Raw genomic sequence first — 124537 nt, forward strand, 5'->3', positions numbered from 1 at the left:
CAACAATCAACAAACATCATCAACAATGATTAACATAGCATTTATCAGGTTTTCTTTTGTTTGATCGAAACCCATTAGGAAATCCTGGGAAAACCCACAAAATACCCCATTTTGGGGATTGGAGGTGAGGGTCAAAAATGGTCATTTATACATAACAAACTCTGTAGTTGGTCACATAAACATCTCCAAAGTAAACCACTCAATTTCTACTCCTATGCATTTATAAGAAAGTTAATGGGGCGGGGGAGGGGGGGATAGTTTTAAGACACCCGTTATGTTAAAGAGTATTCCTTAGACCTAAAAATTGAAATGTACAATGTGATTGAATGCTAGAGTTTTAAGTAAAATCATATCATCAAAGAATTTTATTATTTTTTTTCTCAGATAGTTCTTGGAAGTGGGAGGGATTGAAAAACTACCCTTGTGGTGGACTTAACGTCATCAGTAAGTCCACAAATGCTCAATAAAAATGCAAAAGGCAGGTTTTGAAAATAATTTTGTGATCTAAATTCAAGAAAAGTGAAAATCTGGATTGTAGTTAATTTTGAGCAAATGTACGATCAAATGTTATTTGTGCGATATAATAAAATTGAACTGTATTGTAGATGTGGCCTGAAAACACGGATCCCTACAAGTTTGTGTATGAAGATATTGGTATCGCTACATACCTCTTGCTTTTGTGGAAGGACAGACCAAAACAAAGGTATGCTAACTTTATACTGCTTATTAGATTAGTTGTTTGTATTAAATCCTGATCCTGATTAGTTTAACTGAAGGACACTTTGTCTTGCTTTGGTAAAGTAAGTCAAATTAAACCAAGAGAATCAAATTCTCTTAAAATTCTATTGAACTGTGACAGCCAGACCCTAAATGTGCCAAAATCACCATATTTTTCACCTTTCTTACATAGAATAGTTAAGTTTAGACAACATGCCATTAAAAAATTCAGGAACATTTTCATAATTCAGTGGTATAACAGGTTGGTGAGTAAAAATTCTTCGTTGACAATAAAGTTTCAAAAGTTAAAAAAATTGATTGGAATGGTTTACCAAAATAAATCATTACTTATTTTCTTCAAATAAGTGTTTTAAGGGTTTAAACATTTTATACTATCCAGTACAAAACGTTAAATTTTGGAATTAGAATAGTCAGGTAAAATTAAGGCAACTTGTTATTATTGTTCATAAAACACCATTTAAATATGAATAAATAAAATATATTAATTCCAATGAAAAATAAATACCATACAGAGTTTTTGAAAAAGATATACACAGCAGCCATTTTTTCCCCTTGGAAAAATTTCTAGTATATTAAAAAAAAAGCCGGCAGTAAAAAGGTTAAATGCTAGAAATTGTATATTAAAGTTCTCCTAGTAATAATGTCTGCTTATCCAGGACATATCACACCTACCTAAGATAGGAGATAGTCATACATGCCTTGGAAACGTATCTGTAGAAGTAGTATTGATACTGCTTTAATTACAAAAATATTTTTCATCTATGAATGACTTCAATTGAAAAACCAGATCCAATGTATATTGTATACCCATTATTAGTTGTTGCTGTTCAGGTTCATCGACTTGGGCTGTGGTAATGGGTTGCTGGTACACATACTGACACTCTGAAGGCCACCAGGGCATCGGGTACGATCTGAGAGCTCGCAAGATCTGGGTCCTTGTATCCTCCCACAACACGACTTGAGGTAAAGATACACACATCTGTTGTAGAAGTGACTTGCTGGTACACACACTGAACTGTGAAGGCTACCAAGGGATCGGGTACAATCTTAGAGCTCACAAGATTTGGTCCTTGTATCTCCCCACAACACGACTTTAATGTGTGCATTGCCATAGATTTACTGTGGAAATGGTTTGCTGGTACACATTACTGAACTGTGAAGGCTACCAAGGGATCGTTGTAACAATCTTTGAGTTCACAAGATTTGGTCCTTGTATTTTTTCTCAACACGACTTGAGGTGTGGATGCATAGATTTACTGTGGAAGTGACTTGCTGGTACACATACTGAACTGTGAAGACCACGAGGGATCAGGTACGATCTGAGAGCTCGCAAGATTTGGTCCATTGTATTTTTTCTCAACACAGCATGAGGTGTGCATGCATAGATTCACTGTGGAAGTGACTTGCTAGTACACATACTAAACTGTGAAGGCTACCAAGGGATCGTGTACAATCTTTGAGTTCACAAGATTTGGTCCTTGTATTTTTTCTCAACACGACTTGAGGTGTGGATGCATAAAATTTACAGTGGAAGTGACTTGCTGATACACATACTAAACTGTGAAGACCACGAGGGATCAGGTACGATCTGAGAGTGTCACATGATTTGGTCCTTGTATTTTTTCTCAACACGACTTGAGGTGTGCATGCATAAATTTACAGTGGAAGTGACTTGCTGGTACACATACTAAAACTGTGAAGACCACGGAGGGATCAGGCACGATTAGAGCTCGCAAGATCTGGTCCTTGTATCCCCCCAAAACACGAATTGAGGTACGGATGAACACATCTGCTGTGGAAGTGACTTGCTGGTTACACATACCGAACTGTGAAGGCTACCAGGTTATTGGATATGATCTGAGAGCTCGCAAGATCTGTTTATTGTATTCCCTCTCAACACAACTTGAGGTAGGTGTGCATTCTACTATTGGAATACCTTGACCTATATTATTCATCTTTACTCATCCTTACAACATGTTGCATTCAATGGAATGTAGTAAAATTATATTTAATTAAAATATTAGTTATTTTTAAACTAAATAATTCTACTCATGCCCTGGTATATAAGTAAAATTATAACAATATGTATAACATTTTAATGTTGATTTCAGAATTCTATTAGTGATTAGTGTAAGTCAACTCATTTTAACAAACAAATAAGGTAGTGATAGTAAAAGTTTTATGAGTAACAATGAATAAAGTGTAATAAATAATTGTAAATTAACTAGGACATAAAAAAAAACACATTTATATACAAGCAGAACATAAAATAAACCATTCAAGACTGAGGTGAACAGATGTATGATACATATATGTTAAAATATACATTGATATTATAAAAAGGACTCGCCTTCGGCTCGCTGGGGGCTACGCCCCCAGGCCCCCAAAGTAAACGCTTGCAAATTCGGGGATAAGCGGAATTCGGTGAACTGGTTAAGTCCCGGACATTAAGTAAATGACAAGGGATTTAAAAATTGACCTTTTTCATAGATTTTTTTCCGGATTCGTAAAAAACTTTTGACTTTGAGGGCATTTTGCGGTTAAAACGTTAGAGATACGGACAAAAGTGGACTGGACCTTTCTTGTCGGAAATTTAATTTTGTCTTTCGATTGTGCCCTCAGATCTGATCTACGACCTATGGTTTAGCCAGAAATGAGCTCGGGAGAAAAGTCTGCACGGGTCAGCTATCTTGAATTGTTTAGTATAAACATAATAAAAAACCGACCTCAAGGCAGTATTTTAAGTCGAAACAGGGGGTTTAATATCACCAGGAGACTATCTAGTCAAGGCGAGAAATTCCCTGGGTGGGTGATTAATGTTAAGGAGGTTAAGACAAGAGGGGGTTTAATTTCGTCAGGATATTGTCTGGTCATATGAACAAATTCCCAGGGGGGTTAACGTTTACCGGGGGATACGTCTCCAGGGGGTTATCTGGTCATACCAGGATCTTCCCAGGGGGGGGGGGGGTTAAGAGATTTGGTGACTGGTAAAATTCGGACATGAGGTCATGGCAGGAAAATTCCCTGGGGGGGTTTAATGTTACCAGGGGGGTTAACACATCAGGGGGTTGAATGTACAGGAGGTTATCAGGTCATACCAGGAAATCCCCGGGGGGGGGGTTAATATTACCGGGGTTAATGACACACTTGGGCCTTTTTTAGAGGGTATTGTGTCTGTGAACATAATAAATATTCCTCTGTCCCTATCTACTATTGACGCTTAGCTAACGCTCAGCCAACTCCCGAAGTCACTGAAACCTTTTCTGTAGATCACGTGATTTCCTAAATCCGTTAAAATTTGTTTTGAGTTACGACCAACCGTTTAGCGCTATCAAGCCCGGAATGTAAATTTTTAGGCGAAAATGTCAATATTTTCACTTAATCGCGTTTTGCGGTCAAACTAAGGGAAATATAGTAAAAAGTCACTGGACCTTTTTTGTAGGTCATCTTATTTCCTAAATAAAACGTTAGTCTTATTTTGACCTCCGACCAATGGTTTCGCGCTATCGACCCCAAAATCAAAAGTTTCGCCGTAAAAGTTACAACAAAATTGTACATAATCACGTTTTTCGGCCAAACCATCGAGATAGGGCAAAAGATTACTGGACCTTTTCTGTAGAGTCGCGCAATTTGCTAATTTGATGGGTCAATCAGATTTGAGCTACGACCAACGGTTCGGCCGCTATCGGGCTTGAAACATTATTTTTATCGAAAAAATCTCTGGAATTTCAAATGTTCGAGCTTTTGTCGCTTAACCATGGAAGATAGAGCAAAAAGTATTAGACCTTTTTTGTAGTTCACTTCATTCCTGACTAACGATTTTCTCTCAGATCCGAGTAGCTTCAACGGTTCGCCCGCTATCGGGCTTACAAAAAATGCCTGCAGGGGTGAAGAATGCGCGATTTTTTGGGAATTTTTTTGAGGGGTTGAAAATGAAAAATTCTCACTTTTCGGGATTTTCCTGGTGGTTACACGTGGAAAGCTATCTGTGTACCAAATTTCAAGTCTCTAACTCATCTGGAAGTAGATTTGATACAAACTAACTGCAAATTTTATTTTGATAGATTTTTAACTTTTAACACCTGTATTGCGACACAAGTCATGTACCGAATTTAGGACAGCTAGGATAATAATACAGTGCTTCCACTGCAGACAATGTGTTAATAAATAAAGGAAGTTCTTATATTGTACAGACTTGAGCCCATGATGACATGACTCACTTTTCCATTCTGGTGAGAGGGATATTTAATAAATTATGATTTCATGTATTGAATGGTGAATTTTAGGTCATAAATACTCTGGGTTTACTATAAATAAATAACAATGAATTAAATGTATATAAATTAATAATACTTAAAATCGTAGACTTTACAAACAAAATTAATATATAATTTAATTTTGTTGAACTTCCCCAAAAAAATATTGCATAGCTCAAAATAGTCAGGAAAAGAGCAAAATATGTAGTTCTCACATAATGCAATGGAACATAATAAACCTGTCTTTGTAAATAAAAATACAATTTTATACAATTATTTTTTATAGTTGACTAATGTGGCCACAGTTGCTGATCCAGAATGACTACTAAACAGGCTAAGGAGAAATAATTTCATCTGGTGACTGACTTTAAGGCCCAAAGACTAATAATTGTTTCAGTTTGGTTCATTATTTAAAAGAAAGTTATTTCAAATATTTCAGCTTGGTTTTGCACTAATAACATCATACACACTAGTTTTTAACAGATTTATGCCATGTTCAATTGACAAGATAGAGATGTCATCTCTATGTACATTATATAGGTTTTTTGGACATTGCTGGGTAAGCCATTAATAGCAACTAAGAATAAGAAAAGGCCTAAGACTGAGCTCTGGGGAACCCCACACTTACTCTGAACAATAGGCTACCACTCGCTATGGACATCATACCACCTGTTTTCAATTTGAAAGGTAAGATTTGAATAATTTCAAAGCGACACCTTGAATTCCATAATAGTCCAAGGAATAAGACACCATCTACACAGTCAAAAGCTCGGCTTAGGTAGTTTTCTCTCAAAAGATATATATATTATATATAAAGGTTATTTAAATGGATTATATTTTGTTTGTATGTTTATAACAGTAAAGTAATGAAACATCTATTTGGTGGTTCTTGATCCTTAAGACACCAGTCCCTAATAATTACATGAACTAATACAAATATTGGCTGTTACATAATGTATATCTCACCCGTAGACTGACAGTCAATACATTGGCAAACTTCATTTGATTGTTTAGTCTTCCACAATCAGAGGTCTATTGTGTTTTATAATCTTAACACTATCTTTTTGAAAACCGTTATATTGAGCTGATGTTTTCAGAATGGTTATGAAGCACAGGATTTTAATTTAATAGCATGAGTGTTATCTAATTGCTACTGTACTAAATTGTGAATGTGGAAACTAAACAAAAAATTCCCCCACTGTAAACTCTTAGTTGTGGTAGGTTTTAGCATTTCTAACTGTAGATCATTTTCCAGGTTCCGTACCAGTAATTCCTCATCAGACACAGTATTCTCCCGACATTGCGGACCTGGCTGGTGAGGGAACACACTTCGGGATGAGTTTTGGGACAGTGTGGATTACCATGTTTTTATGGCAAGCTGCAGTTAGTCTACCTACACGTGTGGTTTTCTTCCTGCTGCCTTAGTTGTCCTTTTCGAGTTTTGACGGCAAGAAGTTACTGGTCAGGTACCAACCACCTCTGTGAAGTCAAATACCATGATTTCCTGGGTTATGTGAGAACTTGGGTGAAGCAATGAGTGCGGTTTCCTTCACTGAACCAGTGATAAACTTCTGCGATACCTTCGACCAAACGGGTTTGTTTTCGTGGGAGAAAAACGGACTTATACTGTAAATTGAATATAAAGACAATCTACGCACAAGCTTCAAACAGTACATAGAGAGCAGAGTGTCTTTTGTGCCGTTGCGAAGGTAAAGGTGGACGGAAAAGAACGGGTGGTGGGTGTCCCCAATTTTCAAACCTAGGGGCAGAAGAAAAGAGTGAGGGAATTGTCACACTAGATCAGTTGTCTCGATGTTGCGGGAGAAAATTGTTTAACCTAGTCGCTGTGAACAAACTGTTGGCCATAAAGAAGGATGTTGAACAGAAAGTCAGGGATTTTGGTGGTGTTTCTTGAAATAAGGTGAACTTGCCAAGAATTATCTCCATCAGACTTACTTATGAAAACAGTTATGAAGAAAGAAATGTGGAGGACTGACAAAACACTTTTGAAAAATCACCATTAATATATTTAGAGTATTTCATTGTGGGATAATGTTGAGTTTCGGAATACCCAGTGAAAAAGTAAATAAGTTGATATCCAGTGTTTGGAAAACAAAACACTCTGTTGGATTCTTAAAACCGACACACCACCCCTAAAGTGATCATGCCCACATTTCAGATTGAAAAATGTTCATTTATACATGACTCATTAGTATTTTGATTATTGTGCATAAAGATTGTGTTTTTATTTTTATTTTAATATGTTTACATGTTTGTTTGTAATCAACTGCTTTAGTTTATTTTATTTCCAATAGCCGAGAGACACAATTTATCACTATATATGGCACACAACCGGATTATTTCTTTTGATAGAGAAATTTCCCCTTATTTTTTTAAAAGCATTTCTGTCATTTTCATTTTAATATATTTAAGTTACACGCTTTAAAAGGTTTTGTTTAGATCTGAGCTTACCCTTCAATTTAGCTCATGCTTTACTGCAAAATTGTACAGCATTGAAATCAATCAGTGATATTAATAATAAAATAAGGCAGGTTTTATTTTTAGAAGGAAAATAAATCAAATCATTAGGTTATTTATGGTTTTTATAGAATTCGTTGTAGTTTTTTTTTACATTTGTTGAACTGTTTTGTATTTATTGAATTTGTGCGAGAGACTGACTGACCCAAGGTAGATCTCACATTAACATCACAAAAATTATAAGAGAGACTTATGTATTATGACAATTCACACCAACACGATTTTAATTAACAGATATAAAGAAAAAAGAACTTTTGTCATCTAAAATCAGTTTTACAACCAAATGTTATCAGCTTATACATTACGATTGAAGAATTTGCCCTTTATGTAATTTAATTGAACTGTATTGGATAAAATTTAAAGAAACTATGTAACAACTTTTGATATAACACAGGACAACATCGCTGATGAAATTTACAAGGAAATGTGGGACTTTCTTATTGATAAAATTGGTTTAAGTGAAACACTTGATAATCCAAGAATTTACTTACATGTTTAATGCTCAGAATGGCTTAATCGCAATGATACTATGTTGACATAATTAAGTTCTTTTTTTTGGCTTTGAGAATCCATTTGATTTGAAGAACAATATAGAGTGACATTAAATCATCCAGTGAATTCTTTAATTTATATTTTCTTTTTTGGAAAATAATTTCGAACAAACTACCTCTTTAAAAATGCCGACTAGTAATTCACTAGTAAACAAACTACAAAATAAAAAGTATAAGAACAACTTGCACATTTAGTTTTTTTAAGCACAGGTAGAAAAAAAAATGAGGACTGTTTTTTACCTGCTGAAAAACCTCTTAAACATGTGGTAAGAGTACAAACAGTTACTTCAACAGATGAGTTTTAAGATAGATAAATAAAGAGATATGTGAGAAATAATTTTAAATAAGTGTAATGTTTCTTAGTTTTATTATTAATAGTTATTGTATAGAAATACATTAAAAAATAACACCAATCAACAGAATGTTACCGTAGTTTGCAGTAAAATGCTGACCTAACCTTGTGTACGCAATGTCAGCACTTTGGAGTTTACCCTCCAGTTCTCCTCATTGAATGAGTTGTAACAATCCAATACCCTTAGAAAAAGATGTTAACAGTTTTATTCTGCTAAAACTTCTGCTAAAAAGCAAACTGCTCAAGATTTGTTATCTACAATATTCAACAATAGATTTATTTAATCAATATATATATATATATTTAAATATATATATATTAATATATACATTACATTAATATTTGTTATAAATGCGCAATAGCCCGAATTTAATTTATTTCAATAAACATTGAATCTCAAAAAGTGTACTTGGCTTCCGCCGGGGACATCGACCCGGATCTCTCACTTGCCCGGGTGAATATGGCTACCATTACGACCACAGAGCCCTCATCTTTCTACACGATTCAATTATTTTGTATTTGGTCGTTTCCCTTTCAGACCTATTGTGTTTTAAATAACACAAACTAACATATGTTCGGGAAGACCTAATATCCTGTCAAATGACTTCTATTTTACATTCATTAAATTTTGTATATAAATGGCTAATAGCCTGAATGTTAATTTATTTCAATAAACATTGCATCGCAAAAAAGTTACTTGCTTCCGCCCGGGACTCGAAACCCGGATTCTCTTCACTTGCCGTGGTATGAAATATGCTACCATTACACCACAATAGCCCTCACTTTCTAGCGATTCAAATATTTTGTATTTTGGTCGTTTCGTTCGACATATGTGTTTAAATAACCAAACTAACATCATGATCGGAAGACCAAATACCTGTCGCAAATGACTTCTATTTACATTCATCTAAATTTTGTATAAATGGTGCAATAGCCGAATATTTAATTTATTTCAATAAACATTGAATCGCAAAAAGTACTTAGCCTCCGCCGGGTCACTCGAACACCGGATCTCTCACTTGCTTGGGTGAATGTGCTAACCATTACACCACAGATGCGCTCACTATTTTCCGATTCAATTATTTTGTATTTGGCCCCGTATCTGTCCACATTGTGCGTTTAAAAATAAGCAAAACTAACTTATGATCGGAAGACCAAAATACCTGTCAAACGACTTTTAATTTACATTAAATTGTATAAATGCCGAATAGCCTTATTTAATTTCAATAAACATTGAATCGCAGGGAAAGTAACTTGCTACAGCCAGGAGTCGAACCGGGATCGACTCTTCACTTGACCTGGGGTGAATGTTGCTACCAAATTACACCACAGATGCGCCTCAACTTTTTCCAATTCAATCTATTTTTGATATTTGGCCGTATTTGTTCACATATGCGTTAAATAAGCAAACTAACTTATATATGATCGGAAGACGCAGAGAATACCTGTCAAAACGTACTTTTATTTTACATTAAATGGTGATAAATGGCAATAGCCTATATTTAATTTCATTTAAACATTGAATCGCGAGAAAGTACTATGTCTCCGCCAGGAGTCGAATCGGGATCTCTCACTCCTTTAGCCTGGTGTGAATGTGCTACCATTACGACCACAGAGCGCTCGAACCCTCACTTTTTTCCAATTCAAATTATTTTGTATGTTTGGCCGTATTTGTTTTCCAATATGCGTTTAAATAAATAAGTCAAAACTAAACTATATATATTATATCAAATCATATATTACTTCTTTCCAACTTTGTTTACATAGTTTCAACACTATCCTTATCATTCACAATTTTATAAATGTATTAATAGCTAAAACTAAATTAAATTTTAGTTTTCTGTTCTTAAAAAACATTCTGGAAAGGGTTGTTTTTTTAATGATTTTGTATATTCCCATGTTAGATATAATATTATCAGTCTTTATTACAACCAGATTTAATTCCTGGCTTTTGCTAAAGCAAAGGCAAATTCAGCATGTTGTAGCTGGTGTCCATGACTGCACAATAGAACCCGCCCAAAAATTATACTTGGCACTAATAGAAAATTTGCATATTTTGTCTCTCTTTTCAGCAGTTAAACCTGAATAGTAGCTTTGATACAAAAATAACAATCGGATGGAGCGACTAGTAGCTCGATATGTAAACAAATATGTGCTGCCAAATAGTGTCAATGAGACTCGAGTCCTTTTGATTATTTCATAGAGTGAACTAGCTACTTACACACAACTTGTTTTCATATGAATCATTTGTCCGCGTATGAGGACTTCTTGTTTAAGTGAATTATATTTCCAACGAACTGATCGGTAGGGGGAGTTTGCCTTGTGTGCCACGCTCAAGAAAATCTGTCACAAAAGTGTTATGTTTATAGCCTATATAGCTATAGGTGCTGATTTCACTCTTACTAACCAATAGGTTTTTTCACTGTATTAGTTATAATTTAATAAAAAATAACAAAAAAAGTTTTAAATTAACAAAAATTAAGTGGGTAAGTTTTAATTATAAAAATTAAACGCGCCGCCTATCCGCATCAGAATACGACGATCCAGTCAGAAAATGGCAGCGCATATATGAACTTCACAATGTTTACCTAAAACAACCCGCCATTTCTGATTGGATAAACCTTTTAGAGATGCGGTTTGCTGGTGTTTCCAAACCTCTACTAAGTGAGCTCTTTCAAATGAGGTAGCAACTCGACCCATGCTTTAATTTAAGATTTCCATGTTTTCCTCTGTGTGTGGCCGTCCCCCCATGGTTGGCATGTCATGGTAATACCAAGGAAAAATAGTTTGACACTGGTGCAAAGTTTATAGATGTTATCTGCTATTGTTTAGTAAAATATTAAGCCGTAACCCAGACTTATAAAAACACCTTGTATATATATATATATTATATATATAAATTCTATAATTATATAGAATTTGTGAGCTGACGTGACCCAAGTAGATCACCCATTAAAACCAAAAATATAAGAGATTGTGTATAAGACAATTCCACAACCACAATTTTTAACAGATATAAACAAAACAACACTTCGTATTAAAATCAGTTTTACAATAAATGTTATCAGCTTATACATTACGAGTCAAGAATTTGCCCCTTCTTTAATCTATTCGATCTGTATTGGATAAATTTAAAGAAACTACCCCCCCCCCACCCCCCCCCCCCCCCACCCCCCCCCCCCCCCACCCCCCCCCCCCCCCACCCCCCCCCCCCCCCACCCCCCCCCCCCCCCACCCCCCCCCAGTTACTTTTGCCTTTACGACTCGTGTGTTGAATTATGATATTTGAAAGTTGTATCAAAGTTGTAATTTGGAACCTTACATTAAAATTGTTCAATTAAATCTCTCTTGTGTGTTATAAACATGTTTTGAAAATGTCATATAACTCTGTAGAAATAAAAATTACACGTCACTCTAAATCTGCATAATTTGTTTGATACAACTTGTATGCAAATATTATACAATAATTTTATATGATTTTATTCCTGGGCACGCAAAGAGAGAAAAATTCTAGAAGCCAATATTTGCATAACTGTAAGACCTCTCGCCTGCAACACCTCTCATTCTCGTACACAATGTTAATCCTATTAACGCTATAACATAATATTAATTTCAAGCAATGTTTTAGTAGAAATTTAATTGTAACTTTATGGATTTTCAACACAAATTATGAACCGTCTGAATTAATTTAAAATAATTATTAATCTCTTAGTTCCAGGTTGTGTAATGTGGCTCAGACAATGTTAAAATGCACGTAACAATGAAACTGACAAAGTTAGATGTTTTTATATCCACAACTAAAGTCACTTTATAAAAAAAGCTTTTACTAACACTGTTATACATACTCTTATGGTTTTGGATTGAGTGATGTAACAGTAAAACCTTTATACTGGAACTGACAAAATTAGAGACAAGGATTAAGAACTAAACATCAACATCTTATTTGGTTTTATAAGAACTCAAAAATCCAAAAAATATTATTAACTGAAAGGTTTTTTAGATATATTTATTAATGTAAATAATGCTACATGTAATCCAAATCAAATCAAAACCATCCTTATAGTTTTATTATAGTTTACATTTCATTTTATTCATTACGTTAGGGGCTTATGGGGGTTAGGGGCTTGTTGCTGGGGGCCTGTGGGGGTGCCGGGTGGTTGCTGCTTGTTGCGGTCATGTGGTCAATCAGTGTGTTAGAGTGATTGAATGTTTCTTTGCTTTTTTGCTCTTCATTTTTGAATTAGCTTGTATTTCTCATAATATGTATAAAGTTTTCTTTTGTATTTTAAGTATTCATTTAAGATCATTTTTACTTTATGATAATTTAATTTTGTATATAAGTTAAGCATTTTTGTTTTTTTTTTTATTTAAGGAATAACTTGATAATTTTACCAAATTGTATTAAACTATTATAAATTTACAGTATACAATATGACATTGAGTGGTAGAGAGAGAGCTTAATAGTCCTAACTCCGCCTCTTTAATAAAGGCATTTTTCATTTTATTACGTGAAGCCATTGTGTTTATGTGTTTTATTGCAAGTATATGCAATAATAAGTAGCCTATGAGGGAGAATAGTGAAGTGTGCACTGGGCTGAGAGAACAGTGAAGTAAAATATATTATTTCTTAACTTCTGTACAGTTTTTTTCACAAAGATCACAGAAAAAGATCTGATGAAAGTATAGTGTTGTAAAGAGAGAGAAGTTTTAAAAAAGTGCATCCGAATTAATGTATAATAAGACATCACTTGAAGTAAGAATGACAAGGCTTTGTTTGCTGTGTCATATTATACATACAGAACAGTTGTGCACTACTGTTACAACATTTGGACTCCGATGTGCTGATAGTGTACCTAGCAGAAGTTCTTTGGCATGCTGAGTTTAAATAAAGTGTTAGTGTGCAGTATCGCTTTGAGAAACTTATACATGATAAAATCCACCTGCAAATTAATCTTTCAACCACTTTCAGACACACAAGTGTGTTGAAGTAAATTTACCTGAGCGGCCATAAACAGATGGACGAAAAATAAATCCTGTTTCAGAATCTCAAAAAAAATTAAATAACTAAACAACGTTTTACAATGTTATGTATATGAGGTTATGACTACAAGCATGAAAAATTTAGATTAAACGAAAAATATAAAGAAGATTGTATGATCAGAGTAAAGTGTACACGATTCAGCCACGATTAAATCTTAATTGAAATTTATTACAATCTTTTTTTTAAAGAATTGCTGTTCTCAGGCCTTCTACTGCACTATTAACATTGTACTTGCATGGCAGAATGTCAGTGTATGAGGTATAGCTATTAAATAACAGGACTGACGCTACAGTGGAACGAGTGCGCATGTGCCAACCAACAATGACCAACAGCTGTGTAGTTTGAGACTTCCTCTTCAGAATGCAGTTAGTCTCGTTTCTGTAAACAACATCGTTGTGACCTTCATTTATGTAAGTGTTGTTATTTTTTTTTGCCGGAAAAATGGTTAGTGTAATAATAGAGCAACGAATTGTTATTAAATTTCACGTTAAACTTGGAAAAAAAAACCGCTACCAAAACCTATAATTTACTAAAAGAAATTTATGTCAGTGAATGTTTATCGCGGACTCATGTTTTTGAATGGTTTAAGCGTGTTCAAGATGGTCGACAAGACGTGGAAGATGATTCGCGGCCAGGTCGTCCTTCAACATCAAACGGAAGACAATGTCGAAAAAGTTGCTAATTTGATTCGGTCTGACCGACGATTAAGCATTCGTGCAGTTGCTGAATCTGTAGGCATTGATAAAGAATGTGTACAGCAAATTTTACATGACAATTTGAACATGCGAAAAATGTGCGCAAAAATGGTACCAAAAATTCTTACGATTGATCAACAAGCAGCTTGTAAAAATGTTTGTACTGACACTTTGAATGCCATTGAAAATGACCCAAATTTATTGGAAAGAATAATAACACGTGATGAAACGTGGTTTTTTTTACTTATGATCCGGAAACGAAGCGCCAATCCATGCATTGGAAGACCTCAACTTCACCGAGAGCCAAAAAAGCAAGAATGAGCAAGTCAAAATTTAAAGCAATGATGATTGTTTTTTTCGACATTCGTGGGATTGTGTACCTTCACTGGGTTCCTGAAGGTCAAACAATTAATCAACATTACTATCTTGAGGTACTTAATAAACTACGTGAAAGAGTAAGAAAAAACGACCCGAAATGTGGAAGGACAAATCATGGATTATGCACCAAGACAATGAGCCAGCTCATTCCGCGTTATCTGTCATGATGCGGTATTCTTGACCAAGTACAGCATCCCAGTGTTAGAACATCCACCTTACTCGCCAGACAACCTAGCACCATGCGACTTTTATCTTTTCCCTAAGGTGAGATCTGCATCGAAAGGTACGAGATTTGAATCCGTAGAAGGTGTTCAAGAAAAAAGCGGCAAGACTTCTTAAAGAGTTGACAGAAGATGACTTTCAGCATTGTTTCCAACAATGGAAAATTCGCATGGAGCGTTGCAGGGATAGAGAAGGGGTGTATATTGTAGGTGATAATAAGTAATTATGTTTAAAATGAAAATACATTTTTTTACAATATCAGTCGGCCCGTTATTTAATAGCCATACCTCGTATAACTGTAGCTACTGAGTATTTCAAGGTCAACGTTTAGTTCCATGCAACCGGCACTTTTATTGTAGTATTAGCATTTTATTGTACTATTAACATCTTACTTGCATGTGAGTAGAATAGCAGCATGTCAGTGCACAACTGTAGCTACTGAGTATTTCAAGGTCAACGTTTGGTTCCATACAACCGGTACGTTTATTGTAGTATTAGCATTTTATTGTACTATTAACATCGTACTTGCATGTGAGTAGAATAGCAGCATGTCAGTGTACAACTGTAGCTACTGAGTATTTCAAGGTCAACGTTTGGTTCCATACAACCGGTACGTTTATTGTAGTATTAGCATTTTATTGTACTATTAACATCGTACTTGCATGTGAGTAGAATAGCAGCATGTCAGTGTACAACTGTAGCTACTGAGTATTTCAAGGTCAACGTTTGGTTCCATACAACCGGTACGTTTATTGTAGTATTAGCATTTTATTGTACTATTAACATCTTACTTGCATGTGAGTAGAATAGCAGCATGTCAGTGTACAACTGTAGCTACTGAGTATTTCAAGGTCAACGTTTGGTTCCATACAACCGGTACGTTTATTGTAATATTAGCATTTTATTGTACTATTAACATCTTACTTGCATGTGAGTAGAATAGCAGCATGTCAGTGTACAACTGTAGCTACTGAGTATTTCAAGGTCAACGTTTGGTTCCATGCAACCGGCACTTTTATTGTAGTATTAGCATCGTACTTGCATGTAAGTAGAATAGCAGCATGTCAGTCTACAACTGTAACTACTGAGTATTTCAATGTCAATGTTTAGTTCCATGCAACCGATACTTTTTATTATATGAGGGCTGTTTTTTTTTTCAACTTCCGATCAGGCCGCTAGATGGCTGGGCGAGCGGTATCGGCCAGCAATAAGAATAAGAATAAGAATATGTTTTATTGTCGTTCAGGCTTACAAAAGCATTGACAAAGTTATTTATATTGAGCAGTATTGCCACGTCACTAACCTACTTAAATAAATAATATAAGGATATTTAAAGTTATAACAAATAAGTCAATAAATAAAAAACAGTTAAAAATGTATTACTTAATAAAATCTCAACAACTTAATCTCTATGAAAACTAGAGATCAAAATAACAATAGAAACAATATAAGTTATACATACATAAACAAAACATAAATTTATTTATTAATAAAATTAGACAGACACTTATTATAAAACGTTAATAAATAATTAAGTACAGTTGCACAGTATAAAAATAAATTCTTAGTTTAAAAATTGATCACAGACAGTAAAAAAAATTCATTTAAAGAATAAAAGGGATTGTTGAGTAACCACTTATAAAATTTGTGTTTAAATATCTTCACTGAATTTTCATTTATAAGGTGAATAACCTTATTGTACACTTTAATAGACAATACAATATGACTAGATAATGATTTGCTTAGTCTGTGATACTCAATTACTGCCTTATTCTTGTTACGAGTATTGTGGTCATGAATTTCATTTGTAAATTTTAACAAGTCATGATTCTTCAAAATGAAAGTAATCAAATCAAATATATATAAGTTTATGATTGTTTGCACTTCTAATTTAATGAACAAAGGTCTACAGTGAGCTTTTGTTTCTGATTTTGTTATTACTCTAATTGCTTTTTTTTGAAGAATTAAAATTTCATTGATCCTAGAAACAGTTGCCAAATAAAATTAAACCATATCGAAAAACTGATTGAAAATAAGCATAATAAGCTGTTTTCAGATAGTGACTTGGTACACAACTTGTTAATTGTTTTAAAAGATATATAACTCTTGATAATTTTGAGGATATATAATCTATATGAGCCTGCCAACTTAACTTATTATCAATGTAGATTCCTAAAAATTTAGTCCTGGAAACCCAATCCTTGTCAATATTATTGCTGTCCATAGTTCTTAACGTAAATAACATCTTTTGAGTTTTATTTTCATTGAGCAAAAATCCATTTGTTCTGAACCAAGAAGCAGCATCTGTTATAGTGGCTTGAGATAGTAAATTAAGTTTCATTCACATTATTGGCAGTATATTTAGGAATGTGTAGTATCATCAGCGTATAAAAAATGATTTTGTGTTTAATGAGTTTGGCAAATCATTAATGCTAATTAAAAATAAGAGTGGTCCCAACACAGATCCTTGAGGTACTCCCCATTCAACAAAAACATCTTTGGATGTTTCACCATTAACTGAAACTGACTGCAAACGGTTCTTAAGATAAGATTCAAAAAATTTTAGAGGTGTACCAGAAATACCATAATATTTCAACTTCAATAAAAGGTCATCATGATTTTACACAATCAAAAGCCTTACTCAAGTCACAAAAAGTAACCTGAGCAAAGGCTTTATTTTCAAATGTCAAAAGAATTTCTCTTACCAGCCTGTCCACAGCATCAATTGTCGATCTTCCCTTTCTAAATCCAAACTGAGAAAATTGTAGGTAGTTATTATTTTCAAAGAAGAAGCTAACCTGATCATATACTATCAGTTCAAACAGCTTGGCTAATATAGGGATTAATGATACTGGACGATAACTCTCGGGTTCATCCCGCTCCCCTTTTTTAAAAATCGGACATATTTTTGATTTTTTTAATTTGTTTGGAAAGACACCTTCCATTAAACACTGGTTGTAACTAAACGACAGAGGTTCAGCAATAGTGTGTATTATATTTTTTAATAAATTATTAGAGATGTTGTATATATCTTTACTATCTGTATTGTTAAGCCTTTTTGTTGCATGTATAACATCATCCGCTGAAATTAATTTCCATTCAAAATGTCTATGATCAATATTAACCTTATTTACTAATTCATTAACACTTATGCTTGGTTTACTTATGCTTTGTTTAACTTCCTTAACACAATTGATAAAAATAATCATTAAAAGTATCTGGTGGTAATTTAATTTTATGATGTCTGGAGCTATTACAATTATTATTTATTATTTTCCATGCGGCCTTGCATTTATTATTACTTTTTTTTCAATTGTATTTGCATTGTACTTAAGCTTGGCTTCACTAATTGCATATTTATATTGCTTTTTTCAACACTGTCAACTGTGCTACAGAGTTATGTGTTCTCAGTTTACCTAAAAACAATAACTTTTCCTTCATTTTTGCAAGGTCAGTGGTATACCACTTGTTATTTCCTTGTCTGGAAGAACTGGTTCCAGCTCGTTTTAGGACTATAAAAAATTGTAAGAACCTCAAAATTACTTCTAATATCATTTCAAAAAATCTGGTTTGCATCTTTATATGTAAACTTGAGATAAAGACTATGCCAGTCAAATGAGACAAGGCTGTCTATTAAATCTAACACAGCACAGTTAGGTAATACAAACTTAAGATAATCTGTTTGCATACAAGTTAAATTATTAAAACTTAAATCTATACAATTAATACAAAGTAACAAACCAACATGATCCGAGTATGGAAAATCAAAAAAGTTACAAAACTCTAACTGATGTCTAGCACAGTTAATAAAAATATTATCCAGGCAATTCTTACCCCGTGTTGCAGCTGAATTTAGGCAATAAAAATTGTTTTGTCTCAGTACATTAAGAAATTGTTTCACTGTTTTTGTACAGTTATTTATATTAAATTTATTGTTTACGTCTCCACCGGCTACCACTGTATAATTGGGATATTGAGTTAAAAGTGACAGCATTTTATCCAGGTTATCAGGAAAAATATCTGCATCTCCTGATGGGGAATGGTATAAACAAACCACTATCAATTTTAAATTGTCAATAATTACTGCAGAAGCTTCAAAATGTACCTCCACACCAATGTTTCCCAGATCAAGGGACCTTGCCTGAACATAATCTTTCACAAAAATTACTGTCCCTCCTCTTAATTTCTCTTTCCTGCAGAAGGCACTAACACAGCGATAACCTACTGGAAATGTTAAAACTAATTTCTAATTGTTTTAGCCAATGCTCCGATATACAAATAAAATCTAATTTTTTAAAGTTAACCAGGAAACTTTCTAATAGTGTTATCTTACCATCCAGACCCTGAATATTTAAAAATAAAAAACCTGTTTGTGCAAACTGTACTTTTTTATGTTCAGTTACTAAACTATTTAGCCTACTGTTTTCTCACTTGTCTAAAAAAACCATTATGTCCAGAACTCAGTGTCCGTGCTGGTATTGAAGAATGTTCTAAATTATGCTCTTCCTCTTCTTCAGGTGGCTTTGTATGTTTCTTCAGATTCCCCTCCATGCAAAGATACGCTCGTCTCTTCAAATACTGACTGCTCTCCGTCCATTCTTGCTACAGCCTCACAGATCTTCTGCACAAGCCATTGTTTTCCTTTGTTGTTAAAGTGCATCCCGGTGTCTTGTATGAAGTTGTCTATCCGCCTTGCTAGCCTCCACCAAAGTTACATTTTCGAGTCCATCACACAATATTTTTAACTCAATATTGACTCTTCGTGTTTCAGCATTAACACAGGACCAGCTGGCCAAATCATATCTGTTAGGTAGGTCTATGAGAACAACCTTTGACTTTTTTATAATTCTTCAACCTGTTACTTACAATGTCAATCATTGTGTTACCTTCATTGCGTGCTACATCGTTTGTGCCACAGGAGATCACTAAAATATCATCAGAGTTTAACTTTTCCCCTTCAATGTTATGTTGATTCAAGACTTGGGCAGCACGACCACCTGGCTTGATAAAACCATAGGCTTCATATTTCTTTACATGTTTGTTTAAGTTCCATGCTAAATCTCTTCCGTGACTGTCAGCTAATAACAACATTCTTTTATGTTCCATTGGTTCTACTTTATCAGATCCTTCCTTATCATGACAAATACTTTCTTGCTCATCTGTAGAGCTGAGTATGTCAAATGGATTACATGTCTCTAATGTATCCTGTGAGCAGGTTACATTCTGCAACCTTCTTGCATTCCTTACGCACTCAGAAACTTTACTATTCCTGCGTTTATAAACCACAGTTGTGAAATCACTGTTGTTAGTTAAGTCACAATCTGATGGTGGAGGGAAACAGTTAAGACACACTGAACCATGTTTATCAGTATATGATACTTTGCTCTGTAATTCCTCATTATCCTTCTGCAATATCTCAATTGTGGCCTCGAGAGATTTAATAGATGATAAGATATTTTGTAGTTCATCTTTGTAGATCGTACATTTTGTACAAAAATTATTCTTTTCATACAGTTTTAGTTTTAATTCCTCTCTCTCATCTTCAGCTTGATAAATAATTGCTTCTTTTTGTTCCTCTAATATTTTTAATTTATTTTCAAAAGAATTTATTATTTTGATTTTTTCATCTTCGTCATTTTTTTAATTGTCTTTTTAACTCTTTGATAAGCTCGTCTTTTTTAATTATTTCTTCTTCAAGTTCAGATTCAAGAGTTAATTTCCTGTTTTTTATGTCATGCAATTCCTGTTTCAGACCTTCATTTTCATTGAGTAGAGCTGTCCCTATTTCGGCCGCAAGTGTTAGGGAATGTTCCAGTTCAGGATTATTAACTTCTATCACATCATTGTGAAATTCTCCTTTTGTCAATTGCTGCACACAAGAGGGACATTTCCACTCTTCTAATTCCCCTTTGCTTAAACTTTTAACAGCTGAATAGGGCAAATTTATACACCTAAAATGTAGCCATTTGTTACAATAACCTGTACAAAATACTCCTCCATGCTTTACGATCCGTCCACATTTCCCACAACTTTCCTTGTTAAGATCAGCTTGATCCATTGCAGTATAAATACTGATTACTCTTTCCCTTCACAATATTAAAATTTCACTTAGAACTTCAATTTATATGCCCTAATATATTAATTTTATAACTTTATTAAAAAAACAATTAATCAAATGTATTTAAAAGGGATCCACACTCAGTTCAGTTCCGTCTATGTATATATATACAGAGTATATTTTTCCTTTTTTACTATAGTATTTTATCCAGCCAGTTAAGTTTAAACAAATAATAAATTTATTAGCTGTTAGTTTAAAGTCTGAAAATAAACATATAGATGTAAAAATTGATCAAATAAAAATAATTTTTGTGAATACAGACAGTTGAAGGAAAAAACAAATAATCTTTATGAAGCAAAAAGTTTAACTAATGTCTTGTGGAATTGAACCTGGTATCTTCAGTGTACTAGTCCTGAACCTTACCACTCAGCTATCATGTCTGAATAACCCAAGTCTGTTACAGGTGCATATTAAAAAGATCACTGTATTGATAATCTTACGAGATAAGTTCAGGCTCATAAACAAAGGCAAAGGTCAGTTCAGATCACTTCACTTATCAGTCCTTATCTCAAGACCCTTCTTATCTTCTGTAGGAAATAGATATAAATGTAAAAATAATTATGGAAAAACCTAATTTTGCACCTTCCTGTTAAATTTTGCATAAATAAACAATGTAATAATGATGTGTGTTACTTACTGTTCACTTTCATATACAATATATATAAAACTTTTTAGTAAAAACCAACTATATTAACTAGAAAAAGAAAGAGCAGATCCTGCACACAACCTGCACAAAACACTGCACTGCAGACACTGCGTGGCAGTCGACTGCGCACACCTCTCATTACAACCTCACTCATTTTCGGACGGCCGACGCCATTTCCAATTTATCTAGCGACACATAAACATGGCTACCTCCCGCCAAGTGTGAGTTGAGAAGTGTCATTCGTTTCTTGCAAGCTGATGGGTTATCTGCAGCAGAAATTCACCGTACAATGGAACGAGTATACGGTGAAAGCTTTATGAGTGACAGTGCAGTGCGTGATTGGTGTAGGAGATTTAAAGATGGACGAGTTGACATTCATGATGAAGAGGGCCAAGGACGAAAGTCGGTTGCAAATGAAGACCTCGTTGATCGAGTTGACCAAAGTGTAAGAAGCAATCGAAGGTTTACGATTAGGGAGCTATCCAATCAGTTTCCTGAGATTTCAAGGTCAGCCCTATACTCTATCGTAACTGACAAGTTAGGCTACGAAAAACTTTGTGTGCGATGGGTGCCGAAGATGTTGTCTGAGGACCACAAAGCTCGGCGAATGGCGTCAGCAACGTCTTTTCTGAACCGTTATGAAGCTGATGGCGAAGATTTTTTGATCAAAATCGTGACAGGAGATGAGACATGGGTTCTGTACGACACCCCAGAAACGAAACAGCAGTCCCAACAATGGATGCATTCAAACTCTCCAAACAAACCCAAAAAATTCAAAAAAACTTTCAACAACAAAAAGATTATGGCCACAGTGTTTTGGGATCAAAAAGGTGTATTGCTTGTTGAGTTTTTAGAGCCAGGTACCACAATCAATGCGGAAGGATACTGCGGTACGTTACAACGTTTGCGGAGAGCTATCCAGAACAAAAGGAGAGGAATGCTCACATCGGGAGTAGTGCTCATTCATGACAACGCCCGTCCTCACAGTGCTGCTTTGACAAAGTGTCTTCTTGACGGTTTTAAATGGGATGTTTTTGACCATCCGGCGTATAGTCCTGACTTAGCGCCGAGTGACTATCACCTTTTCCCGGAACTGAAAAAGATGCTAGGAGGGCAGAGCTTCCGAATAGACGACGCGCTGCGAGACGCCGTGAAAACCCATCTCAAATCACTGGCGGCAAACTTCTATGAAGAAGGTATTAAGAAGCTTGTACCCAGGTATGAAAAATTCCTCAATTTAAATGGCGATTATGTTGAAAAGTAACTAATAATGTACCTAACTTTTGATAATAAATTTATTTAATTACTCTCCCTAGTTTTTATTTTTATACCACATCGGAAGTTGAAAAAAAACAGCCCTTGTAATTATTAGTGTTTTATAGTACTATTAACATTGTACTTGCATGCGAGTAGAATGGTAGTATGCCAGTGTTGTCAGCGTTTGGTCTCATACAACCGGTACTTATGTTTTAGTAACAGCCTTCTATTGACTTAAACAGTCTGAGCTTAAATTGCCTATTTATCTAGTCCACTAATTCAATTAATAGTGTCCTTTCAAAATCATAGCATTTTTTAGCTGTTTGAGATGTGCGTTACACCAGACAGTCTTAGTGCGGATGAAAGTGTTTTTGTTCTTTTTATTCTGTCATTTGCATTGTTAAGTTTATTTCTTTATTTTTCATTAAGAATTATATTATTATTTTCACCAATTAACATTATATAAATGAAGTAATTTTGCTTACATTTTATTATAAGTATGATTTGTTAAAATCCCATTTAGTCGGTATTCAATTAGTGATAAGTTTCTCTATACGATATGAATTTGAGTAGTAGAATGAGCTTGACAGCTCTAACTCTGCCTCTTTAATAAAGGCATTTTTCATTTTATTTTACTATAGATTATACAACTTGTCAGTGACAATACAACTTTATTTACCTCAACAAGCTGTTTACCATAAGTTGCCTTCAGCTTATTGTAAAGAACACCGTAGTCGGAAACAGAAACCAAGCGAAGAGATGTAGTGACCTGGTTATCTGATCGGTTCGCTTCATCCTCCATCCACTTTATCAATTTGGGCACGAGCTTGGTCAAGATCCACTGGTAGCTAGGATCTGAATCCTGGAAACCTCTTCCTACCCACAGGCAGAGCCTGCCCTCCCCATAGGAAAAGGCATACGGAAAATGTGGGACAACACCAGTGTCTGCCTGCTTGTTGAAGAAACTCACAAAGTTCCTGGTATAATCTGAAAAACACGTTTAAAAATATCTACATTTATTCTCTGAATTTCCCTTCATTCTACAAAAAGCTTTTGAAGTTATTTAAAAGTTTCAGTGGAATCAATTCAACTCAAATCCTACAGAGCTTTTTCTCTGCAAGACATCCTTAATAGATATGCATACACCCTATTCACTCCGATTTAACCTAAATTACCGTCTTGGAAACCACAATTGTTTCTCAATTTAGCTACATTTTGGAGTAAGGAAAATATATGAAGTACATTTTCATTATGCACATTATTAAATATACTAGTACATATATGTGATCTGTAGTAGAACAGTTCTATATTGCAAATTTATACTGATTTATAATCCTATTTCAAAAAAAGTGTTACAATTGTTTTTCAAATAACACACCTATTCAGTCTACTATTACTCTGAATTATAAATGTGCATTGAAAATATTCACTAAAGGTAACAAAATTATAAATCATCATTTATACAATATATCACCAATCATATTAGCCATTATTATCAAGTAGGGACAAATGGCTCCACTTATTGAAATACTTTAATTAGTGTTTTTTTATACCCTATGGTAAAAGACGTTTTAAAATGGATATCATAGTCTTAACTAGTTAAAGCGTTTGTTCCATTTGACTTACAAATACAAATAAATTATACACCAACTAAAAGAACAGATCAAACTACTGATTTGACTTCAACCAGCAAGCCCACAAACAAGGAGTGAAAAAGAGGTGACATAGAGCTATGTTTTGTTGTAAAGATATATATATGTATATATAATCACAAAAAGTACTTGCTCCACCAGGACTCGAACCCGGATTCTCACTTTGCCGGGTGAATGTGCTACCATTACACCACAGAGCCCTTACTTGTTACGATTCAATTATTTTGTATTTGGCCGTATGTGTCACATATGTGTTTAAATAACCAAACTAACATATAATCGGGAGGCCAAATACCTGTCAAATGACTTTTATTTACATTAATTAAATTGTTATATTAAAAAAATTATAAAATGTTATATTTCTTACTAACCACGGGATTGATGACCATTAACCCTTTGCGGTCGGGTCGGTCGTCGACTATAGGTCGACCGCGGCAGTTTCGCTGAACGCTCGCATGTCGACAATAGGTCGACCGGATAATGTCACTGCTTGTTTGTCCATTTCTAACCTATTGCTGTTCGGTATTTGAGTTATTCGGTACTTTGGACTTCTATTTTGGTTACGTGAATGCTACGTCGATCTTTATTCACGATATAGGAGGCATTGGAAGTGAAAATAGAAGACCAATACAACTGACGTCTGCACTTGCGCCGTGTTTACAAATATGGCTGGTCCAAGTACAAGTTTTACTGACGATGACGAAATATTAGATGAATTAGATGATTGTGATAGTATTTTCAGTGAAATTAGTATCCAAAATGAAAAACAGATTATTAAAGAAGACCGTGATAGTGATTGTTAGTTGAATCATAGTGAAAATTCTTCTGAAAACATTATGGTAAATGACGGTAACCTAGTCGCCGGTAACCTAGACGACGAAAGTGATGTGTTTAGATTGGAAACTTTAGGTAATGATGGGGAAGAATTTGATCAATTCGTGGATAATGTGATAGAAGTAGGACAAGGAGATGCAAATAATAGAGTTAGGCCTAGGCTACAAACTAGTAGACTAAGAGGAAGAGCTAGACATGTTACCCAAAGTAGGCCTAGGGCTGGACTAAGGCAAAATTATAATATATATATAATGTATTATATATAATATTATATAATGAATAACATGAATCTGATGAGATCCTAGTGCCTTTTCACCTGTATTCATGTAATTTTGGTTTATTACATATGTATAAAAAAATAAAAATTATGTTTTTATATTTTTATACTTCTTTTTTATATTTTTTAAATGTTACTTAAAGTTATAAAAAAATACTATAAAAATAATGTAAACATTCTTTTTAGGTTATTTACATTGATATATAAAGAGAAAAACATAAAAAAGTTGCAGAAAAAGGGATTTAAAACTTGCATTTGTGTATTGTCAAAGAACTGTAAACTAACAGAAATTAAATACGACCTGAGGACAGTCGAAGCAATTTTTATTGAGACCTCAAAGGGTTAATAGACACAAATGATCATCAATCCCGACATTGATTGATTGATGATCATGATTGACTATGATTATGCAGACCATCATAAATGTAGAATTCCATAAAACGATGACAAACAGAAAAATGGTTCTTTTATAGTACTAAATATTGTGTTTTAAAATAATAATAATCTAACTTACCACTGAAAGGAAAACCTGTTTTTCAATACACTATGTTCATTATTTTCATAATCTATATATCTATATATATAAAAATGAATGTTTGTATGTTTGTCCTTTATGGAATCGTGAACTATTGGACCGATCATGATGAAAATTTGTACGTATATGTATTTTTCCACGGAGAAGGTTTATATGCTCTGCCCATTGATGTAATTCGCCACCAGATGGCACTACAAAAGATAAAAGTTTCCAAAGCGCCTACACACTATAAAATCCAATCATGAAATAGTTACATATATTAAATAGCCAAACACTATTTGAAAGCGCTAAGTTTTGATATATATTTGTCTTTAAGATTAATTTCTGGTTGAACTTAAATCTTGATTATTGGACCACTTTATAATAAAGTACATGTATACAATGGCTACGTATCACTTGGAACCAGAAGTGCACATACACGGACAAAGCTTACGAAAAGCGTGCGAAGCCACAGGAAACAGCTAGTCCCTTATAAAAATTGTTTACATAAATTCAATAGCATTTTTTACTGAAGTTTTCATCAGCTGATTCTGATTCAAATATCATTAGAAAGTTATCACAAACCATAAAGTTGATAATTATCACTGATTTTGATTTATCATACCAAATTAGGTGTTAAAAACTATAAAAATTTGGAATAATAAAATATAATACCAGTAGATTCTATTCTCAGTTTTTAGACTGAGTAGTTCTGTTCAGCCTGTAATGCTGATACCACCCTTTTCGTAAATACGAGTAACAAGACCATCAACAGACTATTTAAGACCCACAACAGCTTAAACAAAGCTAGACTAGTTATTGACGCAGACCTCAAAGACACCCCACAATGACCAATTATGCAACAGGATTTCAACTGGATATTTTGCCTTGAAAAGAGTACAAAACCATTGTTGAGAACAACAGCTGGACAGCACACTTCAGATACTGTGAGGACCATATCAGGCATGGTCTGATTGCATTGAAAGTCACATCTATGACAAATATGGAGAGTTTTGATTGTACGAAAACAGGCAATAAGGACGGACCCTTGCTAACATAAAGCAAATGAAAACATGCCAAAATGCCTTGAAGGAAATAATGATCATGACAGCTATTAAGTTGTATATTATAAGATATGTAATTTCATATGCTGACAACAAAAATCCACAATGAAATATCAACATCCATGGATTTCAAACAAGACATACATCTCACTTTGTGACTCCAAGACACAGAATGAGACTTTTAGAGAAGAAACCTGACTAAACTGATAGCAGGCTGAATAACTATCTCCCGGACATCTACAGATACTGCTCTGAAGAACAACAAAAAACTGGCAAGTGGTCCGACCAGTTTACACTTTGATGACTGGCAAGACTCTGAAGAACAACAAACTGGCTAATGGTCTGACCAGTTTTACACTTTGATAACTGGCAAGACTCTGAAGAACAACAAACTGGCTAATGGTCTGACCAGTTTACACTTTGATGACTGGCAAGACTCTGAAGAACAACAAACTGGCTCATGGTCCGACCAGTCTATACTTTGATGACTGGCAAGACTCTGAAGAACAACAAACTGGCTCATGGTCCGACCAGTCTACACTTTGATGACTGGCAAGACTCTGAAGAACAAAAAACTGGCTAATGGTCTGACCAGTTTTACACTTTGATGACTGGCAAGACTCTGAAGAACAACAAACTGGCTAATGGTCTGACCAGTTTACACTTTGATGACTGGCAAGACTCTAAAGAACAACAAACTGGCTAATGGTCGGACCAGTTTTACACTTTGATGACTGGCAAGACTCTGAAGAACAACAAACTGGCTAATGGTCCGACCAGTCTACACTTTGATGACTGGCAAGACTCTGAAGAACAACAAACTGGCTAATGGTCTGACCAGTTTACACTTTGATGACTGGCAAGACTCTGAAGAACAACAAACTGGCTAATGGTCTGACCAGTTTACACTTTGATGACTGGCAAGACTCTGAAGAACAACAAACTGGCTCATGGTCCGACCAGTCTATACTTTGATGACTGGCTAGACTCTGAAGAACAACAAACTGGCTCATGGTCCGACCAGTCCTACACTTTGATGACTGGCAAGACTCTGAAGAACAACAAACTGGCTAATGGTCTGACCAGTTTACACTTTGATGACTGGCAAGACTCTGAAGAACAACAAACTGGCTAATGGTCTGACCAGTTTACACTTTGATGACTGGCAAGACTCTGAAGAACAACAAACTGGCTAATGGTCTGACCAGTTTACACCTTGATGACTGGCAAGACTCTGAAGAACAACAAACTGGCTAATGGTCTGACCAGTTTACACTTTGATGACTGGCAAGACTCTGAAGAACAACAAACTGGCTAATGGTCTGACCAGTTTACACTTTGATGACTGGCAAGACTCTGAAGAACAACAAACTGGCTAATGGTCGGACCAGTTTACACTTTGATGACTGGCAAGACTCTGAAGAACAACAAACTGGCTCATGGTCGGACCAGTTTACACTTTGATGACTGGCAAGACTCTGAAGAACAACAAACTGGCTCATGGTCCGACCAGTCTACACTTTGATGACTGGCAAGACTCTGAAGAACAAAAAACTGGCTAATGGTCTGACCAGTTTACACTTTGATGACTGGCAAGACTCTGAAGAACAACAAACTGGCTAATGGTCTGACCAGTTTTACACTTTGATGACTGGCAAGACTCTAAAGAACAACAAACTGGCTAATGGTCGGACCAGTTTACACTTTGATGACTGGCAAGACTCTGAAGAACAACAAACTGGCTAATGGTCCGACCAGTCTACACTTTGATGACTGGCAAGACTCTGAAGAACAACAAACTGGCTAATGGTCTGACCAGTTTACACTTTGATGACTGGCAAGACTCTGAAGAACAACAAACTGGCTAATGGTCTGACCAGTTTACACTTTGATGACTGGCAAGACTCTGAAGAACAACAAACTGGCTAATGGTCTGACCAGTTTACACTTTGATGACTGGCAAGACTCTGAAGAACAACAAACTGGCTAATGGTCTGACCAGTTTACATTTTGATGACTGGCAAGACTCTGAAGAACAACAAACTGGCTAATGGTCGGACCAGTTTACATTTTGATGACTGGCAAGACTCTGAAGAACAACAAACTGGCTAATGGTCCGACCAGTCTACACTTTGATGACTGGCAAGAATCTGAAGAACAAAAAACTGGCTAATGGTCTGACCAGTTTACACTTTGATGACTGGCAAGACTCTGAAGAACAACAAACTGGCTAATGGTCTGACCAGTTTACACTTTGATGACTGGCAAGACTCTGAAGAACAACAAACTGGCTAATGGTCTGACCAGTTTACACTTTGATGACTGGCAAGACTCTGAAGAACAACAACAAACTGGCTCATGGTCCTACCAGTCTACACTTTGGATGAGCCCTACCATTTATGAGATTAACATTTTTGTAAACTGTATGAACAAACAACATAAAAAGAAATACAAATAAAGAGATTACTCTATACTCTATACACATTTTAAATTGCACATCTAATCTACACATTTTTTATGTACTGTCAATTGTAAATAGTAAAAATACTTTTAAGGTTCCAAGGTTCAACTCATGTGTCAATAAAGTAACTATTATTACTCTGTTTTGATTTTCCATTGTCTTTTGGGATAACTAAATAGTCAGTGATACATAGTGATAACAAAAAATCTGTGAATCATCATTATCATACATATTCTTGCTGCTATAAGATTTTTAACTGCTAGTTCTAGGTTAAAACTAGTTTTGCTACATAAGTTGGATAGATTTGTTTTTATTTGAACTGCCACTAATCATAATTACCTTTCAAGACAATTTCTATACTGTGATGAGAACTGTTTAGTTTTGACAGTACTTTTTTAACAATAGCAATTCCAAATGTATGTGAATTTCCTTTGAAAGCACTTTCCTCCCTTTCTATAAGCTCTTTAAAATCTTTATTTTTATGGTTTAAAAGCAAATTTTTAACGGTCTCCGACTGCTGCTCATTTGCTATAGGGAATTTTCCAAGTATCTGACATCCAATAAGCCTTCTGTTGACAATATGAGATCGTTCAACATAAATATCTATGGCAGCCCAAAACTGTTTTGGAGAAGTATTGACATCATATGATCTCTTCAATGTCCACTCTTCCCCTGGACTTCCTTCCATCTTCTGTTTTCTCCTTTGTACATCTGAAACAAACAGAAACAACAATTATATAAACCAGAATAACTTCAGGTACATTTTATAGGAATCAGTCTATTGCAATCACTATTGTGACTAAATGTTTGTTTTCACTGATCATGACCCCAGGCCCAAACAAACCAGAGATTTCTTTGTTATTCCTTATGTATCACCACCAGGTGCATTCTTAGGCTCTGAATAAATAAAAAAAATAGCATTGTATGAAGGTCAATCAAACCTCTGCACAAATACTTAAACCATGTGAATTGCTCTGTACATTTACATAACAATCTCTAAATGAATAACAGTGCTGGTTGGAATTTGTATAACTATTTTGTGAAATTCGACAAACAATAACAAAATTGTGTGATTAACACCAGTACATTAAAATTGTAACTGGAACAGCTAGGCCTAACTTGAGAGCCATAGACTTTTTTAAATAACCAGGGAATATGTTATAACTTGCTGGTTTACTTACAACTGGATATAAAAGTTTTTAGTTGTTCTAAACTCTTTGGTTATTTGCTACAGTACAACAGATGTGTGTTGAAAACAAATAATCACTTTTGTCCTTCTTATTATCTAATGGAACTGGAGAAAAATCATTAATGTGACCAAATGATTATTTAATTTGTATAAGTTCTAGAAGTAACTGAGTACTCATTAACCGTTGTCGCATAACTTTTCTTAGTTTTAAAGCGGTCTTCTTAGCCCTAATTTCACCTGATAAAATAAGACATTAATTTACTTGTTTTTTTACTTAACTGCTTTGGAATTTATCATTGCTGCCTCAAACAATTCATGAAACTTCCGCAGTTTCTTTTAAATTATTTCATTTTTTAATTTAACTTGTAACCAAATAAAATAATTTATTGAACAATTTCTAAAGGTCAATTTAATATTTAATCAAACCAACCAGGCCAGATAAAAAACCATATCCAGGAACCCTGATCATACCTTCTGCCATAACACTATTAATGGGATGCAACTTGAATAAAGTTATTAAATCAATTGATAAAAAATACTCAAAAGGATGGGAAGAAATCCCAATACCTGTCATAAAATCTACCAGACATTTTCTATCGCCATCATTAATTACTTCATGTAATTAATTCATCCGTAGTAACTCATATATTTCAGGATAAATTAAAAATGTCTAAGACATAATTAAAAGAAAAAAAGAAACCCCACAATAAACTTGGAAAACTATAGACTTATTTCATTGTTATATTCATTCTCAAAAATCTATGAACTAAAATTAACAAAGGCTCTAATATAGACCTATGTGGGACCCCATTGAATGAAAAACAATCTAGACTATGTGTACTTATAAAATATAATAAAACAGTACTACATCTACTCGCTACCATTACAGATGGGCAGTATTAGTGTAACACGTAACTCAGTGGTAACCTATTACTAGGATACAGTTATTTCAGTAACATCTGGGCTGAATGATTTGGTGTTCTCATAACAATTCTCTGGTTTTAGGTTACTCGGTAAACAGTAACAACCATGGCCATTTTGTGCAAGCAATGAGGCTAGGAATGAAAATATTACACTATGGAATGTTATTATGTGATATAAGTAGGTTTAGATTAGGTTATTGTAAATATGTTGCTAGTAGTACCAAAGTTATTGTAAATATGTTGCTAGTAGTACCAAAGTCATTGTAAATATGTTGCTAGTAGTAAAGTTAAACATACAAGTCTAAAACGTAATTCAGTTTGACATTATTGTTCAAAATTAATTAAAATCCAAATTAATTTGTATTTGAGTAATAATGGCCACCAAAGAAGGGAAATAGGCCTTTTGTTCTTTGTTAAGGGGGGAGTTCACGCCAAAAATGGCCAAAATATGAATTTTTACAATTTTTTATTTATTTTTTTTTTTTAATTATATATTAAATTCTGAACATAAAACAGTTAAAACCAACCTTATACGATTTTTTTTTTCTCATAAAAAAAATACTTTGAAGTTGCACTTTATTTTAGTGATTTTTGCAGCATTACACAATCTTGACATAGTTTGCTTTTGTAGATTGATTACTTATTCTAAACTAAATCTAGCCACTAATTATAGTACTGGCATATAGTATTATGGATTTACTTCCAAAGCTAGAACCCATAGTACTGGCATATAGTATTATGGATTTACTTCCAAAGCTAGAACCCATCAGCTGACTGAGAAACCAGTTCCAGGGAAGGGGGGGAGGGTATTATTCTATAGCAGAAATGTTTTCTGAACAGCTGACTCACTGTTTTGTTTACTTTGGTACAGTACAATAACTAGCTCCAGTCTTTGTTGTTGTTACCATGGAATTCAAAGTTTTCTTCATTATGTGTACATTTGTAGTTATTACTGAGTGAATTAGCCGGTTTAGTGAAGCTGTACGACTTACAATTTGATCTGTTGAATTTCACCAACGAATTTGTTTTGTTCCTGTAGTGTATAATGTAGTACATTTGATAAAGTGCTTTAGAGGTTAGATTTTTTTAGTTTATACTAGTTTTTGCAATAACTGTTGACTATGCCTCCTGTGAAGCAAGCTGTGATAAAAGAACTTAGCACAAAGACCCGATCTAAAAAATCTTAATGTAAGTAGGTCTTTGTCAATCACTAAAAGCACCATGTTTTGGTTTTCGGTCGTTTTTCAAAAGTTTACTTTTTTCGCATGGGAACATAAATATCTGAAGTTCTATACTAGATAGAAGGATGAAATGTTTTTTATTTTGTTCAGTTTGACAAGATCTACAATCTCTAGCATGGATTTGTGAAAATAATGTCATTAAAATATTTAAAAAAATAGTTTTTACCAGTTAGTTTGGGGAAAAAAATATTTCAAAATTTAAAAATTTACTGTAATTTTATTTTATATAATTTCCTTAAACCCATGCTAGAGATTGTAGGTATTACTCTCAGGAACAGATTAAAAAAAAAACAACCCTCTATCACTTTAAAAACCTGAGAAATTTATGTTCTCGCAAACCCTTGCAATACACAAAAAATCCCCCCCCACCCTTGGGTAGCGGAAAAAAAAATTGTTTCCAGTTTTTATCTGTATGTTTTATATAACTTCACCTTAAGGTGTAGTATGAGTAAAATTGGTTTGTAAATAAAGATTTTCACTTTTTATTTGAACTCCCCCTTAATAATCAATTACAAAATTTTGTGTAATAACGAAGTATTACATTCCAGTAACCTGTTATCATGCTAACATGTTAGTGTACAAAAGTTTAAATACCCAACTACTATATAACAGACACTGATAAACTAATAAAATTATAAAGGATTAATTCAAATTTTCACTAAACATAATTATTGGGTAGTATGAAATCCTTATCTAATGCTATACATAAAAATGTATTTGTCTGGTATATATTCATAAGTATTATAAATTTCACGTAACCTTTACTCAAATACAAATTAATTTGGATTTTAATTAATTTTGAACAATAATGTCAAACTGAATTACGTTTTAGACTTGTACAAGATTGTATTATAGTGAAGCTATATTTTTATATGTCAACGAAGTATACGCATTAAAGATTATAGAACTTAATACAACTTTGTACTAAAGTTTGAGCAGCGTAGTACTAACAATTACTTAACAGGATAACATGTCTGACAGCATTTAAATTGTTCTTATCGTGATTCAATATTATAGATCATTCGAGTTTTAAGATCCTTATCATACTGCAGCCAGGAGGATCACCGAAACCCTCTGAAAAAGAGCCAACAATTGGACGTAGTCATCATAGATTTTATTAGTAGTAAATACAGCACTAATTGTAACTTTATTATGTACATGTTTCCAAAATAATACATATTAATTTGTTAAAAGATAAAAACACAAGAGCATGCATGGAAAGTCTTATCATTTTTAAGTTTACTTTAGCCACTTAACAATATCTGGTTTTTTCAAAATGTATATGATTAATAAGTAGTCTGTATTAAAAAAAAAACTAATTAAATTTCAGAGAAAGGACAAAATAATAAAACTGTAAAAAGGAACTAGTAATTGAACGGGCTTCGGGCCATCAGTACAGGCTAGTCATGTGTAAAACAATTCATAAAATGTTTTGGGTAGACTGTAATAAGCGGCTTACACCTGTTATTCAGTTGTTTTTATCTAATGGTTCGACGATTACATCAGAAGGAATAATTCAGTATTACAATTATTTAAAACAACGAAACCAACAATAGCCTAGACTTAGATATCAAAGAAACCTTACAATATTTATAACTTGCCCACCAGCTTGATATCAATAAGTAACCGCTTTTGTGAAATGGAGGAAAGAATTCTTCTCATGTGTTACCAGTAACCAAACCCACATGTTGAAGCCACTTAAACAAATCTCGTCACTCGTGAGAAATATCTGACACATTTTCCCCATATTCATCACCATTTTAAAAGTCTCAAAATAATAGTTACTTCTTGTTTATTGTTTTCATTGAAGTTACTATAACTAACAAGTTGGAATCACATGCTATTTATAAAATAATAAATGTAATATTGATTTATCCTTCCGATAAAAACAATAGCAATTGAATAACGAAAGAGTGTATCGCTTATTAACCCTCTGAGTGGTGAAAGACGCTGCAGCGTCTATTAAATCTCGTTCGCGAGTGGCAGAGACGCTCTAGCGTCTATTAACGCAAGCCTCTTTTGTTCCGGTATTTCCGATGTTATGCCGCTACTTAAACGCTATATATTAGGTATGGTTAGAAAGACCAGATTCCAAACTTTAATTTGATATAGTATTTAAATATGCTGGCACTAATGGAACCCTTACAAACGGTTCATCCACCTACTTTACTACCTCCTGGACCAAGTGAAGATCTTCCTCACAATTTTAAACACATAATTACATGCCGGAAAGCAAAGTAAAACCAACCAAAAACCAACAACTAACCTTAATAGTCGTCAACGTCGGAGTTGGAGTCTGGCTCAATGGGTTGTTGTTCACAGCGGTCACCGTACGCTGTGACACCGTTGTAGACATGTGAAATTGCCCGAAAGATGTTGTGTACTCTAGTTTTATAATCTGAATATTTTCTTTTAAACATAAACTCAGCTAAATGTCCAACAAGATGATGTTTCCTGTTGCCGTACCTTGGGATATTGCCTCTAACTTCCCGCCACAAACGTTCTATGGTTTGGGTGTGTGCGCCGGTATCGGGATCAATGAAATTGTAACTGTGGTTAACAGTAAGATGTTGGTAATTGATATATTGTGACAGATAACGCCGCGCGGACTGAAATTAATTCAGTATATACCCAGATCACGCACGATGCCTGACCGCTGCGCAGCGCTTCGCGCTGCTTGCTCTTTTATAAAAAAAATTAACTCGAGTAGTTCCAAATTTGAAGCCCAGATCACGTCAGTGCCCCTGATCACTAATAGGTAGTTCTAAGCAATATATGACCGTCTGGCGGTTGCCTGCTCCCTATAACTGCTTTCCGGCAAACATGACCGTCTGGCGGTTGCTTGCTCCCTACAACTGCTTTCCGGCAAGAAATTCTAGTCATTTCCTTTTCTAATTGACTACTGGAACATTATATTGTAATATAAGAAAAATCGAGGTTGACCCATATATTGCTTAGAATTACCTGTTTCCCTTACTTACAACATTACTGGAGGCCTCTCAAACCAGGAAGAATGAGGAGGAATGAGGTTGGCTCTGATACTGACTAAAATGCAGTAAAAAACATGTACATAAAAGTTTCGATCAGCAACTAGTGTGTTGTTTTTAGGAATAGGCTAATATATATAAACAATACATATTTTTGTTCAGAATTAAATTTTAAACAAAATGGCTATTTTGGATTTGTGTTAAAAAATTAAATTTAGGAACATTTACTCAGCCTAACATAAAACAAAAAATTTGAATTTTTATTTTTGGAATTCAACCCATTGGTTTTTTTACACCAATCCAAGGTAAGTGTTTCATATTATTACCATTCTATTCTGTGTGTTATGTAGTTTAAATTGATGTATAATATGTCATACTTATATAATTTACAGTATTTTATATAAATATTCTTTTGTGAACATACAAAATCAGTAAAAATGTTCTGCCACTCGGAGGGTTAAAGTCAACCCGATACTAAAATTACGATTACAATCACCCAACTCATCATAAGCTAATGTATCTAAACATTCTGATTGAGTAGGCCTATAATGAATATTGGTATAAAAAACCCCAAACCTAGTTTCATAATAGCTTTATAGAATATTGAACAAGAATATAACATAATAAAAGAAAATATTTCATATAGGTCTACACCTAAAATATATGATTTAGAAGGTCCTATATAATTAATGGTAAGAAATTAATCATTTAAATCTGAATTAGAAACATTAATTAGATCTTAAAAAGAAAAAATAACAACACTACATACTTAACACAATATTTTTATTATTAATGAACAAATGAACTTAACCTATAAAAACCATACAGTTATTTACACAGGTGGTTCTTTTTTTCTTTTTGCCTGTTGGCTGGCCATTATAAACTTATAACGCAGCCACGTTGTACACTTATTATAACTTCATTCTATATAATTTAATGTTATTTGCCGTATTTACTTTTTAAACATGAACCTTGTGGTTGCCTGTACAAAAAATAAAGTTGTTAAGTTAAGATCTCCTACATTTTTATACCAACAAAGTTACAAAGTGAATCAAAACTACACATATTACCGGTTAAACTAAGAACATTTAGTTAATCTTTGCATTTTCCAAGCAGTGTTCAGATGTTTATTTTGTTTTGTTTGTTTTTAATGATATTTTTGTAGAGTAAAAACATACCCTAGAACCATGATTTCTAACCTGTTTAGTGTAATTTTATGGTTAGTTAAGAGAAGGAAAATCTAAGAATTTCTTTTTAATTGGATTTTAGGATAGGGGTTTTGATGTTCTTCTCTGCCATGTGTCCGTTAGGCATAACCTAATCCGAAAGGAAGGACAACGGAACAAGAATCTAGGCCATTTAGGAAACAAACATGCATTCTAAGTGTTCCATACCCTAATCAAATTTACATAGTTCTATTTACTATTTTTTTTTAATTCATTCATCTATATATATAAAAAATGAATGTTTGTATGTTTGTCCTTTATGGAATCGTGAACTATTGGACCGATCATGATGAAAATTTGTACGTATATGTATTTTTCCACGGAGAAGGTTTATAAGCTATGCCCATCCCTTTCCCGATTCAGGATTCCGCCCCACTGGTTACAGAAATACCCATAAGAAATGCATTGCAGCAAACGTATGTTAACGTCTTTTCAAATTTTTAATCAGCTGTTCTTTGTAAACATATATTACACTTATAGTTTTAAAGCATAGAGTAAGCTTAAGAGAAACGACAAATTTTGTTTAAACTGTTTCTGCAATCACTGTTAAACATAGACTTTACTATCCAGATAATACAATTCAAATTTGACGTAAAAATTCACCTTTAACTGCAATATTTATTTAATATAAACCATGCTCATGCTTGATCAGAAGAGCAATGCAGATATCATAATTACTATCTTACGTTGGCTACAAATATAAAGAATGTTATAAAAATCAACCTTAGTTGTTTTTTTTGACAGAAGTATGGTTCTCAAAACTCCGTGTGTACATATTCTCTCGATCGAGACAACAAAGCAAGCTCAATCGTGGCATCGGAGATATAACTAATTTAATCTAAAATTTATTATAGTAAAAAAAAAATTTACTAAGTAATATAAGGACTTCGGTTCTTAAGATTTGCGTGCGAAGCCGTGGGTAACAGCTAGATAGAGGCAGGAATATGGTACATACCTTCATAATACGCCCAAGAGGCTCACGATGGAACGACTATCAATTATCTCAGCAATGTTTAGAATGTGATAGAAAAAGAATAAGTGAATATAGTGTACTGTTTTCAACGGGAAATTGCGTGCGAAGCCGCGGGCAACTTTTTGCAAAAAATTATTGAAATGCGCAGCAAAGCGCGCCGGGCCCGCTAGTTTCTTTATAAATTTGAGTGTCTGCTTTTCGCAGCAAATCGATAAGTATAATTTTCGAATTCTGTAGATTGGCTTTGTATCTTGATTGATTTACTTTTTTGTAGCTAAGTTGTCTGGCATAAGAGTACTTGGGACATTCCAGCAAAACATGTTCCATCGTCTCTATCTTAGCCATTGTGCTCTTTAGGCATAGTGGAGTGAAATATCTATTTATTCTGTATAGACATGCATTTACATTGCCATGACCCAGCCTCAATCTACTGATATTAATGATTTCCCATCTGCTAAAATTACATGATTTAAACCATGGATATTTTGTTACCGGTAAGTGGCTCTGTATCTATTTAAACCACCCAGCTTTTGAGGATTGTTGTAAGAAGTTTGTAAATTGTACACCATAAAAGTTTTTCTGGAAAGCTTTAAAATCATCAATAGGTACTGGCAGGTATTGTGATTCCACTCCATTATTAGCTGCTTCCTTTGCTAATTTGTCCACTCTCTCGTTATACTGGATTCCTATATGTCCAGGTATCCACTGAATATATATTATTTTCTGTGTTTCCACCAACCAGGGGCGGCCCGTGATATACGCGAACTACGCGGCCGCGGGTGGCGCCGCGAGGAGAGGGGCGCTGTGGGGGCGCTGTGCACGTGCGCCCTGCACTGACTAATGCACCGCTACCCGATACACAAGCCCCACCCCTTACGCGAGTGACATGGAACCGTCCGCATGACTCATATGTCTATTTCTGTTCGCAGTCTGAGTCTTGCAGTTACGTTACGGTCACTGTTAGCGCCGCTTCGCAAGCACCCTCGCCGTGACAGCTGTCTGTCTTACTATTTTATATAATTACATTGATGTGCGTTGTACTGTAGTAAGTTGTAAAATTAATGCCGTTTTTAATTAACACGAAATGTCGAGCAAGAAAAAAACATCTGGAGCATTCAACCGCAAAAGAAAGTTGCAGCAATCTAAAGAAGATGAAAAGCAGTGTAAAGCACTGCAAAGGTTTTTAACAAATCCACCATTATGTGCGAGTGCATCAATAAGCGTAGAGACAACCGAATTAGATCATGATGTTGACAATAATTTACCAATAACTGAATCTGAGGTTCTGCCTGGACCGTCAACCAGTCAATTCCATAGTTATCTAGCTACAGAAACACCATTTCCACCATCAAATATTGATTGTGACGATTCTGTACCCGCCACCAAAGTTGTGGATGATGATTTATTAGTTGATACAGTGATGTCATCGTCATCTTCATCTACGTCTGTTGTTACGCATAGTCAACAAGTCATTGAAATTGTAAGTTGACTTATTTAACTTACTTAGCATTTTTAGGATAAATAGGTCCAGCAATAACCTCGGCCAACTTAGTTGGATTATTAATCATGAATATGATATGATTAGGCCTACCGTTTCAATATGGTGGCCGCAAACAAAAAGCACAAAAATGTTTAAGCCCTTATTTGACTTTTATTTAAACCAATTTTTATTTTATACCACCATAACATAGATAGGTGTAAAAGATGTTTTAAAAATGTTTACTATATTTTAGTTAAACCTAAATAGGAAGGCCTATTTATTATAGACTATAATAAAATATAGATATAAATATTGCATTAAATATTTGAAATCCTGAAAAGGGTAATTTAACAGAGTTATCACACATCATACATCTCTTGCGATTACACCACGATGCCAACTATAATGTTTTGTTTTGTCTTCCAGGAACCGAACAAGGACACAAAACACATTACCTGTGATTTCAAATGATTGTGGGAAGTGGCCACCCAAAATAAATGACGAGGTACGGAAAGTGCTTGTTGAACGAGGGCCTCAGCAAGTCACTGACAAAGAGTTTCCTGCGGACAGTAAAGGTAGGAGATTTTCTTCAAATCATTACACAAGGAAGCTGTGCAACGGAGAACAAGTTCACAGAAATTGGGTACTATACTCAATATCGAAAAATGCAGCATTTTGTTTTCCTTGCAAACTGTTTGGAAACACGAATTCTCTTCTTGCTAGTGACCAAGGGTATTCTGACTGGCAAAACCTACACAAGACTTTGACCAGTCACGAGAAATCCTCTGCTCATGTTAAAAACTGTACGTTTTGGCGTGAGCTCTCTGTACGTTTACGATTAAACAAAACTATTGATGAAGAACATGAAAGACTTATCCATGCTGAAACTGAACATTGGCACCAAGTCCTGAAACGATTACTGTGTATAGTACAGTTTTTGGGGACACAGGGGTTGGCCTTTCGAGGGAAAAAGGATGTTCTTTTTGAACGTAACAATGGAAACTTTTTAAAATTGGTAGAACACATAGCAAAGTTTGATGTTTTTATGGCTGAACATGTGAGAAGGATCAAATCAAAAGAAACACACGTTCATTATTTGAGCAAAAATATCCAGAGCGAGTTCATTCTGTTCTTGTCAGCCAAGATCCAAGATAAAATCTTGCAAGACCTACAGCAAGCCACATATTATTCGATAATATTAGACTGCACTCCTGACGTTAGCCATACTGAGCAAATGACGTTTGTGATAAGATTTGTGAAGATTACTGAAAATGAAGATGTGGTAATTAAAGAAAATTTTTTAGGTTTCATTCCTATTAAAGATTCATCAGGTGAAGGTCTCACAGAAGCATTATTGAAAGAACTAAAGGAACGAGGAATTCCTTTAAAAAACATGAGGGGCCAGGGCTATGATAATGGTTCGGCAATGAAGGGAAAGCATGTTGGAGTTCAGAAGAGGATCCTTGATCTAAATCCTAGAGCATTTTATGTTCCATGTGGAAACCACTCCCTGAACTTGGTAATTAACGATGCAGCTCTGTCTTGCAATAGTGCAGTAGACTGTTTCAGCACCATACAAGAAATATATAATTTTTTTTTCTAGTTCTACTCAAAGATGGAGTATTTTGCTGAAAAACGTTTCGAGTCTAACAGTCAAACCACTCTGCAACACTAGGTGGGAAAGTAGAATTGAGGCATTATTACCCTTGAGGTACCATATTGAAGAAGTATATGATGCATTATATGAAGCTTCTCAAGACAAGAACCTTGATGCATTTGGTAGACATACTGCCGTAGGACTAGTAAAAAAACTGCAAAGCTTCAAGTTTCTGTGTTGTATTGTAACTTGGCATGAGATCCTGTATAAAACAAACATGGTTAGTAAACTGTTGGAAAAGGTCACAAATGATCTTCAAAGTTCAATAGATCTTCTTAAGAGTGTAAAATCATTTTTGGAAACTATGAGATCTGAAGAAGGACTAAACAGCGTCATTACTGATGCAAAGGAACTTGCAGAAAAAATTGATGTTGCAGGTGACTTTGAACAAGAAAAAACAGTTAGACCAAGAAGAGTTAAAAAACAATTTTCTTACGAGAGTGAAGATGAAGCTGCAAGTTCTGGTAAAGATTTGTTTAAAGTAAATTTCTTCTTTGTTGTGCTTGATAGAGCAATATCCTCGTTAAAGGAGAGATTTGAACTGATGGAAAACCATAGTGAAGGTTTTAAATTTCTCTATGATATTGCTAGCTTAGGAAAAGCATGGAGTGAATCAGAGTTAAAGAAAGCCTGCAAACACCTTGAAACAGTTTTGAGCGGTGGTGATGGAGATGACAAACCAAAAGAATATGACATTAACGGAGATGAGCGTTGTCTTTTATAACCAAACGTGGTTATGTGGATACTTTTCCAAATATTTTTGTAGCATTGAGAATCTTGTTAACGCTGCCAGTATCCGTGGCCAGTGGCGAAAGAAGTTTTTCCAAATTAAAACTGATAAAAACTTACCTACGATCAAATTTGAGCCAAGAACACTTAAGTGGTCTAGCAACCTTGGCGATTGAAAATGATGCCCTAAATGAAATGGAAACGGACATTCTACTGCAAGAGTTTTCAAAATTAAAAGCCAGACGAATTCCTTTTTAATTGCAACATTGAGTATCTTAATTGTAATTATTAGGCTATTATTTTTTAATTTGAATTGTCTGTAATACAACCTGACGTTTAACAATGACTTGTACACACAATATTGATTGTAGACGATTTTGTGTTTTCCATCATACATCACATAACTTAAACTTAATAATGTAATGTATCGTAATTGTAGTCTACAATGTGTCACTGTATTTGTAAATGAACACTGGTAAATAAACATAAACTCTGGTTTGTCAGCTATTTTTTTCTCCTAATTTGTTCCCCTTTGTTTACTATTTAGGTACAAGGTATGTGACATTTACCGTTCTACGGTGTAGTGTATGACGGTTTATCGGGGGGGGCGCCACAACTACTGTTTGCTTACCCTATAAAATTAGCTAGGGCCGGCCCTGCCACCAACAGATTAAAAATCATCATAATAATACCACTTTCTTTATGTCATTTACCGCAGTTTTCTAATGCCATGATAGCTGATAGAGTCAGTGCATATAACTATGTTGATTTCATTCAAAGGCAGAACAAACTCGACTTGCTAAATATAGTGCATATATTTCTGCAGAGTAACTCGACATATGCTGGCTTAGCTTAAATTTGTGTTCTGTTTGGAGTGATGGAGTATATACGGCAGGTCCAATCTTTTCATTGCATTTTGAACCATCTGTGAAAACTGCCAAACAATCTTTATATTTTGTTACAAACATACTATTTATGCCCTGATGAAGCCGTATTACAGGTCTTTTTACTGCAACTTTTATTATCTATTAACCCTCCAGTAGGCGCGTGGCCCTCTGTAACACAAATAGGCGCATGGGCTACATCTGTAGCCCATTGCTATTTTATTTTTTATGAAAGTACCTTTACATATTTTTGTATTTTTTTTTTTTTTCTTTACCCATGCAATTGATCTCACACTATTTTCGTATGATTTCATATCATTTTTGGTCGAATAAATTTTTTAAATCGTTTGCAAAAAAAATGTATCAGAAAAACCTTACTATAGCTAAATATTTCATAATAAATATTTAAAAACTTCATTGATTGAAAACTTGAAATTTTTCAGGACAACAAAATAACTTTGACACATTAATTTGATAGATAGTTTTATTATAAACACACAAACATAAATAATATACAGTAATTGTTCAGTTTATGATAGTAAACAATGCTTAAACCAAAAACCTTACGATAATTGAGCTAGGCAATGCCTGTAAACAAAATGTCATAACTTTGTGAAAATAATTTTTATAATTCCAAGTGTATTGAAATTTACAATAATAAAACCACCTTTAATATAAACAAACACACCTTAGTAATTTTTATTTTACCCAGCCCCTTCTTTTTATAAAATACTACATCATTATATGTGATAGGTTAACACTAATGCAGTAGCCAAACCTTGATGATCAGGCTAAAATATTTGTATGAGTATCATTTAGAAATATTGTATATCCATGTAACTATAACATGTAACACACCCAAAATTTATATGAGTACCTTAATTATACAAATAACATGGAAACAAAAATCTTAAAAACATGTTGCACAAACAACTGAAGAGTGCTCACCACACACCTTTGTGGCCACATTTTTCACAGTTTTTCTTGTTGACTTGTCTCTTGCCCTTGGACAGATGTAGCAGCGGCCAACTTTGTTTGTCCTGGACATGTTGAGGTTGTACCTGTGCGTTGTCTTCAAGTCCTAGGAGCGCCAGTCCTCTCTTCTTCATTTGCACAGGAATTGTCGCACTCTGCATTCTGTTGGCGATTTGCGGTTTGATCAGTTCCCAGGCAACATGTTGAATGAAGACTCTTCTCGGCATATACTTTTTCTTCAGGATTGTTGAACTTATAAATGCAAAGGGCGTTTATTTCCTGAGATGTTTATCAAGTCAAAAAACACCACCATTGGCCACCGTCGAGTGTTACGAGCAACATCGTACTTGGAACACATTTGATCTACAACATCAACACCTATTTTTTGTCTTGTTGTAGAAACTTACAATTTCAGGTTTTTGCTTCGGTCCAGGTTTCTTCATCGATTGCATCGTCGTTATGCATTGTTGAGAGCAACACAACTGCCTTGTTTCTTCTTGGACAATAAGAGACGAGGGTCTTTTTTTTGTAAAAGGCAAACAGAGACGATGTAGGCTGTCTCTGTTTGTTAGGTCTTAGTTCATGTGGAACTCCAATACGTGTGGACCCTTATTGTTCCAACCATAGTCAGTTTTTTTTTCTTTTAGAAGTGTCTCAGCCAATGTACAGACGTAAACCAATTATCAGTTGTCACGTTACGGTTTTGTGTTGGAAATCGGCTCTACCATTCTGAGTGTCACTTGATCTGAAGAAATGGATAAGTTATAAGGCCCATCTGCTTGCTTTGCAGGATAAATTTTCTAAGTTTCAATGTATACATTGATCTTGCACAAACTAGGGAATAAATTTTTATTCCATACCTTGCAGGTTTCTTGGGCCATGTACACTTTGAATTTACAATTTCCACGGAATGCAACTAACTGCTCATCAATAGTGCAGTACTCACTTGGTATGAAATTGTTTTGAAAGTTTTGTACAACAAGCTCAAAGACTTCTCTGATAGGGGCAAGGTTGTCAAACTTCTGAACGCTGCGTTCGGTCTCTCATGTCGTCAAATCTCAAGCAACGCATCAGGAAGTGAAACCTTTTTTCACTCATAGCTAGATAGCAAGCTTCCACACCAGAGCCTGTGGAATATCCCAAATTTGTGAAGTCTTTTTTTCTGCTGCTGCCTAATGTCCCTGAAAGTAGTAGAATGCCAATAAAGGCACGAATCTCAACCTCACTTGTGTTTCTGGCATCTCTATCACGATCAAATTTGACCCTCACAAGATCAATGTAAGTGTTAGTAGAAGTAACTATTGTACTAATTACGGTCTTATCCATAAACAAATTGAAGCAGTCTAATTCGGAAGTTTTACCTCTAGCTTCTCCCTTTGGTCCAGGTAGGCGAATCACCAGATTGTCAGATCTTGTACGCACATTCCTGGGTTGTTGAGGAGTTTTCTTCCACTTCATAACATTTTTATGTTTGTCCCGCACCATGTACAGATTAGCCAATGGAACAGTATCATCAAGTTCAGAATCATCACTTGGGTACCAAACTCATGTTATCCTCGGTTTGGTTTATCTGTACGTCCTCAGTGTCAGAAAAGTGTTCCTCCACTTCAACATTATCTTCTTCGCCGTCATCACTGTCGTTTTCCACATAATCATCTTCATCAGAACTATCAGCAGTCAACAAATCATGAATCAAAGCGTTGTCACACAAACGTTGACGTTTCGCCATTACGTAACGGGAATAGGCGCGCGGTATACAACTGTAGCCCACTACACTTTGTTTTCGACTCAGCACACGAACCAGGCCACGCACCCGCTGACTAGAGCACTGACTGGGTGGCTGGGGAACCAGTTTGAAAGGTACCTAACCCCCCACCACCCCCACCCCACGGGACAAAGAGCTACAGTGAAAACAATAGCCGTGGTCTACCCTGGTAGCCCGCGCGCCTACTGGAGGGTCTATTAATGTATTAAATATTACCTTTGGATTTGTTAATAAAATTGGACGGTCCAAATCCCAGTGGTTTAGTATTTTAAGTTTATGGTCAAAGTAATTATGATCCACTTCACCAATCTTATGTATGGCTTTTATATACAGGGGGATTTTCTTATTCTTCCAATAACGTGAAATGCTGATTAAGATGACAGATTGAGATAATTAATTTTATAGTGTGCTGGATGTTCTTGATCATATACTATTTTGTAGATAACTCTTTCTGCAATGGTAGAACGCCTCATACTACTTAATAGTAATGTTGAGGTTTCGGTTTGTAAAGCTATAATAGGTGTAGATTTAAATGCATTCATAGTTATCCTCAAGGCTTGATTTTGTATAGCTTCAAGTTTATTTAGTAACTTCGCAGATACATGACCAAACAAAAAACTACAATAATCCAGTTTAGCAAGTATGAGACCTCTGTACACTTTAATAATGAGGTCCGGATGAGATCCCTGTCTTCCACATGCTAACAGTTTAGGGATATTTATGTCTTTTTGACATTGGTTGCATAGGTTATTTATATGATTTGAAAATGACAGTTTATTATCTATTGTCACACCTAACAGTTTGATAGTATTTTTAGGTGTTACTTTGTGACCATTAACATAAAAATAACCATACTGTTCATTATTATTATTATTTATTTTCCTTGAAAATACTGTAATGTTACTTTTGGTGGCATTAAGCTCAAGATATAGTTTATCAAAACTTTTAACAATGTTGTAGTGCAATTTGCATATTTTTGGATGCTGTGTCATAGTTCTTATATGACAAGTGTAAAGAGAGATATCATCGGCAAACTGTACTATCTGTATTTCTTCAGGTAGGCTGTTCTTTAAATCAGAGACGTACATTGAAAAAAGAAGAGGACTTATTACACTTCCTTGAGGCAAACCTTTGTAGGCATGTCTGGTAATTGTTTAATTTGGAAGTATCAGATTTAGACTTCTTCCTATGAGCCATTTACTAACATGATGTATAAACTCTGTTGGTATACCGTGCATGTATAATTTTCTCAGTAGGAGTGGGATAGCTTCATTATCATAAGCACTTAAAATGTCAAGTACTGCAACAATGACATTTTCTCTTTGAGTTAGCGCAACCTGTATATTTGTGGCTAAGGTAAGTAAATAATCTGTGCAGCCACGCTTCTTCCGAAATTCAAATCGATTTTCAGGAATGATTTTTTACTTGTTGACTAGCCACTCAAACCTATTCTTGATCATTGTATTCATGATCTTCATTAGACGGGAGATTAATGAGATAGGCCTATATGACTGTTCATGACCTTTATTTTTATTAGGTTTAAGAATAGGTATTATTTTTATTATTTCCATTGAATAGGTAATTCCATTTTATAGTTCCATATATTATTGTAACAGTTTAGCAGAATATAGAGTGCACTCATTGGGAGGTTCTTTATCATACTATATGTGACTCCATCTAATCCTGGGGATGTATCCTTTTTCTTAGAATAAATAGCATTATGAAGTTCTTTCATATTAAAACTATCCTCAAGAAAGCTTCTTTGGCTATTAATTATGATTATGGGGTAGTTAATTTCATTGTCTTTTGCTACATAATCTGGAACAATACGACTAATAAATTTTTATGCCAATTCAATATTATTATCAAGTTCATAATTGTAGGCCATTGTACTGTTCCTTAGCTTTTTAATAATTTTCCAAGCATAGGTTGATGACCTTCTGTCACTAATCTGATTGCATAGATTAGGCCAACCCTGTTTTTTCGCTTGTTGAATTACTTCCTGAGCTTTGAGTTGAGCAATTTGATAATTTCTATATGTAAGTGCAGTCATATTTTGTTTAAATATTTTAAAAGACAGCCTCCACTGAGCAACTGCCAGAGAATATTGTTCAGTCCACCAAGTTTTAGGAACAAAGCCTAACTTTTCCGTAATTTTTACCTTTCTTACACAAGGAGTTGCAATATTTATTGCCTCAGTCATCAAGTTATAAAATGTATTATTATATCTACCGATGAATGGTCAGGGATATCTGCTAACACCTGCCCTATGTAGTTTGTATACATTTCCCAATTAGCTCTCTTAACATTTCTAGTATAATTCTTGTTTGGATTTATGTAGAATATAATTGACTAATTTGAAAGCTGATTGTAATTGGAAGATGGCCACTCCCCATTGGATCATGTAATATATCCCAACTGAGCATCGTTGAATATAACTTAGGTGAAACAAATAATCTATTACAGACTGGTGTTGGGATAAAGCTGGAGTTGTGGTTGGATTATTTGAGTTTGCAAGTATGAATAGGGAGTTATTGTAATGGTTGTATATATCATTACCTCTACTATGACCTTAATGCAATCCCAAAAGGGTGGTGGGCATTGAAATCGCCGCAAACTAGAGTATACCCTTTATCGTAAAACAATAAATTTTCAAACCAAAATTTCTTGTTTATATTTTTATTGGTGCTATACAAGTTTATGATTTTAATTGGATATTTCAAATTGGTGGTGATAGTACTAAGGAGTTGGGTAGATTCTGTATTAATTTCTCTAACTACTTGAGTAGTTATGGCTTTGTGAACTATTATTGCTATGCCACCATATACATCAAATTTATCTAGTCTTAGTAGATAATAATATTGTTGTCAATCAACTTGACCTGATTGGTTAGCCAAGTTTCTTGTATAGCACCAATGTGAATGCTCTGCTTGGAAAAGGATCGCATTACCTCAGGCCATTTTATGTTTCAATGACCTGGCATTCCACTGAAATACTTTTAAATTATGTATTTCCATTGTTGTTAATATAACATATACTTTAGTGAATTGCTAATATTGTTAGTATTAATCCGACTTAGAAAGTTGGTTACGCCCAACTGTTTATTTGGAGCCTGTGGTACTATGTAATGAATTACTGCTAGTATTGCCCCTTGTAGGGGTTGCTTAAAATTAATCATTTTTGTTACTATTTGTGTGATCTCAGGATAATTTGGTTTCAGAGATCTAAAATTACATTGATGAAGGTTAAGTAGGGTTGACATTATTTAGTTTTAGTAATGCCACTGTATTTACTATTTATACCTATTTTGTTCGGTCTTTCAGGAGGTCTCACATTTTTACCTTTGCGTATGTTATCTTTATTTAGACCTATAAGGTAAGATGAAAAGATCTCTTCAATTTTTTTTCTGTGTTAGTATTCGATAGGTTAAAAGGCATTTACCCCTTAACTCGTTAATTTTATCCTGAAAAACGGGTTTTAATTGCTCTCTATTACTTTCATTGTCTGTTGACTGTGCAGAGTATGTTTTTTCAATGTTGTCTGAACCTGTACCTTGATTTGGCTTGTTTGTGTTACCAAATCTATTTGAAGGGATTTGTCTGGAAATCATGTTACTACTGTTAGTAGCTTAAGGTATTTACTTTAGCTCTAGGTTTTCTGTATGTGTAGGCGCTATAACTAGCAATATTATCATTTTCAACTAGATCACTCAGAGGTGAACATGAACATCTATTATTAGGATGGTAGTAAGATGGTTTGTTATTTCCAGTTACAGGTAGTTCTGGATAATCCGCATCATTGTTTGTTTTAATTTTTTCTGCATAAGATTGTTTTATAAAACGGTTATCTCTTGTTATTTTATAGGTTATAGGATAGTGTGCACTAGCAGTAAAATAATCTTCCTTATTAGCACTCATTTTGTTTTTAATAAGTTTCTGCCTTTTGAATTTCGGGCAAAACTTAGATGAACTACTATGTGGACCATAGCAATGTACACATTTCATAGGTTGTGAACAAGGTTCAGATTCTGAATGGAATTTGTCTCCACAATCTCTGCTGTATATCATTTTTACATTGTGAACTAGCCACGTGTCCGTATGAAAAAAATCTGTAGCGCTGTTTAACAGGACTAACCAAAGTTTCAACTTTCATACGAACATAATTAAGTTTAATAAATTCTGGAAGATTATCTTATTCAAATGTTATTTTTGCAAAATGTGTATCAACCAAATTATTGTTTACCCTTCTTTTAATTCTATGAACTTGAATTTGAGGGTGTTCACTTACAGATTCAGTTAGTATTTCATTTTCGCTTACATCAGGTTCTACGTATTATACAACTCCTACAGAATAAATTCTGATGGAGGGTACAAAAACATTGTAGTTCATTAATTGTGGATCAATTAAGTTATTTGCAGTAGTGTAATTTTTGCAAATGACTGATAGATTATTACTGGCACGTGTAATAAAATTTATATATTGTGATGTTAGATTATTTTTCCTACTTGCAATGGATTGAGTTTGTGTTTTTCTTTATGTTGAATAATTATTTCACATGGTCCTTTATTTTTAGATGTATAGTACCTTTTAATAACACTTTTTAAACATTAGCTTCGGTTGCTAACCCATTTTTATTAGAATCATACTCCTCGTCGGCCTGATCTCTATTACGTTTTAACTCTTTGCTGTGAATGTTAGCATTACTACTATACGTGTGATCTAAATCCATATTAATGGGGTCATTTGGGTTCATAATTGATTCTACGGTTTTTTCAAGCTCTAAAGCATTAGTAGCCATTTGGCTTGGGTTGGCTGGACCTGATTCGGACATGTCAGGTCCAGCCTAAACGTGCACGGTATCAACTATGCTATAGGTTAAATTTGGGTGGACGGGATTAGGTTTAGACTATAAAACTGTTATTAAAATAATGAAAGAAAGTTAACAAAAGTAAACTATGGAAGAAGAAAGTTACATTGTAAACATAAAACTAAAATACCAGTAATACAAAAAGTTGGATGACGAGCTGTGAGGTTAGGTATGGATAACGATAGTCGGCAACCACAAGTTAATTTCACTAACACGGACGTCAAACGTCGAATCCAGCGCAACTCTTCACCATGTCACGAAATAACAAATATTACCAACATTGGAAACTAAATAGCAAACATAAAAACAACTAGTTGAGTTGCTCAGAGCAGACATCTTTACGTACTGAACACGAAAAGTAGCCAACAATGCAAAAGCCCGCTTTAAACGACAATTTGTGTTTCGACATGAAAAAGCGTGGTGCCATATCGTCCCAACGCAAAACGCGGTGAGTTCTTGCCCACTTTAAGCGCCTGCGAACCCGTGGATACAAGCACAACGAACAGCTGTATGCGACCAGAAAACAACATGCGACTTATGGGCAGTGCGCGTTCCAGTAGTATAGTTCGTTGGACGTATCGCATAATGAAATTGTAGATACATTGAATACCTTCTTCTTCTTTTTCTCTGACCAGTAAAGATGTAACCCCGCCAGTAATCAATAAAACTAATATTTAAAAATTTAAACTAATTTTAGATGGCAGCGGATTGGTGTTTGTGTCCCTTGACATGAAAATGTCCTTCTATGGATTAGAGTGAGTTTGAGTTAGACGTGCTGAGACAAACCTACGCCTAACAAACGAGGATCTATCTTCGCTTCATTTAGCAGAGCATTATATAGCCTAGCAGCTGGAACAAGAAAGCAGTATTTCTTCATGATTAGCCAACTGAATATCTTACTCTATATCTAGTTTCAGCCTCTCTCGGGTTTTATGGTGTGTATTTAATTTATCACGGAAGGGAGGTCCTCGTTACATCTAACAAAGCAAGCTGGTAAAGATATAATGGGTCAGAATTTCCTGTTCCACAAATATAGGTCTACAATGCTTTGTGGTTTTATTGAAAAATGTGCAGGGCTTTTTGGAGACCAAGAAGCCATTTTCTGGTGCGTAATTAAATACTTTTAAGCATAGGCTTACGTAGCAGAAATGTTACACTTGCTAATATTGAGATTTTGCTTATATAGCTATTCCAAACAAGTTTCCTGTTCAACGTAAACCCTAAAAACTTAACTACATCCAGAATTTGAGCTTACACTGACGTCGGTGTGCAGATAATTTCCGAAGTTGGGTGTTTGTTGGAGTTTAGTGTGTCACTCTTATTACATAATGGCTGTATGGTCATTTATAATGCGTCCAAAAGGGAATATTTTAATTAAAAAAAATACCGCTGTCACCACTTGATAATTTTGGAAAAGAAACGAATTCCAACACCAAAGTTTAAATTTTTAAAATCACTATTTATTCCAATGATTTATTTAAAAATATTAGAATTCTTAATGGTTTAAAATGGGAGAGCATTTCCGAGTAAAAAATATTTGACTACATTGTTTAGAGAATTTAGAGAATTATTATAACAGTCATACATTTTGTGGTATATATATATATATATATATATATATATATATATATATATATATATATATATATATATACTACTACTAATATATATATACTAAATGCAAAAGTTTATCAAAAGCAGAACAATACCAACTCAAAATGACAAATCCAAAAGCTCCCACTCTAAAAGGTCAACCAAAGACACATAAACCGGATATTCCAATTAGACCAGTAGTAAACTTTCGTAACTCTCCTACTTACAAGGTATGTAAATTTTTAATTAAATAACAAAATAAAAACCCACATACATTTTGAAAATAATTACAGTATATCAAATTCAATTAATCTGGCAAATCAAATTCGAGATATTCAAATTCCATTAAACTCTTTCTTAATTTCTTTTGGTTTTAACAACGTGTACTCAAACATTCCAAAACAAGAAACAATTCAAATCCTAAAAGATAATCTAATACAAAATTATGGTTGCCTGTAAAGTCGGTTTTACGGGCGAAGATTTTACGTGACAACGTCTTTTTCTCGGTAGAATATTTATTGATATGAATATTATTAAATTGCACAATAGGAACAAGGAATTGAATGAAAATAAGAATTGCGCAAATTTTAACTATAGAAATATATTTTGTTTACTAAAACATTGTACATAATTTGAAATTAATTAAAATTTGTTATTGTAAATGGTAAAGTTGAATAAAACATTTACTAAAATTGGAATTTGAAATTCTTGCTAAACACAGTTAAATTCTAACTCCGCGCGTGGTGATTGGTCGGTTTAGTTCGTTTGTTTGGTCGCACTGTTATGACAGGTTAGAGGTTATAATTTGTTATTTTAAATGTTTGACTAGCAATACGCGCTGTTTCTTCTCAATCGACTGAATTACGATTGATTGCAGAGTGATTTAAACTAATAATTTACTTAACACTATCAACATTTGTCAATAGTATGACATAACCTATAAACTCAGTTTCTCAACTTTTGTGTCAATCTAACAATAAACAATCAATCATAGTTTACGATAATGAAATATCAGTGTACAATTATTTACCTTTATTGTTGTAGTTGTTGTAAATGACGAATCTAAGCACTCCACATTTTCACGAATAAACATAGTTATCTGCTTTATCCCGTGCGGCGGACCCACAGTTATCTGCTTTATCCCGTGCGGATCTCGTGCGGCGGACCCCATTGGAAAAACAATGATGATATTGATGTTATATCTCCTCTTTCAGGCCTTTTTGCAAATATATATATATATATATATATATATATATATATATATATATATATATGAACATTTAGAAAAGAACAAAATAATGAGTGACACTAATTCATTTAAAGACAAAATAATTTATTGGTTTAGATATGTGGATGATATATTATGTCTTTTCAATGGAGATGATAACCAGGCAGAACACTTTTTAACATTTCTCAATTCTATATCACCAACAATTAACTTTTCTAAAGAAATCCAAAAAGTCAAAATTAACATTCTTGATATAAGTATCTCTAATCTTAATGCAAATCACTCATTTGAAATTTATAGAAAAACAACCCAAACAGATCTTCTAATACCATCATCCTTTAACCATCCTTGGAAATACAAATTAGCAGCATTTCACTCAATGGTAAACAGAATGTTAAATATGCCAATGAGTGATGAGAATAAAAATATGGAAATTAAAATAATAAAATACCTAGCTGTCAAAAATGGATATCAACCCCAAATTGTAGACAAAATGATTAAGAAGGAAACCAGAAAAATTAATAAAACCAACAAAATACTACCTAATCATAATACTACAGAAATTCAAAAATATATATGTGTAACATTCAATACTAAATTAAACAAAGCTGTTCGAAAAACCTTTCAAAATTCAAAATTCTCCATCAGTCACCAAACAAGAAATAATACATTTAAACTTATTGAAAACAAAGTGAATCAAAATTATGACAAACAGGAATTATACAAACAATCTGAAGTATACAAAATTAACCGTAGTGACTGTGAAAGCTATTATATTGGGAAAACTGGAAGAAATTTTAATAAAAGGTTTAAAGAACACATACAAGCTTTGAAAACAAATAACGTGTCTACAATATAATCAAATTTTGCTGAACACTTATTGGAGACTGGCCATAACTACACAAATATTAAAAAGAACATGGAAATTTTAGATATCGAAATAAAAGGAGAGAAATTAAACACAAAAGAAGAATCACATATTTATCTAAATTATAATAAAGATCCTCATAACATTTTAAATAGTAATCTGAAAAATAAGACAAATCCAATTTTTGAAAAAATTCAAATATTAAATACAGATTACTAATAAGAAAATTACAACTGTGTCATTTAAATTTAACATATGTTTAAAAGGTCCACATGTGTATATCTAATTGTTTATTATTTATTTGTTTATTTAGAGGTTAATGTACACTGATGACGGTTAAAAACCGAAACACGTGTGTGTATTAAAAAGTTTTTTAAAAGGGTTTTAGTTACTTTCATTACATTTATATAGGTACTACTACTAATTTTTCTACTAATAACATTACTGTGTGAACAAAAAAATCATAAATGTAATTAATAACATGCAAGAAGAACTTTATTTTAAACTAATTTAACTCTGGGAACTAAGAATCGGCAACCACGTCATAGAAATAATTTCTATAAAATAACTCCGTGGAGTTCAAAAATTAAACTGTACAACACAGCTGCATGGAAATTCCAAAGCCTGAAAGGTACAATAACATCTATTTGGGGTTGTGACATGGACACTGAGAAAATGCGAATTGAATGACGTCTGTCAAAAGTGATTCAGACGAAGATATGAGAAGTAGTGATTAGTAATTGTTAATTTATTTTTGTTGCACAATAGTTCAATAAGTTTTAATTTTAGTAAATGTTTCACTAGTTACTCTGAAACGTATGATACAGTTTATCAGTGCTTGTAAAATTGAGGTACAATCGGTTTTGTGATGGGAAAATACAGGTGTAATTCACAATGCTTAGAAACAAATTAGATGTATGTTGACTAGAGAATGTACCGTACTGCTAATTAAATAAGATCAGTTGGTGAGTATGTATATACTATTATTACAGGTATTATGTGTTTAGTGGAAGATATAACTTTTAGGACACCTTTTTTTATTTTATTATAGGTTGTGAAATAAACCTAGTATACTACTGTCAAGTCAAAAATTAAGTCATTTCTAACAATGCCAGGAATTTTGCATACCAAACTACTAAAGGATGCTATGGGTAGGGTACGATAAGCGGACCCGGTTTTTTATATCAAAGAATGTAACCATCGATACCTAATATTCGGATCTCAAATCCTAGGCTATCAATCGATATAAAAGTATTTATAGTCCTCAATAACAATCACATGTTTTAAATTAAAATATGAATTTAATATTTACAGTGATGAAACAAATTATTATAACCAAAATTTGGAAAACTGAAGACGACCATATTTTACTTCTCTCACAGTTACAGTTGTTTCTTTCCCTCAAATTTCACACCCTACCCTATGAATTTAATATTTTAGTGTACAAAAATCTAACTAATTACAATGTAATATAGAGTAATAAAATCATTAATGGGTTAATTCAAATTTTCACTATACAACACAATTATTGGGTACTATCAAGTCCTTATCTACTATTTGTTATTAGGCTATTCATACGTACATATTATAAACATCAAAAAGTTAAAGATAACCTTAACAAGTGCTCACGTGATCTGAGCTTGAATTTTATTACTATCTCGAGGATTGTTTTTCTTACTACGCCAGATGTATGGGGTCCCACTAAAGCCTGTGTGTGATGGCGTGGAACATTTCTTATTGGTATTTTCCTGACCTCAGATTGTCCAACTTCTCAGACATCAGATTACGTTGTACGATTAGGATGTGATCTAATATCGGTAAAGTACAGTATCAATCCGAAATGCTTCTGGCCATCAGTATGGGCTTCAGTGGCACCACCCCACACTGGTTTAACATCCTTCGAGATAGTACCCAAATTCAAGCACAGATCACATGAGCGCTTGTTTATGTTGTGTTTAACTTTGGTATTAATTACTAGTAACATATTTACGATAACCTAATCTAAAGCTACTTATATCGCATAATAACATTCAATAGAGTAATATTTCCATTTCTAGCCTCTATTCCTTGCAAAATTGGCCTTGGCTGGTACTGGTTACTAAGTAACCAAAAATCTTTGTGAACACTAAATCAGCCCAGCCATTACTGAAATAACAGTATCCTGGTAATGGGTTACCATTGAATTACCTGTTACTGTTACTGATACTCAGGCCCGTTTTACACCCTCCCAGCACCCTAGGCACAACAAAGAGTTGCCCCTTTTTATACCCCTGCCAGCTGACTACGCCCCCCCCCCCCACCAGCCCTACCATAACGCCTATACCGTAATGTTAGATTTAGTCTGAAATGCCAGTTTTGGTTTGGAGGGACTTTAGACTAAAATGTTGTAATGTACAAATTATCCGATTCTTTTCGAGAGCCTTCCCATAATCCACCACCTATGGACCTGCTGTGTCCCGGACTGGCAACCGGTAGCGGTGAAGTATCTACTGGCCTCCGGTGGGAAAGCGTGTAACATACCTCATGGACCACCCACCCTCCCTTCTTTACATTTAAAGTATTTACATTATTTATAGTATTCGTTAAATCACATTTTCTTTGGATTATTTTTGGTTTGTTGGCTTACCACTAGACTGACTAGAGATTCAGACGATAGCTTTTTTCTGGTTTTCCGTGTTGAAAAGTCGTCAATAATGTTTTTGTAGTCTAATTTTAAAGTAATGTTGTTGCACAGCAACAATATGCCATTAAGCTTTTCATCAACCATCGGCGATCTAATTTCTGACTTTACTCTTTTCAAAGCTGAAAAGCTACATTCAGCTGTGCAGTTCGTCATAGGGAAGGTTAGAAATACCCTGAGAGCGACCTCCAAATTGCGGAAAGTGTTCTCTAATCTGTTTGATTTTATGTAGGCATACATTTCTTTGATCTTAGAAAGGTTCGGACACATCAGGTGTGGAGTCTGTGATGAAAGAGAGATAGCGAGCTTGCTTGATTTCATTTAAGATTTGTTTCAGTACTTCTTGTTCATAATCTCAATAAATTCACTGCAAATGTCAGACAAAAGGTATGATACACTACCTTTGCCTTTGTTACCATATCAGCATATCAGCAATTGTGCTATGTGTTGGGCGAGAAATGGATCAAATTCACTTATCAGTTCAAGACAGCCTAAAAAAAGTCTGTTTGATGATTATGCATGCAGATACAACCACGGCAATTTGTTTTTCCATTTTTTGAGCCCCCCCCGAAAATGCCAATTGCCTAGCGCCCTAGGCACGTGCCTACCATGCCTACTCAGTAAAACGGGCCTGCTGATACTGTAGATCTGTAATGGCAGGAAGTGCAATGGTTATGTACATGTTTTATTTGTATCAGACACGTTTATCCTTCAAAATAGTAAAAAGTAAATAAATATTATACTATTTCATTTACCATAACATTATTACTTTTTATACTGGAATTTGACCTACCTGTAACATAATTTGGTTTAAAAAGTTAGATCAAAGTATTCTTTACTCATGAATATTGGTGATTAAATGTTATCGATCATTGAAGTGTTGGACTCTTATTATACTGCTGCCAAATCATGTAACATAATTCAAATAACATAATAGCTCTACTGTTGTAACATCTTGAAAATAATATACTAACAATAAATAAAATACTATCTAGGCTATATATTTATAAAATGTTACAAATAAAACAATGTAACTTTTACTTACTTTTTACTATTTTCAAGGATATACATTTATCCTTGTGACACAAAGAAGACACATACAATTCCATTATACATGTGGCCATTATTCAAATACCAAATACATGATTTCACTTTAAATTAATTTAGAATAATAATGTCAGACAGAATTATGTTGTAGGCTTTTATAATTGTATTACTGAATAGTGAAGCTATATTTCTGTTTGTTAAAGAATTTAAGACTATTTAAAATAATAAAACTTTAAGAATTATAGCACTTGTGATTATTTTACAGGGAAAACTGTCTGACAGCATTTAAAAATACTCAAATGGATCACCATCATCAAAATTATCTTGTAAACATTGTTCAATGTTTTAAAATACATTTTGAGACCTTTATGGCCATTGTTCTGACTGATGTCACTAGTGTACTCAGTGCGTAAATGATTTTCCTTCAATGATTAAATTAATTTGCACAATATTACTATGGTAAATAAAAATAGCTGGCAATGATTAATATGAATATCTATTTGACAGATGTTTTTATATTTGATAATTTAGATATTAATAATTAATAGCTGATTTAATTGTGCTGGTGGCCACTTATTATACTGCAGCCAGCCATTTTTGCAGCATTTCAAAACATTTGTTGACATTACAAATATACCTATTAATACTTTATTGTTAACTATTAGAAAAAAATTGTCTTTGTAAAAACAATATAAAACAAAACATTGGTTTTAAATGTAATGTACTTTTTGAATTAAAAAATATATATATGTATATACTTTAATATACATTTTTTTCGAGTTTCATATGTCAAGGGTACTTTGATAGGGCTAGTTTACCTCCCACAGGTGGTGGGGCCGCCTAAGTGTGAAGGGCTGTTGCTAGCTTAGCCATAATGGTATCCCACCACTACTTGCTTTGATTAGGGCCCTGGCTTCTCTTTCTTCAAAGGAGACATAAATGAGATTAATGTAAAAAAATTGTGGATCGTAAAGGAGGCAACCCACCCCCAACCTTACCAATTCAGAATATCCTGTCACTCCAGAAGCAGCACAAAGGTCCTTTTAGGGCTAAATACAACAAGAAGCAAATTACACAAATATAACCACAAAATAATATTTACATTATTTAAAAGTATAGTTATTAGTATTTTCCAACTCCCAAAACAGTATATAGTTTTGTTCAGGAGGACAAGCAAAATACATTAAAAGCGATAAATTTATGATTGGCAACTATGGCCATTAACTTCACTGATAGCATATGTACAACTCTTATACTTGGTAAACTTTGAGTTTTGTGTCAATGTCAAACAGTAGGCCTACTATGGTATGACCAAGAGAAAAAACTGTTCTCTGAACAAATGCCAATAATTGTGTACCCTTAATGTATTATCTGTATTTTAGTTAGTAAAATCTAAAACCTTCTCCCAAGTATAATACTTTAAAGTAGCTGAATTGTCCGTATTCTTCAGCATGTATTTGCTAGTCATGTATTTGCATAAACTCTCCTGCATGGTTGGTGTCCATGCTGCCCCTCACCACGTAATGGGCATTGGCATTACAAATGAAGAAGAAAGGCTTTCCAGTCTCATCGTCAGTTAAAAAACTTTAAACAAAGAATTGTTCGTTCACCTTAAAACCATCCATTATTATTGTGAAGGAAATAAAAAAACAAGTGTAGTTTATTGGTAAATTTCATATAAAATACTTTAAGAAACATTAGATTGTTTTGAATTGATTCCAGGCAAAACTAGAAATGGAGACTCTGCCTGCAGAAGTGGTGGAAATGATTGCTCTATTCTTGAGTATAAAAGACCTGAAAGCATGCTGTGGTACTACTCACACATGGCGTGACATTTTTGGTCAAGACACTATATGGAAACGTCATTGCAACCGGGCTTTGGCCAAGTGCCTTGGTGCTGCCCAGAGTAGAGTGGAACCCAAGTTTGTGTTGTCAGAGGAGGAGCATTTAAAGAACTTGAGCCCCTTGGGTGAATGGAGACAGGCTTACTTGCAGGAACAACTTTTGTGGAGTCACTGGAGAAATGGGAACTATGTGATGGAAGAACTAACTATAAAAAGCTCATACAAATGTAAGCGAATGAAAGTGAAGGAAAACATGTTATGCCATTTTGTTACAGACCATTATTTAATTACATTATGTAAAAGAAAGGTGATGTTGTGGGATGTCTGCAATAGTCCTGTGATTGTGAGTAAACCTTTTGAGCTGTTGTTGACTGGAGATGTAAATTTCTGTTCAACATTCGGGAACGACAAGATTATTATTGTCCAGCAAACTCTCGTCCAAATTTATCATCATGGATCACCTATGGAGTTAACCTGGAGTCTTGAACAAAGCTTTTTCTTTGATAGAGAAGATCCTGTTCCATTCAATAAAACAGACAAAACTGTGACTTCTCCTCTAAATTCAAGATGCGTTGTTGATGAGAACTTGTTTGTAGGCATTTTGTTATCAGGAGAAGTACACATTTGGAATCTTACGTCTGGGAAGAAGTTGAAAACAGTTCTGTATCCTGGTAGTGATAATGTTAATAATTGCATTGTCAAAGTTGTACATTCTGAAAAACCACCAAAAGACTTTATAATTGTAGCTAAATGGTTTTTCACGTATAACTTCTATGTATTCTCTATGACTAGCTTGGACTTCTACTATGTCCAAAATAGTGAAACACTTGAATTAACACTCCCTTCTTGTGCAATTCAACATGGATTGTTGGCTGTTGGAACAACTAAATCTTCCAAAGTCTTTAACTACCGCACCTCTCAACGGTTGTTGAAAGTACTTCCCACAATTGGCAAGTTCACTATTGGATTGGTAGCCATGGGTGATTATTTTCTTCTTGTAGAAGAGGAGAAAATACATTTATTTCACACTATCACCACAACGTATGAGTGTGTCATACATATACCGGTGGTGGTGTCTTATAGTCATCGTATATCCGCCTGTTTTAATACAATTTGTGACAAATTCTTAATTATTAAATATTCATTGCCGGATTTCGATAGTCTTGATAATCCAGCTTTGGAGATCTATCTTAAGACTAATCCTATTAAAATTATTCGTCGACGGAACTTTAATTTTTGTCACATATTTGCAATGAACTCAGTTAGTTCAAAATTAGCAGTACAATCATCGAATGGAAATGTGTGTATTGTAAGCTTTTGGTAACTGAACTAAATTACCAATTTATGTCAAAAAGTGAAATTTTTATTTTTTAACTTATTTGAAAAGAAAGTTTTTAAGGGAGTGTAATAATTTTTATATTTGTAAAGACACTTTTGGTCTCAGCCCTGCAAAAAAATGTTTAAGGACAGGAAAAAAGGAAATTTTTTTAAATTTTAGTAGGAATGGTGGCAAATTATAAGCAGAAGTTTGGACATCGGCCAATGTGCATTTTGCTGTGTTATATAGCCTAAAATAAAACGGTTCAAAATAAGGATGTGAACTTTGTACGTTAAGTGTTACAATGGCTTGAAGGAATAAAATGTCTTATTCATAAAAACGTTTTGCGAGTGTATTTAAGTAAGAGTATTCCATACCACATGTTATGTAACAGGCTTTGCTGAGTTTCCACGCAAAATTTCAAAGCTATAGCTCATTTCATTCTCCATATATATGTCCAGCGGAAAGATTGACATACAGGAAACCATACAATCATAGGCTTTAGTAACACTTAGCCAAGTTCCATGGTGGAAATGCACCATCATAAAACTTGGTGATGCTTATATAGCAATGAAGTTTCATGCAAAATTCAAATCTATATTTTGGTTTGTTTTCTAGATATCGCATGGACCAACAGCAATGAAACATTTCCAGTCCCTCTAGTAATAGACTTTGCTAATGCTCAACCAATTAAAGAAATATAATTTCTTAATTTTTAATTTAATTTTTTTTCTTTAGGTGTTTTTATTGCATTTAATTACAATATTTTCTATAATTCTTTTTCTCTTCAGAGAAGTTATGATAAAGGTTTATCAATTTAAAATTAAAACATATTTTCTTAATCTTTCTACTCAATCTTAACCCTTTTAACCCCAGCCATTTTTCCATGGACTTGCCAGAAAGCCCATGGCGATAAGGGACCGTAGTGCAGAATTGAGGGAAAATACATCTAGTTTTCTTATTTTTGAAGATAATTTTTAGGTTTTTGTTTTACATTGTTCACAAATAAGTGTAATCTTAGATGTAATAGTTAAAAAGTACTTTTATAGAATGATTTGTTTTTTTTTTTTTAGCGTATTTATACATAACAAAATTTTTATTTTTTTATTTTTTATAGTTTGGACATAAGCATAAAGGGTAGAAAAAAATTGTAGCCCCTGAAAAATGAACATATTTCTTACTAAACACACAAAATTTGAAGAATTTTCCTTGATAAATGCAGGAGATATATCCAATTAATTGTATTGCTGCATAAGCACTTCTTCATATATTTCCACATACACGTCAGTAGAAGTATACAGATATGTATATTTTGTTTTTGCACTTTTGAAATAATAACAATTGTAAAATAACAAACTAATTGTAATGGTTTGAAAGACTAAAACTTGTTTAATTTTTCAAAAAAGTAAAAGAAATAATATTTACAATATATACATTTTATATGAACAACTCAATTCATTGTCTTCAAAAATAGCACATTCACCACTAATAATAGGGTATTTTGGGATTATACCGACCACACCAGTATGAAGAACACAAAAATATAAATTTATAGAAACAAACATGATAGAATGAAAAAACAACTCTAATTACAAAATTACAAACTTACAAGCATTTCCAGGCATTGTGATCGGTATTGTTGTCGCTGTTATCTTATCTTTCTCGAGAATCCCGATTACGACAGGCCACGCGGCATCACATGATTTGCACGGTACATAATTGCCTTTCCATTACAATTCAATTTATATTTCTGATCAGCCCCTCTAGAATTTGATATTTTACTGATAGGTACTATCTCGAGGGATGTTTTTACATACAAATAAAATGTTAAATAGATACAGATACAAATAAAACATGTACGAAATACGATGCCAATTGGAAGGTTTATTGTTTTTGCATGTAGCCCGTTTCTTCACCGACTACTATACCGAAACTGATGGCATTTGGACATATTATTAGCCAGCTACATTAAATTCTCGAGACGTCCGGTATATCGGAAGTTGAGCATTTTAGCTAGACCACCTCTGTCCGATATATCGGACGCCGGGGCTAAAACGGTTAAAAACTAACATCTTTATTTAAAGTTTATTATTGATAATGTATAATTTGAAAGGATAATTGGAATTAAGATATTTCTCATTGTTTTTGTAATATCTAATCAGCTACATAACCTTGATAAGTATTGTTTTAAAATATTTATTTTAAACAAGTTATTCCTAATTTTTTAAGGTAAATTTTCAATCTTATCTTTAAAATAGTTAAACCACTGGTTTTGTATATCCTAGGAAGACTTGTACCCTATGCATAAAAGAAGGAAGAACCCCAATAGCACAGAAGAATTAACAGCTACGTTAAAAACTGAGTTTTGCTGTTTAAAATAGGTCCAGGGCTCTACACTTTCAAGATTTGCACAGGACCATAAAACTAATCACAATTCACTTCACTGACGAACACTTTGATAAAATTCTTCCACACTATTATAGACGATTCTGGATACTGGACTGCTGACACTCGTATTAGTTTCCTATTTGTGTCTGTGAATGAAAGGTTATCTCTTTACAAGCAAAGTTGAGTTGGTATTAATATTTAGGTAACGTACGCTTTGTTATAGTTTGCAAGCTTGCAATGCCTAACAGTAGCATAACTATCGGTGGGAAGGGGGAGGGGGTGGAAAATAAAAAAATTACACATGTAACAAATACAAAATCACTTTTATTTCAAAATTCATTAGGTATAGATATGGTGTCAGGTGGTAACAGTAACTTGCTTGGAATACATTAGTTAAAGATTTTACTTGAAATTAAGGCTATAACTAATTTATTTAAATTTACTTCATACAACTCCCCCATGGTGTGATATGCTCTTCAGTCAGATTCATCCCCCTCCACAGCCAAGTCCTAGTTACATCACTATATCTAGTAGTATTTACCCCACTTCCATTTACCAGTAATGACAACACTTTGTTTACTCCTGTGTGTGTGTTGACTATAACATCTGTCCAAATGCATACATCCATCTGCAGCATTGTGTTGATCTTAACATCTGTAATAAAATGGCAAGAATTACAATCCTATCACTTATCTCATCGATTTTTTTGTGGTCTCGTTTCATTAAGGTTACTTTGTAAGAATTCACAGAACAAAAAATTTGTTGTATTTAGATCCGGTGAACGAGCTGGTCATTGTATTGCACCGTGCAGACCTATTCATCTGCCAGAAAACAGTCCAATCATTATTACATGATAGTGCACCATCGTGCTAACTGTAAACGGAGGTTATAATGTCATACCTGTACCGAGTCAGATATATTGTCTGAAAATATTGGTATATATTGTTGTAGAAACACAGGAAGTTCATAAATAATAATATGTATGTCTTTATTGCAAGTTGAGTATACTTTCTTGTTTTCTATTGTGCTTATAATTTTCTTCTGAATCGTACACACTTTCACCTTCGAAAGACCTTTCCCAAACAATTGTTTCAAAGAGCTATTGAATATAAACACAGATATAGTAGATACTACTAATAATATTATCTAAATTGAATTTTTTTAAAGAGTGAAATTCAAAATGAATAATTTATTTTTTTTAAGAGGCTGTTCACGTTACGTCAAGTGATAGTGAATTTCTGATTTCTTATGTTTGTCAATTTTATAACATTTAATTAAAGCTTTGAATTTATTCCAGACTGGATTACCACTAGCAATGGAAAATCTGCCCGTGGAAATGGTAGAGAATATAGCCCAATATTTAACTACGAAAGAACTGGCAGCATGCTGTGCTACCAGTCGAGTTTGGCGAGACATTTTTGGTGAAGACGGTATATGGAAATATCGATGTAACACACATATAGCCAAGTATCTTGCTACTGCTGAGAGTAGAGTAAATCCACAGTTTGTGATACCGGAGTGTATGAATGTAGAAAACTCGTTAAATCCACTGGGAGAGTGGAGATTGTCTTATTTACGAGAACAACTTCTATGGAGTCATTGGAAGAACAGGAAACAGGTGACTGAGCATCTAACGTTGATTGATCAATCTGAACCTGAAAAAGTAAGAGTCGGTGACAACGCGTTGTGTCATTTTGTCACAGATAACTATTTGATTACATCAAATGAGAAAAGAGTAATGTTGTGGGATGTCCGAAATTGTCCTGTGTATGTGAGTGATCCCTTCAAGCTTTTATCATCTAACGGAGTGGATTTTTGTTTAGCATTGAGTAATGACAAGATTCTTATTGTGCAGAAAACTCTTGTTCAGATTTATTATTGCGGATCACCTATGAACTCCAACTGGAGTTTAGAACAAAACTTTTTGTTTGATAGATCTGAACTGATTTCATTAAGTAAAACAGAAGAAATGGTGAATTTTCCCCTTACTTTCAGTAACCTTGTGATTGGGAATTATTTTGTAGGAATCTTGTCTTCGGGAGAAATGCACATTTGGGATCTTGCATCTGGAACAAAGATGAAGAAAGTTTCATATCCTGGCAGTATGAATGATGAGATCATTAAAGTTGTAAGTTCTATGACACCACCAACAGACATCGTTGTTGTAATTCAAAGAAATTCCATGTATCACTTCTTTGTCTTCTGTTTTGCCAGTTTGGATTTTTATCCCTTTACAACTAGTCATGACAATCAGAGATTTCCTTCTTGTGCAATCCAAAACGGATTGTTGGCTATCAGTTTAAATGGCCATTTTAAAGTGTTTGATTATCGCACCTCACAGTTGGCGTTAGTAGTGCCTGCCGAATACTCAGTAGGAGTGTTGACCTTAGACAGTTCTTTTCTTTTTATATCAAAGAATACTGTACACGTATTCAATACTATCACAGCATCTTTTGAATCAGTACTTCTAGCATTAATAGATCCATTTGAAGATATAAACAGTATAACTGACATTACATGTAATAAATTTTTGATTACAAGCCACTTCAGCGGAGAAATTGCTTGGGAGTTGGACTTTAAATCATCACCTATGAAAATGACTAATTTGCGGAACTTCAATGTTTGCTATGATTGTAATATTAACAAAGCTTGTACAAAGGTAGCAGGAGAACTGTGGGAGGGAAGTGTAGAAGTTATAAGTTATTGGTAGGTTATAAATGTAAAGTTAAAATCTAGAAATAAAATTAAAGTTAAGTAAAAGAAAAGATTGTTATTTCTGTGGTGGTGTTAGGATGTCCCTACATAGATCCTCTTTAATTCACTATTCCTATCAGTAACGTTAATTTGTAATCCTTGTTGAGCTGTAAATTATGATAATCAAGACTATCATCTGTTCCTGCCATTGAGCGATTGCTCATATTCTAGTCTAATAGACCAAATGCAGACGACCTGTCAGTGTTGTTCAATTGTTTGTTCTTCCCCAACTGTCTAGTATGTAGAAAGTGATAAAGCAGGGTGGCCACCCAAGGGGGAATAAGCCAGGAATTTTTCTGAGAAACGAGAAAATTACATAAACAATTTTTCCGTCTCAAAGAATTTATAAAATTAAAGACAATTTGACAACTTCTTGAATCAAGAATTTATCAATCTCGAAACATTGTATTATACGCGACGTGGATCATGAAATTGTGAATGATCAACATATGTTTGCGAGCTTCATCTGAGGGTTGCCTCCACTAGTGTATACATCGAGAGATTCCATATGGGCCCTGAGAAGTGCGACATGGGAGTGGTGTGATATGGAGTGGGAGAAGCCGTCAAAAGAGGGGAGGGGCTGACTGCCGTCGCGCCACAAAGCGGTTGTGACCGCAATACAAACAGGTCTATGTATTTAAATATTATTCCATCGCCGAAATGGGGTTATAAACAGGCTTAACACGTTGGCTACCGATGAAAAAAATTGGACTCTCAAAATAGACCGACGTCCCGCCGGCGGGGCGCAGCGGTTTTCGTCGGGGACCAGCGTCCCGCCGGCGAGACTCACGGACTGTTTCTAGCGGACCGACGTCACGCGGGCGGGACGCAGACCACAATTAGAATAATGTTGTTTTATTTATAGTTGGTCAGATTTAATGCCTTGGTTCTTGGATATCGGTCTATAGGAATGTGTGCCCCGCCCGTGGGTCGCGTGGTCCCTGTGTGGGAATTTTTTTCTCACGTTGCAGAGCATTTAAGTTGTCTCACCTGTTGTTTACTATATTGCACTTTTACCTGTTGCTTAGATGTTGTGAGGCTCAGGTTTCACTCTGTTACGATAGTTTGTTTTCATTTTGAGGTTATTTAATGATCTTCGTTAGATTTCGTGAATATTTACGAACACTGGAGTCTTGTAATATGAAGAGAAAAAAACCAAACAGATTGTTCTACAATGATAGTGACATTGAAGATGAATTAGGCGATTCCGATGAACTAAGTTCGTTGTACAGTTCTAATGGTGAGAGTAAGTGTGTTCCTGCAGACAGTAGTAACGATGGTGAACCAAGTGATGAAGATGAAACTAGGCCGATCACTGAACCTGAGAATGTAAGTTTTAGTGTAGGCCTAGACGGAAATGACCCGATATTTCACGATCCAAACATAGAGTTTGTACTTGAAAATGTTGATAATAATATGAATGATGATATGACCAATGACCCTAACGTTCATTTTGTTGTGGATAGGGATCACATGGGTTATGACGAACGTCAACTATGTTGGACTGATAAAAACAATATTCCTCCAATCCACAACTTTATAGGCCAAGAAAAAATAAACACTGATTCAACAAATCCCGTAGAAATCTTTTCAAAACTTTTTGACGATGCTCTCCTAAACAACATTGTGACGTGGATAAATAACCGTGCTTTGCTTATTCGTGGTATGCCTTCCCCGAAACACTCACATAAATTGGTGGAAGCCTATCACTATTGAGGAACTAAAAAAGGTTAGGCTTATGTATGCTGATGGGGAATCTTAAGTTTTCAAGCCTTAAGCACTGCTGGTCGTCATCTGAACTGTATGAACACCCCATTTTCAGCAAAACCATGTCTAGAAACAGGTTTGAATTATTTCTAAGATGCATGTGTTTCTATAACCCACAATCTGGCTCAACCGAGGGAAAGTTACATAAATTTAAAATGTCCTTATCCATCTTTTGCGTAACTTTGCCACATGTTTTTCACCAGGAAAATATTTATCGCTTGATGAGGCGATGGTGTTATGGCGAGGCAGGTTGTCATTTTGCCAATACATAAAAAAACAAACTACATAAATACAGTATAAAACTGTACGAACTCTGCACCCTTGATGGTTATATTCTGAACATAATAATCTACACAGGTAAGGGTACACTGTCAAACCCAGAGAAAGGGCACACCTTTGAAGTAGTGACACGCCTTATATGGGGAAGGGACACATGGTGTTTATGGATAACTTCTATAACAGTGTAGACTTAGCTGAACACTTAGATGCAAATGACACCATGTGTGGCACACTAGCGAGTAACAGATCTGGAAATCCAGAAGTGGTAGTAAGAGCCAATTTGAAGAAAGGAGATTGTATAAGTAGACAAAAAGGTAATGTCACAGTCATGAAATGGAAAGACAAAAGAAATGTTTTGACCATATCAACGGCACATGGACCAGAGATGGAAGACGTAAGAAACAAAAGAGGAACAGATACAAGTAAACCAAGTATGGTTGTATCATACAATAAAAATATGAGTAGAATTGGTAGAAGCGACCAAATGATTTCATATTACTCAACGCCCAGAAAGTCTTTGAGGTGGTATCTGAAGCTATTCTTTCACCTCCCTAGATGCTGCTATGTGGACAGTAACTACATATATTCACGAAACCTAGAAAACCTCTTTCAAGTACCTAGCATTTAGAGACATCATCATATCTGATTATCTTCAGCTGCACCCTGTTACACCCAGAAGCGTTCGCCCAAGACTATCTCAGGACCACAAGCTTATGAGGATGAGCCCAAGGGTAAGGTGTCGACATTGTTTCAAGACTGACAAAAAAAAGAAAAAATACATACTACATTTGTGACAAATGCAAGGACAAAAAGGGACTACCTGTTGGATTTACCCCACTTCCATTAATTGTCTTAATGATAGGTTGTGAAAAACTAGTTCATTGCTGAGATTTTACTGAATCTACCTTTATTGACTGACTCAATCTTTTATGTCAGTATCATGAAACTACTATCAGAGGAGGGATCTGTGTACCTTTTTATGACCACCTTACATAAAAGTTTGTAATAATTAAGTATAACAATAGGCCTATAAGTAGAAATATTTTACCAGTAATGACAACACTTTGTTTACTCCTGTGTGTGTGTTGACTATAACATCTGTCCAAATGCATACATCCATCTGCAGCATTCTGTTGATCTTAACATCTGTTTTAAAATGGCAAGAATTGCAATCCTATTCCTTATCTCATTGATTTTTTGTGGTCTCGTTTCATAAAGGTTACTTTGTAAGAATTCACAGAACAAAAAATTTGTTGTATTTAGATCTGGTGAACGAGCTGCTCATTGTATTGCACCGTGCAGACCTATTCATCTGCCAGAAAACAGTCCAATCATTATTACATGATAGTGCACCATCGTGCTAACTGTAAACGGAGGTTATAATGTCATACCTGTACCGAGTCAGATATATTGTCTGAAAATATTGGTATATATTGTTGTAGAAACACAGGAAGTTCATAAATAATAATATGTATGTCTTTATTGCAAGTTGAGTATACTTTCTTGTTTTCTATTGTGCTTATAATTTTCTTCTGAATCGTACACACTTTCACCTTCGAAAGACCTTTCCCAAACAATTGTTTCAAAGAGCTATTGAAGATAAACACAGATATAGTAGATACTTATAATATTATCTAAATTGAATTTTTTTTAAGAGTGAAATTCAAAATTAATAATTTATTTTTTTTAAGAGGCTGTTCACGTTACGTCAAGTGATAGTGAATTTCTGATTTCTTATGTTTGTCAATTTTATAACATTTAATTAAAGCTTTGAATTTATTCCAGACTGGATTACCACTAGCAATGGAAAATCTGCCCGTGGAAATGGTAGAGAATATAGCCCAATATTTAACTACGAAAGAACTGGCAGCATGCTGTGCTACCAGTCGAGTTTGGCGAGACATTTTTGGTGAAGACAGTATATGGAAATATCGATGTAACACACATATAGCCAAGTATCTTGCTACTGCTGAGAGTAGAGTAAATCCACAGTTTGTGATACCGGAGTGTATGAATGTAGAAAACTCGTTAAATCCACTGGGAGAGTGGAGATTGTCTTATTTACGAGAACAACTTCTATGGAGTCATTGGAAGAACAGGAAACAGGTGACTGAGCATCTAACGTTGATTGATCAATCTGAACCTGAAAAAGTAAGAGTCGGTGACAACGCGTTGTGTCATTTTGTCACAGATAACTATTTGATTACATCAAATGAGAAAAGAGTAATGTTGTGGGATGTCCGAAATTGTCCTGTGTATGTGAGTGATCCCTTCAAGCTTTTATCATCTAACGGAGTGGATTTTTGTTTAGCATTGAGTAATGACAAGATTCTTATTGTGCAGAAAACTCTTGTTCAGATTTATTATTGCGGATCACCTATGAACTCCAACTGGAGTTTAGAACAAAACTTTTTGTTTGATAGATCTGAACTGATTTCATTAAGTAAAACAGAAGAAATGGTGAATTTTCCCCTTACTTTCAGTAACCTTGTGATTGGGAATTATTTTGTAGGAATCTTGTCTTCGGGAGAAATGCACATTTGGGATCTTGCATCTGGAACAAAGATGAAGAAAGTTTCATATCCTGGCAGTATGAATGATGAGATCATTAAAGTTGTAAGTTCTATGACACCACCAACAGACATCGTTGTTGTAATTCAAAGAAATTCCATGTATCACTTCTTTGTCTTCTGTTTTGCCAGTTTGGATTTTTATCCCTTTACAACTAGTCATGACAATCAGAGATTTCCTTCTTGTGCAATCCAAAACGGATTGTTGGCTATCAGTTTAAATGGCCATTTTAAAGTGTTTGATTATCGCACCTCACAGTTGGCGTTAGTAGTGCCTGCCGAATACTCAGTAGGAGTGTTGACCTTAGACAGTTCTTTTCTTTTTATATCAAAGAATACTGTACACGTATTCAATACTATCACAGCATCTTTTGAATCAGTACTTCTAGCATTAATAGATCCATTTGAAGATATAAACAGTATAACTGACATTACATGTAATAAATTTTTGATTACAAGCCACTTCAGCGGAGAAATTGCTTGGGAGTTGGACTTTAAATTATCACCTATGAAAATGACTAATTTGTGGAACTTCAATGTTTGTTATAATTGTACTATTAACAAAGCTTGTACAAAGGTAGCAGAAAAGCTGTGGGATGGAAGTGTAGAAGTTATAAGTTATTGGTAGGTTATAAATGTAAAGTTAAAAACTAGAAATAAAATTAAAGTTAAGTAAAAGAAAAGATTGTTATTTTTGTGGTGGAGTTAGGATGTCCCTACATAGATCCTCTTTAATTCACTATTCCTATCAGTAACGTCAATTTGTAATCCTTGTTGAGCTGTAAATAATTATGATAATCAAGCCTATCATCTGTTCCTGCCATTGAGCGATTGCTCATATTCTAGTCTAATAGACCAAATGCTGACGAGCTGTCAGTGTTGTTCAATTGTTTGTTCTTCCCCTACTGTCTAGTAGAAAATGATAAAGCAGGGTGGGCACTCAACCGGGACTAATCCGGGAATTTTTCTGAGAAATGAGAAAATTACGTAAACAATTTTTCCGTCTCGAAGAACTTTTAAAATTAAGACATAATTTGACAGCTTCTTGAATCGAGAATTTATTAATCTCGAAACATCGTATTATACACTACGTGGATCGTGAAATTGTGATTTAAGATCGACATACGTTCGCGAGCTTCATCTGAGGGTTGCCTCCAGTAGTGTAGTGGAGTTTATCTTGGTTAGTTCTACTCATGTGCCGCGGCAAGCCCCCTCCTCCCAAAAAAACACGTAACAATGTGATTGATTTTTTTATTTGTGGAGTCGCCTGAAGATGAAACCTTTGGATTCGAAAGTCCACGTCAACAAAATAAACAATTGGGAAAAGTGGTGTTTTTATTTAAATTTAGTAATACGTAACAATGTATTAGTAGACAATTTAAAATCGGCCGATCGTTCCAGACTTCGGCACTATGCGAGCGGTAGTGACCGCAGTACAAACAGATCTATGTATTTAAGTATTATTCCATCGCCGAAATGGGGTTATAAACAGGCTTAATAGTTCGGTTAGTTGAATAATATATGTTTGACATACCCTTTTTTTAATACATCAGAGTTTTAGTTGGATTTGTACCAGGCCTGATAAGATACTTTTTGCGCACAAATAGATTCTCTCTAAATATACATATATCCATGTATTTTTACGTACACGGAATATATTCTGGAAGGTCATTTTATAACCTACCATTTCTACTATTTAAAAGGAGAATGTAGAGGTTATGACTTGTAATATTAAATACAGGGTGAGGCAGACCACCCGTACAGTACGTATAACGGCCAAACCAAACGAGGTAGATTATTCGTAACACTTAAACCCCCCTATTTCCACCCAAAGAATTTGGAGAAATTATTTTGAAATCTCTAAAACTCCCCAAAAGGGTAGTTTTTGGGGGGTAGGGGTGGTTTTTGGAAAATTTTCAAATGTAAAGTTATTGTTGAGTTATACCTCATTTTAAAGGTATTTTTTCACTGATTATTTTGATGCAAAAATTTTGAACCTATCTTGCCGCTTATGTACAGGGTACACCAAAACGTTAGAAAAATCAGGGGTTTGTGGGTACATTTATTGCAACTACCTGCACAAATGTAGAGAGACGATATTTTTATTCAAAACTAACGATGAGACGGCTTATCGAAAAATATCATCAAATGCCACCCTACCCCCAAAATTTACACATTTTAAAAATACATAGAATTTTGAAAATAATTAACAGCCCCAATCTAAAAAAACTCAAATAGCAACCTAGGTTGTGTTGTACATCATTAGAAAGGTCTTTAAAAAATAAACATTTTCTACGTTTAAAGTTTGTCTCTATCTCCAATGGTTTCAAAACTGTGGTACAAAAATAGATTTTTTAATAAACTTTACTCAATGTATTTATTATAAAAAATTAGTGCAATGTGCAAGTAAAAAAAAGTTCCAACAGTAAACTGGTCTTTATGTTTATGATTGAAAAAAAATACTCTACCCAATTTTAAAAAGTCTTTTAAAATTTAAAAAGGTATTGGAACACCGTAAACTACAATGTCTTACGATAAGTGCTGAGTTCTCTCATGAAACGGGAAAAATTACCAGTTTTTCAATTAGTAAATTTTGAATTATAAAACGTTTTACACTTATAAATTACACAAAATGTATAGAGAAAACCTGTTGTTAATTAATCATTGATGTGAGTGCCATGGAAGGAAAGAGTATCCTGTCATTATTAAAAAAGATAAAAACTTCAAACTGGTTTTGAAAAACAAATCTACCATGTTACAGCAGCATCATGGTAAATTATGAATATGACAATTATTATCAATTATCAAACTAAAACTAACAATAACCTAGTAACTGACCTCATGAAGAGTTAAAACCGGTGCTCAAACTGCAACCTATTGTTTTTCCAGACAGAGTTCAATCCTTGAGGTGAAGCTATCTACAGCTCTCAATATCTCTTCTCTACTGATCGTGTTTATAGCCTCCCTTATCCACCACATCATGTCCTCTCTAGTTGTTGGTCTTGATTTTTACAGTAGGTCTTTTAGTCTACCCCACAAGTAAAAGTCCATACACGTTAAATCAGGAGATCTCGCTGGGTAGTTCACAGGGCCGCCTATTCCAATCCATCTGTCATGGTATTGCTCGTTTTAGAATCAATCGAGAATCTTCGGCTTAGTGTGCTGGTGCCCATCGTGCATAATACCACATACGTTGTAAGACTTTCTCAGGGATTTCAATTAGAAAGTTGATATAAACTACTCGGTCTAGGCGATCGTCAAAGAAGAATGGCCCTACAATTTTGTCACCGATAATACCGCACCAGGTATTTAGGGTCCAGTACCTTTGGTTGTCCACCTCTTGCATCCAGTGTGGGTTTTCAAACACCCAGTATCTCATATTGTGGCGGTTCACTTCTCGATTACTCCTAAACGTAACCCTCGTCACACCACAGAATGTTACGGTGAAAGTTTTGATTTTGTTGTAGTTTTTATCGAGCCCACAAACAAAAGTTCATTCTATGAAGGTAGTCATCTCCATGGAGTTCTTGATGTAATGACATCCTATATGGGTGCATTTTATAATCGTGAACAATTCTTAAAACAGAGCTTTGACTCATACCAGAATCAAGAACTGCTCTTCGTGTAGAATCATGCGGATTCAGTTTAAAGGCTGCCAAAAACTTCGGGTGCCCTATCACTTCTCACGGGTCTAGCGAGTTCCTTTCCTTTGTTGTGATCATGTTGAACATGACCTGTTTCACGAACTCGACTAGCAAGTCTTTGAAAAACGTTCCTGGAGTGATGTTCGCGGTCTGGGTAACGTTGGGCATAAAGAAGAAGTGACAGCTGAGTAAATTTGGAAACATCCCCCTAATACCATAAGCATCTGGAATTCCTCCTCATTTGAGAATGGCATATTAGAACAAACAAAACTTACACTACGTACTTAAAAAAAATTAAACTAATATCTACCTCATACCACGTGGTCACAAGAACAACTGAATAGGGAGACAATAATAACAGAGATTAGATAAGAGACCAAGGAATTGGTTCCAAAATTCTTACAGGGGCAACTCGTGTATTTGGGATTATTAAAACATGAACACCACGGTTAGATTGCTTTTGAAACATATTACACTGATAGAAATCCTGTTTTTATTACATTATTTAAAAACAAATTAAACTTAAAAGTCCAACTTTTTTCCATTTTTTCATTGGGTTTTGATATTAAAATTCAAACTAACTTAGTAAAATTATTAAAAGATCTATTTTTGTACTACAGTTTTGAAAACCATTGGAGATAGAGACAAACTTTAAATGTAGAAAATGTTTATTTTTTAAAGACCTTTCTAATGATGTACAAACACAACCTAGGTTGCCTATTTGAGTTTTTTTATATTGGGGCTGTTAAGTATTTCAAAATTCTATGTATTTTTAAAATGTGTAAATTTTGGGGTAGGGTTGCATTTGATGATATTTTTCGATAAACCGTCTCATCGTTAGTTTTGAATAAAAATATCGTCTCTCTACATTTGTGCAGGTTGTTGCAATAAATGTACCCACAAACCCCTGATTTTTTAACGTTTTGGTGTACCCTGTACATAAGCGGCAAGATAGGTTCAAAATTTTTGCATCAAAATAATCAGTGAAAAAATACCTTTAAAATGAGGTATAACTCAACATAACTTTACATTTGAAAATTTTCCAAAAAACCACCCCTACCCCCCAAAAAACTACCCTTTTGGGGAGTTTTAGAGATTTCAAAATAATTTCTCCAAATTCTTTGGGGTGGAAATAGGGGGGTTTAAGTTGTTACGAATAATCTACCTCGTTTGGTTTGGCCGCTGTACGTACTGTACGGGTGGTCTGCCTCACCCTGTATAGGCATTTTCCTGAATCTGCAAATTACTTCGAAGTACTAATTCTTAGGCCTAACAGCCTAACAGTATTCTTAGGCTTGTTCCATCCTCTCCCAAAGGATAAATAGAGTTCAGATGAAAGTATTTGAAGTCTTAAGATGGACCCGACCTTATGTTCCGGCGAAATCATTGTCTCGTACCGCAAGTTCGGTCCACCGCCAAAACCTCTGACCCGCAATGCTGATGTGCAGTCAGTCTTACAGTTGTTATTTGGCTTGATAATAGACTAGAGAATCGGAAATGTTCGACCGGAAAAATTGGGAATTCGAAAAGAGGTTTTTTAGTGGCTACCTTATTTAGAGACCGGATATCTGAGCAATATTGTGCGACTGGAAATACAAAAGTAGTACTTTTCTCGTGCGGCGTTGATAGCTTGAGTGAGATGGCGCGCTGACCGTGACCATGTTATAGTAATACACAGCACACCATATTTGTTTAAAAGACCGCCCATAACTTTTTGCTGAAGCGTATGATATAAATTTTAGAAAATTGTCGTTTGGCTAAAATGTGGTTCTTGTAGGAAGAGGGCATTTTTCGAAAATTACACCAAGATAAGGGTAGACCTTCAAATGAATCCCATAAAGTGCAGGAAAGTGCGGTATAGAAAAGGATATTTGACAACTTAAGAGTGTCCAAGGATTAGCGGTTGTAACGACTTAAGGTTGGGTCCCTAAAGTCCGTGGTCGGCACTGTTCCCTCTGCGTTATTGAGTCAGTCCATATTCTACTGTAACTTTCACAGTGTCACTTTATTGTATCATCTACGTGGGTTGCAATTTTGACATTTTTGTCTGTCCACACGATATCTTGGAAGACGAAGTCAACTGTAGACTTGACATTTTGCACGAAGCTTCATTGCTATATAAGCAGCATAGAGTTTGATGAGTGCGTGTCACTCCATGGGATTTAGCTGTCAGCGAACATATTTACATTGGTCTTATGGTTAGCAAAGATAGCAACGATAAAATCGTAGAGACAGAAACAAACTGAGTACAAAAACATGAGATTTCAATATGTAATATATTAAAACTTGAACACTGCCTCAACACATAGGACAGTATCCTATGTTGACGTTGTACGAGTATATAGAAAACGTGTGAAAAGATGTTAAAAATCAAAGGAAGTATTCAATTGCAGTTCTTTATTTTAAGGTAGGCAAGCGGCTAGTCAGCGAGGAGACGGCTCGTCTAATCAAACGTTTGAACTGTCCTTCTGCATCTCCTAATTTGAAGTTTCAACTGGGACCCCAACACAGCCCTGTGCATATTGTTCACCCAACACCATCTGATTTGAACATGCCATCTGACATGGATAATTATGAGACTGTGTTAAACTCGATGTGTTGGCTGGCTCCGACTTGCTAGCAGCAGCCTAACGATGTGTATCATTGTCAGATTCAGTTCCAGTGTGGAGTCGTTCAATCTCTCGTTGCATGACTTCCCACCACTACGTCTCCGAGCCCAAGAGAATCGGCCTGCAACTATCACGTTGGATCGACCGTGCTGCTTTTTTGGGAGAGAAGAGAAACTGCTCAGTGATAGAGTAGATGAAGGGGATGATTGTAAGGGGAGTGTGCATCCCACACCTAAGTCTGTCTCTAGAAGCAGCTTGGTATTATTTCACTATAATGTTCAAGGCTTGGTACAAAATTTAAAAGTTGACCAATTCAATTTATTCCTGGAATCATCTAATCTAAATCCGGATATCATATGTCTGTCTGAGCACTGACTTTCACAAGAAAATTGTACAACATTAAATAAAATCAACGGTTTCAAAACTATTTCTATATAAACACGCAAAAGCAATACTAGGGGTGGGGTGTGCATACTTGCCAAATCTTATCTCGATATGGTGTTGTTGAATGAGTTTGATGGCTTTTTGGTGGAGAGTGTTTTTTAATTCTGCGTTGGTGGTTGAATTGGTGCGTTGCACGACCTATTGTTGTTGTTAATGTCTACCGACCTCCAAATAATAGTAAAGTTAATATTGCAACTTTCCTTAAGAACTTTGACAATATCCTGCATAGGACTTTCTTAAAGTTTAAAAATCTTTTACCTCTTATTACCGGTGACTTTAATAGTGATATGGTTAAAAGCAATAGTATTAAGCTAGATGTTATTACCAGACTGAGGTCGTATGATTTGATATTAAACGTAAATGAAGCAACCCGTATAACTAGTAGTTCTAAATCTTGCATTGACAATCTTTTCACTAAGTTATCTCTAGAGTATGTCAGTGTTTCTGAAACAGGACTCTCAGACCATCTGTCTCGAATTGTAAGATGCGTTACAGCCAACAACATCACCTGCAAAATGGGTGGATCAATCAGAAAAGGGCATTTTCAGATGAGTCGGTTTCAATGTGATTTAAGAAATATACACTGGTCAGAAGTTTTCCATAATTGTAAAACTAACAGTGATGTACAACGGTTTTCTTGAAAACGTTAAGCTATCTTTTTGTAAAGCATTCCCTCAGAAATTAATAAAATATCAAACAAAAATACATTTTCAAAGAAATGGATGACAGCAAGCTTAAAAATTTCAAGTGAAAGGAAAAGATTTCTGCACAAACTCAGCAAAACATCTAGAAATCCAAACTTTAAAGTACATGTCCGCATATATCCAAACATATATGTCCGTAGGTATAAACAGGTTTAAAACAATTGTGTAGCACTAGCGAAGTTAAGGTTCAACAGTGATTACATTAAGGAATCAAATAATAAGGTTAAAGCTACATGGCAGGTGGTTAAAAGAGAGACTAGCAATCTCAGGGATGAGCCGGAAATAAAAGGGATTGTTAAGTATAATCATGTTGTCACAAACAAAAAGACCTTTGCTGTCACACTCAATCATAATTTCATTAACACTATCAAAAATATTATTGAGGTGGTTTAAATCCTATCTTTTTGATCGCGAGCTGTGTGTAGTATTGAATTCTGAGACGAGAAGTGGGTTCCGGAAAGTGACTGCTGGTGTGCCACAAGTCTCGATACTTGGTCCCCTCCTCTTGATTTATTGCAATGATATGCCTGATGTTGTGAATAACATAGAAATGGCCCTATACGCTGATGACACATTGGTAGTTGCCTTCAAGCATTGTTTGCCCTTCTCAACTCCTTCACGTGTTGTTGACAAACACTCTCAAACAGGTTTACTTTGCCTATGCTCATTCTCATCTATCGTATAGAACGATCTTCTAGGGAAATTCCCTTGCCTCTGAAAAAGTGTTTTTTATCGAAAAGAAAATGGTAAGACTGATCAACTCGGTTCCTTTTCGTGACCCATGCAGGAAGCACTTTAGAGACTTGCAAATACTTCCTCTACCTTCTCTCTTTATTCTTCAGAACCTTCTTTACGTCAAAGCGAACCAAGAAAAGTGTTTTAATAACAATCACTATCACTCTCATTTCACAAGAAACTCTCAATTGTTCCAGTATCATATTCACAATACAAGCTTTCTGGAAAGATCACCGCTTTATACATGTATACAGATTTACAATCATATGCCACTTTCAATAAGGAAAGAAAAATCGCTTCTAAGATTCAAAATACTTTCAAAAGACTATCTACTTTCTCACTGTTTCTACAGTGTAGCTGAGTAATTGGTTTCTCAGTCAGGACTTTGAGGCATCCGACTTGCTATAATAAAAAAATAATTGTACAATTTGTTGTGTATTGGTGTATTAGAAATTTAGTTTAATTTTGTAATAATTGACGAGTCTTTGCCAAAGCATGGTGCTTGTAAGGCGTCTGTGACTATTATGTAAATAAATAAATAAAGTGCACACTTGCGCTGTAGTACGCTTCCTTGCCCACAGCAACTTATATTATTTAAACAATACTATGAAACGTACCTCAATGAATAAACATATGAATGGATCATTTGGAAGATACACAGAGAAAGATTTCCTATGTGGACATTTACATGAAGCTTTATTTCTCCACAGACAAGAATGAGTTCTCTAATAATACGTGTCCATATATCAAATTTGGTTCAACGTCTTAATGGAGTTTATCACTCAGAAAGCCGATAGAATTTCCGTTTTGTCTGCTGGAGATGATATAAACATTTCTTCTCTACATGATTGTATATCTGTCCGCAATGATAAAAGACAGAAATGATGTAGAGTGCTGTGGACTTGAAATTTTGCATGCCAACTCAGCGATGCCTGTTAAACTACACGTGGTGTGGCGTACTTTTTTTATCAAAATTCAGAGTTGACTCATGAAACAGCGTCTATTCCAGGTGTTACACTAAGAGGAATGTGAACTGAAGCCAAACCCAACATTCACATTGAATAAACCCTTAATATTTATGTATCAGGTTTAGCCTGCTTAGGACACTATTTAGTAAATGCCCAAACAAATAACCATCATAAATCTAATGTGGTCTTACTATATTGCAATATACTTTATGAAGCGGTTTGATGTTTACGCCTTGTCTTCCAAGTGCAAATAACGTCCTAGGTACCAGATTATTTATGCTTTCTTTAAAATTGAACTTTTTGCCATACTCGATATTGTGTGACTATCTCCTACTGGGGTTGTTATAGTTCTCTGCCTAGTACAAATAACTAAATTTACTTATGTAAATTGTTAAAAGAAAACTTTGTGACAGTGAGAAAGAATGATTAGGATTTCTTGCATGTGCGTATTAATATTGTTAAAAATGTGTATTACTGCAGACGAAAGATAATGTGCATAGAAAAAGATCTTCTCTTGGCACTTTGTTTCGAACATCAAATATATAAAGTTCAAATAAAAATTGTACTACGGACACCAACCTGGGGCAAACCTTTAAACGTGGACCTTATGAAAGTTTGACGAGTTTTCAAGAAAGCAAAATTTCTTTTGCTTATCCATTTATGAATAAGGGTTATTAAATTTAGTTGAAATTCCCCTAGATATGTAACGTACTAATTAGGAAAGGTAAAAAACAAAGGCATTGATCAGGGCTAGAGAGACAACAAGAATTCGTTATTTGTTAGACTACAATAATCTGGAATTTCAGCCATTAGAACTAAATAGAAAATCATGACATCCTCTCCTTTTCTTGTAAGCAAATTGTTATTTTGAGTATTAGTATATTTTTAATACTAGTAATCCTAATCTATTTTTAACCATTAAATAAAATTTATTGTATATGCAATGAGTTCTTTTCTTTATTTTGTTTTAAGATACCTATTCTGTTATTAGTAATGTATTTAACGTTCTAGTAATTTATCTCATATTCTAGTTTTATGCGGCAGAATGTTTGGATAATATAATGTACTCCATCTTAAACTAGATGCTGATAGTTTAAACTTAATGGTATTATTTTAATTCCTCTACTTTAAACTTATTTTCTAGTGGATATTAGTGTGAGGTATTTAAAACAATTGGTGGGTCGATTTAAGACTTAGCAGCAAGATAATCTGGAGTTATAGCTTGTAACGAAACTGAAAGTCAGATAGCTGTCATTAATTTAAAAAAAAAAATTGTTTTAAGATCATTTGGTTCCAATTCCTTATCCATTTTGTAGTGTTTCAAATTTGTGAGCTATTCTTGTTCGCTATACTGTTACTATACTGTTACTAAAGTGTTACCCGCTTGCATATTAGCTAGCTTTGGCTTGTTTCCCGATCAAGAAAATGTATTTAAAAAGAAGTCTATTCCTTAGACAAAAAAAAAAATAAGAAGACGGGGTTTGTAAAAGTTTTAAAATTTATAGTGAAAAATTAGATTGTAACTTTGTCTTTTAAAAACCCAATACTTTAATATTTTCCAAAAGTGTATAGTTTAAAGTTACAGTAACTATGATGCTATTTACGTCTTTGTTTCTTTATAAAAACAGAACAATATTTAGAGCTGGAATTGATGTGTTAGTTTAAAAAAGTACAGTCCCAGTCCAGGGAATTTTCATCTAGCATAGTTCCTGCCAACTGCTACAAAGGGAGTCTTCGGAGTCAACTTCTGAATATCTTATATTCAACAAACAAAGGCATCTTTAGCATTTAAAATGTTATTAGGATTAGGTCGCAAATTAAATCTATTGATAACCGCTGTATTAAAAAATTAATTATCTCAATTTCTATTTATGGGTGTGTTTCTTTTGTGATAGACTTATATTTATTACTAAGTTTCATGTTAACTATTCAGAATTTATACCATTAATTTGTTATCTATAATACGTGGTTTTTTCTTCTTTAACCTCTTCAGACCCAAGCTGTTATTAAAATTAAAAATTTTGAAAACAATACTGCATTTGGGTAGTAAAAAAATACTAGAAACAACAACAAACTTTAGTTTTTGATTTCTTTATTGTTTAATACAAAAAATCGATGTCACCTATAGGTGATATTGGGGCTCAGTTTTACAAAGTTTAACATTCAAAAGTTACATCATTCCTTACAGTTCATGGAACATCTGAAACAGTTTTCCGATTGTTGTTCAGGCAAAGAAACACTTTACATGTAACACTCCAAAATCTGCACTTTTGATTGTTACAACCAGGAAATCTATGTCTGAGAGAGCTTTTGAATTAGCCAGGAATTTCGGGGGAGATGGAAGTACCGCAGTAGTGCGTAGAGCGTCACTGGGAAGGGGTGTTCTTCATTCTCTTCCTCACTTCTTCTTTTTCCACAGGGTGTTCTTCGGGTGCTTCCTGTCATCCTCTACATGTACATCTGGATTGTGCACGGAAATTCATTAGTGCGTATGCAACTCCCACCTTTGAAGTCCAGGAAATCTAACTGGTCTCGTCTTGGAGTTCCATCGTCTTTGTCTTGCCTCCGTCTTTGAATCCACGTAAAAGCCAAAGAAAAGTCAATCAAAATGGAGAAATGTTCTAACAGTCATATTCCATGTATAACGACTCGAGGGTGCAGGTTGTGGTTCAGGAGGTGGACTGGGTGCAGGTTGGTTGAACTGCATTGTCTACTTTCTCTTCTGAGAGACTGGTCATCTTAGGATGTCGTTCTAAACACAGCAATTGGAGCAAATGTCGGATCTGCATCCTCATCATCTGAGAATCCATCAACCTCAGATAGATCCCCATCCAAAATTTTCATTGACGTAGTTATCAAATAGATTAGAAAAAAACACATATTTGTTAGATTTGTTGTCTAAGTTATGAGCTTTTTATAAAACTGTTAAATAAGGATTGAGCTAAAACAAACACCAACATCTGCTATTTTAACCATATATTTGTTGATAAAAAATGTTTAGTTATTGTTTAAAACTGAATTTAATTACACAAAAAATAAAGAATTTTGCAAAATTGTAAATTTTTAGCAATGTTATATTCCGCAACTCGAGTCCCATTGTCACCTACTAGGTGACATAAACATTAAAACATAGCTAGGTTAGGTCAGAAACGAAAATAAACTGAAAACACTGATTTAGTGTGAATGTACAACTATTGGACAGGACTACTAATGTTTCTAAAGGTCTAAATACAATTATTTATTATTGTACAAAATAATTAACTTCAGAAAAACGTAGGAAGTCTGCAAAGTCTGTCACGGCTCATTTTTTTATGAAGTCATGGGCACTAAGCAAACAGCAGAATAATAATGGTAGATGTTCCAGCATGTGGTGCAATCTAGTAGGAAACAAAGTAAACGGTAGCAGCACTGGGGCCCACTCTGTCGATAATGCAATTAAAAAAAAAGTTGTCACCTATAGGTGACGCAGGGTCTGAAGAGGTTAATATAAAATATCCACTTCTGTATGTTCAGTTATATATTTTGTGGAAATAAATGTGATCATGATCTGATCTGATATACAATATACATTCAAAGAATAAGAATAAAGAAGTTTTCATTTTAATATACCTAACAATAGATATGAAAACATTGAATCATTAACCTTGAGCAAGACCATACTATAATACAAGACGGAGTGCTGCCACCCACCACTAACCTTGAGCAAAACCAGACTATAATACAAGACGGAGTGCTGCACCACCACTAACTTGAGCAAAACCAGACTATAATACAAGACGGAGTGCTGCCACCCACCATTAACCTTGAGCAAGACAAGACTATAATACAAGACGGAGTCCTGCCACCCACCACTAAACCTTGAGGCAAGACCAGACTATAATACAAGAACGGAGTGCTTGCCACCCACCATTTACCTTGCTTGAGCAAGACCAGAGTAGATTACAAGACGAGTGCTGCCACCCACCACTAAACTTTGAGCAAAAACCAGAGACTATAATACAAGACGGGGTGCTGCCACCCACCATTGACCCCTTGACCAAGGCCAGACTAGAGTACAAGCCAGAGTGCTGCCACCCACCGCTAACCTTGAGCAAGACCAGACTATAATACAGACGGAGTGCTGCCACCCACCACTAACCTTGAGCAAGACCAGGACTATAATACAAAACGGGGAGCTGCCACCCACCATTAACCTTGAGCAAGGCCAGACTAGAGTACAAGCCAGAGTGCTGCCACCCACCGCTAACTTTGAGCAAGACCAGACTAAAGTGCAAGCCAGAGTGCTGCCACCCACCACTAACCTTGAGGAAGAATTAAAAGTAAATCAATACAAGAACGGGAAATCACCTCTATCATGGAAGTGAAGACAAGCATTCTAACTAACAGTATTGTACCAGATAGATATCGTATAATATAAGGAAACTAGCAAGCAATGTGATTACAAAATAGTACATCAGGTATAAGGTGCAAAGAGGCTCAGAAGGGCAACCTAGTTTGTGATAATATGTTTAAGACGGTCTAAAACTAGTTTTATAACATCACATTCTTCTGGCTTGTAATATGAAAACCTCAGAGTCACATGGTTTACTAATCACGGAACTGAAATAAAAAGCGATTAATGTTAGGTAAAACATTGTTGATTTTCAAACATATGGTCATATCAAAACTCCTCCACCCAGAACAAGAAAACTCCTCTAAAGCTGTTGCCCTTAAGTCGCAAATGGTATAAAGTAAAATAGTCTCATAAATGGTGTTTGTATAATATGGTATAGTCCGTATAAATTAATACGTATTTTTAACTAAAGTTTTGACTTTATTCCAGGTAGACCTACAATCTGGAATGGAAAAACTTCCTGCGGAAGTTGTGGAAATTATAGCGCAATATTTGACAACAAGAGAACTTGCAGCATGCTGTGCGACCAGTCGTGTCTGGCGAGACATGTTTGGTCAAGACAATATATGGAAACAGCGCTGTGACACGCATATAGCCAAGTATCTTGCTACTGCTGAGAGTAGAGTGAATCCACAGTTTGTTGCCCCAGAGTGTACGGATATAGAAAACTCTTTAAATTCTGTGGGAGAGTGGAGACTTGCTTACTTGCGTGAACAATTCCTATGGAGACACTGGAGAAATGGAAATTTTCTGATGGAACAGCTAACTTTGAATAGTTCGTCCGAACGTGAAGAAATAGCACGGTATCAATTCTTATTCACATTGTTCTATTTTGTTACAGATGACTATTTGATTATATTAAACAAGAAACGAGTTATGTTGTGGTACATCCGCAATAGTCCCGTATATGTGAGCGACCCCTTTCAGCTTTTGTTTCATGACTATGAGACGTCCTTTTTGACATTCCTTAACAACAAGCTTATCATCGTGCAGAAAACGGCTGTTAAAATTTTTGACTGTGGATTACCATTGAAATCAAACTGGATTCTCGAAACAAGCTTTATGTTTGATAGAACAGAATGTGTTCCATTAAGTAAAGGAGTTGAAATTAGCGATTTTCCTAAAACTTTTGGTTGTCTCGTGATTGAAAATTTGTTTTTAGGCATCTTGTCCTCAGGAGAAATACACGTTTGGAATCTTAAATCTAATACAAAACTGAAGAAAGTTTCATATCTTAATAGTACTACGAATGGTATGGCCGTTAAAGTGGTAAATTCTAAAACACCACTGATGGATATTGTACTTGTGGTTCGCATAAACACCACGTATCACTACTTTGTATTCTGTTTTGCCAATCTGGACTTTTATCCCTTCAACACTAGTCATAGCGATAAGACATTTCCTTCTTGTGGTATACAAAACGGATTGTTGGCTATCAGTTTTAACGACTGTTTCAAAGTCTTTGACTACCGCACCTCCCAGTTGGTGATGATAGTGCCTGCTTTCTACACAGCAGGAGTGCTAACCTTAAATAATGACTTTCTTCTTGTAACGAATACCACTGTACACGTATTCCACACTATCACTGGAACTTGGGAATCAATACTTTTATCGTTAGTCGATCAATTTAAATATATACAAATGTTACATGGCATTAAATGTGGTAAATTTTTAATAACGAGCGATGGCCAGGGACTACAACAAGGACAAACCGCGTGGGACATTGACCTGAAATCAACTCCCATGAAAATTGTCTGTCTGGAGAAGTTCAACTTTTGCAATAATTATGTTATTAACAAAGCGTGTACAAAGGTAGCAAGCAGGTCATGGGATGGATTTATACAAATTGTAAGCTACTGGTAGTCTAGCAACATTTACCTGTTTTTGTTTGTTTTAATGTTATTGATCGGTTAAGAATTTAGACTATTTTGTCTTAGATTATTTGTTTACATATTATTTTGTGCTAATTGATTAGAATATGTTAACTGTTGTCCGTAATCTTAATAACAAGAATTAAAGAATTATGTTCAAATTGTGTCTCATAGAATTTTCCTACTCCTCCCTACAATTTATCCTGTAAAATATTTACTTTTATAAATAATAAAGCGAAACAAAATTTGCCGATTACCACCCTGACTAAAATATTTTTAGTAGATCCTACGGATACTGTCTGGATGGATACATTTTCTCCGGTGGAAGCCTATATTTCACTCTATCTTTTCCATTTTTATATACGATGACCCTATCAACGTTTGTGTTTTAATTATGTTGCATTTACAAAATCTGCTGGCTTGGCTGATGAAGACAAACGAAAATATCCCAGTATTTGTCAGGTAAGAGAGAAATCCCAGAAAGTCTGATCACGAATGTTTTAGGAGAAGGGTGGGTAAAGTAGCCACCCAAGGAAATACTGTTGTAGAACACAAAAATATGAGAAGTTGTGGGTTATATAGTGTATTAGTAAGTTCAGAATGTTATCTTTATTATACGAAAATGATAATTGCATCGCAGTATCTTTAACAAATTTAAGATAAATACATTTCTTTGCTAATGTATATCAAGTGGCCATTGGAGGCCAATTTACCCCCAAAAATACAAACTTTATACAGAAGAAAATATATTGTATAGACTATAAAACACTAAACACATGTGCATGTTATAGACCACACTTATTTGTAAACACCACAAAGTCATTGTCCTGTTACAACCGGCGCATTCCTTTGGTAGCGAATCTCCTTTCATTGTCCTTTGACTTTGAGAAATAATCACAAAAAATACAATCGGCATCGCTGATGTCGCTATCATCTGCATTCCCGAATCAGGCCCGTACTGCATCTCTGAATTTCTTTCTTCTACTTTTTTCAAAATCTTATTATTTTTTTAATTTGATCCTTCTTCTTTTTGCTCTTTCTTTTTCTCCATTTTCAATCGTTACAGCCTCACGTGTGTGTAGCGTTTTTAAAGCTACATTGGTTGATTTCTTTTATTAAAACTTAAATTAAATTAATTTTTGGGAAAGAAATATTGGGATTTAATTTTAATTAGATTGTAAGAAGTTAGGATAAAAACGAATAATATGTAATCCTTTGGCAAGTTAGTGCTGTTAACTTTAAATTATTAGGAAGGCGGTTCACTGCCTTGAATTGAGAACTTGTCGTGTGTACTGCAGTTACGTCAGATCTGAGAGGGATATTGCTTCTCAAGTTGTATACGGCTGGGCCAACGAGAGAACGCCGCGGATGTCCATCAGAAAGGGGAACTATAAAAACTGCCAGCTTATAATTTTCGGCCCCTTTTTGGTAATTACCTTGAGTTTAGTTAATGACAGTGCGCGCCGTGTTTCTAAAATTTTTTTCCGTGAGGGATTTTGAGGTAAGCACCAAATTTCTTGTACGTTACATTGAAATAGTCTTCCAGATTTTATATTAAATTAATTTGGTTGTCTTTTTTATATGAAAAATTAAATTTATACAAACTACAGAACAATCTGCATAACTGATTCTTGATGAACAATAAAGCACAATAGAATCAAACAAGTTACATTTGGTTCAAACTTGCGATAAAAGTGAATTAAAATTGAACTTTGTTTGTTAATAACTTTAATTGAATTTTGGAAACTTAGTAATTTATTAATAGTTAATTTGAACTGTTTTAATTGTGAATTATTAATTGGAAATTAATTGAAAATAATTGTTTGAGAGAGTTGTATCTGAATTGAAAGTAAGGTACAACTAGTGGAAAGAGAAGTTTGATTTTTTATTTTTGAATTTTGATTGAACTTAGAAGTGAAAATTTTTATTTTAGTTATTTCCAAGTGGTATTTGATTTTTATTTGAAAACTTTAATATTATATTTCAGAAGAGAGCTCTGATTTTTAGTTTGATAAATTTGACTGATTTTTTTTTATTTCTTGCCAAGGGACCTTTTTTAATATTACTAAACGGTTCGTCAATTGTTTTAGAAAATAGAGAGTGATGAAATTCTGAAGTATTAAAATATTTAATTTGCCACTTTAAAATAAATCCATTATTTTTATTTAGAACTGTGATTTTATTTTAGACAAACCAGATAATATTTAATAGTTAAAAAATTTAATAATACATTTTACTGAATATTCACTCGGAGCTTACTTATAAAAAAATATTTTATATTGTCTTGGATGTCTGATTGATAATTTTATTCATAATATTCTGGAATATTAATATATACAATCCAAGGTGTTATAGTCTGCCTTGTATGGAGTAATATAAAAACAGCATCCGACCCCAATTATCTTTTGTTTTGTAGTTTGCTGAAAGGCCTAATGGCTTTAGGAGCTGGTAGTAAATCTTTAGGACTTACCGTAACAGAACTGGCTAATATATTTGTTAAAACGTTTAGGATCAAAACAAATAAAGTATTTGGATCTCCTAATCCAATAAAGGAAGTTGTGGTTAAAGAGGAAGCACTGGACCTAGAACTGACAACAGTTGACGTATGAACCATACATAGGATCTCCAGGAGAGCGTGAAGTACTGGGCTGTGGCTCGTTTGAATTTTTATTGAATCTTAAGTTATGTGCTGGGCTGGGAGCTGTCGGAATCAAGTGCAGTAGGACATATGCCTTCGTGTGGAACGGGAATGTCTCATGATTGATGCTGTAAAATCTATATCACTAGATATACACACAAGTGAGTACCTGATGAAAAAATGAGACTACCTCTTCACATAATATTTATAGGTGTCTCTGATGTCGAAACGATGTAAATGTTCTGTCTTGAACTTATTAGTCGTTGACTTTCGTTGGATCGCTTCAGACGAACATGACTCCAGATTCCAGAAGTCAAGTCTGAGATAGCGTCAGATACCAGACGCTGCAATAAAAGGAAGGTGGACTGAAGTTAAACACAATTGAATCAACCCTTCCTACCATAGCTACTTCATATATATAGGTTAAACGAGAAAACCTATCTTTCATTTCAGCACGCTAATTTGTAACTCAAAATGTTATGTACAGGTTTATGATTTGTTAAATATTGAAACATAATTTTGAAATGACTATATTAAGGATTGTAGAACATTTACCTTAGATGAGCAGGTGCTAAAACAAGAAAACTTATTAACTTTTTCTAAAACAATCCGGTCAGCGCAATACTCTTCCACAGTCCACACTATCTCTTCTCCTCCGTTATTTGAAGCATTTGATACTTTTCCGCTAGGTTACAGCACCATACAATAGAGAAACCAGGTGGCCATCACATTACCCACCCTTCCCTTACATCAGTGCTACACTACATAGCTGGCGGTGAGCGATGAAGTGAATATTTTATACAAGTGCAACCATGTCACCTCCAACCATACCAAAAGACACTGAATCTTCGGTCGTCTAAGGGACGCTCCTGGACAATATACAGGCACAACCACGCGATGTGTCCGTCAATGAAAGGCTGCCGTTATATCGGACGATGGATCCAATGGTCACAGAATAAGCCCACCGGTATTGATTATAGAATAGGAATGCCCTAAACTATTTCCTCAGCTATCAAATAGTCTTCTACTAAATATTAAGAACTAAACCCTACTCTACTAGATATATTGTAAATATTATACAACCTTGAAACTAGCCACGCTCCACTGTATTCATGACTATTTTATTTACATATTGTTATTGTGAAGGAAGTCAATAATAAGTTTACTTTATTAGTACAGTTCATATAAAATATTTTAAAGAAAACATTCTGGCAAGTTTTGAATTTATTCCAGGCAAAACTAGAAATGGAGACTCTGCCTGCAGAAGTGGTGGAAATTATTGCTCTGTTTTTGAGTATAAGATACCTGAAAGCATGCTGTGGTACTACTTACACGTGGCGTGACATTTTTGGTGAAGACACTATAATATGGGAACGTCATTGCAACCGGGCGTTGGCCAAGTGCCTTGGTGCTGCCGAGAGTAGAGTGGAACCCAAGTTTGTGTTGTCAGAGAAGGAGCATTTGTAGAACTTGGGAGAATGTTGACAGGCTTCCTTGCAGGAACAACAATTACTAGAGAAATGGAGACTATGTGATGGAAGAACTAACTATAAAAAGGTCATACAAATGTAAGCGAATGAAAGTCAAACAAGTTGTGCCATTTTGTCACAGACCATTATTTAAATACAGCAAAAGCGTTGTTGTGGGGTGTCTGCAATAGTCATGTGATTATAAGTGAACCTTTTGAGGCCGTGTTAACTCGTGATGTGAATTTCTGTTCGAGATTTAGTAACAATAAAATTATTAACGCCCAGCATACTCTCGTCCAAACGTATTATCACGGATCACCTATGAAGTTAACCTGGAGCCTTAAACAAAGCCTTTTATTCGATAGATACGATCCTGTTCGATTCGAGACGGACAAAACTGTGACTTATTTCACTTTAAGTTGCGTTGTTGATGAGAACTTGTTTGTAGGCATCTTGTCTTCAGGAGAAATACATGTTTTGAGTGTTACGTCATGGAAGAAGTGGAAAAAAGTACTGTATCCTGGAAGTGAATGTGTTCAAAATCGCATTGTTTAAGTTGTAGATTCTGGAAAACCACCAAAAAGATTTCATAACTGTAGCTAAAATGATTAGCTTGAGCAGATCCATTTTTTGGCTACGTCCAAAATAGTGGACAATTTGTCTATAAATGCCCCTCTAATGCAGTTCAAAATAGATTGTTGGCTGTTGGCCAATATTCTGAATATTCAATAACCTGAATATTCTAAAGTCCCTAACTACCTCACCCAACGATTGTCTGCAGTTGTGTTCGTTGACTATAACATCTGTCTGGATGCATCCATCCGTCTACAGCAGTGTGTATTGACCATTACACCTGTCCGTCTACAGCAGTGTGTATTGACCATTACACCTGTCCGTCTACAGCAGTGTGTATTGACCATTACACCTGTCCGTCTGCAGCAGTATGTATTGACCATTACACCTGTCCGTCTGCAGCTGTACATATTGGCCATTCCATCTGTCGTCTGCAGCTGTATTGTTGACCATAGCATCTGGCTCTCTGCCTCTACAGAAGAATGTTTTACAATTTACAATCCTTTGATTAAAGTATCTGTTTTATCATATTTAAAATTAATGATTTGGGTATGATTCGCTTGTTTTAAAGCAGAAATGGATATTATGTATATACAGGAGAGTAAAGCACAGTATTTTGCAGCGTTTCATAGAACTGGTCATGCGTGGCGTGACATGTTTGGTCAAGACACTATACTATAATACAGGAGAGTAAAGCACAGTATTTTGCAGCGTTTCATAGAACTGGCCATGCTTGGCGTGACATGTTTGGTCAAGACACTATACTATAATACAGGAAAGTAAAGCACAGTATTTTGCAGCGTTTCATAGAACTGGTCATGCGTGGCGTGACATGTTTGGTCAAGACACTATACTATAATACAGGAGAGTAAAGCGCAGTATTTTGCAGCGTTTCATAGAACTGGCCATGCTTGGCGTGACATGTTTGGTCAAGACATTATACTATGATAACATGCAATAGTGCGATGGCGAAGTGCCTTGATGCTGCTGAGTAGAGTGGTCACTGAGTGTGAACGTGTAGGAATTCCCTATGTGCCTTAGGTGAGTGGAGACTGATTTACAAGATTGTCTCATCCAACAGTATAATCCAAGTATATAATTACGGATAATCCATGAAGATAATGTTGATTGTTGAATAAACATTTTTTTCGATTGAGTACAGAACGGCCTAACAATCGAACATTTGTTCGTAGGCATCTTTTTTTAGAAGATATACAGAAGAAATACACATTTCAGTCCTTAAATATCTGGTACAAAACTTGCGAAAATTTTGTATCCTAGTTTAAAAAATTCTAAACAACCACCCAAACTGTGATATCATCATTTTCAGAGATAAAATGTGACTTCTATGTATTCTGTAAGTCAGAAAATAATCAAATATTTCTGACATAATATATAGTAATATTTAATACACAGTTTCAGCCCCAGCTGCGAAGTATAAGTTGCTGAGGGTAATTTGCTATTTCTCATTTTGAATGTTCTTTAAAGACAAAACCCATGTTAACAGAGGACATTTCCAAATATACATTTCTAAGCACACTAATTCTAATAACGTACATATTTTACAGTCGGAATTAATTCTCGAAATATTCACCAATCACTTCCTGACAAAAGTATAGTCTTGATTCAGAGATCTTTACGTTTTCTACCACGTCTGATGTAATAGGCTAAGATGGCAAGAATGTATAGTCCTTCCTTATCTTATTTATGTTTTGTGGCCTTGTTTCGTAAACGTTACTTTGTAATAATTCCAAAAAAAGAGAGTATCAGGTGGATTTAGATCGATCGAGCTAGCTATTCTTTTGCACCGCGCAGACCTATTCATCTGCCAGAAAACAGTTCATTTATTATTACATGAATTGTGTGGCAGTGCAAAACAAAATGGTGATTTTACAGACTTTGATAACTGGGATTATAATATCATGTCTATGCTGTCGGATGTATTGACTGAATGTCATTAGAAAATATTAATATACCGTATTTTGTTGTACAAAAAGCAAAAGTAGATAAGTAAGATATGTTGAAATTCTAAAAAAAGGTTTGCAAAATAAGCATACTTTCTTGTTTTCTGTTGTGTGTATAATCTTCTGAATTTTAAACAATTTTCCACCTCTGAAGGAACTTCCCCATACAATTGTTTCAAAGAGCTAATGAGTATAAACACAGGCATAGTACAAATTGGATATTTTTGAAAGAGTAAAAACCACAATATAGAATTTCTTATGTTTTTATTGAGGACGCTCATGTCACCACACCAGGTGACAGTTAATTTTTTTATTTCTTATGTTTGTCAATTTTATAACATTTAATTAAAGCTTTGAATTTATTCCAGGCTGGATTACCACTAGCAATGGAAAGTCTGCCTGTGGAAAATGCTCGTAGAGCATATAGCCCAATATTTAACTACGAGAGAACTGGCAGCATGCTGTGCTAAATTGAAATTGTGTGTGTGTGAAATTGTGATTTAAGATCGACATATGTTCGCGAGCTTCATCTGAGGGTTGCCTTCACTAGTGTAGTAGAGTTTATCTTGGTTAGTTCTACTCATGTGCCGCGGCAAGCGCCCTCCTCCCAAAAAACACGTAACAATGTGATTGCATTTTTTTATTTGTGGAGTCGCCTGAAGATGAAACCTTTGGTTTCGGAAGTCCACGTCAAAAAAATAAACAATTCTGAAAAGTGGTGTTTTCATTAAAATTTAGTAAAACGTAACAATGTATTAGTAGACAATTTAAAATCGGCCGATCGTTCCAGACTTCGGCACTATGTGAGCGGTAGTGACCGCAATACAAACAGGTCTATGTATGTAAGTATTATTCCATCTCCGAAATGGGGTTATAAACAGGCTTGATAGTTCGGTTAGTTGAATAATATATGTTTGACATACCCTTTTTTTAATTCATTAGAGTTTCAGTTGGATTTTTACCAGGCCTGATAAGGTACATTTTGGCGTAGAAAATAGTGGGTAAGCTGTAACAAGTAACGCCAAGAAAGGCGCGTTTGTGTCCGACATGTTGCTCAGCAATGACAAAATGAGCTGAGGGCTGAGCGTCAGGAGAAACGTGTATTGTGTAGAATTGGCGGCGGATAAGCGGTATCGTGTGGTACCGCTCTAAAACGTGTTTGTGCTATCCGTATGAAAAAGGTACAGTAGATTGTGTAACTAAATTGACATACTGTAGTTTAAACAATATTTGAGCTATAATTAATATTAATTTTGGTGCATCGTCGAATCTTCTCGGTCTATTCGTGGTAAAAAACGATCGGCAATACGCAAATTACGATTGGTGAAACGGGCTTTTGTAGATCTTTTGTGTACAAAATCTATTTAGGAACGCATAGTACAAAATACCGTGATTTATAAATAATATTTCAATTAATGTTCATATTTCTATGCATATATTTGTCAAGGCCATCGTGTCTACTGATTATACGCTCGAACTCAGCGGGAAACAGGCGAAAGATATATAACGTGCTAATTAGGAAAGGTAAAATAACAAAGGTATTGATCAGGGCTAGAGAGACAACAAGAATTCGTTATTCGTTAGGCTACAATAATCTTAATTTAAGCTATTAGAACTAAAAGAAAATCACGACATCCTCTCTTTTTCTTGTAAGCAAATTGTTATTTCATTATTAGTATACAGGGTGAGTCTGACCACCCGTGCAGTATTTACAGCTGTTCTATCTCTTTTCTCCATAATTTGGCGCAAACAAAAGTTAATTATCTTTAACCGTATGTACAGGGTGTACCAAAACGTTTTGAAATAGGACTTAAAAATTAAGTACCGTGTTACCATACCTACAATACGGAACAGCTCCAGATTTTTTTCCTAACTTGCTATTGACCTATTTTTTAATAAAATATGTAGTACAGGCATTTTTACTGGATTTTCTAAATTTCAAAAATATTCCAAATTTAAGAATACAAAAAATCCTACACTAAAAATTCTTAAATAGCAACATATAATAAATGTTATATTGAATAAAAGTTCTTTTTAAAACAAACATTTTTTGTATTTAACTTTTTTTCCTATCTCTTACTGTTTCAAAATGGCAGCCGAAAAACTGAATTACATATGTCTGTTTACAAAATGTAACAAATTATTTTTATTTGAAAAAACAGGTTTTTGTGATTAAATAAATAGAATTTGTTATGAAATCGGACCAAAATTCAACATGTTTCAATATTTCAATGTGGCCCAATATTTTTTTAGTAGTTTCCATGTTTATCTTTTAAAGATAACAATGATTCATGTATGCACAATCTCAATGCAGTCTTGGACTAGAAAGGTACTTTGTACCACACTCTACAGGCTTATCACTTGCGGTATGCTGGCTAGACATCTTTATCTGATAAATGTGATAAGGCTACTCTTAGTCAGTTCATTGGTATTTGCTGTTAAGGACAGCTTGTGGTTTTTCGAAATGCCATACACAAATGCAGAGGCTATGCTAATGGTGTTAGGCGAATGTTTTCAAAACTATGTGGCTTCTGCGAGGGTGTATGCCGCACGGTTTCCAAATAGAGAACCTCAGTCACGAATGGCCTTTCAAAGACTTGCTATTCGAGTTCATGAAACAGGACAGGTACATCCTGACAGCAATAAGGGAAAAACACTTGCAAGGCCTGTAAGAAGTGATAGGACACCACACCAGAAGTATTGGCGGCGGTGCAACTAAACCCAAATGATTCTTCCAGAAGAATAGCTATTGATTCTGGTATGAGCCAAAGTTCAGTGGTGAAGATCCTGAAAGACAATAAAATGCATCCCTACAAGATGTCCCTGCACCAAGAACTTCATGGTGATGATGGCATTCAAAGAATGAATTTTTGTTTGTGGGCAATAGAAAAGTTGCTACAAAATTAACATTTTTCGCATATTACTATGGTGTGACGAAGCTACATTTCGGAGCAACGGCGAAGTTAACCGTCACAACATGTACTGGGTACCGGGCTCATGAGAACCCCCACTGGATACGAGAGGTTGACAACCAGAGGTACTAGACTGTGAGTACCTGGTGTGTTATTGTTGGCAGGAGAATTGTAGGTCCTTTTTTATTTGAAGGACACCTAGAGGGAGAGACTTATAACAAAATTTTAATTAATCACTTGCCTAACTTATTAATAGATGTACTTGACGAAGTTGTTGGCAATATGTGGTTTATGCACGACGGTGCTCCGGCTCACTATTCGCACAACGTGCGACAAACGTTTGATGAACAATATCCTGGAAGATGGTTTGGAAGAGGTGGTCAAGTTATCTACCCACCAAGATCCCCTGATTTGACCTGTATGGACTTTTACTTTTGCGGTAGGCCGAAAGACTTAGTTTATGTTTTACGACCGACAACACTCGAAGATATGATGCAGCGAATCCGGAATGCTATAAATTCAATTAGCCACGAAGAAGTGCTGCGAGCTGTAGATAGCTTAAGTTCCAGATTAGAACTTTGTTTAGCAAATGACGGACAACAATTCGAGCACCTGTACTAGCAAAATAAATGAAAGGTAAGATTATGGCTAGTTCAGAGGTCATTCAGAGCTATTAAGCAAATTAAAAATTATAGGACATATTTTTATTTCATACATTTAAAAATAATTTGTTAAATTTTGTCTGTGGGCATGTTCTCGCATGGTTTCTGCTGTTGGAGGATGCAAATATTCGTATTGTTCAAGATATACAATTTGATAAGGTGACTTAAGCTGTCTAGCCTTGTTTATCTATCGATATAATCATTTACTTAATATAATATTTCTCATATCATCCTAATTAATTTGTTCTTTAATAAGTCTTAATACAAAGCATAACCAATTTGCAATTACAGAGTTTAACATGAACAGCGTATTCTTGTGATATGCTGATAATGATAACATTTTTTATCAAAAGTAAATAAACTTCATTTTGTATTATTTAAATCTTGTGCTTTTTGTGTTTGTAAAAACAAATAAATATTCACTTAAAGTTCTTAAAATCTTACAATTAACTCTAAAAAAAATTTAATAAAAAGCGGTGCTGTCTAGGATAGGTGTCTAATGACTTTATATTGTTAGTCATCTTGTGTCTTGTACCAGTGGGAATTTGTTCATTTTTGTGGTGATTTTTTATTTATTTTGCATGATTATTTTTATTTGTACGTTATTGTTTGATATGTTCAGAGCTCGAGTCAGCTGTCCGATGACAAAGAGAACTGGGAGACCCCGAGCAAGGTCATCAGGCGCTCAATAGCTCAGCACTCGCTGTGGCAGGTCAGTTTTATTCATTATCTGTCATACTGGAAATATGTTGACTGGAAACTTGTATACTAATAAAGTAATAAATTATCATTATCTGTAATCTTGAGCTAATCAGTTGAACTATTGTTGAACAGAGTAAGGATGCTTGCAATAAAGAGGTTATTTAATTGATGTATGTGTTGCCATCATATTTTACAATAATTGACAAATTCAAAGCACAGGATTTACTGTAGTAGTTCATTAGTGTATTCCTAGTTAAAATAAAATTGTTTATGAGAGTTAGAAGTGATGGTGCTTTAATAAATAAATAAATAAATATATATATATATATATATATATATAATATAACATGTTGGTGTGCTTGATGTAGCATGTTTATGGAATTACGTTGTTTATTAAATGTTACGAGTGCCATAATATCTTTAAATTAATAAATGAAAACAATTGGATGCATATTAAAAAACGTATTATAAAACTATTCCGTATTGTAGGTAGTGTAAAACGGTAGTTTATTTTAAAGTCCTATTTCAAAACGTTTTGGTACACCCTGTACATACGGTTAAAGATAATTAACTTTTGTTTGCGCCAAAATGTTCGGTGTAATTAGACCTTTAAATTGATGTATCACACGACCCATGTTTACATTTGAAAATTCCCCAAAAAGCACCCCTACCCCCCAAATTTGGCCCTTTAAGGGCATTTTTCACAATTGAAATAATTTTAACGGATTTGGAGAGGCCCAATTATGGAGAAAAGAGATAGAAAAAGTGTGGAAGTCAGTTATTAAGACAGCTGTAAATACTGCACGAGTGGTCAGACTCACCCTGTATTTTTAAGACTAGTAATCCTAATCTATTTTTAACCATTAAATAAAAATGTATTCATTGTATATGCAATGAGTTCTTGTCTTTATTTTGTTTTAAGATACCTATTACTGTTATAGTATTTAACGTTCTGGTAATTTATCTCTTATAATTCTAGTTTCATGGAACTGAACACTTTAATTCAGTATTTCACTGAAATGAATTTGAAAACAATTGTAGTAAATTTTGGCCTTCGTCAGCCTGATCGAGAGGTGCGTCCGGCGTATTTATAGATGACGACCTTCTTGAAGAAAATAACTCCACGAAGGTTTTGGAATGATTCTGGACGAAGGACTGACCTGGAGCAATCATGTTGACAGGGTCTGTGCTAGAGTTACCTCATGTACCTATGCTCTGCGCAATCTAGCAAAATTTTGTTCACCAGAAGTTTTAAGAACGACCCACTATGGCCTAATCCATCCTCATTTTGTGTGTGGAGTAAGACTTTGGGGAAGTTGTGCAAAAAACAAAATGGATTACGTCTAAAAATCATTGAAAATTTGAATTACAAAGAGTCGTGTAGGGAATCTTTCAGGGAGTTGAGATTGCTGACTTTGCCCTGCCTCTATATTGTTGAGGTGATCATGTACTGCAGATCAAGGTGCACCTTAATTCGTGGCAGGAACGTTCATCAATATGAAACTAGAAGCAAGGACAACTTTCGAACTCATCAACGCAAATTGATATTAGCGCAACATCTACCGCAAGAAGTTGGTGTCAGATTAATCAACAGGCTCCCTGAAGAAATCAAAATTTCCAATAATCATAAACACCTCTCAAACTCCTTTTGGAGTCCAAGGCTTTCTACTCGGTTGATGAATTCATTTCAAGCCGCTGGGATATTTGAGATTTCTGGATCTGAGGTCAATGCGGTTGTGTCCTGAAGGGTTGTATGAATTGTGAGTATGAGGTTGTGTGAATGTGTAGATGAAATCGTGTAAATTGGCAAACTATTGACGATTGCGATACGATGTAAAATTGTTAAAATAATGCAATAAAGAGATTATTATTATAAGAACAGACCATAATACAAGCCGGAGTGCTGCATCACACTATCTATCTGTCCAGTTATATAGGCCTACTCCACGAGTCATCTGTTACTAGTTGTTTGCAACCTACCCTTTCATCGTAAAAAGATGTACAAAGTGTGGACATCCTAAACTCTTATGTAAAAATATATATAACCTATTTCAATAAACAAACTGCTCCAAATAATGAAATGTTCTATAGCAAGTATGGCATTTAATTATCTTCAATTGCAATAATTGCAAAAGAACATCTATAAAATCAGCTCTTGTGACATCACAGTATCAAGACTTAGGTCTTGCTTTGCGTTAAAATTATTTATCAGTCTATGAGTTAGTGGCATACCAAACATTTACGTAGTGAAACATACTTACTGTTTTCACATGTATTGGGTGTAGGTATGTTGTAGGTGTAAGTTTTTTCACCATATTAAATTTTCATTACCTTTAGACATAATCAATTAAGCAGCTGACAAAACACCTGGGTATAATAAGTATTTGTGAGATGCATGCGTTATTTTTTCATGTACCAAACTCTGAATAAAATACTTTTTTGTTGTTCCTTGTTCAAGAGAGATATTTATCCTAAATTTGGGAAAAGGGTTTGCAACAGAAATGTCAACAATTTTTATGTATCGCTATTTATTACTATCGGTTATGTTTGATCTTTTATAAATAATCAGTAATCTTTTTTTCTTTTTTTTACACTTTGGAAACAGTATAACTTGTATAGCAAATTCAGGCTTTAAACTGTTATTTAGTTACTGCCAGTTTCTCTGTATGAGGTTCTTTTAATAAATCCGTTATATGAATAGACAACTTCGTTGAGTCTTTACGTAGACTATCCGTAAAATATCTCGAGAACTATTTTCATCTAAAGACTTCGGATTTTGCAATATACTTCATTTATACATAACGAAGAAACTAAACATCATTGAAATATATCACTCAGTATGCTGACAGATTTTAACTTCTGTCTGCTTCAAGGAATATGCCTTTTTTGTCCGATTCTCTGTCTCTATAATGGGCTGAAACTAAACATAGGCAAGTGCACTGTGTTGCATACGGCGCCACACAACATTGTGCAGTCTCTCAGTGAAAGAGGAGTTATGGTGAGGCTTGATGGCCAGAGTTTGGCTGTATTTGATAGGGCGAGGACTCTTGGCGTTGTGCTAGACAGTGGCCTCACGTTCTCTGACCATGTCACGCATGCCTGTCAACGAGCACTCGGTAGACTGAGGGGACTCTACAGATTTAGAGATCTTCTGCCTGAGTCTGCGAAACTACGTATCATGCAGTCACTAGTCCTGTCCGTTTTCGCCTATTGTTTCCCAGCCTACGGGAATAGCATTTCTGGAGAAGACATGCATCGCATTCAAAAGTTGCAAAACTCTGCAATCCATTTCATTTTTAATTTGAAACGATTTGAGCATGTCTCTCCTTACAGAGATGCCGCTGGGTTGATGTCGGTAGAGACCGTCTGCAGGGTCATGACGTGCTGCATGGTCCACAAGGCTCTTGTTAATCAGGAGTCTCAGTACCTTAGTGAGAAGCTCTCATTTCGGGATGAGGTCTCTCAGCGCAGAACCCGCCATGGGAATCTTCTTCACTTTCCCAAAGTTAGGCTGGAGTTGGGAAGGAGGGGCTTCTCTTATTTCGGCCCGAAATTGTACAACGACCTCCCACCAAACGTGAAACAATGTTCAATAGCTACATTAAAGAATAAGATGAGACAGAATTTGCTTAATGTATAGATTTTCTTTATTTATTTGTATTTCATTTTCATGTATATGTTGTATGTGACGATAGTTGTTCTGAAAAACAGTTGTTCTGTATGTAACTGAGAAACGCTTGATGAAAATAAAGACAACCTTATTATTATTATTATAACACATCTTGAGAATAAAATGAGTTATAGACATGAAATTTTGCGTAAAACTCCAGGAAAGGTTTATGCGACATGTGGACGGTGTGGTGTATTCCAACCTTGTTTTGTAGTGCTAGATGAAAAATTAATCCGTTTAATTTATTGGTATTGGACAATGGCATCACAATAAATTGATACTGGTTACAGTTTAAGTAGTAGATAATTGGTTTGTAAAATAATTATTATTTAAAAGTCATATAAAGATAAATTTACGACTTTTAAGATAGCAAATAAAATGTACCTTTTGGAATTTGAAAAATAACAAACCAATATTGGACATTCATGATGAATTATAATAAAATGTTCGTTGAACAAACTGAACAGCTGATTTATAATACAATGTCTATGTGAGAACAGTATTCTTGATGGTAATTGGATTGTGTTATGCAATGGTAGACCAAGTGACAAATTTTATGGAATTGAGTTAGTGCTGCCATCTTGTAGCTAAGATATGAAAGTTATTAAAAAAAGTTTCAGGCAGTAACATTGATCTTAACATATGTGTTTTATTAATAAAGACTAAGTGCCAATTCCACAATCATCTAGTATACAAATTGCATTAGTAGACTACATGTTTACATATGTGATTAAAAAGCATTAGTAGCAAAATGACATAGCAAAATGCTATGGTAGATCAAATCCTGTCACTTAGTCTATTATTGTAAAATGTTTGGCTCTTAGTCTATGAATGCTTATTTTATTAAATCAGGTGTTGTGTTCAAACTACCAGTTACAGTCACAGTATTTTTTGTTTACATATCGGTTATTGGTTGTTTATTTAATCAATTCTGTTTTAAACTAACTTAAATAATACATAATGTTACACCGAGAAAACGATGGCATCATATTCAAGAGGAAAGAGGATATGTCAACTTTAAAACAGGTAAGCCCTTTTACAACTTAGACAGGTAGTCCAATAGAGATTTTGTAAACAACTTTTACTAAACTAATTGTTCCTTTTTGTTTGGCCTAATTGACTTACATTAGGATTACAATAAAATAGCTTTTATTAACTCCTGCACAGTTTGCCTTTTGACCAGACCTACTTACAGTAAAAGCTGTTAACTATGTACTAAATGGGTTTGAAGATAGGAAACAGATCATCTTTGGAGTTCTTTTAGACTTAAGCAAGGCTTTTGACATGGTTTCACATGATATCTTGATTGAGAAAATAAGATTCTATGGTATCTTGGGCACTGAACTTGACATATTGCTATCTTATTTGTCAAATAGAAAACAACTTGTAAAACTTAAGGATCACAGATCTAATCCTTTGGAGGTTAAACTGGGGGTTCCTCAAGATTCTGTCTTGGAACCCTTTATCTTTATTGTGCGCGTGCGCGCGCACACACACACACACACACACACATAAATGATTTGTCTGTTTTTATAAATAAAGCATTCTATATTCAGACGATACAACTCTCCTGTTAGCTCACAGAATTATGGCTGTTATAAATGATTTTAAACAACTGCACTTGAAAGATCCACTTCTGGTTTGAAACAAACTTATTGCTAATAATGACGAAATAGAAGAAATTATTTTTAGTCTGAGTACACATGAATCGTCCTCTGTAAAATTGTTAGGCATTATATTAGATAGTAAGCTGTCCTGGGTTGAGTTATATATTAGACTTGCCAGAGTTGGGTTTTTGACATGGAAGCTAAAATATTGCTCAACTGCTAATTAAATTTTTTAATGACTATTATGCTTTTTTCATTGTTCCTTTATTGTATGGCGTAACCCCATGGGTAACTCGAATGGAGCTAAAAATGTTTTTGTGTGGCAAAGGAAGGTACTTAGGAGTTATTGCTGGTGTTAGTAATAGAGATTCCTGTAAAAATTACTTCATTAATTTAAATATTTTAACTGTACCTTGTATATTTTATTGTATGTCAAAGACCATTTTAACAAATTACTGTAACTTTAAGATCTCATGTACATAACCATTTTACAAGAAACAAAGTAAAATTAGATTTTAACTATGTTAGGCTGGAGAAATCTAAAACTAGCCTAATTCATATAGGTATAAGATGTTTTAATAAGTTACCAGTACCATACAGAAATATGCTTTATAAGAAATTTAAAACAACTATAGAAAGTTTTTTTAAACATAAAGCATACTATTCAGTTAAGGAATTTGAACAAGATACTTTATGCAATCTAGTATGACTTGTAAGTAGACTTAATCTAATCTAGGCTAACATAATACTTTTTACTATGTTTAATTTTAGTAAGAATTTACTCTGTATATTACACTGTATACTGATTTTTTAACACCATTAAAGATTCTGATTATCCATAAGACAAATGAAAGAATATTCGCCAACACAGCCAAGTTCCAAGGAGTGACATGCACCATTATCTAACTTAGTGTTGCTTATATATAAATGAAGCTTCAAGCCTATACGTCAGTTTATTTTCAAGATATCGTGCGGACAGACAAACAGATAGAAGTGGACATTAATCCAACTAAGGATTAACCCAATCTTTTCAATAAGGAGTCTTTCCCTCCTTACAAATTAAGATAATTCGATGTACACAAAGCACGTCCCCTGCTCAACAACAACCAGCCTATCTCAGGTATACCATTGGATTGCTTATTTTCTCAGAATGTTTCATAATCAAGGATGTGACATTATGGTTTTAAATAACTAACACCATCGTACAAAAATAAATAAATTCTTTTAATAATATTGCAGAGCTATAAAGAAACTAATATCTCATTTATCTTTAGTGATAAATTGATAAAAGTTTGTAATTTTAAGTATTCTCTGAAACAAACTACTGAGTCCTGAAATTTATTTTATAACCTAATCATAACACTAAAACAAAGTAATACATGTTTAAGTAATTTTTGTTACAAAATTTAAACTGAATGCATGAGCATACAGTGTGAGTTAAAAGTATGGATACACTCGGCTTAGTTTTTGATGGCTGAAGATGGAGGGATGGAATTCGGGACACTTTTCTAGGAAAGAGAAGTGAACTTTATAGTCACTGTTACAACTTTGGCCATGGGATTGGGTGGGGGGAGGCTCAACATCTTTAAATGTAAAGACAAATTAAGTGACATCTTATTTGAATGGTCTTGATAAAAGAAGAACAGTGGAAACTAAAGCTTTCTATCTCAACCCGGTACAAAATGGCAGCTCACTGAAATTAATTAAGTTAAAAGTATTGATGGATTCTGCTCAACCTTCAATGTACAAACATAGAAAAATGAACTCGGGACACCCCTCTAGGAACAAAAGAAAAGCATTTCCCCAGAATGGGCTTTTTGGGAGGCAGTTTAAAATTTTTCAGTTACAGTAGCACTTGTAATTACAATTACATTAAGCAATTAAACTGCTAAAACTTACTACCCTATGTTTTTTATATCTCATATGTTCAAACTGCTGCCCCAGGACAGTTAAAACTGTAGCATTAATTAAACACATCGCCCATTTAATTTCTCATGTTCTTGCCACAATTATAAATTTAAGTTTCGTTACTGGTAAATTTCCAGAAAAATTAAAGTCCAGTGTAGTTGTGCCAATTTATAAGAAGGGCGCGTCTATAAAATTGGACAACCTTCGCCCAATTAGTTTGCTTTCAGTATTTTCTAAGATTTTTGAAAAATTAATGAAAATAAGACTACTTAGTTATTTAAATAATATACATTTTTTTAGTGAGAACCAGTATGGTTTTAGGGAAGGTAGATCAACTGAAGATGCCCTTATTTATGTTACAAACATGATCTATTCTAGCTTGAACGAGGGTAAAAAATCTACCGGCCTATTTATAGATTTTAAAAAGGCATTTGATTTAGTGGATCACAATATTTTACTATTAAAGCTGGAGTCGGTGGGAGTGCGGGGTGTAGCCTTGAGCTGGTTCCGTAGCTTCCTCAGCGGGCGGGAGCAGCGGGTGCGAGTTGGCCAGTCAGTCAGCGCTCCGCTACCTGTCAAATCAGGTGTGCCACAAGGCAGTGTCATATCTGCCATTTTGTTCCTAATTTTTATTAATGATTTATTAGAGCTCAAATTCAACGGAAGGGCTAGCGCGTTTGCTGACGATATTGCAATCTTTTATTCTAAAAAAAATTCAAAAATTTTGTGGGACGAAATTAATGAGGATCTTTTAATTTTAAGACGATGGTGTAAAGTAAATAGAATGTTTGTTAACGTTGATAAAACTAAATACGTAAATTTCGATTTTAATGAGTTCAACTTTAATCATGATTTCAAATTTCACGAATTAAGCTGTACAGGGTGCATAGATAATCTATGTGATTGTAAGTGTATAAAGAAGGAAACTCAATTTAAATACCTTGGAGTAATTTTTGATTCGAAATTAACTTGGGAAAAACATATTACTCTATTGCAAAACAAACTTAAATCGACTACTAGAAAATTTTATTTTTTGCGAAACTTCTGTGATGAAAGCTTATTAAAAACTCTTTATTTTGATCTGGTAAATTCTAGACTTCAATACGGAATCGTTTGCTGGGGAGGGGCTTTTAAATATTTAATAGAGAGGCTAAGAGTAATACAGAATCATTTTATGAGAATTATAACATACAAACGAATACGGGATAGTTCCTTTCCCATTTTTTGTCAATTAAAGATATTGCCACTACAGCATTTATTTATTTTTAAGGTTCTGAGACTATTTTACATTAAAAGTGGTAACTTGGGAACAACGGACCTTAATTATGCCACCAGAAGCATAGATCGTCGTATGTTCAGAGCACCAAAAGTTAATAAATACATTTTTAAAAGATCATTTCTTTATAAGGGTCCGAGTTTTTTCAACAAATTGCCTTTCGAAGTCAAATTATCTGTAAATAGTAGAAATTTTTGTAACAAGCTTAGAACTTTATTATTTTTAAATGAAAACTGTAACTCATTTTACGAATAGTATACTACATAATTAGGTATAGGCTATATTTATATAAATTTCCAATAATGTAGGTAATGTTTTATTTCACTATTCATATGTATATAGCTTCTGTAGTCTTTAGTATATATAAGTATAATAATTTTTTTATTAACCATTTGCTCTTGTAAATAATATTAAGCATAGCAGTTGTGTGCAGTGAAAAGTTTCTGTTGAAACCATATCCAAGTGATAAGTGTTTAGACGCCACGGAGAGCAGCCAGGCTGATAACAACTTGTACTGTCTTTCTGGACTCAGATAACAATCATGTTTTGTATTGTTGTCCACTGACCACATTACTTGTAGAAGTGGTCAGTTAATTCCAAGTCAGTCTTGTGTTTTGTACAATGTACTATTATGATGGAATAAATTCATTTATCATTTATCATTTATCAGTTTGATTATCCAAGCCTGTTGTAGAAACTTGAAATGGCACGCAGTATGGATTCACACAGGACTTTTTGAATGGGTTAAATATAGATTTTAATGCTTTATACATCTACAGTTATTTTTTTTTATCACATTCTCACTAAATCTCCAAGTTCATAAAAGTCCTGAAATAACAACCTACCCACTCAAAAATAAGTAATAATCAAATTCTTCAACTAATAACTAAAAGTAATTGTGAATCAGGGATAAATAACAGTAACAAAAATATAAAAAGTCAAAATCTTATATATTATAAACCAACATCCAACAAGCCATTGTATTAAAAAAACACAAATATTGAGTAGTGTAATAATACAAGTATAATAATATATATAAGGGTTTAACAAAGAGCTAAAAAGTCCAATTCAAATAGGTTCTAATCTTTTTACAAAAATATCCAAGGCCAAAAACTATTAAGAATGAAAAGTTTAATTTAATACAAGTTAACACCAGCAAAAATCTTCTATGAAAATAGGAAAAACCGTTAGATTGACAACCAAACACATAGAAAAATTTTATATAAAGGCATTTTAACCTCTTTTGACTGGTCTTTCACAAACAGGACATATAGGACTGACAGATTTGTAGCATTTCTCTCCGCAATCCTCACACAAACATAAACATTCGCACGGGTTCATTATTACCTTTCGAGGCTTCTCCCTGCAGTTAATACACTTGACTGCTTCAGGTATTTCAGAGTAAAATGCCATATCTTTCCTTGTACGGCTCCCCTCACCAGATTGTACTTTGAATACATTCTCTTGATTCTGTACCCCACTGATGAAAAGAGGGCTAATCCTACTAGTATGTGCTGATTGTGCCTCTTTGTAGTCAGATACCAACTTGTGTGCCAAGAAACCCACAGCAGCAGCACCCCCAGCAGCTAGCAAAAGGCCCCTGTATAAGACAAATATACAATTAGAACATTTATTTTTCTCACTTATTTTTCAAACATACAACTAACTGCATGAAAATATTGCAGTGAGAGTTTGTTACCTAGACACTCTCTATGTCCAACATCCCGCTACTATCCTGTGACTTGTCATAGCCGTCCTCAAGAGTATCAATAGTTGGTCACCTAGACACTCTCTATGTCCGACATCCCACTACTATCCTGTGACTTGTCAAAGCCATCCTCAAGAGTATCAATAGTTGGTCACCTAGACACTCTATGTCCGACATCCCGCTACTATCCTGTGACTTGTTAAAGCCATCCTCAAGGGTGTCAATAGTTGGTCACCTTGACACTCTCTATGTCCGACATCCCGCTACTATCCTGTGATTTGTCAAAACCATCCTCAAGAGTATCAATAGTTGGTCACCTAAACACTCTCTATGCCCGACATCCCGCTACTATCCTGTGACTTGTCATAGCCGTCCTCAAGAGTGTCAATAGTTGGTCGCCTAGACACTCTCTATGTCCGACATCCCGCTACTATCCTGTGACTTGTCATAGCCGTCCTAAAGAGTGTCAATAGTTGGTCACCTAGACACTCTCTATGTCCGACATCCCGCTACTATCCTGTGACTTGTCATAGCCGTCCTCAAGAGTGTCAATAGTTTGGTCACCTAGACACTCTCTATGTCCGACATCCCGCTACTATCCTGTGACTTGTCATAGCCGTCCTAAAGAGTGTCAATAGTTGGTCACCTAGACACTCTCTATGTCCGACATCCCGCTAATATTCTGTGACTTGTCAAAGCCATCCTCAAGAGTGTCAATAGTTGGTCACCTAGACACTCTCTATGTCCGACATCCCGCTAACTATTCTGTGACTTGTCAAAGCCATCCTCAAGAGTATCAATAGTTGGTCACCTAGACACTCTCTATGTCCGACATCCCACTACTATCCTGTGACTTGTCAAAGCCATCCTCAAGAGTATCAATAGTTGGTCACCTAGACACTCTCTATGTCCGACATCCCGCTACTATCCTGTGACTTGTCAAAGCCATCCTCAAGAGTATCAATAGTTGGTCACCTAGACACTCTCTATGTCCGACATCCCGCTACTATCCTGTGACTTGTCAAAGCCATCCTCAAGAGTATCAATAGTTGGTCACCTAGACACTCTCTATGTCCGACATCCCGCTACTATCCTGTGACTTGTCAAAGCCATCCTCAAGAGTATCAATAGTTGGTCACCTAGACACTCTCTATGTCCGACATCCCGTACTATCCTGTGACTTGTCATAGCCGTCCTCAAAAGTGTCAATAGTTGGTCACCTAGACACTCTCTATGTCCGACATCCCGCTACTATCCTGTGACTTGTCATAGCCGTCCTCAAGAGTGTCAATAGTTGGTCACCTAGACACTCTCTATGTCCGACATCCCGCTACTATCCTGTGACTTGTCATAGCCGTCCTCAAGAGTGTCAATAGTTGGTCACCTAGACACTCTCTATGTCCGACATCCCGCTACTATCCTGTGACTTGTCATAGCCGTCCTCAAGAGTGTCAATAGTTGGTCACCTAGACACTCTCTATGTCCGACATCCCGCTACTATTCTGTGACTTGTCAAAGCCATCCTCAAGAGTATCAATAGTTGGTCACCTAGACACTCTCTATGTCCGACATCCCGCTACTATCCTGTGACTTGTCAAAGCCATCCTCAAGAGTATCAATAGTTGGTCACCTAGACACTCTCTATGTCCGACATCCCACTACTATCCTGTGACTTGTCAAAGCCATCCTCAAGAGTATCAATAGTTGGTCACCTAGACACTCTCTATGTCCGACATCCCGCTACTATCCTGTGACTTGTCATAGCCGTCCTCAAGAGTGTCAATAGTTGGTCACCTAGACACTCTCTATGTCCGACATCCCGCTACTATCCTGTGATTTGTCAAAACCATCCTCAAGAGTATCAATAGTTGGTCACCTAAACACTCTCTATGCCCGACATCCCGCTACTATCCTGTGACTTGTCATAGCCGTCCTCAAGAGTGTTAATAGTTGGTCACCTAGACACTCTCTATGTCCGACATCCCGCTACTATCCTGTGACTTGTCATAGCCGTCCTCAAGAGTGTCAATAGTTGGTCACCTAGACACTCTCTATGTCCGACATCCCGCTACTATCCTGTGACTTGTCAAAGCCATCCTCAAGAGTATCAATAGTTGGTCACCTAGACACTCTCTATGTCCGACATCCCGCTACTATCCTGTGACTTGTCAAAGCCATCCTCAAGAGTATCAATAGTTGGTCACCTAGACACTCTCTATGTCCGACATCCCACTACTATCCTGTGACTTGTCAAAGCCATCCTCAAGAGTATCAATAGTTGGTCACCTAGACACTCTCTATGTCCGACATCCCGCTACTATCCTGTGACTTGTCATAGCCGTCCTCAAGAGTGTCAATAGTTGGTCACCTAGACACTCTCTATGTCCGACATCCCGCTAATATTCTGTGACTTGTCAAAGCCATCCTCAAGAGTATCAATAGTTGGTCACCTAGACACTCTCTATGTCCGACATCCCGCTACTATCCTGTGATTTGTCAAAACCATCCTCAAGAGTATCAATAGTTGGTCACCTAAACACTCTCTATGCCCGACATCCCGCTACTATCCTGTGACTTGTCATAGCCGTCCTCAAGAGTGTCAATAGTTGGTCACCTAGACACTCTCTATGTCCGACATCCCGCTACTATCCTGTGACTTGTCAAAGCCATCCTCAAGAGTATCAATAGTTGGTCACCTAGACACTCTCTATGTCCGACATCCCGCTACTATCCTGTGACTTGTCAAAGCCATCCTCAAGAGTATCAATAGTTGGTCACCTAGACACTCTCTATGTCCGACATCCCGCTACTATCCTGTGACTTGTCAAAGCCATCCTCAAGAGTATCAATAGTTGGTCACCTAGACACTCTCTATGTCCGACATCCCACTACTATCCTGTGACTTGTCAAAGCCATCCTCAAGAGTATCAATAGTTGGTCACCTAGACACTCTCTATGTCCGACATCCCGCTACTATCCTGTGACTTGTCAAAGCCATCCTCAAGAGTATCAATAGTTGGTCACCTAGACACTCTCTATGTCCGACATCCCACTACTATCCTGTGACTTGTCAAAGCCATCCTCAAGAGTATCAATAGTTGGTCACCTAGACACTCTCTATGTCCGACATCCCGCTACTATCCTGTGACTTGTCAAAGCCATCCTCAAGAGTATCAATAGTTGGTCACCTAGACACTCTCTATGTCCGACATCCCGCTACTATCCTGTGATATAGTGTCAAATTTCATAAATATAGACTCATGTTCAACCTACTTTCTAAACACCACTCCACTACCCACTACTCGATCAGTTAACACTCCGCATGTAATAACTTCAACAACCAATACTCCCTCAAATACCCCTCCACTAACCACTACTATTTCTCCCCCTGTACAACAACAAAGTAATGTAGAGGACAGTCTTTTAGGCTAATGCAAATTAATGTTTGCTGTATAAGAAACAAAATTCTAGAATAGGAAGAATTATGTAGAAAAACGAAATTAAATTTACTGTGCATATCAGAGCATTGGTTGGAGGAGAATCAAATAGATGTATTTGTGCCTAACAATTTTATACCAGCTCATGTAGTATGCAGAAAAGTTAAAAAAATGGAGGTGTAGGAATTTACATTTTAAATTATATTAAATTTGCTGTTGTAGATGTATCACAATTTTACTCGGACACACACTTTGAATTCTGTTGTATTAAATTACTGGAAGCAAATGTTGTACTAAGCATTTATAGGTCTCTAAGTGGTGATGCTGATACTTTTATGACTAGTTTTGAATGTACCATAAGAAATTTACAAAAAAAATTAAAAACTAATCATTGCTGGAGATTTCAATATAGAAATGGGTAACATAAGTAGAAATAATGTAGTTTCCATAAGATTTATAAACCCTCTCAGAGAATTAAATCTCTCTTTCTAAGTCTGGTATTGACAATGTTATTGTTAACTGTAATAAGAACTTCTATGACATCACTCTTGGAGACCACTCTTTTTCAGATCATGTACCACTTTTGTTCTATGTGTATTCTGTAGTGAATCCTTCAGGAAATCAAAATAAATCTGGTGTCAAACATGTTAGATTACAAAAAAAGGAATATATTGATTTGTTCAAATCTAGTTTAGAAATAGAAAATTGGCAAATGACAAATGATTTTCAGCAGAACAAAATTAATGTAAAAACGCTATTTGATGAATTTTTTAAGAAGTATGTAAATCTATGGCACTTTTCCTCTCCTCTAATCAAAATATCTAATAAGACTTGCTCAAAAAACTCCAAACTAATTAATTGGTATACTCCTGCCTTAGCAGAAACAAAAACTAGAATGTTTAACCTTTATACAATTTACAAAAATCTAACCAAGCAAGGGTCTGTGCACTGTGAGGCTGTATATAATGTCTACTTAAAACGAATAAGACTTTACCAAAAAGAATTACAACAAGCAAAAAGATTAGCAGTCGAGGAGTATATTGGAAAATGCTGCAAACCCCTGCAAGGCAGCGTGGAAGGTAATAAGCAATGAATTTTCTCCAACTCATAGTAGTGAGGTCAGTCTTGATCCAGAAGAATTCAAATGCATTTTTCTTCGATTCTATTAATCAGTTATGCAAAGGAACAAATCCAAGCCCCAACAATCCAGAGGAATTTTCGAGAGAAAGGGAAGGAAATCAACTGTCATTCACATGGTCTGAAATATCTTCATCGGATGTAATTAAAGCAGTTTCAAAAATTTCAAACTCAAATTTTATGGACCATTGTAACTTAGAATCTATAACTATGAAGTCCCAGAAGCCTGACAGATTCCATGTTAATTTCTTGCTTAAGGCTTAGAGTTAGGTTTTTTTTTTTTTTTTTTTGAGGATTAGAAGATATTTTATTAGAAGAAAACTAGCAAAGAGCCTGCTCTTCTGCTTATTTAGTGATAAGTTTAAAATTATTAACATTTTTGTGATGGGCCATCAAAGTGGTGTCATCAGCTTAATAATCGAACGAACATTTAAATTTTGAGGTAAATCATTTATATATACTAAGCAAAAGAAGGGAACTAGAACGGAGCCTTGAGGCACACCTGTCTCGATGGGCTTTATAGATGAATTTTTATCATTTTTAACATCAATCACTATTTTTCTACTTAATTTCCACTTTTGTTTAAACACTTGTCATAACGATCTACAAGTTTTTTAACGCCGGTGTCATAGAAGTCGGCCGCCTGCGACGATAACCAGTCTTGTACTGCTTATTTCACCTCGTCATCAGTGTCGAAGTGCTTCCCGCCTAGGAACTCTTTTAGGTGGCGAAACAAGTGGAATTCGCTCGGTCCCAAGTCTGGGCTGTATGGCGGGTGTTCTAGCTGTTTCCAACCAAACGATTTGATGAGATTTTGGGTTTGGTTGGCAGAGTGGGGTCTGGCATTGCCAAGCAGCAACAAAACTCCAGCTGACAATAGGCCACGTCGCTTGTTCTGTATTGCTCGTCTAAGATTAGTCAGAGTGTTGTAATAAGTGGCCGGCCGCATTTATTGTTGTTCCTTGCTCCAAGAACTTGACTAGCAATATCACACGTCTACCCCAAAACACTGTCGCCATAACCTTGCGTGTGGACAATGTTTGTTTTGCTTTCACTTTAACCGGTGATGTCGAGTGACACCACTCCATCGACTGGCGTTTCGTTTCTGGGGTTATGTGGGAAACCCATATCTCGTCACCCGTCACAATGTGGTCTAAAAGGTTATCACCTTCCTGATGATATTGGATCAAAAATTCAAGAGCAATACCCATTCTTCTTTTTTTGTGTTCCTCAGTAAGCAGCCTGGGAACCCAACGTGAGCACAATTTGTGAAAATCAAAAATTTCAGACACAATTTTAAACGATGTGGTTCTACTCACGTTTGGAAATTCTATTGCTAATGAAGAAACAGTGAATCGCCGATCTTCACGAATTTTTTCATCGACGGCTTTCACCAAATCTTCAGTGGTCACTGACAGCCGACCAGATCGTGGTTCATCATGGACATTTTCCCGTCCATCTTTAAAATCTCTCACCCACTTTCGCACTTTGCTGTCACTCATTGCATTTGGATCGTACACTTCACTTCTCTGTCGATGAATATCCGCCGCTGAAACGTTCCTTGCTGTCAAAAACCGTATCACAGATCGTATTTCACAGTCGGCGGGACGTTCAATAGTTTTAAACATTTTAAAAAGGCACAGACAACAGCAGACTACAACAATTTCACTGCAAATGGCATCGTTTTGCACGCTGAGAGTCAGGGCGCATGCGCATTTCGCTGCTCGCTTAATGTTTGTCTGGTTAACGCGAATCGGACCTTACTTACCGAATTACCCTTGTACTTTATTATTGTTAATTGATTTTGTTATTAAGAGTCAGACTCTTTGATAACTCGAATTTTTACCAATCCCCTTAAAAAAAAATTACTGTGCATCTACCGAGTAATTTTACCTCTATAACTCAAAGTCCAACTCTCTTTAAATTGACCTCCACAATCAAATTCTATGTTTATTACTCACATTGTCTTCTCGGGACTCACTATCACGAAAATCCCAGGAATACAATGTAAGGCTTAGAAAAGCATGTTGGGATCTGTCGGTGAATTATCTGTCTGCTGCTCGCCAGTCCTTTGTTGTCACACGCTACGATACTGTACTTAACCTTTAGTTGTGCTTTTACTTACTGAGTCGCGATGAGTGCTGAAGGAAAGGTTAAAACTTTGACTATAGGCGAGAAGTGAAAGATACTTTTAGCTAATGAATGGAGAATCACGAAAGAAAGACATAGCTGCTGAGTTCAATCACTTGAAAACATCATTGACTTTCATGTTGCCAACAATCTCAAGCAAAAGAAAATAAGAGATTTCATCTGAGTTATTGTCAACACGTTACGTGAGACATTATTTACATTCTTCAGTAATTTAACATTTTGATACACAACAGTTTTAGGTTGAAATTTATTCTTGGTTGTAAGAAATACAAGGTAGTTTTTATCTCTGAAACTCGAATTTTCTTTTCTTTATCTCTATATCTTGTTTACCTCTGTAAGTAAAATTCCGTTAAATTACAACTTTAACAACTAGAACTATACCAACTCGAAGCAACACTGAAGTCCCTTGATATTCACGGTTCGACTGTACAATAACAATTATTAATGCAGTCAATTAAATACTGTAATTATGTATTTTATATTTAACTAGCTGTTTCCCGCGGCTTCGCACGCTTTTCGTAAGCTTTGCCCGTGTATGTGCACTTCTGGTTCAAATGAATTATATTTCCAATGACGATGTAGAGTTTGTATTGTTGCCACGATCAAGAAAATCTGTCAAAAGTGTATGTTTATAGCCATTGTCTACGTACATGTACTTTATTATAAAGTGGTCTAACACTAAAGCTTTAAGTTCAAGCAGAAATGTATTTTGAAGACAAATATACATCAAAGCTTAGCGCCTTCAAATAGTTTTTCGCTATTTAATATACTTAACTGTCTCGTAATCGCAGTTTATAGTGTACAGGCGCTTTAAAAACTTGTAACTTTTGCAGTGCCGCCTGGTGGCGAGATACATCTATAGGCATAGCATATAAACCTTCTCCGTCAAAAAATAAATATACATACAAATTTTCATAATGATCAGTCAAATAGTTTACGATTCTATAAAGGACATACATACAAACAGCGAAACAGCCACCTCTCTAAAAGTATACCTATGGTACTTCCAGGAACGTGTAGAATCACTGTACAAAATTTCACGATGTTTCGTGCATTGGTTCCAGAGTTATAACGGAACATATAAACAACACATTCGCATTTATATATATATATAGATTCTAGAGTTTTCTATTATAGCCATGTTTTGATCTTTCAAACTGAAGGAGGTAGATGGTTTGGACACAGGGTCAGAATACTAATAGTATAGGAGCTAGCAACGTTTTCGAGAGAGAATTTCAGGTCAGCTGAAATTTCGATATGCTGTCTTTCTTGCTCTTTCGGTTGGAGTCCAGGCTATCTGGCTGGCGGTAGTGGTTGCGTTTATTAATGCGCATCTTACCTGTACAGGTAAAAATCCTGGAGCGCTTCGGCAAATGGACAACATGGCGTCAGTCTAAAGTCACATGTTTGTGTTATTTGTGATGTTTATTTATTAATTTCGCTACAATCGCCAGTGGTAAAATGAAATGTGTTTCTGTAAAGGACATAAAGATAAAATCATTCTTTTCGTGGTTGATAAACTGAAGAAGTGCCAGGAAGTTTTGAATATACGTTTAAAATATAAATTAAAGTACCGTGACATTGAACTGCCTACTGAAATAAATGAGACAGGTGATTGGAGAGAGACAGTTTGAAGTGCTTTTTTTTAATTACACAAAACAAACATGTGACTTTAGACTGACGCCATGTTGTCCATTTGCCGAAGCGCTCCAGGATTTTTACCTGTGCAGGTAAGATGCACATTAATAAACGCAACCACTACCGCCAGCCAGATAGCCCGGACTCCAACCGAAAGAGCAAGAAAGACAGCATATCAAAATTTCAGCTGACCTGAAATTCTTGTTTTAGAAACGTTGCTAGCTCCCGTACTATAATCTATCCAGTTAAATAATAACAACTGAACATTCTACTACTGTCAAACTTGTATATAACCTGTATCTATAAAACTAATTAAAGTTACTTACGGAAGAAATCCAGATCCTTGGGATTCTTCTTCTTTTTCTGTAACAAATTGAATTTTTAAACAGATGTAAATCAAAACTGTGGTCAACTATTAAAAAGTTTGATTATTGACATTAGAGCTGGCTGTAGTATAACTACCTTGACTTTAACCCAAAACAAAATTTTAAACTTCAAATACAAAACATACTCATTATAATATTATTAGTTAGCTAGCATTAGCAAAGCCTATCACTGGAAAAATGTAATTTCTGTCTGTTTGTCTACATAATATCTCGAAAACAAAGTAATATATAGTCTCCAAATTTTGCATAAAATTTCATTTCTACTTGACAAACACTGAGTTTGATGGCGGTACATGTCACTCTATGGGATTTGGCTGTGTTAGCGAATATGTTTACACATGTTTATGAATAACCGTGATGGCAAAAAGAACACAGCAGAATAAATAAATGTGTAAACAAAATGAGTACAATCATATGAGATTTTAATATGTGATATTTTTAATCATTGAGTAAATTTTGTCATGATGGAATTATTCCGAGAAATATTTCATTTGAAGACTTGAAATTTTACATGAAATTCTATTTCTACACAGACAAGAACAAGTTATATTCACTAATGGTGGTGAGATAGTCAACAATCGAACTTTCCCCTTGATTGTGAATCATTCTGAGAAGATTCACTTTTCAATGCAATAAGTTATTTCTGTTTGAAATCCCTCAACGTATGTGCCACCAAGTGGTTAACACTAGAAACACGCGCTAGTGATCGGTGAACAGATGATTGCGACTCTGGTGGCAGGTACTTGAACCACGTAAAAGCAGGTGCACTGGCTGTTCACAACTGCCCCTTAGGGCTGATATATTTTCTCAGAATGATCCATAATCAAGGATTTCACTGAGTATAATTGAAAACCAACATTCAGTAGGCTGACACAATTTCTCTTTTAGAGAAAAAAATCAAGAGACCAGAGGGGTGTAAAAATTTCTTTTCTATATAATTATCTCTCTTTCAATCTGTCCACAGGACATACCAAGAATAAAATGAGCCATAAATTCTGGAAGCAACTTCAGTTGAACCTGTTATGACATGTGGTACGATGTACTCCTAACTTGTTATAATACACAAACGTTTTGCAGTTTATATATATATATATATATATATACCTACAATATATATATATATATATATATATATATATATATATATATATAAACCTATCGGGAACCAGATCAACATTTCAGTGGGTCCGATCACACGTCTCCAAAAATCAGTCAGAGTTTTAATTCTCAATTTATTCTCCAGATATTGTCCTCAATAAATAAGCTTAATAAAAGCACAGCCATATCCTATGGACAGACATGCAAATCATTGAACCCGATCTTATCTTATGTGGAAACAGAAAGTCATGCAAAGTTTGAAGTATATACCGCAATTCATTCCCTAGATATTTTGTAGACACAACAAACTAGATAGCAGAGATTTTATCTCCAAGGTTGAAGTGCTTGAAATTGACTAATTCACTAAATGGGCAATGAAGAATATTGTGACATTATTTTCAAAAGTAAGTAAAACAAGACTTTAAATGTGTACATATATTATAAAAACAAATCTTTAGAATGTTTTGTCTATAACATAGATTTTATTGCGTTTTGAAAACAACAAATAGTATATAGGGGCAGAGTGGCCTCCTTTACACTGAACACGGTTTCCTTCTAGGAGGCAGAAAACAAGAACCAATCATTACAATGAAATGTAATTTTCACAGTAGTATGTAATTATTTTTCAGAAGTCAAAGAAAATCTGTTTTTTCTAATAATTTAGTTCTTTTAGAACCCCAACAAAAAATCTTCTAAATATAGTAGTCTCCTTATAATACCTAAGTACGGAATGAAATTTAAAAGTAAATGCATAAATTTTAAAGGAAGAATATTTATTTTTAATCCAATTAAAGTGTAAATATAAAAAATGTGTTGATATGTATTTCTCTAAATAGAAATATAAACCTTCTCAAGTGTGACCTTGTCCACATAAAATATTGTGTTTTCTTTAGTTGTATAAATATAAAAATATACAACAGTTTTAATTTCTTGTTACAGTAGTATTAGTTGTTTTGAGGAAATATATTTTCAAGTGCTGTTATGCGTTATATACTGGAAAAATGTTAATAACATTATTTGGCAAGAACCATGTGTGTTTTTATTATATATAACAATTAATACAAACATTTTTTTCATTATGTGATAGTTTATTTCTACACATCAAAACAATTATAAGCCTATCAACAATTTTTTTTTAATGGATATTTTCACAAAATTAAAAAAAGGCTGAAATAGATAAGGCATTTGGCAACTGTACCTTGGAAGAAATCGTAGTTGGCATTTTGGGTTACAAACATTTCTTTGACAAAACAGTTTGTCCTCCAATATAAAAAAGTAATGTGAAAAAAATCATTATTAATAATTATGTACAATTTTTTATGTCTAAAAAATCCTATATATGCAAACTAGTTAAAACGCTATTAAGCCTATACAAACAATTTTTTTAACGTTGAATAAATAACTGTTTTATCACGGTTTACAACTAGAGAATTAGATCTGAACCATTCATTTGCATCATCTAGCAGCCTCTTACGATTTATCAATAATTGGTCTATTTTTTTCATTGCTACTCACTAGGGTGGTGTCATCAGCATATAGTACTGAAAAACATGGTATATTGTGTGCAAAGTCATTCACAGCCACTACAAACAGAAAAGGCCCTAACAATGAACCTTGTGGTACCCCTATTGTAACATTTTTAAGATCCAATTTGTCTCTATCTTGTACTACCATTTGTTTTCTAGCCATTGATCTTGCTGATGTCACTAACCTACTCAGTACATAAATGAAATAAAAACAGCTGAAAATTATTAATGATAAATAGGATAATAGGTAAAATGTATTCAATAAGTTTTAATCGGTAATCATGATTCGAATGTGGTGGTGGACGTTTATTATAATGCAGCCATATCTTGTGCCTTCACACCATTCCCAAGCTTCATGCTATCTGAAAGCTACGTCATAGGTTCGATCTCAGAAATTTGTGATCAACACCCTACCTGAAGAGTACGAGAAATTGTAACCTTGAATAACTTATCCACCACAAGAAACAAGGGCATAAGCTGACATTGTCATCTAACATGTCATAAGCTGACATCGTCATCTAACATGTCATAAATAAGCTGACATTGTCATCTTAAATAACCATAAATACAACTTTTAAGTAAAAAAGCTATTACATATATAAGTGTGTATTTTTAGAGTGTATAGGTACCATATAACAGACGTAACTTAGAAAAGTGTAGAACTCCCTAAATACCTCAGATGGTTCACAATCAATATTTAAGGATCCCTACCTAACACATTATCTTCTTTCTAATTGGTAATAAAAGAATTATACTCACCAGCTCCTGTATTTTGTTGGCTCATTTTAATAAAGGCTAATAAGTAACGAAAATATGAAGATTCTCTCGATTGTGTGGTACTATTTATTCAATGTAGGTCATAAAACAGAGCGAATGGTACCTAGAATGGTAACGCCTAACGCGTAGTCTCTCAGACGATGCAAGCTACAAAAACCGGTCCAGCCAGGTGACGAGCTCCTCACGCTTGAGTTTTAAGGGGGCAATGTACCCAAAACATATGTTTTTTAATTTCTGCCACTAATTAATCCTTTTGTTCATTAAAGTGTCTCCCTAGGTCAGGGTTTAAAGAAAATATATTATTAACCCCCTCCCTCCCCTCTTCATTGAAAAGGGAGGGGGTTTTTCAAGAAAATTAGAATTCTTGTTTTACACCATAGCTGCTTTTGTATTGCACCTATTCCAAATGTTTGGATATTTTTCTAAAGCTAATAAATAGCCTTACAAAGTGTAGTATGGAATTTTGTGTAGTTATCAAAATAGGTAAGTGACATTTTATTTTAATTTTTTCAAAAAATTATAATTTTCTATAAATGGAAAAAATTATATTAGGAGTATAATTTAAAATATACTTGATCCCATACTACACTTTGTGCACTATATATTGAAGATCATATGTACAAAATATGAGGTCTCTAGGTCAATAAATAAAGAAGTTACGTTGTAAAACGTGTTGGAAAACACGGAAAAAACAAACTTACGGGAAAAGGCAAAAAACTTCATATGTTTATTGCATATGAAAAGTAAGACTATTTACATAATCATTATTTTTGTGTTTAGTGTAAACATATTTTACACTTAAAAGAGTCCAGCCCCATAGGTAACACCTTCTTTTTTTTTTAATTTTTTTTCTTCCTTTTCATCTTTTTCAATTTAACTTGCTGACGTAATTTTTTATACTTCCAAGTTTTCTTACTAATTTTGTTTCTAGAATATTGATTTTTAGTTGATTGCTTCATGACTAAATCAAAACTAATAGTCTAAATCACGAAATTGTTCAACAAAACACAACAAACACATGTCATTCACAAAGTGAGGTTAGAGTACAGTAACTGGAACAACAGCTGATCACTGACAACAGCTGATTTACTGAGTGATTACCACACATAAAAAAGCTGGGATCTTAGTAAGTTCTGAAACTATGACATTCTAATATACTGAATACAGTAATAAAATACATTAGTAATGAATAGTTATATGATAATATTATGAATAGATATATGATATAAAGCTTGTAATTTATAATGGCCGCCTGGAGGAGAAAAAAATCAGCTCTACACGCTAATAGATTTTATTAAAAAAAACACACTTTTGGCAATGATAATGCAAAAACCAATAATTGATTATTGTTTCCAAACATTTTAGAAACTAAAAAATAAAATAAAAAATTTTTTTAGAAAAAATCAATTTTTTGGGTACGTTGCCCCCTTAATGGGGCGATCAACCGACGAGCTCCTCACGCGTATGTTTAATTAATGGGGCGATCAATGTAGACGAGCTCCTCACGCTTGTGTTCAATGGGGCGATCATGCCAGGCGGAGAGAAAGAGTGGGGGCAGAGCCGAGCAGTACCGATAAATCCCGAACATTCCTGACAAACCCTGTACATGCGGCTGATAGCGACCTCAGTTCGGAACGGTTCTGATTTCTATTATCTTACGAATTAATGAGTCGTTTTATATCCGAATTAATGAGTCGTTTTATATCCGAACATATCTGCAAAACATAAAAATTATATCGAATTAATTATATTAATATTGAACTTTCTTTATAACTCCAAAGATACTTTACAAAATGTGAGATGGTGCACAACGAATAAAATGTCATAATCTTTTTGTGCTATTGGAATATATTCAAATTAATAGGACAAAAGCAACATATTATAATGTTGCTACATATTATAACATATTATGTACATACATGTTGCAACATATTATAAAACATGATATACATGTCTCTGTAAAATGTTTTCGCTCCCTGAAATTTGCTGAAATTGGCTATAGCTAGGCTTGCCATAATTTTTTTCACCGGCCGACCGGGACGCCTCTGTTCGAAATGCGGTGGGGGGGGGATAAATATGAAGTCAAATTAAATATATAAAAAAAAATTTTGTGTATAATTGTATGAATTTAATTTAATTTCTAAATAGTATAAAAGTGATTATATCTTATAACAATAAAAATACAGTTTGGGTTATAATTTTTACACGGTTTTCATTAAAAAAATTGAAACCATTAAACAATACAAGCTTACTTCAGGCTATGCCTTAAAAACATTGACAGCTATAAAATGTAAAAGCAAGGCTTATTTTTTATTCCATTCGTATTTTTCACTAGAGTAAATCAATTTATCAATTACTTAAATCAATTTATTTTTTCATAAAATTCAGTGCAGCTAACTGAAAATTTAACTTTGCATAACATTAAATTTCGAACTGTGGATTAATGCATTAATCCTCGATCATCACTCCAGGCAATGTTCATCATGAAGAAAACTCTTTCAACTGGAGCAGATGTTCCAGGAAGACAGTAAACATATTCAATTATAAGTCCAAGATTTTGGCACTGAAATATTCTGCTGTTTAAAAGAATGGAACAGCTACATCCATTTTTCTTCACTTGGTTTCTTCTCCATCTTCTTTTTTCCCATACTTCTACTTTTGATGCCCAAAATCTCATGGCAAGGACAAGCTCATCAAAAGGTTCGTCGTGTTTATCTTGAGTTTTCCGGTACTTTTATTAATTACTTCTGCAATTCTTTCAATGTTTTCCCATGAAATGCTGTTTTCATTGATCCAGACGAAATCTTAAGCTTCTCCAAAAGTATCTTCCCAAAGTGTAATGTAAGAAATAGACCTACTGTAAAATTCGTTAAAATCACTGGTCATTTGGTTACAGTCAACATTGCTTTTACCCTTAAGTGTTTTAAGGACCGTTTTTGCTCCATATGGGATGAAGTTAGACTCCTCCTTTATTTCTTGCAAATTTTCCTTCAACTTTTTTAAGGCATGTACAACATCAATAGCACTGGATTTGTTTTTCTCCATGGCTAAAATAGTGTTATTAAACAATGCTAGCTGACCATGTACAAACCATAGGAACAATACACCTCGCTCATCATCAAATAAGTTCTTTATCAGAGATGGATACATTTCCTGAGACAAGAAGTACTCTTTCAAAGCAGAAAAAACATTTGAATCATCCTTTCAATTGTTGGCATAAGGGAGAGAAATCTAGTATTTCCGTCTTGTATTAAATTTTGCTTTGTTCAATATCTGTAAATTCGCAGAATTCTTTTGAGTTGAGTAACCCTTACAGTGTAAATGTGAAAATAAATGTAGATTTTCACAACAAGGGCCTCGATTTCAATGGGAAGCCACATCTACAGCAGTCTGGACAGCGTTGTGGACGATATGAGCACCACAAACCAATACTACCATTTATTGACGTTCCAAGTTTATTCTTTATAAGAGCAAATACATTGTTTTTCCCTCTTCTCTTTACTCCATCAAAGTTTGTATTGCAGTTATCACCACAAAATCCTACAACTTTCTCTTCTAATTTGTTTCCTTTAAAAAACTGTCATCAGGTGATTCCAAAATATTCCAGCGGTTTCGCCTGGTACAGATTTAAAAGGTCTAATAGCTTGACTTGCACATCAGATTCCTGTTTAAAATAACGCACAACTATAGGAACAAGTGTAACTTTTTTTTTTAGTCTTTGTAGTCTTTTTTATAGTTGTGTAGTCGTGAACCTCTAGACTAAACTACAACTAGGCCTAGCTCAATTGTTTTAAACATTCGGCTCCTCTGACGTGACCGGGACAAGCAGGCAACCGGGGCGGGACACCGGGACAAGCTTGCAAAACCGGGACTGTCCCGGCCAAACCGGGACGTATGGCAAGTCTAGCTATAGCCATTTAAGCCTATATGTCCATCCAGCTATATGCCTAAACTACAAAATAAACCAGCTAAATGAAAATGTGGTTCCTGTTATTGTAACTCTAGTGGTTACTCTGTGGTTATTTAAAACTCTGGTATTTATACGTTTTAATCTGAAAGCAATTTCATCTTTACAGTACCCATTACAAAATCAATTTCTCCAACTTACCTTTGGAAGTTATTGTCCGTAGATTAACATTACATTTAATGAGAAACACTTCAAATTATTTAGTTTAAATATATATATATATATATATATATATATATATATATATATATATAGTTTATCATGATAAACTAGTTGATAAGTCAAGCCAGCGTTTCTACGCCAGGTGCAGGGTTGCAGTATTGGTTGACTCATATCTCTTTTCTGTGGCATGTCCTTTGATATCTTATCGTATTTTCTTTTGAGAACTTTAGTATTTGAAACACTTTGTTAAGTATTCATATTTTAATAACCTCAAATTATTACGATCAAGTTTTAACTTATAGCAATAGCAATAGATTTCTCTGTCTGTTTGTTGGATATATCGAGAATTAGAAATAAGCTATAAACTTGAAATTGTGCATGCAACTTCGACCAAGCCTGATAACTGCCATGTGTCGTCTGGCGTACGCGATTATAATGCTGATCTGATCTATAGTACATGGCAATTATCGAATAATTTCTAACCAATAGTAATGTAACCTACAAATTATATTTATTTGATTAAGGCAGTTGGAAAATTCAATGAACCAAATATAATGTTACGAAACAATTTTATTGGTTTACATTTTAATACAAAAGATGCAATTAAAAAACTCAGCTTAATTGTTGATTTTGTATTTTAGAGACCCTGAAGATCATTATTTAACTACTATGCTAAGAACACAAGTCTCGAATGTTTTGAAAAGTTTAAATGTTTTCAAGCATGAATGCTTACAATCACATTTGAGTAACTAAGAAAATTAAAAAAGTAGCTCTACAATTAAATTGAGAATTGACTTGTAAACAAACAAATTCTAAATTTTGCGAGTAGGGCTCTTTTTAATCCTCCTGGATGTTAAATCCACCCTCGAATGTTTTCTAGCTACGCCACTGAATGTAACGAAGTTATTTTGTTACATTAGACTTCCTTATGTCTTTTTGGTTCTTTCGATACTCCGTTGTATTGGTTTATTTGTA

At 34.7% G+C, this 124537-nt stretch overlaps 3 protein-coding genes across 9 annotated transcripts; 1 reads left to right on the forward strand and 2 right to left on the reverse strand.

The window, feature by feature from the left end:
• Window positions 1-23399: 23399 nt before the first annotated feature.
• On the reverse strand, window positions 23400-30321 carry LOC124367441. The gene is made up of 2 exons (XM_046824253.1): window positions 29934-30321; window positions 23400-23779 (listed from the first exon to the last, which is right to left on the reverse strand). Exons 1-2 carry the CDS (start codon window positions 30280-30282, stop codon window positions 23415-23417), a joined length of 714 nt encoding a protein of 237 aa, XP_046680209.1. The 5' UTR covers window positions 30283-30321; the 3' UTR covers window positions 23400-23414.
• A 24487-nt stretch (window positions 30322-54808) lies between these two features.
• LOC124367442 (F-box/WD repeat-containing protein 7-like) lies at window positions 54809-86355 on the forward strand. Of its 7 annotated transcripts, XR_006922892.1 has the most exons (4): window positions 54813-55144; window positions 59629-59977; window positions 64754-71450; window positions 84753-86355. XR_006922892.1 is itself a non-coding variant. In XM_046824259.1 (3 exons), exons 2-3 carry the CDS (start codon window positions 70060-70062, stop codon window positions 84754-84756), a joined length of 1395 nt encoding a protein of 464 aa, XP_046680215.1. In that variant the 5' UTR covers window positions 54809-55144; window positions 64754-70059; the 3' UTR covers window positions 84757-86355. The 7 variants fall into 7 exon arrangements, 6 of the variants coding, with proteins under 6 accessions (XP_046680215.1, XP_046680216.1, XP_046680210.1 ...); XM_046824259.1 differs by lacking the exon at window positions 59629-59977 and having other exon boundaries at window positions 54809-55144; XM_046824260.1 differs by lacking the exon at window positions 64754-71450.
• Window positions 86356-106504: 20149 nt separating this feature from the next.
• On the reverse strand, window positions 106505-119627 carry LOC124367443 (mitochondrial E3 ubiquitin protein ligase 1-like). Its single transcript, XM_046824261.1, has 3 exons — window positions 119416-119627; window positions 115973-116009; window positions 106505-107175 (listed from the first exon to the last, which is right to left on the reverse strand). Exons 1-3 carry the CDS (start codon window positions 119438-119440, stop codon window positions 106809-106811), a joined length of 429 nt encoding a protein of 142 aa, XP_046680217.1. The 5' UTR covers window positions 119441-119627; the 3' UTR covers window positions 106505-106808.
• Between the last annotated feature and the right edge of the window lie 4910 nt (window positions 119628-124537).

The sequence above is a fragment of the Homalodisca vitripennis genome, chromosome 8 (assembly GCF_021130785.1).
Source record: "Homalodisca vitripennis isolate AUS2020 chromosome 8, UT_GWSS_2.1, whole genome shotgun sequence".
NCBI classification, from domain to species: domain Eukaryota; kingdom Metazoa; phylum Arthropoda; class Insecta; order Hemiptera; family Cicadellidae; genus Homalodisca; species Homalodisca vitripennis.

Coding starts and splice junctions, on each gene's coding strand:
- LOC124367441 (XM_046824253.1), bottom strand. CDS start 30,282: ATGGAAGGAAGTCCAGGGGAAGAGTGGACATTGAAGAGATCATATGAT. Junction 23,780..29,933: donor TATAGAAATTGTCTTGAAAG/GTAATTATGATT, acceptor CGTGTTTTTCAG/ATTATACCAGGAACTTTGTG.
- LOC124367442 (XM_046824254.1), top strand. CDS start 59,641: ATGGAGACTCTGCCTGCAGAAGTGGTGGAAATGATTGCTCTATTCTTG.
- LOC124367443 (XM_046824261.1), bottom strand. CDS start 119,440: ATGAGCCAACAAAATACAGGAGCTG. Junction 116,010..119,415: donor CCAACAAAATACAGGAGCTG/GTGAGTATAATT, acceptor AATTTGTTACAG/AAAAAGAAGAAGAATCCCAA. Junction 107,176..115,972: donor CAAGGATCTGGATTTCTTCC/GTAAGTAACTTT, acceptor TGTCTTATACAG/GGGCCTTTTGCTAGCTGCTG.